A 144179-nucleotide genomic window follows, 5' to 3' on the forward strand; every position below is an offset into this window, starting at 1 on the left:
ACTTTTTCTTCCAACAGGTGTCGGAGGAAGTGTGGACTCCAGACTGCTGGAGATCAGAGTGTAGTGCTGGAAAAGCACATCAGGTCAGGCAGCATCCGAGGAGCAGGAGATTTCCAACGGGTGTAGCCCGGTCTTGTTGACTCTGTAACCCATGTAGGTCACTGGGGGTGCCTGGAGCACAGACTTTTCCCTTCTTAGGCATATATCTGCCTTGGAGAAATGTCTAGACTATTTCCAAGTTCTCTAAGTGCTCTTTATTGGGCTTCCCTGTTATTATCACATCATCCAGATAAATGTCAACCTGGGATAGACCTTCGAAAATGTTCTCCATCATCCGCTGAAAAATGGCACAGGCTGATGATCCCCCAAATGGCAGTCTCGTATATGGGTACCAACCTTTATGGATATTAAATGTAGCATACCTCTAGGAATCCTTACCTAAACCCAATCGTAGGTACGCATGGCTTACGTCCAGCTTTGTGAAGAACAGCCCCCTGCCATCTTTGTGCATAAATCCTCTATGTAAGGGATTGTTTTTTTTATCCAGCTGTGAGAGACAGTTTCCTGTTTGTTTAATATCCCCATCGAGCCTCACAACCAGTTTGGCCGGTGCAGCCCATTCCACAAACTGGACTGGTTTGATGATTCCTTCGTTTTCCAGCCTCCTACTTTCTGCCTGTACTTTTGCCCGTGAGGCAAATGGCACTGGGCGGGCCTTGCAGAATCGTGGAAATGTTTCCCAGTCAACGTGAAAGGTGGCCTTGGCTCCTTTGATAGTCCCTGGACCTTCCTGAAAAACCTCCAAGTTTTCACCAGGTTGACACCTCATCTTCAGGGATGCCTGGTGCTGCTCCTGGCATGCCCTCCTGCACTCTCCATTGAACCAGGGTTGATCCCCTGGCGTGATGGTAATGGTTGAGTGGGGGATATACCGGGCCATGAGGTTACAGATTGTGCTGGAGTACAGTTCTACTGCTGTTGATGGCCCTCAGTGCCTCATGGATGCCCAGTCTGGAGCTGTGAGATCTGTTTAAAGTCTGACCCATTTAGCATGGTGATAGTGCTACACAACACGATGGACGGTATTATCAATGTGAAAGTGGGACTGTGTCTCCACTAGGACTGTGTGGTGGTCACTCTTACTGATACTGTCATGGACAGATACACCTACAGCCAGCAGATTGGGAAGGATGAGGTTGAGTGTGTTTTTCCCTCTTGTTGGTTCCCTCCCCACTTGCCGCAGACCCAGTCTAACAGCCCCATTTTAATGCTGTTCATCTGGCATATCAGGGCGGCACGGTGGCACAGTGGTTAGCACTGCTGCCTCACAGCGCCAGGGACCTGGGTTCAATTCCCGACTCAGGCGACTGACTGTTTGGAGTTTGCACGTTCTCCCCGTGTCTGCGTGGGTTTCCTCCGGGTGCTCCGGTTTCCTCACACAGTCCAAAGATGCATGCTAAATTGCCCGTAGTGTTAGGTAAGGGGTAAATGTAGGGGTATGGGTTGGTTGCGCTTCGGCGGGTCGGTGTGGACTTGTTGGGCCGAAGGGCCTGTTTCCACACTGTAAGTAATCTAATCTAATCTAAAAATCAGCCTGAAGGGCTGAATGGCCTACTCCTGCACCTATTGTCTATTGTCTATATTTTCTAAGCTCTACCTGTGAAAAGTTTAGCTTTCCAATCCCCTCCCCTGATGTTCCTTGACTTGCCAAACTGTCACAGTTTCCGGAAGCCTTTAGCATTGGTTTGAGCTTTCCTGCATTTCCTCCTGGAATTTTCCCATTCGCCCGAGTCGCTGTGTGAACCCTGGAAGGTTAGTCTGACCCAGGCTTGACATGAGGTCATGCTGTGAGAATAGACCCCAGGCTTTAAAATGGATTGAATGCTCGCTAAAGAGTGGAGGAGCGAGGTGGGAGGTTAGATTGATCAAATCCTGGAGGGGAGATAGAGAGGATGGGAAGAGGAGGACAGAGAGAGGGAAACATGAGGAGTGAGGCAAAGAGGAAGAGTGAGAGAGAAAGGGATGGAAAATATAACCGAGTAATAGGATGAAAGAAATAGGAGAGTGAAAAAGGGAGAGAGAGAAAACGTGTGAGAGAGAGAGAGGAAGGGGAATCAAGTGAGAACAAGAGGCAATGGATGGAGAACAGAAGGCGATGAAGCATAGAGAGGACGGTGGAAGAAAGTGAAAAGGAAGAAGGGAGAGAAAAAAACGAAAGTGAGGAAAAAAAGAGTGAAGAGAAAGAAAAAAGTAAGAAGAAAACGGGAGAGAAAAACAGGAAGGTGGTGAGAGAAAGTACTAGAAGGTGATAGGGAGAAAGAGAGATGAGGGAGAGTGAGTGAAGAGGACACGAGAGAAAGTGGAGGGATTTTCAAGTTCTAGAACCTTCCATCAGTGTTTTCCATTCCCAGTTTATACACTGTATCTTCCACGCATTGACTCAAGCATTTTAACTTATTCACAAAATGAAAGTGAAGGTAGCAGCAATGATAAACACGACGGAAGAAGCAGGGTGCCAAGGGACGGGGGGGAAGGCCTAGTGAGACGGGGATGGTCTAGTGAGACGGAGAGGGCCCAGTGAGACCGGGACAGCCTGGTGAGTCGGAGAGGGCCCGGTGAGACCAGGACAGCCTGGTGAGACTGGGAGGGCCCGGCGAGACTGGGAGGGCCCGGCGAGACCGGACGGCCTGGTGAGACCAGGAGGGCCTGGTGAGACTGGGACGGCCTGGCGAGACCAGGAGGGCCTGGCGAGACTGCGACAGCCTGGTGAGCACTAAGCTCACATCATCAGGCCTCACTCAGCCGGGCAGAGCCAGGACAAGGATTGGACAAAGGAAGGTGCTACAGGAGTCTGTTTTCACCATTTTCAGTGGAACATGACGATCATTGGCAAGGAGAAAGTGAGGACTGCAGATGCTGGAGATCAGAGCTGAAAAATGTGTTGCTGGAAAAGCGCAGGAGATCACGCAGCATCCAAAGAGCAGGAGAATCGACGTTTAGGCCATGAGCCCTTCTTCAGGAATGAGGAAAGTGTGTCCAGCAGGCTAAGATAAAAGGTAGGGAGGAGGGACTTGGGGGAGGGGTGTTGGAAATGAGATAGGTGGAAGGAGGTCAAGGTGAGGGTGATAGGCCGGAGTGGGGTGGGGGCGGAGAGATTGCAGGTTAGGAGGGCGGTGCTGAGTTTGAGGGATTTGACTGCGACAAGGTGGGGGGAGGGGAAATGAGGAAGCTGGAGAAATCTGAGTTCATCCCTTGTGGTTGGAGGGTTCCTAGGCGGAAGATGAGGCACTCTTCCTCCAGCCATCGTGTTGCTATGGTCTGGCGATAGAGGAGTCTAAGGACCTGTCCTTGGTGGAGTGGGAGGGGGTGTTGAAGTGTTGAGCCACGGGATGGTTGGGTTGGTTGGTCCGGGTGCCCCAGAGGTGTTCCCTGAAACGTTCCGCAAGTAGGCGGCCCGTCTCCCCAATATAGAGGAGACCACATTGGGTGCAGCGGATGCAGTAAATGAGTAAATGATGTGTGTTGAGGTGCAGGTGAATTTGTGGCAGATATGGAAGGATCCCTTGGGGCCTTGGAGAGGTGTGGGCGCAAGTTTTGCATTTCTTGCGGTTGCAGGGGAAGGTGCCGGGAGTGGAGGTTGGGTTGGTGGGGGGTGTGGACCTGACGAGGGAGTCCTACGAAGAGGCAGGCATATGTGGAATAGTCCATCTTCCGCAGCTACACTGGCACCACCCCACACCTTTTCTTCCGCTACATCGATGACTGTATCGGCGCTGCCTTGTGCTCCCATGAGGAGGTTGAACAGTTCATCCACTTTACCAACACCTTCCACCCCCACCTCAAATTTACCTGGACGGTCTCAGACACCTCCCTCCCCTTTCTAGACCTTTCCATTTCTATCTCGGGTGACCGAATCAACACGGACATTTACTACAAACCGACTGATTCCCACAGCTACCTAGATTACACCTCCTCCCACCCTGCCCCCTGTAAAAACACCATCCATATTCCCAATTCCTTCGTCTCCGCCGCATCTGCTCCCAGGAGGACCAGTTCCAATATCGTACAACCCAAATGGCCTCCTTCTTCAAAGACCGCAATTTCCCCCCCGACGTGATCGACGATGCCCTCCATCGCATCTCCTCCACTTCCCGCTCCTCCGCCCTTGAGGCCCGCCCCTCCAACCGCCACCAGGACAGAACCCCACTGGTTCTCACCTACCACCCCACCAACCTCCACATACATCATATCATCCGTCGTCATTTCCGCCACCTCCAAACAGATCCCACCACCAGAGATATATTTCCCTCCCCTCCCCTATCAGTGTTCCGAAAAGACCACTCCCTCCTTGACTCCCTCGTCAGGTCCACACCCCCCACCAACCTAACCTCCACTCCCGGCACCTTCCCCTGCAACCGCAAGAAATGCAAAACTTGCGCCCACACCTCCTCCCTTACTTCCCTCCAAGGCCCCAAGGGATCCTTCCATATCTGCCACAAATTCACCTGCACCTCCACACACATCATTTACTGCATGTGGCCTCCTCTATATTGGGGAGACAGGCTACCTTCTTGCGGAACGTTTCAGGGAACACCTCTGGGACTCCCGGACCAACCAACCCAACCAGCCCGTGGTTCAACACTTCAACACCCCCTCCCACTCCACCATGGACATGCAGGTCCTTGGACTCCTCCATCACCAGACCATAGCAACACGACAGCTGTAGGAAGAGCACCTCATCTTCCGCCTAGGAACCCTCCAATCACAAGTGTTGAACCTAGAGTTCTCCAGTTTCCTCATTTCCCTCCCCCCCACCACCTTGTCGCAGTCAAATCCCTCGATCTCAGCACCGCCCTCCTAACCTGCAATCTTCTTCCTGACCTCTCCGCCCCCACCCCCACTCCAGCCTATCACCCTCACCTTAACCTCCTTCCACCTATCTCATTTCCAACGCCCCTTCCCCAAGTCCCTCCTCCCTACTTTTATCTTAGCCTGCTTGGCACACTCTCCTCATTCCTGAAGAAGGGCTCATGCCCGAAACGTCGATTCTCCTGCTCTTTGGATGCTGCCTGACCTGCTGCGCTTTTCCAGCAACACATTTTTCATCACTGGCAAGGCCAATATATGTTGCCCATCCCTAATTGGGCTTAGTTTTGCCATTTCGGAGGACAGTTGAAAGTCAACCCCATTACTTAGGGTCTGGAATCACACGTAGGCCAGGCCAGGCAAGGGTGGCAGATTCACTTCCCTAAAGGGCCATTAGTGAACCAGATGGGATTGTACAGCTAGCAATGACAGTTGTCATGGTCACCATCACTAAAACTAGCTTTCAGTTCCAGATTTTATCAATTGATTTTTAATCCCACCAGCTGGCATGATGGGATTTGAACCCATGTGCCTCTGGGCATTAAGCTGGTCCTCTACACCAGTAGTGTCGACTAGACTGGCAGGCATTCCCACTGCACCTGTCTCTCGCAGTCAGGCATCTCCACAGGAACTGATGTGAGTGCAGGATTTGATTTGAGTTGATTTATTATTGTCACATATCTTGGTACAGTGAAAGGTTTTGTTTTGCCAGCAACATAGGGAGATCTCACTCTACAAAGTTCACAGGGTGATAGAACAGAGCAAGGAATACAATGCTACAGCTGCAGAGAGCGTGAGGTCTACGTTCGATTTGAAATTGGAGAGGTTCCCCCTCCAACTCCATTTTGATTTAGTCCCTGCCCTCCCCTTCACTGTTCGATCACACAGCATTACCCTTTGATGTGAAGGGCACTGCTTGTCACTGGCCACTCGGGTGTTTTCCTATCTTCCTGGTGGTAATTGAATAAAGATTTGTGCACTTTGTGTCTCTCACTGTGTCTCACACCTGCACACACACACTATGGCTGCTGGGGAAAAAATAAGCACTACCGCAGTTAGGCGGTAGTGTGGAAAAAAAGGAATAAAAAAGAAAAAAAAACGAAAAAGAAATTGGAGAGGTCCATTCAGTCGTCTAATAACAGCAGGGAAGCAGCTGTCCTTGAATCTGTCAGTACGTGCGTTTAAGCTTCTGTATCTTCTGCCTGACGGAAGACGTTGGAAGCGATTCTAACCGGGGTGGGAAGGGTCTTTGATGTTGGCTGCTTTTCTGAGGCAGTGGGAAAGGAGTCACGAGCTTGAAGGTTGGCTTATGTAATGGTGTGGACTGTGCTCAGAACTCTCTGTAATCTCTTACCGTCCTGGGCAGAGCAGTGACCATACCAAGTTGGGATGCACCCCAATAGAATGCCTTCTATGGTGCATCTTTAAAAATTGATAAATGCCTATGCTAAATTGCCCATCGTGTCAGGTGGTAAATGTAGGGCAGGGGAATAGGTTTGGGTAGTTTACTCTTCAGAGGGTTGGTGTGGACTTGTTAGGCCGAAGGGCCTGTTTCCATAGTGTAGGTAATCTATCTATTTATGGACACACTGAATTTCCTTAGCCTCCTGAGGAAGTAAAAGGTGTTGTTGTGCTTTTGTAACCATCGCATCAATGGGGATGAAGCAGGACACATAGTTGGTGATTGTCACGCCCAGGAACTTGATGCTCTTGACCCTCTCCATTGGGGTAGGTAGGGCTGTGCCCTCCTCATTTCCTGAAGTTGATGATTAACTTTTTAAGTTTAGCATCACAATCTCTCCCTCAGTGCTAAACTCCATGTTCAAGGCCAGCAGAGAGTGGCTACAGAGAATTCCACTTGGGGAAGAGGATCAGGACCCCTGGTCCCTCCTGTGCAGTGTTGAGGGATGTGGCCCTGAAGTCAGCATTTTGTAAAAGAACACAATAAGCAGAACTTCAAAAGTTATTTGCTAAAAGGCAAATCATAGCTAACTAACATGCTGCAGTGTTTACAACGAGATTACAGAGAAGATCGATAAGGTAATGTTATCCCTGTGTTGGACAGAGTCTTCCAAAAGGCCATTTTATAAAAAAAGCTTGAGAGCAAAGTGAGACTTTACTGAATAAAAGGGACATTAACAACATAGTCACAGAACTGGATGAGTGACAGGAAAACGAGAGAGAGAGAGAGAAAGCAACGAGTAATGCATAAAATAAAACCGAGAGCAGCAGATGCTAGAAATCTGAAACAAAAGCAGAAGCGACTGGAGAAACTCAGCAGATCTGGCATCATTTAGGGTTGATTGATTCTCTAATTAATTGATGTATTGTCATGTTTACCAAAGTACAGTGAAACACTTTGTTTCCAAGCAGTGCAAGCATATCAACGTACACAAGGATGTACAGATCAAAAAGACTTTAGTGGCATACAGATTACACTGCACAGGTCATGTGCTGGATGAGATCAATGTTAGCAAGATCAGCATTATTGGAGGCTAGAGCGTCCATTCAGTCTAAACTGCCAAGAAGAAGCGGTTCCTGATCCTGCTGGTGCGTGTATTCAGACTTCTGTATCTTCTGCCTGACGGAAGGGGTTATAGGAGAATATTACTGGGGTGTGATGGATGTTTGATGCTGGCAGCCTTTCCGCGTAGCAGTTGAGTAAATGGAGTTCACGGATGGAAGGCTGACTTCCATGATGGACTGGGCTATGCAGACCACCTTCTGTAGTTTCTTACAGTTGCCATATCAGGCAGTTATGCATCCAGACCATATGCTTTCAATGCTGCATCTGTAGAAGTTGGCGAGGATCCTTAAGGACATGCCAAATTTCATGAGCCGCCTGAGGAAGGAGAAGTATTGTGGTGCCTTCTTGACCATCACATCCATGTGGGAAGTTCAGGACCGGTTATCAGTTATAGTCGCTCCAAGCAATGTGACACACTCCATCCTCTCAAACTCAGTTCCATTGACATAGAAGGGGGAGAGAAAAACAAAGTTAACCCGCGACCCTGCTTTCAAACTCGGTAAATGCATGGTTCTTGGGCTGCAGGTCAGGTTTGTAGCAGAGTTCCCCAGGGCTCAGTCCTGGCAGTCTTGCTGCTCCTGAACATAATAACCTGGACATTGGCGTCCAGGGCAGAAAATCAAAATGGAGGGCAACACTCACTCACGAAGGAGAATATGGAACTTGGGTAAAAATAAGGAATAATTGGCAGGATGGACAGATAAGTGGTAGATGAAACTTAATGCAGAGAAGTGTGAAGTTATTCATTTTGATTGAAAGAACACAGACAACACAAAAGCCAGGGGATAATTCGAAAGGAGGATACAGGAAAGAACAACCTGGGGAGTGCCGTTAAAACACATAATGCTACATCTTGTATTATCAAGAACAAATGCAAGGAAGTTATGATAAACTTGGCTGAAAGGCTGGTTTGATCTCTGCTGGCGTGTTGTGCCCAGTGCTTTAGGAAGGGGGAGGGGCCAGGAGCAGGCAGCTGGGACCTGTTTAGTTTGGGATAATGGTCAGCATGGACTGGTTGAACCGAAGGGTCTGTTTCCGTGCTGTAGGACTCTATGACAGTGCAGAAAATTTCACGAGAATGCTTCTAGGGATGTGGAACATCACATTATGTAGAAATATATTAAATCTAGTCTCTTTTGTCAGCACTTGGCCCATATCCCTCCAAAACCTTCCTATACTATCCAGATGCCTTTTAAATATTGTAACTGAACCAGCCTCCACCACTTCCTCGGGCAGCTCATCCCATCAACGCACCACCCTCTGCGTGAAAATGTGGTCCCTCAGGTCCCTTTTAAATCTTTCCCCTCTCACCTTAAACCCGACGCCCTCTAGTTTTGGACTCACCCCTACTCTGGAGGAAGAAGAAGTGGACTATTTACCCTATCCATGCCCCTCATGATTTTATAAACCCGTCAGGTCACCCCTCAGCCTCCGACGCTCCAGGGAAAAACAGCTTCTCCCTATGGCTCAAACAAGAAGGATCTGTTTCCGTGCTGTACATCACTATGTTACAGCCCAAAAAATGTTACGGGCTGTTTTGCTTCTGAAGAGAGATGAGATTTGATACAAGTTTCCGAAATCACAAGGGCTTGGGCAGAGCAGATAGGGAAACATTGCCGACATAAGCAGAAGAATTGAGAATCAGAGGGCAGTGAGTTATATCGATTGACAGAATGATGACAGGAAGAATGAGACTTTTTTTGCGTGTGTGTCACAAGTGCTTAGGATCTGGAAACCATCGTTTGAGGGCAAGGCAGAGGTCAGTTTAATCAGAGCTTTCAAAAGGGGAATTGGGTTATTATCTGCAGAGAGAGTATTTACAGGGCTTTGCTGAAAAAGTTGGTAAGTGGCGCTGGGTAAGCAGACAACTGGCATGGGCAAGATGGGTGAATGGCCTCCAGCTATGATGTGACCAACCACACTGATGGCCTGGACCCAATTTCAAATTAAGTTTCGTCCAACATTGCCAACAAAAAAAATAACACTAAAATGAGATAAAATGTTTTCTTTTTATTTAAAGATAAAATGATTTGCAAATACAAATCTGACAAACTCCACAACAGAAAACAAGAAACAAAATTGCAAACACACAGTCAGCAGAAATATCCACTGGCAGCCTGAGTGGAAATGGAAATTAGGAAGAGAGAATTCCTCCTTGGTCTGGAACCGCCCCGAGCTGGGAGGGAATTAAGTTTGAGGTGGCCACGTAAATGTGCATAATGTTTCAAAACGGAGGGGCCAGAGAAAACCAAGATTGACAGCACTGTCTCACTCACCATCCAGACTTGGAAAATATTGCCTTTCCTTCACTGTCCCTGGGTCAAAATCCTGGAATTCCCTCCCCAAGGGCATTGTGGGTCAACCCACAGCAGGTGGACTGCAGCGGTTCAAGAAGGCAGCTCACCCCCACCTTCTCCAGGGGGCAATTAGGGACGGACAATAAATGCTGGGCCCAGCCAGTGACGCCTATGTCCTTCAATAGATGTTTTAAAAATAAAAAACGTATGGAACTCTCTTCCTGAAATGGTGGCAGAAGAGTTCTTCAATATTATTAAGGCAGAGATCGATAGATTCTTGTTGGAGGGTGAAAGGTTATCGGTGAGTTTGAGATTACAATCGGATCCGCCATGATCTTATTGAATGGTGGAGCAGACCCGAGTGGCTGAATGGCCTACTCCTATTTCTAGTTTGAACATATTGGCTGGTTCTACATCATCATTGGGACTAAGCCATCCCAAACACTGTCACGGGGGTCTTTAAGAAAACAGTGACTCCCACCATTTTAAGGCGATCGCGCCCAAGACAAAACGTTTGTTCTTAAATGCTGGTCGTTAGACCTGACTTTGGGATGTGCGCTCACCAACACATAGAAACGTTTTCATCAAACACAGCAGCATTTCCAAGTGGGGGATCGGTGCTGTAAATATTTTGGTCAGGCCAGTTATGAAACACCACTGGAACAACACACCCAGAGATGGGACTTAACCTGGACCTTCTGGTCTTGAGGTAGGATATCACCAACATACCACCAGAACCCAAAAGCTTGCTGTTGTTAATTGTACATTATTTGGTGGTGTTCCATTGAGAGGGGATTGATATATACTCGCCTAAATAGTAGCACACTGAAATAGTGCTCGGGGTGGGGGGACTCTGCAAATAAACGCCGATAGGAAAACACAACTGTCATCTTCCACTTCCAACCAGAACATGACGGCTGACAAGTTCTCAAAAGCAACGAGGAGCCGGCTCTGCCAGCGCTGGTCACGGCACCGGTGAACTAATCAGAACAGAGAAGGCTTCTGGAAACAGGAGATTGTCAGAAGCTTTTTAATGTGGCGCTAAAGCTGTGCGGGACAGGAGGTAAAGGCTAGCGTGTGCAGAGAGAGCTGCACGCTCGCTGGGTAAGCCCACAGCAGGAGCTCAAAGCCAAACCCAAACTCGCTTGGGGTAACCTCCCTTCTGACCCTCCACATTGCTGACCCACAGCAATGGGTCAGATAATCCCCCTCCAAATCTCATCAACTCCCCTCCCCCCAGCAGCAAGGTCAACGTGGGACGGCTGTCTCGATTGGTTCTCCTGGTACAGTAAAGCCCACCCTCCCCTATTTGCCCCCCACCCCATCCTCCACCAGTCCCTACCCCGGTGCTGGGCGATGGGGGGAGTGCTGCTCACTTGTAGACGGCCATGCGCGGGTGTTCGTACAGGTACATGTAGGCGTCACACAGCTGGCGTTTGGCCACACCCTCCATGTCCCGCGGGTTCTCTTTGGCCAACTGGGCGGCTGAGCGCTGGGTGTATTTCGCCACTTCCGGGCACAGCATCACCGTGGGGATGTTGTACCCACTCTCGCCACCTACAGGGTCCGACCGGCAGCACATGCGAGGAAGGAAAAAAAAGGACAAGACAAAATTCATTCAGAAAGTCTGACATTTATATAGAAACCTTCCCACCACCTCAGGACAGAAAAATATAACCCGTCACACCAGGCATTGGTGGGGCAGTGATATTGTCCCTATCTCTGGGTCAGGAGGACCAATTTCAAGACCCCCCCGAACAGGTTGATGAAAGGGTCTCTCCAAGTTGGCCCAGCAATGGGGTCATGTGCAGAATTACAGCTTGCTAGAGTGAGAGAGCGAGAGATGGGACAAGCCAGAACACAAGGGACAGTCCAGGAGGGATCTCAGCACTCAGACAATGACAGGTCGCTGGAGTTCTCTCCCTCAGGGGGCCTGTGGAAGCTCAGTCAGTCAATCAGAGTGCGTCCAAACACAGAGGTCGATAAATGCCAAAAAAATCCAGAGGGAGATGGTGCAGAGGGAGGTCAGTCCTGAGCTAGTCAAAGAAAGAACAGCCTCGAAGGGCCGAATGGCCACTTCCAGCTCCAATTTCTCGCCTTCAGAGCACCTCTCAATTAAAAAAAGGAGCCCTGACGAAGGGCTCATGCCCGAAATGTCGATTCTCCTGCTCCTCGGATGCTGCCTGACCTGCTGTGCTTTTCCAGCACCACACTGATCTCCAGCATCTGCAGTCCTCACTTTCGCCTAAAACAAAAAGGAGCAGCCAACCACGTGCATAGGAAGATCCCATACGCCACAGTCAGGTGGCGCGACTCCCTGCTCCGCTGACTGAAAGCATTAAGAGCACCGACTGGCTCCTGTAGGCCTTGGCCTTCTGGGTGAAGAACGTTCTAGAATTCCACAACTTCGAGTGTGAGGGTGTCTTTCCAGATTTGCTCCTCAATTCGAATTCGGATCATATGAACTCTCGATTTCTCCGTCAAAAGGTGAAAGTTCACCTGCACCTTGCCCCTCAAATCCTCACAACATTTTAAAAACCCTCTGACAGATAAATGAGAAGTTGGGGGGGGGGGGGGGTATTAAAGAGAATCCAGGGCCAGATTTGGAATCAGAGGATTGGAGAAGCTGGGAGAAGGCAATTTGGCCCATCACTATCTCCTGGCCCAGATAAAGCTATCCAGTCTGATCCCAATTTCCAACTCTTGCTCGATTACGGTACATGGTGGGGAGGGCAGTGGGCTTGACTTCAGTGTGCTCAGGTACTGGGCTCCTAGCCACCCTCTGAATGGAAACATTTCTCCTTTAACCCCTCTGAACCCCCATGCCCTCCCTCAATCTATGCCCCCACCCCACCCTCAGGTAATGGAGCCCTCCACACAGGGAAATGGGACTTTCCATTTCCTCAATTTTATACAGGTCAGTGTGCCACCCCTCAATGTCCTCTCTTCCCAACACTGTTCCTTTTCCTAATCCCAAAAGATGCATTTATTGTCCCCCTCAATTAGCTTGTAAAGATCAGGACGTCACTGGCTAGGCCAGCATTTAATGCCCATTCCTAATTGGCCTCTAGGGGGCGATTAAGCATCAACAACGTTGCTGTGAGCCTGGAGTCACATATACGCCAAACCAGGGAACCACCACCCCCTTGCAAGTTCTCCTCCAAGCCACTCACCATCCTGACGTGGAAATGTATCACTGTTCCTTCACTGTCACTGGGTCAAAATCAAACAAATCCCTCGGTAGGATTTGAACTCTCTTATTCTGGAATATTCTTCCATGAGACGGCACTGGTCATTGTGACAGGAACTAGGCATCCCTGCCTGAGGTACTGGGGCAAGGGGAGGTACGGAGGGCAGTAATGGGGCAGGAGGCCGGGAAGGGGGGGTACGGAGGGCAGTAATGGGGCAGGAGGCAGGGAAGGGGGGGTACGGAGGGCAGTAATGGGGCAGGAGGCCGGGAAGGGGGGGTACAGAGGGCAGTAATGGGGCAGGAGGCCGGGAAGGGGGGGTACGGAGGGCAGTAATGGGGCAGGAGGCCGGGAAGGGGGGGTACGGAGGGCAGTAATGGGGCAGGAGGCCGGGAAGGGGGGGTACGGAGGGCAGTAATGGGGCAGGAGGCAGGGAAGGGGGGGTACGGAGGGCAGTAATGGGGCAGGAGGCCGGGAAGGGGGGGTACGGAGGGCAGTAATGGGGCAGGAGGCCGGGAAGGGGGGGGTACGGAGGGCAGTAATGGGGCAGGAGGCAGGGAAAGGGGGGTACGGAGGGCAGTAATGGGGCAGGAGGCCGGGAAGGGGGGGTACGGAGGGCAGTAATGGGGCAGGAGGCCGGGAAGGGGGGGTACGGAGGGCAGTAATGGGGCAGGAGGAAAATCAAACTGGCCGACATTCTTTGATGGAAATGGAGTGCCCCCTGCTGGCGTTGCAGAGCACTGCAGGAAGTAATGCACCATTACCCTTGACCTCCAATGTCTGCAAGGCAGTCACAGAGCCACGATAGAATTTGGCAAAAGTGACGACTGCAGATGCTGGAAACCAGAGTTTAGATCAGAGAGTGGTGCTGGAAAAGTACAGCAGGTCAGGCAACATCCGAGGAGCAGGACAAATCGACGTTTCGGGCAAAAGCCTGATTTTTGACGAAGGGCTTTTTCTGAAACGTTGATGTTCCCCATGACAGAATTCGGCCCATCATGTCCATGCCAGCCCTCTCTGAGAGCAAACCGGTCAGTCCCATTCTCCCGTGTCAGACCTGCATAATGTTTTCACACAGAGGGTGGTACGTGTATGGAATGAGCTGCCAGAGGAAGTGGTGGCGGCGGCTGGTACAATTACAACATTTAAGAGGCATCTGGATGGGAAAATGAATAGGAAGGGTTTGGAGGGATATGGGCCGGGTGCGGGCAAATAGGACTAGATTGCGTTGGGATGTTTGGTTGGCATGGACGGGATGGACCGAAGGGTTTGTTTCCATGTTGTATGACTCAAAGACTCTGTTCATATACCTTGGTGTCTTTTGATCCTCCTCATTTCTACGGGGAACCTGTGGCCACTGTATTCAGATATCACCCCACATGGTGAGCCTACCAAACCCCTCCAAACCCTCCCCCCTCCACACCCCCCTTCCAAACCTATCCCTCTCCCACCCTATTTTCCCCCCTCCCCCGCCAACCTATCCTCCTTTAAACCAATGGGGACAGAGATTCCCCCTCTACCTTCTGTGAATCTCCCATGACTGTGCCCACCTTGGCGGGGGAGACATCACCTTAAACCAGAGGGAATGGGGGAGAACGTTCTCCACACCAGAGAGGGGAACCCTCACTGTCCAACTAGCTGCTGGACAACGGAACGAGACCAACCCGAAAATCGACAAGAGTACAACATCATCTTATTGAATGGTATAGCACGCCCGATGGGCTGAATGGCCCTCACCGTGTCTGTCAGACATGCTGTCGAAGAACATCCAGTGGTGGTCCTCAGGCCCGTATTTGATGAACGAGACGTAGTGGCTGGTCTCAATACAGAGCACGGCAAAGAGCTGCATCTTCTCCCGTGGGATCGGACTCTTCCCAGAGCGAGCAAAGCCTCGTGGGCATTCCAGCTGTACAGAGCGGTGGCTGTGCCTGGAGGGGTGGGAGTGAACCTGGTTCAGGGGAGAGACAGTGAGGGAGTGAGTGAGTGAGACACAGATGAAGAGAGGGAGAGGCACACAGAGAGAGACACAAAGAGAGGGGGAGAGGGGGATGACAGAGAGAGAGACACACACAAAGAGGGAGAGGGGGAGGACAGAGAGAGAGACACAAAGAGAGAGGACGAGAGGGTGGGAGGACGAGAGGGAGAGGGAGAGACCCAGCCCCAGCCCACCCCCACATTTGTCCGCAGATTATTGCCCTATTTATGGAAGGGGCAGTGATGGGAATGGTGGGAACATGGTCTGATGATCACACTGGTTAGTGTGGGATCCTGCTGTGTGCAGGAGTGGCTCATTGCCATCAGAAAATAACACGACTACAATTCAACATTATTTTGGAACGTTCGTAGAATGACATAATTGTTACAGTGGCCAATCAGCCTGTTGGGCCTGTTCTATCCCCCAAGACCAATCTCCCCATATCCCCTCCCACCAATTCTATCCCAATCAACCATCCTCTCGAGTGCCTCGATCGAACCTGCTTCTACCCCACTTCCAGGGAAATGAAGGGAACTATTTCTCCAGCCTGTGCTTTGTCACATCACCTTCGGGCTCAGTCTGTGAGAGAGTCCAGATGAGCTCAGTGTCTTGGCTTCCACAGTCCTCTGTGACATTAAGATTCACCCCTACACCTCCCCAGCTGAAGAATTTTATCGTCTCTGTTCTAAAGAGTCAGCCCTTCGCTCAGAGGCTGCGCCCTCAGGTCCTAGTTCTCTAGTCTCTCCTACTCAAGGAACCATTTTCTCCACGTCCACTCTACCCAGGCCTCTCGGTATTTATGTTCCAATTAGATTAGAGTTTAGAAAGATGACAGGGACTATTGGGTAGAGATTATATCAAAACCTTCATCCCCAGGATTATTCTTGTAACCCTCCTCTGCATCCCCCTCCGATATCAGCACAACTCAAAACAGTGTTGCGCCGAAGGTCCGTGACTGGCTCTCATTGGTCTTATTTAACGAGCTTCCTCTGCATTTTATTTTTATTTACCTGTGGGATGCGGGCATCGCTGGCTGGGCCCAGCATTTATTGCCCGTCCCTAGTTGTCCCCTTGAGAAGGTGGGGGTGAGCTGCCTTCTTGAACCGCTGCTGTCCACCTGCTGTGGGTTGACCCCCAATGCCCTTAGGGAAGGAATTCCAGGATTTTGACCCAGGGACAGTGAAGGAGCAGGCATATTTTCCACGTGGCGAGTGGCTTGGAAGTGGCGGTGTTGTATCTGCTGCCCTCGTCCATCAAGGTTTATAATCTAACTGCCCTTCAAATGGAATGTTTCAGAAGAAATGTGTTTGCACACTACACCTATCCTCCCTGGAGTCACTGTAGTTTTCACAGGGAGAGACATGGTGCTTTAACTGGGGAGCGGTCACCATTCTGGGTGTGGTGACATTTGCTGCAGTCTGTGGACTTACTATTTCATCCGACACAGAGTATTCCACACTGATGACCGAGGGGACAGAATGCAAGGTAGAAATCGCCTGGTAAACCCAGCCCCTACCCCCAGTTTCACTGACTGAGTCTGGGAGTCTCAGCTCCAGGACACCTCTACAGGAGTTCCCTCAGGATAGTGTCCTAAGCCCAACCATCTTCAGCTGCTTCATCAATGACTTTCTCTCCAACATAAGGTCAGAAATGGGGATGTTGGCTGATGACTACACAACATTCAGCACCATTCACAACTCCCCAGACACTGAAGCAGGTCAAGTTCACACCTACCTGATGAAGGAGCAGCGCTCCGAAAGCTAGTGCTTCCAAAAAGAGACCTGTTGGACCATAACCTGGTGTTGTGCGATTTTTAACCACATACAAAATGATCTGGACAATATCCAGGCTTGATCTATAAGAGTGGCAAGTAATATTCACAACATGCAAATACCAGGCTATGACCATGTCCAATAAGAGACAAATCTAAACATCACCCCTTAACATTCAATGGTGCTACCATCATTGGATCCCCCACGGTCAACATCCTGGGGGTTACTATTGACCAGAAACTCAACTGGACTTGCCACATAAACACAGTGGCTACAAGAGCAGGTCAGCAGCTAGGAATACTGTGGCAAGTAATTCCCTTCCTGACTCTCAAAAGCCTGTCCACCATCTACAAGGCACAAGTCAGGAGTGTGATGGAATCCTCCCCACTTGCCTGGATGGGGGCAGCCCCAACAACACTCAAGAAGCTTGGCGCCATCCAGGGACAAAGCAGCTCACTTGATTGGCACCACATCCACAAACATCCACTCCCTCCCCCACTGACGCTCAGTAGCAGCAGGGTGTACTATTTACAAGAGGCACTGCAGAAATTCACCCAAGATCCTCAGATAGCACCTTCGAAATCCCTAAACCATCCGATGCACATATGATGGGCTGAATGGCCTCCTGCTATCCTGTAGTGATTCTGTGATTCTAGAAGGACAAGGAGAGCAGAAACGTGGAGCACACACCATCCCAAACAGACCCAGGTCGAGCAGATCAGAGACACCCAGAGGTACCTGGTGCCAGCAGATGTCACAGAATTGCTTGAGTCCCGTTTTTGAGAACACCTTGTCCTTGAAGCACTCCTCACATTCCTGAGTGGCCAGATCTCCGCACAGGCAGCATTCCCTGGGACCTGCAGGAATGGCAAAACATTCAGACCAGTCCTAGTCAATGAGGGAAATCCAATCAGAATTCAACTCCCAGAGCCTGGACACTGTGTGGGCCAGTTGCTGGCCCACAGAGAGGGATATTAGACATGGGTATTGTGTGACTGTGAGTATCTACCATTTTTAATTCGGGGGTTGCAGGTTTACGGGAGAGTGGAGAGTGGAGTTGAGGCCGAGAGGAGATCAGCCATGATGGTATTGAAGGATGTAAACAGACTCAAGGGGCTGAGTGGCCTCCTCCTGGTTCGTATGACCTTATTATTTCTCCAGACAGGGGTTGGTAAAGAGAGGAGGTGGTTTAGAGGTAGGGTGGGTGAGTGGGCCTGCACACGTGGGAGTGGTGTGTAGACGTGCAGTTACAATGGCAAAGCTGTGGGCCCAGGTGTTAGAAATGGGGATTAGGATAGGGAAGTGGTAGATGGGCTGAAGGGTGTTTTCTCATGTGGTAGATCGCTACAACGATGGTTTTGGGAGGGAATGAAAACTGCGGGGGCTGTGGGAGTCGAGTGGGCTGTTTGTGGACGCAGGGAGGGCAGTACTAGGCTCGATGGGCTGAATGGAACCCACCCGAATCTGGTCTCACCAACCAATGTGTTGGTGTCACACTGGGGAAGGGAAGGGAGGGCGGTGGAAGCGGGGGCAGTTATAATCGATGAAAGACATTCGGATAAGTTTGGAGGGATAGGGGCCAGGAGCAGGTGGGCGGGACTAGTTTATTTTGGGATTACGTTCGGATTGGACTGGTTGGACCCAAGGGTCTGTGTCCGTGCTTTATGACTCTCCAACTCTCTCACACTCTAACGTCCCCCCACAGACCTTCGCTGTGGAGGAGAGTGGAGAGAGCGACCGCAGGGAACGGAGTCTGCCCGTAAACTGTTTCCCTTTCTCCCCCACTGTCCCAGAGCCCTTGCCAGTTCTCCCCTCCTGCATTACTCCCTCCCCCACATTCCCCACCCCCACCTACTGTCCCACAGCAGGTCCGTGATGTCCAGCTCCAGAGATGGAATGATTTTCTCAAACATTTTGTAATTCTTCCCAAAGCGAGGCATCTGTACGATGAGACACGATGGGACCTGGGGGGAGGGAGGGGTGAGAAGGGATATGCGTTAAAGAGGGCGAGGGACAGACCAAGACAAACCATCAGTCATCAGAACAACTCGAACAGACGGTCATTAAAACACAACACACCATCCTGGGCTTTATTAGCAAAGAGCAGGGCACGGAAACACAGGATTCACGTGAACTCTGTAAAGCCCACGGGTTTCATGGAAACGGAGGGGGGTGGGGGGCTGGGCGAGTCATTCAGCTGTCTGTGCTGTCTCATATCTCCGTCCACCCAACCATGGCTTCTTCACAAAAATCCAGAGTTTGGAATCCTGCGGAGGAGAGAGGTGGAATCATTGGAGGGGTTGGTCCTGGACTCATCAGGACACTTCACAAGAGTGGGAGCAGGTTACTGACGGATGCGGCAGGACATTGCTAGTGAGCTCTCCAGGGCAATGTTCACTGACAGTTAATTACCGACCTTCGCTTACATTTTAAATCACGTGGGTTACTCTGATTGGACAGGTCGCTACCAATCTTAAATTGGTTCTCAGGGAAATTCTTCACACATTCTGGATTATCTGGTAAATGCTGTCCCGGTGCAGAATCACACCCAATGCTGAGAGTACTGCAAGTACAGGTTGGATTTTTGCAAACAGTCAATGGGATCTGTTTGGCACAGGCCACCAGCCTTTGGGATGTACAGTGCAGTCACTACACCAGCCCGGAAATTCATTCCCACCTTCCTCACCCAGGGAATGTTGCTGGCTGATTTCTCACCTCAGGACATGGAAGGCAGGAAAACTCATTCGACTCACTTCAAGTGGGGAATTGGAGAGCAGGATAGAGCCTATCGGGATATCTGAAGAAATACTGAAAATAGCGGCAAGTGTAGGCCATTCAGCCTTTCAAACGATCATGGCCAATCATCCAACTCAGACCCCTGTTCCTGCTTTCTCCCCTGATACTGTTTATCTCTAAGAATTACACCCAAATCCTCCCTGAAAACATTCAACAATTTTGGCCCCAACTGCTTTCTCTGGCAGAGGTTTGCACAGGCTCCCCCACTCTCTGGGTGATAACATCTCTCCCTGTCACAGCCCTATATCCTTACTGCAGTTGCAGACAGCAAACATATCATCCGCTTACCAGAAATGTACAAGGGACAGGAGGTTAGAGTGAAGAGCAGCACGATGGCTCAGTGGTGAGCACTGCTGCCTCACAGCGCCAGGGACCCAGGTTCGAATCCTGCCTCGGAGTTTATACATTCTCCCAGTGTCTGCGTGAGTTTCCTTTCACAATCCAATGCAGGCCAGGTGAATTGGTCAGGCTAAATTGCCCATAGTGTTAGGTGACATTAGTAAGAGGGAAATGGGTCTTGGTGGGTTACTCTTCAGAGGGTCGGTGTGGACTTGTTGGGTCAAAGGGCCTTTTTCCACACTGTAGGCAATCTAATCTAATCAAGTGTGTGCACACACGCGCACGCGCGCACACACACACACACACACGCACGCATGTGTCTCTCATGGAACTCAGCGAAGCTGACACTGTCTCATTGGGCAAACAGAGCCCCATTCAGGCAAGCTATGACCAATCAGAGCCAACTTTCCAACTAAATCGGGACCTTTCCTCAAGGGGATAAATGTTTGAAATTTGGCATTTTTGCCAAATGTCCTGATGTCGACAAGATCCCCCTCCTTCCAGTAGTTTTCACGTCCTGGGTCAGCCCAGCCATTGTCTAAGGCTTGAAAATTGTAATTGGTTTCCAGCCTCAGCCCCTCTTTCCCCAGGGTGGGGCGGGTTGGGGGGGGGGGGGGGGGGGGCATGTGTGGAAAGTGGACCAGCCGTGATCCTATCGAATGGCAACCGAGCACAGGACGAATGGCCTGCTCCTGTCCCTATTCCTCCTGATGGACAGAACCCGGCGTCGTGACCTAACTCCTTCAGGCCTGGCATCATCTGCAGAGCCTCATTGCCCACTCACCTCAGCCAGTTTGAGCTGGTTACTGTGGAAGGAATGCTCCACCAGTTGCTGCACTGTGGGAACGGTCAGGTCATCGTCCTGGTCGATGAAGATCTGATGGCAGTAACACTCCTGCTCCTTGTGGCCTGCTGACCTGGGAGACACAAGCAGAGCCATCAGGGTCTCCACACGCACAGCAACAGGGCAGGCTGTTACACACCTCAGCGGGCACCGTCAACAACCCCATCAAGGCCCTTCAGGCAGCATCTTCCAAACCCCTGGCTACTTCCACCCCAACGGACAAGGGCAGCAGATACATAGCAACACTAACCCCTGCAAAATCCCCTCCACCCTGACTTGGAAACACATCCCTGTTCCTACACTATCACTGGGTCAAAATCCTGGCATTCCCGCCCCAGTGGCACTGTGGGTCAACCCACAGCTGGTGGACTGCAGCTCCCCCTTGCCACGTATTAAATTAGCTTTCTTAGCTTTAAATTAAGGGGTGGTAGGTATAGGACAGATGTTAGGGGTAGATTCTTTACTCAGCGAGTCGTGAGTTCATGGAATGCCCTGCCAGTAACAGTGGTGGACTCTCTTTTTATGGGCATTTAAACGGGCATTGAATAGGCATATGGAGGATAGTGGGCTAGTGTAGGTTAGGTGGGCTTGGATCGGCGCAACATCGAGGGTCAAAGGGCCTGTACTGCGCTGTATTTTTCTATGTTCTATGTTTTCAGATGGCATTACTGCCAGGATAGTGCATACCATGATGGTGCCCAATAGAACTACCCGAGCAGCTCCTTGGATGATGCCTGAACTGCTGTGCTCTTCCAGCACCACTAATCCAGTATCCCAGAGCTTGGCCTAATGGGTCCTGGCCACTTGGCAACCAGGATGGACCTCTGCATTTGCCAGTGTAACCACGGTGATACTGGGAATGCTCTTTGCTCTCCGGGTGTCAATTCCTCATCCCCTCTCCCAATCGCCACTATCTCAACCCTTTCCCCCTCAAAATAAACTAGGTGAAGGATTAGTCAGAGAAAGAGAGTGATAGAGAGAGAGAGGGTGATGAGAGGAGAGATACGCACAACACACAGTGAGACAGAGAGAGACAGCGAAAGAGACAGCAAGAGTGAACACGCGAGACAGCGAGAGAGACAGCGAGAGAGACAGCGAGAGAGACAGCGAGAGAGACAGCGAGAGAGACAACACACACAAGTGTGTATGCAGCGAGAGAGAGCGCGCGCGAGTGGGTGATACAGCCGGTCTAGGATGAGGTTTGGATTGCACGGATGGTGACTAACCTGAGTTTGAGTAACGGCTCCAGGCCAAGCACGTGCTGCATGATGACATTGAGGAACTCCTCCGGGTCTAGGAAAGACAGAGGCAGGAAACACTCATTCTGTGGCTCAGTCACACCTCATTCCCTACGCTGAGGGGTGAACACCTCGTTACATTGTCTTCCCCACTGTCCAGTCTCACTCTGAGGCAGAGACAGAGCTGGGGCCCAGAGCATGATGATTGCTGGCTATTCCACCACGTGACCATCACATTTTGGACTTGACAATCAAAGATGACGAGTGTGGAGCAGTGGGAGGTTGCAGCACTTTTACCCTCCCTCAGGCAAACAGCACCAGCCCCTGGGAGCTATCGAGTCAGGTACCCGCTCAGATACCAGAGCGCAGCCACAGGGACAGGGCTGGGAGAGAGCTGCATTGTCAGGTACTCGCTCAGACACCAGAGCACAGGGATAGGGCTGGGGGAGTGCTGCACTGTCAGGTACTCGCTCAGACACGAGGACGGGGCTGGGGTGGTGCTGCATTGTCAGATACCCGCTCAGACACCAGAGTACAGCCACTAGGACGGGGCGAGGGGTGTGCTGCATTGTCAGAGGATAGACTCAGCTGTTTGTGGGATCATGCTGTGCACAAATCAGCTGCTGCATTTCCAACATTATCATCACTGTGTTACAGAAGGGCATCATTTGTGTGAAACACACAGAGACACAGTGAGAAAGAGATACGCACAGACACAAAGAGAGCGTGGCAGAGACCCAGGGAGAGACAGAGACCAGCAGAGATCCAGAGAGCGAGAGTACAGTTACTGACCTTTCTCCTCACTGGTGAACCCTGCACAGGAACCACCCGCTGTCAGCTCCATCCTCAGGTTCATGACCTTTTTACAGTCGACAAACCCGTCTCTGGGATAGAGAGAGAGCACAGAACGAGATCGTAGGTTAACTGAACCATTTCCTGCACAATCACAAAACGGTCAATGCACTGAAGAGGCCATTCAGCCCACTGTTGTGTCTGTACTGGCCCTTCTCAGCAGCAATTCACCCAGTACCACTCATCCAACCCTCTCCCAGTTCTCCCGTTTCTGATGATGATCCAATTCCCTCAGATTCTCCACCACACTCTCAGGTAGCACCTCCCAGATCCCAGACAATTTCAATCGCTTGGCCAACCCTAACTTTCAATTTGACTTCGGTGGGGGGGGGGGGGGGGGGCGGTAAATCAAAGGGGCAGATTTACACCTGATTTGACTCAGAGTATTGGATAATGAAGTCAGAGATGTACAGCATGGAAACAGACCCTTTGGTCCAACCCGTCCAGATATCCCAACCCAATCTAGTCCCACCTGCCAGCACCCAGCCCATATCCCTCCAAACCCTTCCTAATCATATACCCATCCAAATGCCTTTTAAATATTACAATTGTACCAGCCTCTACCACTTCTTCTCACAGCTCATTCCACACATGCACCACCCTCTGTGAAAAAGTTGACCCTTGAGTCTCTTTTATACCTTTCCCCTCTCACCCTAAACCTATGCCCTCTAGTTCTGGACTCACCCAACCCAGGGAAAAGATTTTGCCTGTTTACCCTATCCATGCCCCTCATAATTTTATGAACCTCTATAAGGTCACCCCTCGGCCTCCAATGCTCCGGGGAAAACAGCCCTAGCCTGTTCAGCCTCTCCCTGTAGCTCAAATCCTCCAACAACCGTAGCAACATCCTTGTAAATCCTCTCTGAACCCTTTCAAGTTTCCGATAGGAAGGAGACCAGAATTGCAGGCCATATTCCAACAGTGGCCTGACCAATGTCCTGTACAGCTGCAACATGACCTCACAACTCCTGTACCCAATACTCTGACCAATAAAGGAAAGCATACCAAATGCCTTCTTCACTATCCTATCTACCTGTGACTCCACTTTCAAGGAGCTATGAACCTGCACTCCAAGGTCCCTTTGTTCAGCAACACTCCCTGGGACCTTACCATTAAGTGTATAAGTCCTGCTAAGATTTGCTTTCCCAAAATGCAGCACCTCATGTTTATTTAAATTAAACTCCACCTGCCACTTCTCAGCCCATTGGCCCATCTGGTCAAGACCCCGTTGTAATCTGAGGTAACCTTCTTCGCTGTCCACTACACCTCCAATTTTGCAGAGAGAGACAGAGAGAGACACACACACACACACACAGAACATAGAACAGTACAGCACAGCCCACAGCGTTGTGCTGACCATGACACCAAATCAATCTAGTCCCTGCCTGTCCTTGGTCCATATCCCTCCATTCCTTGCATATTCATGTGCTTATCTGAAAGCCCCTTAAACACTCCAATTGTATCTGCCTCCACCCCCACCCCTGGCAGCGCATTCCAGACCTCTACCACTGTGTAAAAAAAATGCCCCTCTCACCTTAACCGCATTCCCCCTAGTATTAGACATTTTAAATGGCGGCACGGTAGCTCAGTGGTTAGCACTGCTGCCTCACAGCACCAGGGACCTGGGTTTGATTCCAGCCTCCGGCAACTGTCTGTGTGGATTTAGCACATTCTCCCCGTGTCTGCGTGGGATTCCTCCCACATTCCAAAGATGTGCAGGTTAGCTGAAGCGGCCAAGCTAAATTGCCCATACAGTGTTAGGTGGATTAGTCAGGGGTAAATGTAGGGAAATGGGTCTGGGTGGGTAGGGAATCTAATTTAATCTAATCTAACTGCAGGAAAAAGATTCTGACCATCAACCCTATCTATGCAACATGACATCCTGACTCTTGAACTCAATTCCCTGACCAATAAAGGGAAAGCACACCATCTGCCTTCTTTACCCCCCCACCCCATCTACAAGTGTGACCACTCCCAGGAGCTATGGACTTGAACCCCAAGATCCTTCTGTAATCAGGGTTCTGCCATTAATTGTGTACTTTTCCTTAAACATTTGATCTGCCAAAGCACAGAACCTCACACTTACCCAGATTAAACTCCATTTGTCATTTCTCCGTCCAGATCTACAATTGATCTGTATCCCACTGTATCCTTTGACAGCACTCTACACTATCCACAACTCCACCAATCTTCGTATCGTCCACTAACTTGGTGGGCAGCACGGTGGCACAGTGGTTAGCACTGCTGCCTCACAGCGCCAGAGACCCGGGTTCAATTCCCGTCTCAGGCGACTGTGTGTGTGGAGTTTGCACATTCTCCCTGTGTCTGTGTGGGTTTCCTCCGGGTGCTCCGGTTTCCTCCCACAGTCCAAAGATGTGCAGGTCAGGTGAATTGGCCATGCTAAATTGCTCAATGTTAGGTGAAGGGGTAAATGTAGGGGAATGGGTCTGGGTGGGTTGCGCTTCGACAGGTCTGTGTGAACTTGTTGGGCTGAAGGGCCTGTTTCCACACTAAGTAATCTAAAAAAAGTCAGCAAGACATGACCTGCCCTGCACAAAGCCATGCTGACTATCCCTCATAAGGCAATGCTTTTCCAAATGTGTGTAAATCCTATCCCTAAGGATTCTCTCCAGTAGCTTCCCACCCACTGATGAGACCCCCCACCAGTCTATAGTTTCCTGGATTATCCCTAGTCATCAGGGATCAGAGAGACATTCAGACTCTCCACCTCGGTCCACCTAGCCCAGCTCTGCCACTCAGGCGTGGCCCTGCCCTTCCAGGTCTCGGACAGTGCGCCACGCTTCCCACCTTCCTCCCAGCCTTGTACCGACCTGCGAAGTGGATTGACGATCTCCTCCCGGAGGATCCGCTGGATGTGTCCGCACTGGGGGCTGGTGGATTTGTGAAGCATGGAGTCCAGCACCAACGTACAGGAGAAGAGGCTGCAAGGACAACACGAGGCCATTACCAGAGAATCGCAGATTCCCTCACAGCGTGGCAGCAGGCTATTTGGCCCATCGAGTCCACAGTCACCCTCCAAACAGCATCCCATCCAGACCCACCACCCCGCCTTATCCTTGTGACCCTACGTTTCCCATGACAAACCGATCTAGCCTGCACATCCCTGAACACTATGGCCAATTTACCGTGGCCAATTCACCCTTTGGATTGTGGGAGGGACCCGGAGCACCTGGAGGAAACCCAAATTGCAAACTCCACACAGACAGTCGCCGGAGGCTGGAATCGAACCCGGGTCCCTGGCGCTGTGAGGCAGCAGTGCTAACCAGTGAGCCACCATACCAGCCTTTTCCAACGCCTGTACAGTTCTCTAAGGGGAGGTGTGGATAGTGTGAAGTGATCACAGACAGAGGGGCTGGCCCCTGTATTTCTGTGATATACACGTACTCTCCTGCACCAGCCTCCCACCCCGTCACCTGGGTGGAAATACTCCAGCCACCCCATCCCGCTTCCCTCAGGAATATCACACCGAACAACAGCTCAGGAAGCTCCGGACTTGGACACAGCAGCTCCGAGCCTAAAGCCGAGGGAAGGATTTACACGGATTGTGCTCCCGCTGGCTGGGGAAGCAGGATTCAGATCACAGCACTAGGCCACTGGCTAGCAGAGCACAACTGATGAGCCGAATGGCCCAATTCCATTCCGACGTCTTGTATGCGAGTGAGTGAAGCTTCTCGTTCTCCGGGGAATATCTAACTAGCTTCCCAGGAATCACGTCAGGGGTCAGGCTCGGGCAAGTTAATCTCCCCAGCGCTGTTCCCACTTTTGCCTGTCACTCCAGCGTCCCGAGGCCAGCCCCCTCCTGACTGGGAACGGTTATCCCGCACCCCACCCACACTCAATTGCAGCACCATCTCCGGTTCCACCCTCCCCGCCCCTTCTCATTCCCACCCACTCAGATACAGAATCAGACCACCAGAGCGAGGGTCCTCCCTACCTGAAGAGGGCAGTATCCATGTAGCAGGAATTGCAGTGCCCCTGAATCCCACGCATCCGGCCCTCGAGGACCCGCACTGCCTCCTCGTTCCTCGGGGGAGGGGTAACAATGGGGACCACGCTGCTCTCCAGGTTCCCTGGGGGAAAGGGGGGGTGGAAAGGATCTGTTGTGTAACACTCTCACGGACTGTCATATCACTGGCTCCTCCACTCCATACCCCTGCCCCCTCCCCCACCACCACGAGGCAATTCTTCCCCTCCTGCCAGGCCCCGAGATCGCTAGACATTCATCCCATTCATTTGTCTAAAGGCTACAGCAACACAAGTGAATATCTAAATATTTTTAAATGTTAGGAGGGCTTCTGACTAAAACATAGAGTCATAGAGATGTACAGCATGGAAACAGACCCTTCGGTCCAACCCTTCCATGCTGACCAGATATCCCAACCCAATCTAGTCCCACCTGCCAGCACCCAGCCCATATCCCTCCAAACTCTTCCTATTCATATACCCATCCAAATGCCTCTTAAATGTTGCAATTGTACCAGCCTCCACCACTTCCTCTGGCAACTCATTCCATACACGTACCATCCTCTGCGTGAAAAAGTTGCCCCTTAGGTCTCTTTCATATCTTTCCCCTCTCACCCTAAACCTGTGCCCTCTAGTTCTGGACTCTCCCAACCCGGGGGGGGGGGGGGGGGGGAAGAAGAGAAAAAGTTGGTCTATTTATCCTATCCATGCCCCTCATGATTTTACAAGGTTACAGCTCAACCTCTGATGCTCCAGGGAAAACAACTCTAGCCTGTTCAGCCTCCCCCTGTAACTCAAATCCTCCAACCCTGGTAACATCCTTTTAAATCTTTTCTGAACCCTTTCAAATTTCACAACATCTTTCCGATTGGAAGGAGAGTGGAACTGCACGCAATATTCCAACAATAGCCACAGCATGACCTCTCAACTCCTGTACTCAATACTCTGACCAATAAAGGAAAGCATACCAAATGCCGCCTTCACTATCCTATCTACCTGCGACTCCACTTTCAAGGAGCTATGAACCTGCACTCCAAAGTCTCTTTGTTCAACAACACTCCCTAGGACCTTACCATTAAGTGTATAAGTCCGGCTAAGATTTGCTTTCCCAAAATGCAGCACCTCACATTTATCTAAATTAAACTCCATCTGCCACTTCTCAGCCCATTGGCTCATCTGATCAAGATCCCATTGTAACTGGAGGTAACCTTCTTTGCTGTCCACTACACCTCCAATTTTGGTGTCATCAGCAAACTTACTAACTGTACCTCTTATGCTCACATCCAAATCATTTATATAAATAATGTAAAGTAGAGGGCCCAGCACCGACCCTTGTGGCACTCCACTGGTCACAGGCCTCCAGTCTGAAAAACAACCATTCACCACCACCCTCTGTCTTCTACCTTTGAGCCAGTCCCTCTCAAAAGGGCAAGTTCTCCCTGTATTCCACGAGATCTAATCTTGCTCACCAGTATCCCATGAGGAATGTTGTCGAATGCCTTACCGAGTCTATTTAGAGCACGTCTACCATTCTCTTTTTAGTCAGCAACTTCCAAATTCTCACTATCCTCTGGGTGATATTTCTCCGCATAGTCTTCTACCTCTTAGCTTAAGTCTCTGCTTCCTGACTATTAAACTTTTTGATAATGGAAAACAAGCCTTCCTATCTACTGTATCTACGCCTCTCATAGATTAAACAAAGAAAGTTACAGCATAGGAACAGGCCCTTCGGCCCTCCAAGCCTGTGCTGATCCAGATCCTCTTTCTAAACCAGCCGCTAATTTTCTCAGGGTCTGTCTAGATACATCTTAAATGACGCTATTGTTCCTGTCCCTAACGCCTCTGCTGGCAATGCATTCCAGGCACCACCAGCCTTTGCATAAATGCCTTGCCACACATCTCCCCATAACCTTTCCCCTCTCACCTTCAACTCGTGACCCCTAATAGTGGAGTCCCCCTGGGGAAAAACTTCTTGCTATCCACCCTATCTGTACCTCCCATGGTTTTATAGACCTTAATCAGAACTCCGCTCAACTTCTGTCCTTCTAATGAGAATAATCCTAATCCAGCAAACCTCTCTTCATAGCTAGCACCCTCCATACCAGGCAACATCCTGGTGAACCTCCTCTCCAAAGCATCCACATCCTTTTGGGAATGTAGCCACCAGACCTAACACAGTATTCCAAATGTGGCTGAACCAAGGTCCTATACAACTGGAACACCTCAGAGTCATAGAGATGTACAGCATGGAAACAGACCCTTCGGTCTAACTTGTCCATGCCGACCAGATATCCCAACCCAATCTAGTCCCACCTGCCAGACGCCAGCCTATATCCCACCAAACCCTTCCTATTCATATACCCATCCAGAAGCCTTTTAAATGTTGCAATTGTACCAGCCTCCACCACTTCCTCAGGCAGCTCATTCCATACACGTACCACCCTCTGCGTCAAAAAGTTGCCCTTTAGGTCCCTTTTATATCTTTCCCCTCTCACCCTAGACCCATGCCCTATCAGGGGTTGATCAATTCAGTTAGCTGGACAGCAGACTGGTACTAACAACACAGGTTCAAGTCCCACACTGGCTGAGGTCACCATGGAGGGCCCACCTTCTGCGACCCACGCCTTATCTTTACCTTATCTACCTGCCCTGCTGCCGTCAGGGATTCAGGGACAAGTCCTACTATTCATTAAGTAATCTCTTAGCCCTTCCCAACTATACTAACTCACTTTTCCAGGTTGAATCTTCCGTTTGCCTCCCTGACCGCGCCCCTGCAATTTAAGGCTATTCTTCCCATTGTTTACCACTTTCCTGATCATACCGCCTACAGTTAAAGTCCCTATCATTAACATATGGGAGCCGAGTTAGGTCAATCAGCCCATCAAATCTGCTCCACCATTCATGGCCCCTTTTGATAATCCTCAACTCCACTTTCCTGCTTTTTTCCCAAAATCCTTCAATCCGATTTGGACTAAAATGGAGCCTTGAATGTGCTCAGCGAGCCACCTCCTCTCCCCTTGGAGTGACCCTGAATTGTCACTCTGGGTCACCTCCTACTTACAGAGGAGCACAATGGGAAAGTATGGGAGAGGGGCAGGGGGAGATGTCAAGTCAGGAACATGTCTTACAGCTCTGCCCCGGATCTTGGGAGTTCTCCGAGTTGATGAGGAGAGACTGGAAACGGGTGTCCGGCCGACAGGATTCCACTCGGACAAAGATCCCTCTTTTAGGAGCGCAATGGAAATACCGGTGTCCCTTCCAGGTCCCGTCGGACAGCCCTCGGTCTTCATCCTGTCACAGACGTGGAAAGTAATTCCAAACAGGAATTACACGGGATGTGCAAAATGACCACAAGGAGTGAGGAGTGTGGATTAAGAATGACCATGGACAGGAGGAAGATAATGTAATAAACCCAGACCTGTCTGTCTCGAGAGGAGGTGTAAATAGAAGTAAATGGACAAATCCCAGGACACAGGAAACATCTACTTTAGGCAGATGATCGGAGTGCGAGATCCCAGAGTGACTCAGAATGGGACCAAAACAAAAAAAAGCTGAGTTGTCAAAGCTTCACATCAGGACAATTTGCAAGAATGCCAAATTTATAACAACCACAACAATTTGCATATTAGGAGAAAAGGGTGCTAACTGGCCGGCAAGTCAATCCTGATGGATAAAACAATTCAGCAATGTCTCTCACTCTGAGCCAGGTTCAAAGCCAGTATGGCCAATAGGTCAGACCTGCTCCCTCGGATCCAATGAAGGGCCTGATAAAGCAAGGCACTGCATTTTGTCCTCAACGTTAAACACCTCGGAGACACAGGACAACAGATAGGGAGACTACTGACGTGCGCAATGCGCCAGGGACATAGGATGATGCCTGTGGCCTACACGCAGGGAGACAAAGGAGGGAGTGATGGAAATGGTTGAGAGAAAAGAAAATGGTTGAGAAGAAAGGTACAATACATTGACCATTACAGCAGGTTGTAAGGTGTCACTGACCACTGCTGCTGTGTTTCGTGCTTATGTGATGCCTCCCCATATGATGGTCTTCACAGAGAGGACCACAGGACCCACTGTTTCTCACAGTGTAGGGAGTGGGGAGTGAAGGGTGCAAGTCAGAGGGGGAGATACTCAAAGAGACAATGAGAAGCTCAGACAGAAGGAGAGGTGTGAAGGAGGTTTACAGGAGGAAGGGACAGGGGGGTGGGGGAGGGGGACATGCTGCAGACAGTGACTCATCTCCACAGAATCACGCTAGCGCCAATCCTCCGCTTACCAGCTCGACACCAGCGATTTCCCCCACCATCTCGGGGAGGTAACCCATCCACCGGATCACTCCAGTCATCAGCTGACCTTTGCCCATGTCGATTTGTACGACGGAGCTAACTCCCAGGAAGAAGTGCGCCGACCGGCTCCCTCCGTTTTCCAGGGGCACGCGTGTGAAACCTCCGTCCACCAAGAGCTCACCATCTCTGGCTAGACAGCAAGAAAATGGAAAAGCCATCAAATTCCCAAATCGAGTCAACTCCCCTCGGTGCAGAGTCTAGGGTGCGAGGATATCATCTCAGTGTAAGGGATCGTTTCAAACAGCAACGAGGAGGACTCTGAGGGGACTGAATCGGTGGAATTTGTTACCACAGAGGACTGTCAAGGTTGGGCCATTTGGCATGTTCAAGGCTGAGGTAGAGATTTTTTTTAAATTAGTAAGGGGAATGAAAGGTTACAGGGAAGACGGAGGCAAGTGGATTTGAGGAATAACAGATCAGCCATGATCTCACTGAATGGTAGAGCAGGCTTGATGGGCTGAATGGCCCACTTCTGCTCCTACGTTTCATCAAGAAGCCCATTATGTAGGCAATGGGATACTTCCGAAGTGTGGATAGAGTTGTGGAGCAAATCGACTGCAGTGGACACTGGATACCAAAATGTTCAGGGAACACCGGGCACACACTGTCCCTGGGCACAGACCACAGCAAGAGCGCGGGGTGGGGAACTACACGCGAGAGACCTTTGACTCTCTCTTCCCTGACCCAGCCCAGGCCAGGCCCAAAGCCTCGGCTGCCTACCCTCTCCGCACATCGAGACTTACGAGCACTGGGGTGCATTTTGCCAGCAGGTTGAAACAGGTCTTCTCTTATGACGGAAGACAGTGGCACCGTCAATTGCATCATCAGTTCCTCTCCCTTCTTCTGGTCCTGTCACAGAGTGAGACAACCCTCAGTTTTAGCCTCCAGACACTAGAGAGCGCCCTTTCGCTTCAGCGAACCCAAAATGGCGAGTAAAAAAAAACAAGTGTACCAGAGGGGAGACGTAGCAGTCTGCAATGGCTTCCAGGGACAGTGTGAGGAAAATCAGCACAGCAAGCTCTCACAGCTGGAAGTTCAGACAATGGTGGCAGGAGAGTTGGCCATGCTCTGGGAAAGGGGTAAACTGGACTATGGTTCATCACCGAAAGATGGCAGCCACCACAGCTCTGGTACCACACACTGTGGGACAGATAGCTAGAGGTCTGGGGGCCCTGCAGTGGGATGTGAACTCACGACCTGCCGAGTCAATGCGACTGGGCTAACCATGGAGCCAAAACAGAGGGGGCAACAGGATGAGGCAGTCATGGTCAGCTGAACCCCTCCGTCAGAGGGAGGTCAGACATCACTGGGTCAGGGAATGAGGAGTGGAAGGGCCTGGGATTTACACATCACCTCCGAGCAATCGCAGGATTCACTTTCCCTGTGGGTGTGGGATAGTTCCTCGTGTTTACGAGATTATGCCTGGTCACTTTCAGAAGCCTGGAGAGGTCGCATGAACCAATCACCCCCATCCCGGAGTAAGGCCAGGACCAACCTGGGCTGATGGAAGACTGTCGCCATGGTTTCCGAGGGGATGGGGGACCACTCACCGACTCGAAATTGACCAACACGGCTGAGCCTCTGTCGATGACATCGATCACCACCCCCCTTTCCATCCTCTCCTCTATGCAGACGACCACTCGGTCACCGGGAGCAACCGGGTGATCCCTCGGTGGATCCTCCGCCTTCCCGTCTCCCGGGCCCACGCACTGCCCCGCCTCTCCGATGCTCCTGCGCCGCCTGACTTTGTTGAACGGCACAAAGATGCCGTGACCTTTCTTGCACTGGAAGTACTGCTTCCCGCCAAACGTTCCGTCATTTTTCCCATCTTCTTCCACTTCCACCTGGCACAGGAGAGGTTTCAAACACAGGAGGAGAGGGAGGGGGTGAGAATGGCAAAGTGTGGGGTGGGGATAGTGGGGGCAACTTTTCCACGCAAACTTATGGAATGAGCTGCCAGAGGAAGTGGTGGAGGCTGGTACAAATACAGTATTTAAGAGGCATCTGGATGGGTATATGAATAGGAAGGGTTTGGAGGGATATGGGCCAAGTGTTGGCAAATGGGACTAGATTGGGTTGGGATATCTGGTCGGCATGGACGAGTTGGACCGAAGGGTCTGCGTCCGTGTTGTACATCTCTATGACTCTGGGAGCAATGGGACAAGGAATGGAAACAGTGGGTAGACAGATGGAAGGGTTAAAACCCCATCCTCCAGGTTTGGTTCAGTACCCAGGTGTATAAGGGAAGAGGAGTCAACTCCAGCAGCCCGTCAAAGGCTGATGCCTCTTCCCTTTAGTCAAGGGTTTGGCATGGGTTATTTGGAGAATATGAGATACCTGGATGTAAGATATATTCTGGAATCCAATCGAGGGGTTCAGGGAGGTGGGAGGCTGGTATATATAGAATAACAAGTACACAGGAGTGATTCACAAACAAATCTAATCAAAGGGGTTTGGGTGATTTATATATCAATACTGGGGACAGTATCTAATTGAAGGATTTAAAAGTGACTTAAAAACAAAATAACAGATACCCAGGAGTGAATTACTGGCTGGAATCTAATCCGGGTGGGGGGCGTGTTGCTTATATAGAATAACAGATACCTTGCCATAAATACTAACAGATACAGGAGGAGAATTGGCCATTCAATCTATCAACTCTGCTCTGCTATTTCAAGATGGCTGTTATGTTTCTCAACCCATTTTCTTGCCTTGACCCCGTAACCCTTGATCCCCTCTGTCTACCTCTGACCATCTATCTCTGTCTGAAATACATTCAATGACTTGGCCTCCAAGCCCTCTGCAGCAACGAGTTCCACAGATTCAGCACCCCTGGGCTGAAACATTCCTCATCTCAGTTCTAAAAGGTTGTCCCTTCCCTCGGAGGCTGTGCCCTCAGGTCCTACTCTCTCCTACTTATGGAAACATCTTCTCCATGTCCTCCCTAGCCAGCTCACTCTGTATTCTGTAAGTTTCAATCTGAAACACCCCCTCATCCTTCTAAACTCCAAGTACAGACTAGGAGTCTTCAACGGTTCCTCATATGACAACTCCTTCATCCCAGGATCATTTTTGTAAACCCCCTCAAAGACCAGCACATTCTTCCTTAGATACAGGATCCAAAACTGCTCACAATATTCCAAACGCAGTCTGACCACAGCCTTATACATCCTCAGCAGTACAAGCTCTTGTATTCTAGCCCTCTCGAAATAAATGCCAACATAGAAATTAGGAAGGTAAATCCAATGTTAACCTGGAGAGAATCCTAAACCAGGACTCCCAAGTCCCTTTGTCCTCCAACCCTGGCTACATTCTTGTAAATCTTTTCTGAACCCTTTCAAGTTTCACAACATCTTTCCGATAGGAAGGTGACCAGAATTGCATACAATATTCCAAAAGTGGCCTAACCAATGTCCTGTACAGCCGCAACATGACCTCCCAACTCCTGTACTCAATACTCTGACCAATAAAGGAAAGCATATCAAATGCCTTCTTCACTATCCTATCTACCTGTGACTCCACTTTCAAGGAACTATGAACCTGCACTCCAAGGTCTCTTTGTTCAGCAACACTCCCTAGGACCTTACCACTAAACATACAAGTCCTGCCCGGATTTGCTCTTCCAAAATGCAGCACTTCACATTTATCTAAATTAAAATTCCATCTGCCACTCCTCGGTCCATTGGCCCATCTGATCAAGATCCTGTTGTATTCTGAGGTAACCTTCTTCACTGTCCACTATCTAATTGATGGTTCAGGATGGTTTATGTATAGAATAACAGATACTTGGCAGTGAGTTACAGACTGGAATCTACTCAAGGAGTTCAGAATGGTTTATATACAGAAATCGCAGATACACAAGAGTGAGTTTATAGCCTGGAATAAAATTAAGGATTTTGAGGAGGTTATATATAAAAAAAATTATAGATACTTGGGAGTGAATTACAGACCAGAATCTAATCAAGGGGTTCGGGGTGGTTTATATATGGAATAACAGATTCCTGGGAGTGAATTACTGACTGGAATCTAATCTAGAAGGGTGATTCCTATAGAACAACAGATACCTTGGAGTGAGTTACAGACTGGAATCTTATTGAGAGGAGTGATTTATAAATAGAATGACTGATACCATGCCATAAGTACTATAAGATACAGGAGGAGAATCAGCCATTCAACCTATGAGTCTAATTGAAGGGTTTGTATGTAGAATAACAGATACCCAGGAGTGAGTTACAGACTGGAATCGAATCGAAGGGTTGGGGGTGGGTTCGACCTTCAATGTAGCCTACCTGTAACTCTATTCCGAAGAATGTTCCAGAAAGCTTCGCGCTGTCACAGATGCTTCCGATGTAAGCGATGACTCCAGGCAGCGAGAGGGATTTGTAGTCGACAGTGACGGGATCGTGGACATGGAGCTGCTGTGCACTTTGCAGAGCGGTCTTCTCCAGGTAGAGGTTTAGGCGCTGGGCCGAGGGACTGACTGCCTGTAGAAAGCCAGCCTCCTGCTCGGTGAGCAGGCGCAGACTGGCCACCTCCAGGGTCAGGTACACATCCGCCTCCACCAGGTGGAACTTGGCTCTGCGACCCACCTCCGCAGCCTCATTCTGCAGGTGATCGGCCTCTGAAATGACGGCGATGTTGCCAGCAGGAAAGACCCGGCTCTGAACGCACAGGTCCTCCACCAGAATGAAGTAGCAATATTTCGTCTCTTTCTTACCAGACAGGGGCATTGTTGCCAACCACACCCTGGAGGATGGGGGAGGGAACGGGAAGGAGAAATGACAGAATCATCACTGCGCTGAGCGAGGCAGTTCTGCCCATCACATCTGCACTGGCTCTCCACATCAGCAATTCACTGACTGTTACTTGTTACGAAAGGCTGTTGCCCGAAACGTCGATTTTCCTGCTCCTCCAGATGCCGCCTGACCTGCCGTGCTTTTCCAGCACCACCCTGATCTTGACCTCCAGCAACTGCAGTCCTCACTTCAGCCTTTTTAAACAATGGCCTATTTCTCGTTGGAATATCTCGAGTGAATCTGCCCCCTCCACGTTCTCAGGCTGTGCATTCCAAGCCCCAACAACTCGCTACATGAAAATTGTTTCTCCTCATCTCCCTTTTACTCACTTTGCTGCATACATTTTTAAAACCTGTGCTTTCTCATCCTCCATCTGTTCTTGAGTGGGAGCAGTCTCTCCCTATCTGTCCACCCCCTCATGATTCTGAGCACATCCTGTCTAACCACCTCCTCTCCTATCATCATCACCAATCTGCCATCTGAGCTGACATTCCTTGCTATATGGGCTCTCAACATCCTTAGGTCACTCAAAAGTAGACACAATACTCCAGCTGAGGTCTAACACATGTCTGATACAGGGCCATAAGGACTAGGAGGAGTAGGCCCTTTGAGCCCACTCAATAACATCATGGCTGACCATTTTGTGGACTCAGATCCACTTACCCGCACTTTCACTGTAACCGTTAATTCCTTTACTGTTCAAAAAAAAAATCTGGCTTAGCTTTAAAATTATTTACTGAAGTAGTGTCAACTACTTCCCTGGGCGGGGAATTTCATAGATTTACAACCCTCTGGGTGAAGGAGTTCCTTCTCAGTTTAGTCCTAAAATCTACTCCCCCTAATCTTGAGGCCAAGCCCTCTTGTCCTACTCTCACCTTAGATTACTTACAGTGTGGAAACAGGCCCTTCGGCCCAACAAGTCCACACCGACCCTCCCAAGAGCAACGCACCCACACCCATTCCCCTACATTTACCCCTTCACCTAACACTACAGGCAATTCACCCTAACCTGCACATCTTTGGACTGTGGGAGGAAACCGGAGCACCCGGAGGAAACCCACGCAGACACGGGGAGAATATGCAAACTCCACACAGACAGTCGCCTGCGACGGGAATTGAACCTGGGTCTCTGGTGCTGTGAGGCAGCAGTGCTAACCACTGTGCCGCCATGCCACCTACCAGTGGAAACATCCTATTTCGATTTTATCAATTCCCTTCGTAATTTTATTTGTTTCTATAAGATTCCTCCTCATTCTTCTAATGAATATAATCCCAGTCTACTTAGTCTCTCCTCATAAGCTAACCCCCTCAACTCCGGGATCAATCTAGCGAACCTCCTCTGCACCCCCTCCAGTGCCAGGACATTCTTTCCCAAGTAAGGAGATTAAAAGTGCACACAGTACTCCAGGTGTGGCCTCACCAGCATCTTGTACAGCTGCAACATAACCTCCCTGCTTTTAAACTTAATCCCTTTAGCAGTGAAGGACAAAATTCCATTTGCCTTCCTAATTACGTGTTGTATCTGCAGACCAACCTTCTGTGCTTCATGTACAAGGACACCCAGGTTCCTCTGCAAATTAGCACACTGCAACTTGTTACCATTCAAGTAATAATCTATTTTGCTGTTACTTCTACCAAAATATATGACTTCACATTTATTACCATTGTATTCCATCTGCCAGACCTTTGCCCACTCACTCAAATGTATCTATGTTCCTCTGCACACATTGCCCTGCCAGTCATCTTAGTGTACGGTGACAGAGTTTGCAGGTGACACTTTGTCCCCAACTCCAAATCATCTATGTAAGTTGTGAATAATTGCAGTCCCAACACTGATCCCTGGGGCACACCACTCGTCACTGATTGCCAGCCAGAATAGCACTCATTTATCCACTCTTTGCTTCCTGTCAGTCAACCATTCCTCTATCCACGCTAATACTCTACTCCTAACACCATGCATACTTATCTTATGCAGCAGCCTCACGTGCAGCACCTTGTCAAAGGCCTTTTGGAAATCTAGGTACACCACATCCACTGGGTCCCCGTTGTCCACCTTGCTTGAAATGTCTTCATAGAATTCCAAAAGATTTGTGAAGCAGGACCTGCCCTCCATGAACCCACGCTGTGTCTGTACAATGGGACAATTTCTTTGGAGATGCCTTGCTATTTTTTTGTTGATAATAGACTTCCCCACGACAGATGCCAAGCTAACCAGTCTATAATTCACCATTTTTTTTTCTACCTCCCTTTTTAAACAGTGGCGTCACATTTGCTGTTTTCCAATCTGCTGGGACTGTCCAGAGTCCAGCAAATTTTGGAAAATTACCACCAGTGCACCATCTCTTTCTCCCACCATCTCTTTTAGTATCCTGGGACACATTCCATCAGGGCCAGGAGACTGGTCTATCCTTAGCTCCGTTAGCTTGTGTTGGGGAGAATCTGCTATCGGGGTACCTACATTGGGGCTAGGGAGGGGAGCACCATTATTAAAGCAGACACTGTCAGATACCAGCTAAAACACAGCCATGTAAAGTAAACCCAGCCACTGCAGGACTGCCTGCCTGGGGCCACATTCCTGGGGGATTAGAACATGTCCGTCAGTTTCAGATCATCCTGTTACACTCTCATTGTTAATAAAGGAAACCGGTAACTATCGGATAGTGTAAATCGCACCGATACCACACTTGATTGATAAAGTACTTGCTAATGCCTCCGCTGACGTCAAACTCATTCGGGTCCTATGTTAAATGATAATATCTGTATATTCAACTATGGAGAACTATTGTGAACGCCCAGACAGCCAGGCGCATAGCAATGAGGAAACCCTTCCAACAATAAACTTTTAATTTACAAGATCGGAAACTGCCGAACCCAGGATGTCTACCCATTGTTCGGCACAGCAGGAGCGGGACAGGTATCTCGGGGCAGCCAATAGAGACACTAATCCCTTCACAGACAGGTGAACCGACCAATGAAAGAGCCGAACAAGGGGAACCTGACCGGGAACTCGAGGAAGCGCGAAGTATAACTGCACCAGATCCGAAGGGAGAGACAGAACGCCTTCTCCAACGAATTTGCATGCTTTTGAATTCGTTGTATAGTGTACCAGTTTTGATTCTGTAATAAACGGTGTTTTTGCTCCAAACTCTAGCCGGTTTGATCTCTCCTTCCAACGAACACGTAGAGACGAGACCATTCGGTTTCCGTCTCAACAGATGGTGAGCCTGACCGTGGGAAGGGAAAGAGACGACCGCAAGTTGGCCACGTTGGCGGACCGGAGGGCAGACAAACTTTCGGCCGAACTTTTAAAAGGTGAGGAAGCGCCTGTTAAAGCAAAGGCTTCCAGTAGGTAAATTTTTTCAGTTAGTCAGTCTTTGTCTGCTCCCTGATCCTCACCAACACAAACAGTACTTTTAAATCAGTTTGGCAGCAACGTTGCAGAGTCCATACTGGTAAACTATTTTCTCACTTCTTCACTAATACCTGCCTGTTATTGCGGTACTGAAGTGACTAATTGATCCATGGCTAGCCTTAAGTTAATGCACGCTTTTTGAGTTGAGTTAATGCGTGGATTTCGGATCCTGGACGCAGCTTTTTGAGTTTGAGTTTTACGCGTGGATTTCGGATCCTGGACGCGGTTTTTGAGTTAAGTTAATAGGTGAATTTTGGATCCTAGACGCAGTTTTTGAGTTGAGTTATTACGTGAATTTTGGATCCTGAACGCAGTTTTTGAGTTGAGTTAAAGTGTGTTCTTCCCGGAGGTCACAAGTGGTTCCGGCAGCCCAATTTTCAGAGGTGACAAAGTGCTCTGACGGCCAATTTTCGAAGGTAACAAGGTGCCCTGATGGACTGTCTTCAGAGGTAACGAAGGCTCTGACACGCGAGACGTCCAGTACTGCAGTAATTTTCTTCTGAATGGGGGATTTTGTCGGGCCCGACGCGCTAGTGGGGAAAAAAACTCTGGGTCTGAGTTAAGGTACAGCGTGGCTTACGGAGCCTGGACGCTTTTTGAAATTAATTAATACAGCGCTGACCGCACTTGACTGATTGGATCCTTTCTCTTTTTAGTAAGCACTTTATCTCTGACAACTATCGATAGACACACTCGCTGCTAGCATCCTAAGGGGACAGAGGACGGATCTCATCTCCTGGATAGGGTTTACCTGCACAGGCGTTTGCCTTAGACCGGTTGTTAAGAGCAGAAATCTGCCACGCGAAGGTCAGGCTTTTGAAAAACGCTCTGTTTTTAAAGCGGTACCCACCAGGTGAGATCCGTCATGGGGGACTTGAACTTTGGACCACCAAAAATGACCCACTTTCGACCATTACGCCCCGGAGTGCCCTGGTGGCACCTCACGGTTGGCACAGACGTAACTTGGCATGCCCAATTATTACTGGACAGTGTAGCAGTGCACAAGACAGCACTGGATCAAGTGTTTAACCAAGCGCCCGCCCAAAAAGACCTGATATTGACCAAACTAAAAGAGACCCTCACAAATACGGCGCTAATGAACAAAATTTTAAACGGTCTCCTACTCTCGCCGCAATATTCAGTGCGGCAAACAATAGCCCTAGGAAAACCCCCTACTGATTGGGCACCACCGACTGCCGATAAATCCCTGGGGTGGAAGACAAAACTGTTAGTCACATTCAACCCGCAGTGGCAAGGGGGCCACTGTACCTCCACCACAGCCCCAGTCATTTCAGACGCCCCTGCGAAACATGTCACTAAAACTGGGGACAAGGGACTGCGACAGGCTGAGACAAGAGTACGGACACACCGACAGTATGCGTGGGTTGGCATGTATGTGGATGAAAACCAGTGTGGGGCCGGCCCAGTGAGAGAGGGAGTGAGTGAGTGAGTGCAGTGCTTTTAACAGACGCGGCGAACGGAGGTGTCGCAACAAATGTTTCATCCCAGGTCTCGGTGTACAGTGGACTGGCACCGACAGCCTGAGTGACGGGACAGGGACCATGGGAAGCTGCCCAGCAGCCGAAAGCAGTTTTACTGGTATCGGAGTACGTGAGTGTTGTTCTCTACACTTAGCGGTTTGGGATTGATAACTTAACGGTCTGGGATTTTTCTCCATACTCTCGTCTTGATTTTTAGGATTAAATGCCGCTTGTCCCCCCACTATCACTTTTAATTACTCTTATACTTGGAAAGGAATACCTGAATGTAGGGAGGGGGCGCAGGAAGGGATGGTGGAGCTTTTACTTTAATAACACTACGGTTGTGGAATCCTAAGACGGCAAATCCCGGGGTGTCCCGTGCTCACCCTAGTTTTGGTGGGTCACCCTTCTCTGGGCGGGTCACCTTAGTTCTTGGCGGGCTTTCTTGCTTTTGGCGCGAAGGCTCAGGTTGGGCGGGGCCAACTGACTTTTGGCGCGAACGCTCAGTTGGGGCGGTGCCCGTTCGCTTTTGGCGCGAATGCTCACTCTTGGCAGGATTGCACAGTCTAGAAGGGGCTGCTCGCCTGCGGACGTTCCGCCACCCCTTTTAGCTCAACTACCGCGCCACCACTACACCGATGGGTCTCTCAAGCGTCATTGCCCTACTCCAGGGGATTGCTCGATGAACAGGTCCTCTTCAGTTACTGGGATGTCGATATGAATCATGCCTCTAATCACATCTTCTCTGACAGGTTGTACCTTTCTAACTCTAACGTCCCGACCAACAACATGCGCATTGCCGTATCGCCATATTGTGCGTTTTCATTTACAACGTTTTGTATGTCCAGTGTTTGGCCGTCCCACTGCCCGAATATCCCCCAGCCCACTTATTTTGTCTCTCTCTTTTTCCCCCGCTGGTCACAGGCCTCAGGCCTCCAGCTAGGACCTGCTACTCAGCACACAGCAGGGTGCTTGGCCCATCTCTCTTCCTCGCGGCCGCTCACTCATCTTTTTGTCCGCCGACATGGGTGTTTAGGCCATCCCTTTTCCCCTCGTGTTCACAAAGTGCCAAGAACGAGGGGGGGCCCACCTACTCCTTCTTCCGTCTATGCCCTCCACATTTTTCTGCCCCCTCTCACGAACCCATTTTTATCTTTTCTCCCAAGTCCACAGATTTTTTCATTCGCTAAAGCATTATCGACGCTCATTTTAAAGCAATTTCCTCCTGCTACTTGTCCCCCTCCTCAACTTTGCGGCTAGGGAGGGTTGAGCTACTGCTGCCACAGACACGGCCATTTCCAGTCCCTGAAGCGGGTATTGGCAACCATGCGGGTTGAAGATGCCAGCCAGTCTACCTGTCTGAGGCTACACTCTCCAATGCTTTGAACATGCAACCTGTAACTGCCAGTCAGTACCAAACCTTCCCATTGAAATCTCGTACAGACTCCTCTTGCCGATTGTACTGCCCTGTCCTACAACCCCGCTCCCCATTCCCCACGCCATAGTCACGCCCCTTCATCGTTTTCTCCCAAACCCACACGCTTTATGTTCACCGCCGGATCTGAGGTCGTCTTAGTTCTGTCTTTCATTCAGCTTGCAGGAATTCAACTGGGTCTTGCTGAATAGAAGATCCGCGGATCCTTACGCTCCATCTCTTTTTAAGGTTTTAAGCTCCCTGAGGTTTTCTACCAGGACACAGTAACTCATCTTCTGGCCTCATCTCTCCATTAGGGCATTTCACTCACTATGCTTCTACTGCCTTGCTCTGCGCCCCATCTTCTTTCCAAAGTCTCATGCTCCCTGAGGTTTGCTACCAGGACTTCCCAACCCTCATGCCCTGCCCAAATCCTTCAGTCTCCTCAGCTGCAAGTGCTCCTCGCCAATTCATCTGTTCATATCTTTTGCGACGCACAGGTACGCACTGAGAACGGCAGGGTCACCAGGTTCCTTTACGATCCTTTTCCCGGGGTATCTTTTAAAGGCTGTTACTTCCCTCAAACTGATCAAATCCTCAAGTGTCAAACGGAGGAAAGTGCTACACAGACAATTTCTGTCCTGACCTGTCTGACCATCCTTTTATGATACTCTCCCTCTCCCTCTCCTTTACACAGGGATGAAGTCCGATATGCCCGCAGCACCTGCGCATTCTCTTTTGTCTATGCCACACGGCCCTTCACACACACAGATTCTTGCATACACAAGGATTACACTTGCACCTCTCGTTTTGTATCTCGTTTGGGGGGACAAGTCCCCTCAGGCAAACAGTCCAATTTCGTCCCACCGCAAATCTCCTAATTGCCCAGAGTTTTACATTGTCCCCCTCTCCATAATCATCATCATCATTTCTTATACTGAGCTGGCTGGAAACACATAGGCCACCGCACGCACCACTTCTCTCATTGCTCCAGGTCAGCGCAACCTAATATATCCCTAAAGTCACTCGATGAGATGGGACCTGACGGGGAGGTGCAGAGAGGGGATCATGCAACCCCGCCTTGGCACGGTTTCTACGTAGAGTTGGGGTTGCTGCCCTTCTACACCGACATGGCCCTGTTTCACTGATATCTTTGCTCTTCTGGTACTTTATTCTGCTGTCTAAACTCTTCAGTGGGTCTTCTCTTGGGAGGTCCACCTGGTTTATCATAGACTCCGCTTCGAGCGGGCAAATAGCCGCCAGGATAAGTTTGTGCCCTTTAGCTGGTGACTCAACCCCTTTTTATCTACATTGGTCTTTCTCCATTGTATAGGCGCCTTTCCCGATGTTACCAATACTGTCTGCCTCACAGTCGCGGTTCGCTCCAATATCATACCCAAGTGTCTGGGGGCGAAAATCCCCGCCCTGCCTGCTAGACGGGGTCCCGGCCGCCTTGAGGCTTACGCTGCACACCCTGAGAGGTTAGGGCGATCTCCTGCGCTGTGTCTTCCCTAACCACACGGTGGAAATTTACCTACTCTATTGTCCTGTTGCCACAGAGTTGATGGGGATCCTCATCATTTCCACCTTTATACTAAACGGTCTCCTTGGGCGCCTCATCGAACGATTGTCCTGCGACAACCCCATTGGTTGGGCGCCCCCAGCACGGGCAGTTCCCCGGGGTGCGAATCGAAATTGCTTGCGCCCCTTACCGCGCAGTATCAAGGCGTACCGTAGGCCTTCCCCTATGCAGTCTATTATAGTTCCCTTCTCACTATTACCAATCCCACTTCCCTCTCGAGGGACTTACTCTATTTTTTCGACACAACTTCTGGACGAATGTGTTTACTCTTCGAACATTGCGTTTTAAAACATACAGGCGCCTGCGCTCCTGCAGCTGCGAGCACACATTCCCACTGAGTCATAACTGCCACTCGTACTATCTTGCATTTGTATCACTGTCCCGACTTTCATCTCCCCCGTGTAGTGCTGCTGCTCAAATGGACACGGATTATCCTACTAATTGTCTTCCACACTATGCGCACACTTGATTTTAACTTTGTCAGAATATTACGACTTGACACCGTTTGCGTAACTGCTCCCCGCAATTACCTCACCGACACTGGACCAGTGTCATGATTACGTTTTTTACATTTTTCCTCTGCTTCTTCGTAATTCGACGAACATTAAAACACCTACAGTATAATCTGGCTACCCCTGCCTCGACTGCCTTTTTGTGGCAGCCCGTGCTGGGGAGCCTTTTTTCTCTGATTTGAGATCACGAATCCCTCTGACTACCTTTGTGTAAAGTTGTACCCTTTCCCTTACATGAAACCACTCCTTCTACCTCACACAGAGTTCTCTCTATTTTGATGTGACTCCTTTTTGTGGAATACTGCCACGTACAGGTCCGCAACTCATAAGAAAAGGTTAAGGGGTTCAGACTACCTTCATTATTTTCACCATGGTCTTTATATCTGCTCCCTCCATTCCTCTTACACAAATGGTTGAGTGCACTCTTACTGGTTGCATTTGACATTCCACATGAGCACAGACCTCATGTTCAGGAGTACTGACTGGAGACTTTGGGGACTGCCTCCCGTCCATTCCGGTCTCCCAGACATGCCACCCCAAACACCCCTTACAACACACTTTATTTCCCATAGTACTCACATGGTTCCTGACTGACCCCGCCATATATCACCCTGGTGATGCGGGGACTCCTTTTTACTGCATTCCCACAGCCCCATCTCACTGATTTAAAGGTGATAAGGTATCATTACTTTTCAACCGGACCCCCATCCGTTGAGCTCCACCGGGAGACGCAGCTGCCACCAACTCCGACAACACGACAGCCTGTGTGTGACCTCCTACAAACGGACAGGGACACATCCAATACATGCTGTAATGCGACTTCCACTCATGAGCCATAATACCGGGTTTCTTGCTTACGGCTGGTTGCGATAAGGGCTGGCGAGTGGGGATCTCCCAATTCTTTTCTTCATTGCTATAGTACCGCCTTTGCATAAGCTCGCGGTTCGGGCGTAGTAAATCCTATCTCACCGGTGCGTGTCAGCTCCGTCAATGACTTTCTTTCGAATTCATCTGATCCTGTTGTACCCATGACTAACTTTTCATCTTCATCCACACTGAATGAAGCCTGGTTGTCCAAAGAGCCCCTACTTATTTATTTTGCCCGTTTAAATTGGGGATATGTGAATTGATCCTTCCATAACAGCGGGTGGGGGAGATGTACTGTGCACCCTGGCAATCGAAACACTGCTGTTCTCGCAAGCGGCCCTTGCGGACTGTCCAATATTCCTGACTGCCCTCAGCCACCCTCGGAGGCCACTGACCATGCTACTGAGCTGCCCATGCCTGTCCTTGGGGTGGTGAAATGGATGTCGCCATCTATTACTCAATGCAGCACGACTGGTTAGCCAATGACGGGTAAGATCCCTCGGGCGAGGGACAACCTAAGACAGGCACAGTCGCGCATTGACATCGGAACGCGTGGCCTCCGTTCGTCTCCATTTGATGAGATTTCTGCCTGCTTGCATCCGTGTCGGACGGTTGAACAGCACTGCTGCTCTCTGGAGCATACTGATCTATGGGACCACCGGGGCACAGTACAGTTTCACACTGGGTTTCACATCTCTAGCGGGTACCTAGTTGCTGGTACCAGGCTGTTCCTACTCCCTTTCCAAACTTACAACGCCTATTTACATTTGCCGGCTCTTTGGACTACAGACTTCCGTTTACTAAATGGCTTACTCATTCTAACGCACTCGCGTACATTCCGCCAGCTCTGAATGACTTAGTGCAATGCTGGTCTAATCCTGTGCTTTTCGTTATTTCTGCAGACACTGCCTCAATTACTTCAACTATTAGTTTAGCTTAGCATGCAGCTGTGACTGTCTATTGCTTAATTGTGTAGCGGCGCGTTTTTCAGGGCACCCTTCATCCCCATATGACTGTCTCCTTAGAACCGGTGAGTCTGGGCGATACAACACCGGACACCGGTCGCCTCGTGGGGTTGCGTTCCTTACGGGATAAGGGGGTGTGGCCTCTTTCGAGGCCAAGGGAGGGAATGTTGGAGATAATCTGCTATCGGGGTACCTACATTGGGGCTAGGGAGGGGAGCACCATTATTAAAGCAGACACTGTCAGATACCAGCTAAAACACAGCCATGTAAAGTAAACCCAGCCACTGCAGGACTGCCTGCCTGGGGCCACATTCCTGGGGGATTAGAACATGTCCGTCAGTTTCAGATCATCCTGTTACACTCTCATTGTTAATAAAGGAAACCGGTAACTATCGGATAGTGTAAATCGCACCAATACTACACTTGATTGATAAAGTACTTGCTAATGCCTCCGCTGACGTCAAACTCATTCGGGTCCTATGTTAAATGATAATATCTGTATATTCAACTATGGAGAACTATTGTGAATGCCCAGACAGCCAGACGCATGGCAATGAGGAAACCCTTCCAACAATAAACTTTTAATTTACAAGATCGGAAACTGCCGAACCCAGGATGTCTACCCATTGTTCGGCACAGCAGGAGTGGGACAGGTATCTCGGGGCAGCCAATAGAGACACTAATCCCTTCACAGACAGGTGAACTGACCAATGAAAGAGCCGAACAAGGGGAACCTGACCGGGAACTCGAGGAAGCGCGAAGTATAACTGCACCAGATCCGAAGGGAGAGACAGAACGCCTTCTCCAACGAATTTGCATGCTTTTGAATTCGTTGTATAGTGTACCAGTTTTGATTCTGTAATAAACGGTGTTTTTGCTCCAAACTCTAGCCGGTTTGATCTCTCCTTCCAACGAACACGTAGAGACGAGACCATTCGGTTTCCGTCTCAACACTTGCCCAACACTACCTCTTGCATATTCATGATTGCTTTTAGGTCCTCACCTCACCTTTGTCTCTTTCTCACTCCCTGGCATGTTATCGGTATCCCCCACAGGGAAGACAGATGCAAAGTACCTGTTCAATGCCTCAGCCATTTCATCATACTCCCATAACCAACTGCCCCTTCCCATCCTCTAACGGACCAACATTTACTTTATTCACTCTTCTTCGTTTCATATATTTATAGAAACTTTTGCGATCTGTCTTTATATTTTGTGCTAGTTTTTTCTCATACTCTATCTTACTTTTAATCCCTCTTTTTGTGGCTTTCAGTTGATCTTTAATTTTTCCCAATCTTCTAGATTCCTGCTGTTTTTGTCCACTTTGTCTGCCTTCTCTTTCACTTTGATAGCCTGCCTTATTTCCTTAGACACCCATGGCAGGTTATCCCTCCCCTTCCTGTCCTTCCTTCTCACAGGAATATCCTTTCGCTGAGCACTTTAAAAAATTGCTTTGAAGATCCTCCACTGCTCGTCAACTGTCCCACCATAAAGTTTCTGTATGGGCGGCACGGTGGCACAGTGCACTACTGCCTCACAGCGCCAGAGACCCGGGTTCAATTCCCGCCTCAGGCGACTGACTGTGTGGAGTTTGCGCATTCTCCCCGTGTCTGCGTGGGTTTCCTCCAGGTGCTCCGGTTTCCTCCCACAGTCCAAAGATGTGCGGGTCAGGTGAATTGGCCATGCTAAATTGCCTGTAGTGTTAGGTAAGGGGTAAAGGTAGGGGTATGGGTGGGTTGCGCTTCGGCGGATCGGTGTGGACTTGTTGGGCCGAAGGGCCGGTTTCCACACTAAGTAATCTAATCTAATCCAGTCTACTTTAGCCAGGTCCTCTCTCATTCTGTCATAATCCCCCTTATTCAAGGGCAGGACCCTGGGATTGGATTTTATCTTCACACTATCCAGCTGTATTTTAAACTCCACCGTACTGGGATCACTCCTTCCAAGAGGATCCCTGACTATGAGGTCATTAATTATTCCAGTCTCACTACACAGGACCAGATCTAGGATAGCCTGCTGCCTCGCTGGTGCCATTACCTGTTGGCCAAGAAAACTATTGCAGACATACTGAACGATCTCCTCCTCAAGGCTGCCCTGTCCGAGCTAGTTCAACAAATCGACATGTCAATTAAACTCCATGATAATAGCCGTACAAATTTTACAGGCCTCAGTTATTCCTTAGTTTATTGCCTGTCCCAGTGTGATGTTGTTATTTGATGGCCTGTAGACTACACCTATCAGTGATTTTTTTTTTACTTCTTGGAATTACTCATTTCCACCCAAATGGATTCAACCAAAGTCAGCCCCATGCTCTTGCACTCAATGGTCCTATTAATAAAGCCTGAGATAGTGTATGCTTTATTCATTGCTCTCTTACCACCTTAAATGCACGTATACACCCATGTCCCTCTGCTCCTGCATTCCTGTGAAACTAGTGCACTTTATATTGTACTGTCTCTCGGTCATCTCCCTACCAACATCCTGAGGGCTAGCATTGACCAGAAACTCAACTGGACTCACCACATAAACACAGTGGCAACAAGAGCAGGTCAGAGGCTAGGAATACTGTAGTGAGTAATTCATCTCTTGACTCCCCACCATCTCCAAGACACAAGTCAGGAGTGTGATGGAATATTCCCCAATTGCCTGGATGGGTGCAACTCCAACACCACGCAAGAAGCTGGACACGTTCCAGGAAAAAGTAGTCCATTTGATTGCCACCCACTCACGTGGTGCCACGGCAGCACAGTGGTTAGCACTGCTGCCTCACAGCGCCAGAGACCCGGGTTCAATTCCCGACTCAGGCGACTGACTGTGTGGAGTTTGCATATTCTCCCCGTATCTGCGTGGTTTCCTTCGGGTGCTCCGGTTTCCTCCCACAATCCAAAAATGTGCAGGTTAGGTGAATTGGCCATGCTAAATTGCCCATAGTGTTAGGTGAAGGGGTAAATGTAGGGGTATGGGTGGGTTGCGCTTCAACGGGTCGGTGTGGTCTTGTTGGGCCGAAGGGCCTGTTTTCACACTAAGTAATGTAATCTAATTCACAAACATCCACTCTCTTCACCACCGACGCAGCAGTGTGTACTGTCTATAAGAAGCACTGCAGAAAATTCACCAAAAAATCCTCAGACAGCACCTTCCAAACCCATGACCACTTCCATCTCGAAGGACATATCACAATTCCTTCACTGTCGCTGGGTCAAAATCCTGGAATTCCCTCCCCAAGGGCACTGGGGGTCAACCTACAGCAGGTGGACTGTGGCAGTTCAAGAAGGCAGCTCACCCCCACCTTCTCAAGGGGGCAACTAGGGAACTGTGAAGTAGCTTCTGACATTTTCCTCTATTAAAAAAAAAGGTGCTATATAAATGTAGGTGGTAGTTGCGGCTGCACTGGGCCACCTGTAAACAGTTAAGGCTTCAGTCAGTCAGAGTGTTATCCAGCTGTAAAAATAGAAAGTGCTGATGCAGTACAAGAGCTCAAACAGCCTCAGAGAGAGATTTAGTGGTTCAGGGTGGGAGCCTCTCTCTAATTGAGTGTTCTGCGTCCTTCTCGCTGTCGTGTGGTGATACTGAGACATAAACTATAACAGCACGTTGGAGACTGTCAGATACCAGAGACCAGGAGCAATGATGTACTCCTTCTCAAACCCAAGCACATGTAATTGGGTCAGATTTGATAAACACTCAAGGGACATTATTTGACCAAACACCACAGGGTTGTAGACGTTCACATCATCAAGATGGCAGCACAGCAGGGCTCCTGTGCCAGACGGCGGCCATGAGGAATCCCAGCGGTGAGGGGACACCTCTTTACCTATCCAGGCCAGGCAAGGGACCTGGCATTGGAATTGGCAGCTGCTACATCAGCTGAGGTGGCGTCGGTGAGGTGTGCCCAGCGGGGTAAGATGGCACCTGAGGATCGGGGACTTTGTTGTTGGTTGGGTCTGGCGGCAGTGGATGAAGGGTCTCACGGCAATACCGAGGAGATGGGCCCAGCGGCAAGAGACATGGTTCTGTCGCTGGCACAGGCGGCGAGGCAGGGACGGAGGAGAATCAGCCCAATGGCACCCAAAGGGTGGGCCCTACGACGTTGATTAGGTTCAGTGTAGACAGCAGCACAGACGTCAGTAATGAGGAGATGACTGATGGACTCTCTCTCACAATTTTTGTTAATCCTTAAAACTATTCAAAATGGCACTGGGCAGACTAGGCCAACACTCCCAGTGCAGTTCTGAGGGGCAGAGTCCAAGGTGCCATCTTTATGCTAAAACATTAAATGTGAGGCCCAGTCAGGAGTCCCATAGGGCCTCTTCTGTGCTGTGTGCCTTCAGCCCATCAAGTCTGCACCCACCTATCTACATTAGTGCCCCCTTCCTGCACTAGGCCCTTAGCCTTGAACGTTAAGGCATTTTGAGATTTTTATTTTAATTCATCCATAGGATAAAGGCCTCACTGGCTGGGCCAGTCTTTGTTGCCAATCCTTAACTGAGTTGAGTATCAGCCACATTACTGTGGGTCTGGAGTCACATGGAGGCCAGACCAGGTAAGGATAGCAGTTTCCTTCCCTGAAGGACATTAGGGCTTTTGCAACAATTGGCAACGGATTCATAGAACATAGAACAGTACAGCACAGAACAGACTCTTTGGCCCTCAATGTTGTGCCGGCCTTACATCCTACTCTAAGATTAAACGGACCTACATACCCTTCATTGTCCTATCTTCCGTGTGCTTATCCAAGAGTCACTTAAATGTCCCGAATGTATCTGACTCTACTATCACTGCTGGCAGTGCATTCCACACACTCACCACTCTCTATGTAAAGAACCTTCCTCAAATTACCTTAAAATTATGCCCCTTCATGAGAGACATTTCCATCCTGGGAAAAAGTCTCTGTTTAGAACATAGATGGTCATCATTAGAGTCTTCATTTCAGATTTTTATTAAATTCCAATTCCGCCATCTGCTGCAGTGGGATTCAGCCCTGGATCCTCACACCGTTCTCTGGATTAATACCCTAGCGATAAATACCACTTGGCCATGTCCTCCCATAGTGCCCATCCAAGTACATTTTAAAGGTTGTGAGGTTTCCTGCCTCAACTCCTCTCCCAGGCCACGCATTCTCAATTCCCACGACACCCTCTGGGTGAAAACGGTTTTCCTCATATCCACTCTAAATCCCCCGCCTCTCACTTGAAAGGTTATGCTTTGTTCAGTTTCTCATCACTGAAATGCTCTATCCCAGGCAATACCCTGGTGAACCTCCTCTGCACTCCCTCCAGTACAGTCACATCCTTCAGAGAGCGTAGGGACCAGAGCAGCACACCATGCTCCAGCTGTGGCCTAACCAAAGGGAGCACAGAGAGGATCCCACAGCACAGTTCTGAAGAAAAACAAGACCAATCTCCTGGCAAATACGAAAAGCATCTGGTCATGATCAGGGTACCTTTACTCTTGAAGCTTGCTGGGCCAAATTTGGTCACAAGTCACACAACACCAGGTTATAGTCCAATAGGTTTATTTGAAATCACCAGCTTTCAAAGCACTGCCCCTTCCCAAGGAGCACAGAGACATACAGCACGGAAACAGACCCTGCCAACCAGATATCCCAGCCTAATCTAGTCCCATTTACCAGCACCAGGCCTATATCCCTCCAAACCCTATTCATACACCCATCCAAATGCCTTTTAAATGTTGCAATTGTAACAGCTTCCACCACTTCTTCTGGTAGCTCATTCCAAACATTTACCACCCTCTGCATGAAAAAGTTGCCCCATAGATCCCTTTTAAATCTTTCCCCTCTAGCTCTGGACTCCCCCATCCTGGGGAAAGGACCTTGTCTATTTACCTTATCCATGCCCCTCATGATTTTATAAATCTCTATAAGCTCACCTCTCAGTCCCCGATGCTCCAAGGAAAACAGCCCCAGCCTGTTCAGCCTCTCACTATAGCAGTCTGAAAGCTTGTGATTTCAAATAAACCTGATGCACCATAGCCTGCTGTTGTCCAACACCAGCATCTCCACATTATGCAGAATTTGGCAGGTGTCTTACATTGCAAGAGTAACTACACTTACAACAACAAAAACAACTACTGACTGGTCCTTGGGGCCATCTGGAAGTGAAAGGCGCTACATTAATGCAACTCCGTTCAGTGTAATAAAGGTTAAATACAAAGCACCTGGAATCACATGGTGCCCCTTGCTAGCTCTTTGCAACATCTATTATAAAATTCCCTCTGTCATTGCTGGAATTTAAAAAAAGATTAACTAATCGCCCCTTTACTTTTGTAGAAATAGCTCCTAAATTTACACAACCTGCTGTCTTTCAGACAGACAATCTAGTCCAAGTCACGGGCTTCAATCAATTCCTACATCCCACACAGGTTCAAAGATCTGAAACGGAACTGAAAGCAACATTGAATTCTCGAATCTGGTTTGACTTGCCCAGGGTAGGGCTGAACTCGGCGTTTTGACTGGCTTTCTCCCTGCACACAGATGCTGTCAACCCCTTACTGAGAGTTTGCAGGGATTTAATATTCTCATCGCGGCGAGATGAGCTGTTTAAACCCTGTTTACGGGAAATAAAAACATTGCTGCATTTACCTGGTCCAGGGGCTCAGCTGCTCCTCAATGTTTCACTTCAGCTTCTGTGATACAATGTATCCCTCCTGGATACTACAGGGAGAGACTGACTCAATCCAAATGCTGCTGCTGCTACTACCCACTGAAACCACTCTTCCTGCTTCAGGACCTTTCTCTTTCTCTTTCTCCTCCAGTTTACTAGCTGCTTCCGCCTTTTGAAGGGATTTAAAACACTGAGAGCGTTTCCTGGTCTAGGGTAAACATGGTGCCCATCATCTCCCTCTGGAGGTCGGAGGTTCAAACACCTGCTGGGAGCACTAACCCACCCTAAACCAGGCCAGAACCATCATAAACCATCCTAAACCAGGCCAGAACCATCATAAACCAGCCCAGATCCATCATAAACCATCCTAAACCAGCCCAGATCCACCATATTATAAACCGACAACACAGACATCTATTATAAACCGACTGACTCCCACAGCTACCTGGACTACACCTCCTCCCACCCTGCCCCCTGTAAAAACGCCATCCCATTTTCCCAATTCCTTTGTCTCCGCCGCATCTGCTCCCAGGAGGACCAATTCCAACACTGCACAGCCCAGATGGCCTCCTTCTTCAAGGACCGCAGATTCCCCCCAGACGTGATCGACGATGCCCTCCACCGCATCTCCTCCACTTCCCGCTCCTCCGCCCTTGAGCCCCGCTCCTCCAACCGCCACCAAGACAGAACCCCACTGGTTCTCACCTACCACCCCACCAACCTCCGCATACAACGTATCATCCGCCGCCATTTCCGCCACCTCCAAACGGACCCCACCACCAAGGATATATTTCCCTCCCCTCCCCTATCAGCGTTCCGCAAGGACCACTCCCTTCGTGACTCCCTCGTCAGATCCACACCCCCCACCAACCCAACCTCCACTCCCGGCACCTTCCCCTGCAACCGCAGGAAATGTAAAACTTGCGCCCACACCTCCACACTCACTTCCCTCCAAGGCCCCAAGGGATCCTTCCATATCCGCCACAAGTTCACCTGTACCTCCACACACATCATCTATTGCATCCGCTGCACCCGATGTGGCCTCCTCTATATTGGTGAGACAGGCCGCTTACTTGCGGAACGCTTCAGAGAACACCTCCGGGCCGCCCGAACCAACCAACCCAATCACCCCGTGGCTCAACACTTTAACTCTCCCTCCCACTCCACCGAGGACATGCAGGTCCTTGGACTCCTCCACCGGCAGAACACAACTACACGACGGCTGGAGGAGGAGCGCCTCATCTTCCGCCTGGGAACCCTCCAACCACAAGGTATGAATTCAGATTTCTCCAGCTTCCTCATTTCCCCGCCCCCCACCTTGTCTCAGTCGGTTCCCTCAACTCAGCACCGCCCTCCTAACCTGCAATCCTCTTCCTGACCTCTCCGCCCCCACCCCACTCCGGCCTATCACCCTCACCTTGACCTCCTTCCACCTATCCCACCTCCATCGCCCCTCCCCCTAGTCCCTCCTCCCTACCTTTTATCTTAGCCTGCTTGGCTCTCTCCCTCTCTTATTCCTGATGAAGGGCTTATGCTCGAAACGTCGAATTCTCTATTCCTGAGATGCTGCCTGGCCTGCTGTGCTTTGACCAGCAACACATTTGCAGCCAGATCCACCATAACCCAGCTGAAAATGTGTTGCTGGTTAAAGCACAGCAGGTTAGGCAGCATCCAAGGAATAGGAAATTCGACGTTTCGGGCATAAGCCCTTCATCAGGAATGAGGAGAGGGTGCCAAGCAGGCTAAGATAAAAGGTAGGGAGGAGGGACTTGGGGAAGGGGCGATGGAGATGTGATAGGTGGAAGGAGGTCAAGGTGAGGATGATAGGCCGGAGTGGGGTGGGGCGGAGAGGTCAGGAAGAAGATTGCAGGTTAGGAGGGCGGTGCTGGGTTGAGGGAACCGACTGAGTCAAGGCGGGGGGAGGGGAAATGAGGAAACTGGAGAAATCTGAGTTCATTCCTTGTGGTTGGAGGGTTCCCAGGCGGAAGATGAGGCGCTCCTCCTCCAGCCGTCGTATTGTTATGTTCTGCCGGTGGAGGAGTCCAAGGACCTGCATGTCCTCGGTGGAGTGGGAGGGAGAGTTAAAGTGTTGAGCCACGGGGTGGTTGGGTTGGTTGGTCCGGGCGTCCCAGAGGTGTTCTCTGAAGCGTTCCGCAAGTAAGCGGCCCGTCTCCCCAAGATAGAGGAGGCCACATCGGGTGCAGCGGATGCAATAGATGATGTGTGTGGAGGTGCAGGTGAACTTGTGGCGGATATGGGAGCATCCCTTGGGGCCTTGGAGGGAAGTGAGGGAGGAGGTGTGGGCGCAAGTTTTATATTTCCTGCGGTTGCAGGGGAAGGTGCCGGGAGTGGAGGTTGGGTTGGTGGGGGGTGTGGACCTGACGAGGGAGTCACGAAGGGAGTGGTCTTTGCGGAACGCTGATAGGGGAGGGGAGGGAATACATATCCTTGGTGGTGGGGTCCGTTTGGAGGTGGCGGAAATGACGGCGGATGATACGTTGTATGCGGAGGTTGGTGGGGTGGTAGGTGAGAACCAGTGGGGTTCTGTCTTGGTGGCGGTTGGAGGAGCGGGGCTCAAGGGCGGAGGAGCGGGAAGTGGAGGAGATGCGGTGGAGGGCATCGTCGATCACGTCTGGGGGGAGTCTGCGGTCCTTGAAGAAGGAGGCCATCTGGGCTGTGCGGTGTTGGAACTGGTCCTCCTGGGAGCAGATGCGGCGGAGACGAAGGAATTGGGAATATACTGACTCCCACAGGTACCTGGAAAATTTTTACCTCACCCAAACCCAGGCCAGAATCATCATAAACCAACTTAAACCTTACCACCCGTTGCCTGGAGGAAGAATGCCTCATCTTCCACCTTGGGACCCTCCAACCACCTGGGATCAATGTGGATGTCACCAATTTCCCCTCCCCCCACCTTATCCCAGATCTAACAGTGCCCTGTTGAAATGTCCCACCTGTCCATCTTCCTTCCCACCTATCTGCTCCACCCTCCTCTCCAACCTATCACCTTCTATCTCATCTTCATCTACCTATCTCACGCTCAGCTACCTTCCCCCCATCCCCGCGCCAAACCCCCTCCCATTTATCTTTCAGCCCCCTTAGGCCACAAGCCCCATCCCTGATGAAGGGCGTTTGATTCCTGCTCCTTGGAAGCTGCCTGGCCTGCTGTGCTTTTCCAGCATTACACTCTTCAATGTGAACCAATGGACAGTGAAAAGCATTGTTTACGAGCAGCACAGGCAGATCATAGTCAGCGAGATGGACAGGTCATAAGGTGAAAACTGGACAGAGTCACAGAGGATACACTGCACAGCGTGTGCGGTCAGCAAGATCAACATTAACAAGATCAGCATCATTTGAGGTTAGAGAGTCCATTCATCAGTCTAATAATGGCCAGGAAGAAGCTGTTGCTGAACCTGCTGGTGTGTCTGGTGGAAGACTGTAGGAGATTATTACTGGGGTGGGAGGGGTCTTTGATGATGTTGGCAGCCTCTCCGTGACAGCGAGCTGTGTAAATGGAGTCCATGGATAGGAGGTTGGCTTCAGTGATGGTCTGGGCAGACCAGTTGCCGTACTAGGCAATCATGAAGGTGGCGGGGTTAGATGAAAGGGAGATGGGAAGCAGCCCACTGGATCATCAACATCGACCTGGACCATTGGGCTGAATAGCCTGTTAATTTGCTATAAATTCTCTGCAATTCTGTGTAAAATTCCTAAAAGCAAATACACAAGACAGATGCTCCTCTGAATAAGGAGGCCTTGTATTTATATCATGCCTTCAGCATACGGGCTCTGACCAGGAGACCATTCAGCCCCTCCAGCCTTACTCTGCCATTCAATAGGATCTGACCCGATCACTTCACATCCTGTCTGTAACCTTTCAACTCCTTGTTTACCAAGAACCTCCCTGTGTCTGATTTAAAAATATTCACAACTCGACTTCTGCTGCTTTTTCAAAGACTCACCAACATCACCCCCCCCAAGAGAAAAAAAAATTCTCCTCATCCCTGTCTGAGGTGGATGACCCTTGGCTTTTAAACCATGACCCCTAGTTCTAGATTCTGTCACATATTCTCCAGTGCAGTAAAATATCCCAAACAGGTTGACGGGGGAGATGGCAGACTGTAAACATATTGTGATACTCTGTCCAAACAGATCATTACCCATCCCTCTCATCTGTGTCAGTGGGCAGGTAATTCCCAAGCTCCAGCAGCCTCTGTGAGGACGGCAATAAATGAAAGGGCAGTGGAACAACAATTTTGATTTTTATTGAGTAGTAGGAGAACCCTTCCTCCTGACACTATTTGTTTTGTCTTCAGAAGAGTAAAAAAATTCTACTTCAGTCACTGACCCATGGCCAGGGTGAGCTACAAAGAGGTTGAGTGAGAAACACTGGGAACTAGTCCCACAGCAGACCTCAGGGAGAAGGGAGCTTGGGCTCAGGGAGAGGAGAAATGAGCATCTTCCATGGGAAAACCTCCATGCTGAGGATGAAATGGACACTGGGATTGCTGGGCAGGCCTGGCGGCCTCTGTGGCGGGAGAAACTGAGTGGACATTTCAGATCTGGTGTGATGATTTTCCATAAGACGGGAGGATATAGGAGCAGAATGGCCCACTGAGTCTGCTGCGCCATTCGATGTTTCTCAACCCCCATTCTCCTGCCTTCTCCCTGGAATCCTTGATCAAGAACCTAACTCTGTCTTAAATACACTCAATGACTTGGCACCCCCCAGCCCTCTGCGGCGATGAGTTCCACAGGTTCCCCATCCTCCTGAAGAAATTCCTCCTCATCTAAAGCGTCGTCCCTTCACTCTGAGGCCGTGTCCTCAGGTCCCAGTCTCTCCTACTGATGGAAACATCTTCTCCACATCCACTCTATCCAGGCCTCTCTGTATTCTGTACGTTTCAATCTGAAAATCCCCCTCATCCTTCTAAACTCCATCAAGTACAGGCCCAGAGTCCTCAAACGCTCCTCATATGACAAGTCCTTCATCCCCATCACCATTCATGTAAACATCCTCTGGATCTCCTTCAATACCAGCACATCCTTCCTTAGATACGGAGCCCAAAATGCTGAAAGTATTACTAAATGCAGCCTGACCAGAGCCTTATACATCCTCAGCAGTACATCCCTGCTCTTGTATTCTACCCCTCTTGAAATGAATGCTAACATTGCATTTGCTTTCTTAATTTCTATATGTTAACCTGGAGAGAAAACTGAACTAGGACTCCCAAGTCTCTTTGTGCTTCAGATTTCTAAAACTGTCCCCGTTTGGAAAATAAACTACACCTTCATTCTTCCTACCAAAGTGCATAATCTCTCACTTTCCCCAATTGTATTCCATCTGCCACTTCTTTACCCACTCTGCCAATCTGTCTGAGTCCTTCTGCAGCCTCCCCACCTCCTCAATCCTACCTGTCCCTCCACCTATCTGTAAACGTAGCCAGAATGCCCCCAGTACCTTCACCCGGATCATTAATGTGTAAAGTGAAAGGTTGTGGTCCCAACACTGACCTTTGTGGAACACCACTAGTCACTGGCTTCCATCCAGGAATAGATCCCTGGGTCTCTACTCTCTGCCTTCTGCCAGTCAGCCAATCCTCAATCCATGTCAGTACCATGTCCCAAACACCATGGGCTCTTATCTTATTTAACAGCCTCCCGAGCAGCATCTTGTCAAAGGTTTTCTGGAAATCCAATGAGATTATGTCCACAGACTCTCCTTTGTCTACTTTGTTACCTCCTCAAAGAATTCCAACAGATTTGTCGGGTGTGACCTCACCTTGACCATACTGTGCTGACTCTGCCCTATTTTATTGGGCACCTCCACATACTCTGCAATCTCAGCCTTAATGATGGACTCTCAAATCTTACCAATGACCAAGGTCAGGCCAACCGGCCTACAGTTTCCTGTCTTCTGCCTCCCGTTAGCGATGTTCCAGTCGTTGGGGGCCCTTCCTGATATTAGTCATTCTTGAAAGATCACCACCAATGCCTTTTCAGAAGGTGGAGGGCAAATCGACTCTGATTGGATGAGGTGTTGCCTTATAGAAAGTAGTGGATAACAGCAGTGTCCCCAGGACAGCCAGATAATTCAAAAAGGTGACAGTACGGAAGGTCTTCCTTTATTTATGGAGATTGGGTCCCTGTGTGTAACAATGAGCCACACCATGAACTCAGCTGGTTATATAATGTTTACTTCTAATGACCAACCACAAGACTCTTGAGCACAGGGTTTGGATCATTTATTCAAATGTACACAGGGACAGAGACAACTCCAGACAGTTAGAATGAAAACAGAGGAGTAGAGAAATATGCAGTATCTTTGCATCATTTTCAGTCACAGAAGCATCTCATTATTCAAATTCCAATCTCATTTCCTACAAATATAAGAAACAAATTTCTGAGCATTGGGTTAAACTTGTTAATGAATTCTCAAGGTTTAATTAATCTTATTTTAGCTTGGTACTATTTTGCCCCATTCTTTATCGGTGTCTGGCAATTCCCTATCTCTACATCCATTCTGACTCCGAAGTCTCTGGGATTTGTTTTGTTAATACTGACTCTGTTTTGTAAGACATTCATCTACAGATTCCTGCTGAAACCCGCCTTTAGGGTTCACCTGGGAATTACTCACTGCTACAGGAGAATAACCATTTCACCCCTGACTACCTCAGACAGTCATCAGTGACATTATTGACACAGTTCGGATTGTTCAGTAAATGCTACTCAATCACATTTGGTTTTGGGATTTGCAAGTATGGGCTGATTGAGTACAGTCTATTCTCTGCCAGTTAGGAATTTGATTCAATTAGCCAATTGTTGGGATGTACATTGTGAGTTCGGGAATCCTCGCTCTCCCCATTGCAATTGATAATGCCACTTGAGATTTGGATTTCTTGTGTTTATCCTGATGATCACCTTCAGCATTAACTCGATTTTCAGTTCCATCCTTCCAATTGTCTCCTGTCTTTTCTAATTGGCTGTTGACACCGACAGAGAGCAGCGATGTGATTGGCTCATTTGGGACACTAAGCACTGGGTCTACTCTTCTTGATGAGGTCATCCAGGAGGTCACGCAGCTTCTGTGACATAGCAACCTGGAAACAAAGGATGGACTTGCGTTGCAGTAGGTCATTTCACATCCCAAGTTCATCCTAAAACCCTTCGCAGCCAATGATCTGAGGCTCAGTAACCAATTTACACAAAGCAATTTCCCACAGAGAGCCACGTGGTGATGTAATGAGGACTCCTCTGTTTCGGGTTTGTGCTGTCAGTGTAACTGACCAGCTGATAAGACCCAGGGACCTCGCACTAATGTCCTTAGATTGCAAGTTTTAGATTAGATTAGATTAGATTAGACCCAACAAGTCCACACCGACCCACCGAAGCGCAACCCACCCATACCCCTACATTTACCCCTTACCTAGACCTGCACATCTTTGGACTGTGGGAGGAAACCGGAGCACCCGGAGGAAACCCACGCAGACACGGGGAGAACGTGCAAACTCCACACAGTCAGTCGCCTGCGACGGGAATTGAACCCGGGTCTCAGGCGCTGTGAGGCAGCAGTGCTAACCACTGTGCCACCGTGCCGTCCTCCGATAACTCTCCCTCACAAATGGCCCAGGGGTTGTTATCCTGGATTATACCCCCGTGTACCTGGAGGGGGAATGGAATCCATGGCTTATGGACTCCAGGGTGAGATGCTAACCCAGATCACAAACTCATTCCCCCACTGCAGTGAGAGGATCGAAGATTAACCCCCTTCCCCATTAGGCGCAGAGGCCTTTTCCAGCCAAATTCCCTCTGGTCAATCAACCAAAGCGGAGTTAAACCAGGAAGAGAACCTGCTAAATGCCCTGTTCATCGTGAGGATCCTTCAGTAAACAAACATCGAACGTAGAACTTACAGCAGCAGGTTTCAGCTCTGACCTCATACCTGGTAGGGAGCAGGATGGTGAAGATGCTTGTATTTTGGAGCCAGGTTGTTTAAGGAGCTCTGTGCACGCCTCCTGATCTCTGATGTTGTACAGAGGCTTTCACAAATCTAAATTAAAACCCAGAAACAGATGGTTAGGGAGAGCCTGGATAAGCGTGTATTCTACTGCATTCCTTTTCTCGTCTTGTTACTGCTAAACTAATCCAAAACCCATTCCTGTGAAGGATGGCAAGGCACCAAGACATATTCTACAGCACAGAAAAAGGACCTTCGGCCCATCACTTCCTCCTAGTCAATCCACTAGGGGCAGAATTCAAGGAATACAGAAAGCCCTCACCCTGGCGTTCCTGACACAAGGCACTTTAGGGAGCTCTTGCTCCACATTGACCCTATGCAGTGTTATACACACTTTGTATAGGGAGGCTTGTGTTTGTAGTACCACCCCTTCCCAGCTGATTCCGAGTCACCGTGTCAGGGTGGTAGAGAGACCCTCATGCTCAGAGGGCCCCTTGTACAATGGCATTGGCACTTCCTCGCCACTGAAGGAGGGGAGGAGAGGTGCCAGGCAAAGGGTGGTCCCACAGCTCCCCCCTGTCAGAATGGGTGAAGGAAGACCATGCGTCTAACAGCGTGATGGTCTAGGGGAGCGAGATGGGTCACATTGGATGGACCCATCAACACAATCTGGGTCACCAACCCTTCTGAATCGAGGGCCTCAATGTCCTCACAATCGATACGGCATAAGTGCTGGCTCCCACCAGAGTCCATTTACCCGGCCCACCAGCTGGGAAGTTTGGGCAGTGGTGGAGGGGGACCATGAACTGGTGACTCCCAGGTCAAGGGTCAGGACACCGGGAGAGAGACATGAAGATGACTGGACCTGTAGTTGGCAGTACCTCTCACTTTGGGCAGTACCTCTCACTGAGGATACCCTCTGGCAACTCGGAATGGGGAAAAGGGCATGAAAATGTGCTACAGAAGTATACCACCCTCCTGGGCAGAGATTCCAACTTTGTGGGATCGCCAACTTTAAGGTCAAAGAGTTACATTTTGCAACTTGGAATGTTAAAACAACCCCAAATTATATCCACACTGTGCCACACAGATTAATAAGGCATCATTAGCCTCAATGACGGGAAGGAATGTTTGACCCCCAACTGCACCATCGTCATCAACCCTTCTGCCCTGACCCTCAACTCCAATGAGGTCGAGGAAAGGTTCTAACCTGACCTTTGAACTCCTCACTGCCTTCCCAAAAGGTCATCTTTCAGGGGCAGGGTGGCAGTGGTGGCTTCCATGGTGGGTGGGACGTGATTCCAATATCTGAAGAGGAACCATCAGGGAAAGATTGACACCAATGGACAATGTTCCTGGCACTGCCACAGTCTAACAGCATCCTCTTCCACCAGACAGACAAATACCAAACCACACAGTACCATCCCATCTCCCTCCTGGATTATGTTGTTGTTCATGTCAACGATCCATGTGTTGTCTGTATCACTCCAACCATGTGGGGATGATGGCTTTTGGACAGACCAACTTGACCAATCAGTGATGGACAGGTTCTGTACACATCAGTAGAGAGCGGAAATGGGGCGGCATGGTGGCTTAATGGTTAGGACTGCTGCTTCACAGTGCTAGGCCTCCAGCCTCAGACAACACTCTGTGTGGAGTTCGTATGTTTTCCCCGTGTCTGTGTAGGTTTCCTCCGGGTGCTCTGGTTTCCTCCCACAATCCAAAGATGTGCAGGTCATGGTGGATTGGCCATAGCGTCCAGGAATGTGCAGGGTACGTGGGTCAGTCCTGGGAAATGGATGTTTACAGGGATGGGGGTGGGTCTGAGAGGGATGTTCTTTGGTGGGTCACGTGTGGACTTGATGGGCCGAATGGTCTGCTTCCACACTGTAGAGATTCTATTCTAATCTAAATTGCCCACAGTGCCTAGGGATGTGCAGGCTGGATGGATGAATTCGCTGTGGGGTTACAGGAATAAGAGTAGGGGTGGGTCTGGGTGAGATGTTCTTCAGCGGGTCAGTATACTCTCGATAGGCCAAATAGCCTCTATCTGTGCTGTAATGATTTATGATGCAATGGATAATCTGATTGAGATTTGGCTCGTTCTGAGGAAGTCTCCGATGTGTGTCACCAGCTGTGTAATGCTGCTAATACCTTCTCAAATACTTCACCCATGAAACTGCTCTGATTAACCAGTTCTGTTTGATGCTGCATGAATTTAAATTGTTCTCAGTTTAGTATGTGTGCTACCTGAGTGAGCACAGAAATCACAGAATTGTTGAATTTTTTTTAGCATGGAGCGAATTTGCCTTAATGTTTATCTCAGTCGATACAAGGCCAGGGAAGAAACTAGATGGAGGTGGTGGTGGTTGGGGGAGGTGGGGGGGAGGGGGTGGAATTCTTACTTTTCACAAAACAGTGACCTTCTGGAGATTTATAAAATTGTGAAAGGCATGGATAGGATAAATGGACAAGGTCTTTTTCCTGGTGGGGGGAGTGTCCAGAACTAGAGGGCATAGGTTTAAGGTTAGAGGGGTAAAATTTAAAAGGGACCTAAGGGGCAACTTTTTCATGCAGAGGGGAGGGTGGTGTGTGTTAGAGTGAGCTGTCAGAGGAAGTGGTGGAGGCTGGTACAACACTTAAAAGGCACCTGGATGGGTATATGAATAAGAAGGGTTTAGAGGGATATGGGCCGGGTGCTGGCAGGTGGGACTAGATTGGGATGTCTGGTTGGCATGGACGGGTTGGACCGAAGGGTCTGTTTCCATACTGTACATAACTGTGCCTGTGATTAGAGTCATAGAGATGTACAGCATGTAAACAGACCCTTTGGTAACACAGGAGCTGGACCATTCAGGGACAAGGTCAGGAAGCCCGTCTTCACACAAAGGATTGTGGAAATCAGGAACTCCTTGCCCACAAAAGACTGTGGATACTCGGGCTGAATTGAGAGAGAGAGATTTTCCAAAGTTTAAGCTGTCAAAGAGTATGAAACTATGTCTGGTAAAGGTGAAGCTTCCTGTAACTCCATGATTGGCCCTGTCTGCACCTATGCTCATTTGTGATCTGATTAAGTAATGGCCAGGTAATGACCGTCACCAATAAGAGACAATCTAACCACCACCCCTTGACAGTCAATGGTATTACCATCACTGAATCCCACACCATTATAAACATCCTGGGGGTTACCATTGGGGGAGAGAGAGGGGGGAACTCAACTGGACGCACCACATAAACACACTGGCTACAAGAGCAGTTCAGAGATTGGGAATCCTGCAGTGAGTAACTCCCCTCCTGACTCCCCAAAGCCATCTACAAGGCTCAAGTCAGGAGGGTGATGGAATACTCCCCACTTGCCTGGATGGGTCCAGCTCCAACAACACTCAAGAAGCTTGACACCATCCAGGACAGAGCAGCCCACTTGATTGGCACCACATCCACAAGCATCCATTCCCTCCACCATCGATGCTGAGTAACAGCAGTGTGTACCATCTACAAGATACACTGGAGAAATTCACCAAAGATCCTCAGACAGCACCTTCCAAACCTGTGACCACTTCCATCTGGAAGGACTAGGGCATCTGAAACGTGGGAACACAACCCCTTGCATGTTTCCCTCCAAGCCACTCACCACCCTGACTTGGAAATATATCGCTGTTCCTTCACTGCCTCTGGGTCAAAATCCTGGAATTCCCTCCCTAAGAACATTCTGGACTGCAGCGGTTCAAGAAGGCAGCTCATCTCCACCTTCTCAAGAGACAACTAGGGACGGGCAATAAATGCTGGGCCCAGCCAGTGACCCCTAGATCCTGTGAGTGAATTTTAAAAATGGCTGCATAACCCTGAATGGGCTGAATGGTCCCTTCCTGTTGGAATGGCCACGTTGTGCCAGAAGCTGGAATGTGAAGCATGGGCAGGGTGGATAGAAAGCAGGTGGTCTCCTTAGTCAATAACAAGGGGCTATTGTTTTAAAGTGTGAGACAGGAAGGATTTGAGGAAAACCTTTCTCACCCCAGACTGTGTTAGCAGTGGGGGGGGGGTCTGACTGCCCTGCCTGGGAGGGGAGTTGAGGCGGTAAACCTCACAATCTTTAAAATAAACTTGAATGAGCTCTCGAAATGTCCTAATATTCAAGGCTAAGGGCCTAGTACAGGAAAAGGCCTAATAGAGCATACTCTTGGTGGTATGGACTGATGGGCCAAAGGGCCTTTTCACTCCCGTCTAATTTATATGAATCTCAGGGATTTGAGGAATAAATGTGTAATACAACGCTGTGAGTCACTCCCTGGAGAAAATCTACAAGGTCTTTGGAAGGAACAGCTGCTGGACGGGGAAGACCGAGTGAGACGATTCTGTGAGGGAGCTCCAGGAGGGGCCTAGCAATGGCGCACTGGCAGCTGGAGGGTGGGCCGAAGCGCCAGTCACTCACCTGGCCATGTTGGTAGTAAACCCGGTGGAGGGTCTCCACCCGCGCAGCCGTCACCCAGAAACCAGCGCATCGCCCGGTCAGAGCGTAACACTTGATCTCCTCATCGGCCCTCAGCTCTGGCTCCTCCGCCAGAGTCAGGAGATCAAGGAAGGGGCTTCCTGAGGTGGGGTGGGGTGGAGGATGGGAGGGAGAGGGATCAAGGTTGAGGGTGAACACGGGTGGGGGGTTAGGGGTAACAGGGATAATGGAGGGGTGGGGCAAGGATGGTGGGGGAGGAGGGATGTGGGTGAGGGGGCAGAGAAAGATGAGTGTTAGATGGATTGCTTGCTATTCTCACTGTAAGACATTGCCCTGGTATCAGTCTGACTGGGATTAACATCCAGGAATAGAGAGAGCCAGGACTGCACGGTTAACGTGATGTTTGAGATTGACTAACCCTCTCCCCCAGAAGGTATGTTTATCCTTCCATGCCTGTCCATCCCAACTTTCTCCATCTGTCCCTCCCGACAAACAAAAATGGCCACTCTGCCCTTTAACCTGCTATTCCATTTGATAAGGCCAGGGCTGATCTGAATCTAACCATGACTCCACAACCTTTCACCCCCTCGGGAATCATGTATCTATCTCCCTCTGCCCTAAAACTATTAAGAGGTTCTGCATAAGGATGAGAGTCGGAAGGACAGGGACAGGATTTCAGGGTCACAGGAATGTGCTGGCAGACAGCAAACTGGTTTGTATTGTGTCTACTTCAATGCCAGAAGTATCCAAAATAAGGTAGGTGAGCTTGCAGCATGAGACTTTGATGTTGTGACCATTTCGAAGACATGGATAGAGCAGGGTGAGGAATGGATGTTGCAGGTTCCAGGGTTTAGATCTTTCATTAAGAACAGGCGAGGCAGTAAAAGAAGGGGAAGCGTGGCCTTGTTAGTCAAGGATAGTATAACGGGTGGCTGAGAGAACTTTTGATGAGGACTTGTCTACTGAGGTAGTGTGGGCTGAGGTTAGAAACAGGAGAGGAGACGTCACACTGTTTGGAGTTTTTTTGATATAGGCCTCTGCAGAGTTCCAGGGAGGTGGAATAGAGGATTAGCAAAATTATTCTGAGTAGGAATGAAAGGAACAGGGTGGTCATTATGGGGGGCTTTAACTTCCCCAACATTGACTGAAAATGTTATAACTCCAGTACGCCGGATGGATCGATTTGTGTCCAATGTGTACAGGAGGGTTTCCTGACACGGTATGTCGAAGGGCTGACAGGAGGGGAGGCCACACTGGATCTGGTACTCGGTAATGAATCAGGCCAGGTGTTTGATTTAGTTGTAGGTGAGCACTTTGGAGAGAGTGACCATAATTCAGTTACGTTTAGTTTAGTGATGGAAAGGGATAGGTACATGCCATAGGTCAAGCGTTATCGATGGGGCAAGGGCAATTATAATGTGATTAGGCAAGAATTAGGATGCATAGAATGGGGTAGCAAAATGCAGGGGATGTAGACAATGGAAATGTGGAGCTGGTTTAAGGAACAGATATTGTGAGTCCTTGATAGGTATGTCCCTGTCAGGCAGGGAGGAAGTGAGAAGGTAAGGGAACCGTGGTTTACTACAGAAATTGCATCTCTTGTTAAGAAGAAGAAGGAGGCTTATGTGTTGATGAGGCAAGATGGTACAGATGAAGCGATGGAGAGTTACAGATCAGCTCGGAAGGATGTAAAGAGAGAGTTAAGAAGAGCAAAGAGAGAACACAAGCAGTCTTTAGCAAATGGAATAAATAAGAACCCTAAAGCTTTCTATAGGTAAGTGAGGAATAAAAGGATGGTTAGGGTAGGAATAGGGCCAGTCAAAGACAGAAGTGGGAAGTTGAATGTGCACCCTGTGGAGATCGGAGAGGTGCTAAATGAACATTTCTCATTGGTTTTCACTCAGGAAAAGGAGAATATTGGAGAGGAGAAGAATGAGATACGAGATATTAGACTAGAAAGGATCGAGGCTGGTTAGTTACGAATAGGTATTATCAATTCTAGAAAGAGTGAAAGTAGATAAGTCCCCTGGGCCGGATGGGATTTATCCGAGGATTCTCTGGGAGACTAGGGAGGAGATAGCAGAGCCTTTGACTTTGATATTTGAGTCATCATTGTCTATGGGTTTAGTACCTGAGGACTGGAGGATTGCAAATGTTCAAGAAGGGCAGCAGAGATGACCCAGATAATTACAGATCAGTGAGCCTTACTTCTGTTGTAGGAAAGGTTTTGGAAAGAATTATAAGAGATAAGATTTATAATTGATAATCATCTAGCAAGCAACAATTTGATTTCATCTAGTCAACATGGTTTCATCAAGAGCAGGTTGTGTCTCACAAACCTCATTGAGTTTTTTTGAGAAGGTGACCAAGGATGTGGATGAGGGCAGGGCAGTTGACGTGGTGTGCATGGACTTCAGTAAAGCCTTTGATAAGGTTCCACATGGTAGGCTGTTGGAGAAAATGCAGAGGCATGGGATTGAGGGTGATTTAGTAGTTTGGATTAGAAACTGGCTTTCTGAAAGAAGGCAGCGAGTGGTGGTTGATGGAAAATATACAGCCTGGAGTCCGGTTACTAGTGGTGTGCCACAAGGATCTGTTTTGGGACCACTGCTGTTTGTTATTTTTATAAATAACTTAGGCGTAAGCAGAGGTGGATGGATTAGTAAATTTGCAGATGACATTAAAGTCGGTGGAGTAGTGGACAGTTTGGAAGAATGTTACAGGTTGCAGGGGGACTTGGATAAACTGCAGAATTGGGCTGAGAGGTGGCAAATGGAGTTCAATGCCACTAAATGTGAGCTGATGCACTTTGGGAAGAATAACAGGAAGGCAGAGTACTGGGTCAATGGAAAGAGTCTTGGTAGTGTGGATGTGCAGAAGGATCTTGGAGTCCATGTACATGGATCCCTGAAAGTTGCCATCCAGGTGGATAGTGCTGTTAAGAAGGCATATGGTGTGTTAGGTTTCATTGGTGGAGGGATTGAGTTCCGGAGCCACAATATCATGCTGCAACTATACAAAACACTAGTGCGGCCACACTTGGAATATTGTGTACAGTTCTGGTCCCCATATTTCAGGAAGGATGTGGAAGCTTTGGAAAAGGTGCAGAGGCAATTTACCAGGATGTTGCCTGGTCTAGAGGGAAGGTCTTATGGGGAAAGGCTGAGAGACTTGGGTCTTTCTCATTGGCAGGAAGAAGGCTAAGGGGGGGATTTGATAGAGACATACAAGACGATCAGAGGATTAGATAGGGTAGACAGTGAAAGTCTTTTTCCTAGGATGATGACATCAGCTTGTATGTGGGGGCATAACTACAAATTGAGGGGTGATAGATTTAAGACAGATGTCAGAGGCAGGTTCTTTACGCAGAGAGTGGTAAGGGTGTGGAATGCTCTACCTGCCAATGTAGTCAACTCAGCCACATTAGGGAGATTTAAATTATCCTTAGATAGGGACATGGATGATTTTGGGATAGTGTAGGGGGATGAGCTGAGAATAGTTCACAGGTCAGCACAACATCGAGGGCCGAAGGGCCTGTTCTGCGCTGTATTGTTCTACATTCGAACCCTCTAAGAAAACAAACTGTTCCTCATCCCACTGTTAGAAACGGGCACCCTCTTATTTTTAAACCCCCGATGACCTTGAGTTCCAGATCCTCCCTTCAACCTGGTCAAATCCCCTCAGGGCCTCTCCATTTCAGTGGCCTCTCATTCTCCTAAAATCCCAAAGATACATGCCCAGCCTTTCCTCAGAAGGCAATCTGCTGTCTATAAGGACCGGGAGGAGGCAGTCTAGAGCAGCACTGGGCCACAATAAGCTGCCAAAGGTGCCGGGGTGGGGGCGGGGGGGGCGGGGAGAGGGGGTAGTTCGGGTAAGCTGCTTAATCGGTTGACATCCGGCAGGAAGAGTGGGCAGTCACCGGGCGTCCTCACTGAGACTGGGCCCCACTGTGGCCTCCACAAAGTGGCCACCCTGTTGTGAGAGGCAGCTGGGCAGACGGGTGGACGGCCAGTGGGAAAGGAAGGGGGGAGGCTGCGGTGCGGCGGAAGGGGTGACCCTCACCCATGCCTCGGCGCAACCATTCCTGCTGCGGCATCATAAAGGTAGGTGGAACGTCGCGTTGCCGAGCAACTGGTTCAGCGGAGAAAGAGGGGGGGTTGCCGTCTCATGGAGAAGGGCCGTGATACCGAGAAGGTTTTTTTAGGAGTCTCTGGCCTTGAGGGCCTAAGAGTATGAAGCTGCTCGGTCCGAGTGCGGAACCCCTTCACAATGGCTCATGTTTCAGGCTGAGGACGGTATCCTGCCCCTCTCGGTGAATCCCGTGTGCTCCAGAGGATGGAATCCTGCACAGAACGATCCCAGTGCCTGAGAGAGCTAACCCTGAGCAGTCTTGTACAGTTTGGAATTCTAACGAGCTGTGCAGGGAGCTAAAGCGGGTTAAAACAAAAACATTGAGCAATGTCTTTAATCTGCCTTTCCCCTCTCCCCCCATCCCAGCTTCTGTTACACAGATCTGCAGCACAGCAAAAATACCCTTCAGCCCATCTGAGCTGGTCAGTAATAACCACGAAACTATCCCGTTGTGCCTCTCACTTTCTCCTCTGACATCCGGGCAATCATTTCGATCTGAAATGCTTCCCTTGAGGCTGTGCTGATAGGTGCAGCAGTTTGGCGTTTGATTGTATCAGTCTGTTTATGCTTGATTGCCGACTGTGCTTAACTAGTTAAACCGAGTTGTGGATTCAGAGAAAATTTTTAAAAGCTCCCAACAATCTGGAGTTGTGAAGTGGAGGTGCCAGTGTTGGACTGGGACGGACAAGGTCAGAAATCAAACCATGCCAACATTACAGTCCAACAGGGGTTATTTAAAATTTGGCGATTTCAAATAAATACTGGGTTTTTTTAGATTACTTACAGTGTGGAAACAGGCCCTTCGGCCCAACAAGTCCACACCGACCCGCCGAAGCGCAACCCACCCATACCCCTACATATACCCCTTACCTAACACTACGGGCAATGTAGCGTGGCCAATTCACCTGACCCGCACATCTTTGGACTGTGGGAGGAAACCGGAGCACCCGGAGGAAGCCCACACAGATACGGGGAGAACGTGCAAACTCCACACAGTCAGTCGCCTGAGGCGGGTTTCTGAAAGCCAGAGCCTCAAATGTGGAGCAGACATCGGAAAGCACTGAGGAATAAAATGTGTTACACAGCGAGGAACTAGAGTTGGTTCAGTGTAACTCCACCAAGCTGTTCCAGTTACAACACAGGCATCTACCCGACAATGTGGAAAATTGCCCGGGTGTGTCCTGTACATGAAAAGCAGGATAAACCCAACCCAGCCAATTACCGCCCCATCAGTCTACTCTCGATCATCAATAAAGCGATGGAAGGTGTCACCAACAGCGCTATCAAGCAGTACCTACTCAGCAATGACCTGCTCAGTGACCCCCAGTTTGGGTTCCACCAGGGTCACTCAGCTCCTGACCTCATTGGTTCAAACAGGGACAGAAGAACTGACTTCCAGAGGGTGAGGTGGAGGTGGGGGAGACACTGGGTGCACCCCCCCAGTCTGAACGGGCTCATTATTCTGGGTCTCCTGACTCTGGCCTGTGTTGCCTCTCACCGTCAGTGCCGTACAGTCTGTAAATGGCTTTCTTCCCCGGGAGAGTCATTTTCCCTTCCTCTTCCGTCACTTTGATCCGAGGTTCTCCATCAACCTGGCTCAGCTGCAGAGTAAAGAGCAGTGAGTGTTAGATCCCAGCAAGGTTTCCGCCTCAGGAATTCCCAGATCCCAGAGTTGTGTTACTGAGGGAAGTGAACAGGCCAAGACTCCCGCTATCCGGCAGTGAATCCAGACAGCGAGAGCTGACAATAGAAAACTCCCTCTCATTATCAAATCAGACGAGCTCCGCCATGGGGATCGGTCTGAGGACGGAGCTCCACCATGAGGATCGGTCTGAGGACGGAGCTCCACCATGAGGATCGGTCTGAGGATGGAGCTCCACCATGGGGATCGGTCGGAGGACTGTGCTCCGCCATGGGGATCAGTCTGAGGACGGAGCTCCACCATGAGGATCGGTCTGAGGATGGAGCTCCACCATGGGGATCGGTCTGAGAACGGAGCTCCGTCACGCGGATCACTCTGAGGACAGAGCTCTGTCATGGGGATCAGTCTGAGGACGGAGTTCTACCATGGGCATCAGTCTGAGGATGGAGCTCCATCATGGCAATCAGTGAGAGGGTGGAGCTCTGTCACGAGGGATCGGTCTGAGGACGGAGCTATGCCACGGGGGACGGGTCTGAGGAAGGAGGTCCACCATGGAGTGGGGGGGAATCTCTCTGAGGATGGAGCTCTGTTATGGGGATTGTGTGGGGATGGAGCTCTGTCAGTGGGACCGTTCTGGGGACAGAGCTCAGCCATGGTGACCAGCACAGCCCTTACTATCCTCTAATTAGATTAGATTAGCTTACTCACAGTGTGGAAACAGGCCCTTCGGCCCAACAAATCCACACCAACCTCCGAAGAACAACCCACCCAGACCCATTCCCCTACATTTACCCCTTCACCTAACACTGTGGGCAATTTAGCATGGCCAATTCACCTAACCTGCACATCTTTGGACTGTGGGAGGAAACCGGAGCACCTGGAGGAAACCCACGCAGATATGGGGAGAATGTGCAAACTCCACACAGACAGTCACCTGAGGCAGGTATTGAACCCGGGTCTCTGGCGCTGTGAGGCAGCAGTGCTAACCACTGTGCCACCGTGCCGCCCACTATACTAAAATCTGCCGGTTTATGAGGAGACTATGGTGTGGTATTAATTTCACAAATAATCCCGAGGGTAGGCCCATATTTTGGGGAGATGGGAGCGAAGCTGAAAATGTGTTGCTGGTTAAAGCGCAGCAGGTCAGACAGCATCCAAGGAACAGGAAATTCTACGTTTCGGGCACAAGCCCTTCATTAGGAAGATGGGAGCGAATCCCACCTGTTGGAGTTTAAATTCACAAGCACGGACATTTCAAACAGAACATCTCGGAACAGGACGATTATCTAACATCTAGATTTAAAAACGATCTCCATGACAGCTATCGTCAATGGTTGATTAATGTCCTTCAGGGAGGGAAGGTGCAATCATCTAGGTCTGGCCTACATGTGACTCCAGACCCACAGCCATGTGGCCTTCTGGAAGGGTAGGTGACAGGGCAGTTACACACAGACAGCGAACAGCAATGCTCACGGTCCCACACGATGAGAAAAGGGAGGCAACATTCCCACATCCAGACCCTCACTCTGTACCTTATAGACACAGCCCAGCGAGGGCTGTAAGGGGCATGTGACCAGGTTCGTGCCCACACCAATACAGTCCACTTCATTATCCTGCAATAGAACAAACTGGAAAGTTAATACATCAGGGTTACAGTGGGCTAAACCCGGAGTGGGGGGGTGGTGTCGGGCAGGGGTTAGAGTGGGGTTTATTCGAGGGTGTGTTAAAATGGGACAGCAGAGTGTGGATGGGGTGGGAGATGGGGAGTCTCACTCACATCTGTCCCTATCTCACTCTCCTCCCCCTATCCATGTCACACTCTCCCCCCATTCCCGTCTCACTCTCCCACCGTCCCCGTCTCACTCTCCCCCCGTCCCTGTCTCACTCTCCCCCAGTCTCTCTCTCACTCTCCCCCGTCTCAGTCTCTCCCCCCCATCCCTGTCTCACTCTCCCCCAGTCCCCCTCTCTCTCTCTCCTCCTGTCCCTGTCTCACTCCCCCCATCCATGTCTTACTCTCTCCCTGTTCCAGTCTCACTCTTTCCCCAGCCCCTGTCTCACTCTCCCCCATCCCAATCTCACTCTCCCCCAGTCTCTATCTCCCTCCCCTGTCCCTGTCTCACTCTCCCACTGTCCCTGTCTCCGCCCCCCCCACCATGTCCCTGTCTCTCTCCCTCCCCCATGTCCCTGTCTCTCTCCCCTGTCTCTCTCCCCACGTATCCCTATCTCACTCCCCCCATGTCCCTGTCTCTTTCTCTCCCCCATGTCCCTGTCTCTCTCCCCCTGTCCCTGAGTCTCTCTCCCCATTCCAATCTCCCTCCCTGTGTTCCTGTCTCTCTCCCCCCATCCCCTGTCTTTCTCCCCCCGTGTCCCTTTCTCTCTCCCCCCCTGTCCCCGTCTCCCACCCCACCGTGTCCCTGTCTCTCTCCCCCCTGTGTCCCTGTCTCTCTCCCCCCTGTGTCCCTGTCTCTCTCCCCCCTGTGTCCCTGTCTCTCTCCCCCCTGTGTCCCTGTCTCTCTCCCCCCTGTGTCCCTGTCTCTCTCCCCCCTGTGTCCCTGTCTCTCTCCCCCCTGTGTCCCTGTGCCGTTGTCTCTCTGACCTGGTGCTGGAGGTCGATGAGTCTGTTCAGAGTGATGCCATTGCTGATGATGATGGGGACAGCAGCGAGCCAGGAGACCGCGAACCTGGGGACACACAGCAGTGAGACAGGGAGCAGTTCATCTGACGCGGCGCCGAGTGAGATTTCTGAATGAGCATGTGAAGGAGTGGGGAGCGTCAGGGTGAGACTTACTGGTCAGCACAGGCCTGGAGGGAGCTGCGGATCCTGAGGGACTGCTCCAGTTGGTCCCCACTGTCCAGCCGCACACCCCTCGCTCTGTATCCCAACTCGTCGAGGGCCAGGGAGACGGCACAGAAGTTGGGCACTCCGCTGCTGTGAGGGAAAACAGAGAGGACTCTGTGAGGAACTAACACTCTTCACATCCACTACTGTCCGGCCCAGGGTCACCGGGACCCCCTCCCCATCAACACCCCCCCTCCCCCACAGGTCAGGGTCACCGGGACCTCAACCCCATCAACCCCCTCCCCCGGAGGTCACAGTCACTGGGACCTCCACCGTATCAACCCCCTCCCACACAGATCAGGGTCACCAGGACCCCCTCCCCATCAATTCCCTTCCCCCGCAGGTCAGGGTCACCGGCACCCCCACCGTATCAACCCCACCTCCCCCACGGGTCACAGTCACCGGGACCTCCACCCTATCAACTCCCCTCCCCCGCAGGTCAGGTTCACCAGGACCCCCTCCACATCAACCCCGCTACCCTAAAGGTCATAGTCACTGGGACCCCCACCCCATCAACACCCTCTCCCCCGCAGGTCATAGTCACCGGGACCCCCTCCCCATCAATTCCCCTCCCCCGCAGGTCAGGGTCCCCGGGGGCCCCTCCCCATCAACCCCTTCACTGAACTGACCCCCATTCCCCCCCTCCACTCATGCAGTCAGGGGCAATGGCAGGACCCTCACCCCATCAACGCTCTGCCTGAACTAACCCCCAAACACCCCTTCCTCCGCAACTCAGGGTCACCAGGACCCTCACCCCATCATGCCCCCTGCCTGAACCGACGCCCCCTGCAGCTCAGGGGCACTGGGGAGTCTGTGGAATTCTCTGCCATAGAAAGTGGTTGAGGCCAGAACATTGAATGTTCTCAAGAAGGAATGGGATATTACCCGTAGGATGGAAGGATTAAAGGGGACAGGGAGAAAGGATCTACAGGGACTGAACTGGGTGATCAGCCATGATCATGTTGAATGGCGGGGCAGTGTGGAAGGACCAAATGGCCTCCTCCCACCCCTATTTTCTAAGTTTCTAATCCCAGCAGGTGCTGGTCGATGGGAGGAGGGATGCACTGACATCATTATTCAGTCTAATCCGCCTCGTTCAAGGAGCATTGGAACATTCGTGGGTGGCACGGTGGCACAGTGGTTAGCACTGCTGCCTCACAGCGCCAGAGACTCGGGTTCAATTCCCGCCTCAGGCGACTGACTGCGTGGAGTTTGCACGTTCTCCCCGTGTCTGCGTGGGTTTCCTCCGGGTGCTCCGGTTTCCTCCCACAACCCAAAAATGTGCGGGACAGGTGAATTGGACATGCTAAATTGCCCGTAGTGTTGGGTAAGGGGTAAATGGGTGGGTTGCGCTTCGGCGGGTCGGTGTGGACTTGTTGGGCCGAAGGGTCTGTTTCCACACTGTAAGTAATCTAATCTAATCTAGATTTACCCAGCCTTCCAGGGAGAGGCCACAGATGGCAAGAGTTGGCGGAGAGTCAGTGCCACTGTGCTTGTCATGGGCAGGTGCCCGCTAGTCCAAAAGCCAATTGAGCCATGTCTGTGGGTAATTAAGGGCTTCTTCCTTCCATTGTTGGCATTTTGCCCCCTTCCCCGTGGGGTACCTGTGTGCTGGCTGGGGGTAGGGCCCATTCCTTACCATAGCCCACACTCCGCACCCTTTATTGTGTATTTTCCCGTGTGAGGACAAAGCCTTGGTTAGAAAGCTTGGCAGTGCACAGCAGCAACCCGCTACGGGAACTGTACAAATAGTTCCTGGATCGAGACAGTGGGGCATTATTACTGGCACATCAACCATCTCCTCACAGGCTGGGGCTGTTTCCCCTGCAGTGTCAGAGGCTGAGGGGTGACCTTATCGAGGTTTATAAAATCATGAGGGGCACGGATAGGGTAAATAGACACGGTCTTTTCCCTGGGGTGGGGGAGTCTGAAACTAGAGGGCACAGGTTTAGGGTGAGAGGGGAAAGATTTAAAAGGGACCCAGGAGTCAACGCTTTCACACAGAGGGTGGTATGTGTATGGAATGAGCTGCCAGAGAAAGGGGTGGAGGCTGGTACAATTGCAACATTTAAAAGGATGGGTATGTGAATAGAAAGGGTTTAGAGGGATATCAGCCAAGTGTTGGCAAATGGGACTAGATTAGGTTGGGATATTTGGTCAAGTATAGACGAGTTGGACCAAAGGGTCTGTTTCCGTGCTGTACATGTCTATGATTCTACGACCTGCTTGGTCTCAGGATAAAGGGGCACCAATTTCAGGCTGAGATGAGGAGGAATGTCTTCACCCAGAGGGTTTGAGAGTCTCTGGAACTCTTTCCCACAGAGGGCTGTGGGGGCAGAGTCCTTGCGTTTATTGAAGGCTGAGACAGGGAGGTTCTTGATCAGTCGGGAATCAAGGATTACCGGGAAAGGGCAGGAAGGTGGATGGGAGGAATGTTGGATCAGCCATGATCCTATTGAATGGCAGAGCAGGCCTGTTCCTATTTCTTATAGTCTTAAATAAGCCCATACTACTGCCTTTCCTTATAGCCTGGCACTTCCTCTTATCCTGTCTCTGGGGAGGGGTTTACGGGACTGAATGCACACTGCTTTAGAAATTGATCATTGAGAAGAGTGGAAGGGTTAATGGGTCTAGCCCCAACATATCGATAGAAGTGGGTGAGGAAATCAATGATGTCCCAGTGATAATCTTCCGCCTGGGAACCCTCCAACCACAAGGTATGAATTCAGATTTCTCCAGCTTCCTCATTTCCCCTCCCCCCACCTTGTCTCAGTCGGTTCCCTCAACTCAGCACCGCCCTCCTAACCTGCAATCCTCTTCCTGACCTCTCCGCCCCCACCCCACTCCGGCCTATCACCCTCACCTTGACCTCCTTCCACCTATCCCACCTCCATCGCCCCTCCCCCTAGTCCCTCCTCCCTACCTTTTATCTCAGCCTGCTTGGCTCTCTCTCTTATTCCTGATGAAGGGCTTATGCTCGAAACGTCGAATTCCCTATTCCTGAGATGCTGCCTGGCCTGCTGTGCTTTGACCAGCAACACATTTGCAGCTGTGATCTCCAGCATCTGCAGACCTCATTTTTTACCCAGTGATAATCTTCCAAACTCTCTTAGTTCATGGGCTGCCCCGAATTAGACTGGATTAGATTAGATTGCCTACAGTGTGGAAACAGGCCATTCGGCCCAACAAGTCCACACCGACCCTCCGAAGAATATCACACCCTATATTTACCCTTGACTAATGCACCTAACACTTTGTGCAATTTAGCATGGCCAATTCACCTAACCTGCACATCTTTGGACTGTGGGAGGAAACCGGAGCACCCGGAGGAAACCCACGCAGACACAGGGAGAATGTCCACACAGACAGTGAGGGTGGAATTGAACCCTGGTCCCTGGCACTGTGAGGCAGCAGTGCTAACCAGTCAGCCCCCCCAAATTAAATTAGAAAATACCCAATCTCATTTCCAAGGGTGGGCGACAGGAATGAGAACAATGCAAATCCATCCTTCCAATATTAGCTGTGGGGGAGTGACAGGAATCTCTCTAAGAATGGACAGCATAGCAAGAGGCCACGGGGCACAATTCCTGACAACCATGTTACAAACGAACTGTCCTCCAATTTGCATATTCTTGTATTTATCTATCCCCAAGGTCAGAAAGATGGCACAGCACCTACATATGAACTGGGAGGAGGCCATTCAGTCCCTTTGAGTCTACCCCACCAGTCAATAAGATCACGGCCTCACTTCCCCAAGATCCTCGGACTCTACTCCCCCCCCCCCCCCCCCCCCCCCCCACCAATCTTAAATAAATTCAAACACCCTGCCCCAGGGAAAGGGAGCCCCATAATCTCTGGTTAAACTGCAAGAAAGTTCTGGCAGTGCAGATCGCCCACGCCCTCGACTGGGGCTCCCCAGGCCTCAGTTTGCGGCCTAACTCCTCAACCTTTGACCTCTGAGACAGGAGCCCCCCCACCCCGCCTTTACCCGCAGTTACTGTTTGAATGCCTCACTGGTTGACCACCACAGTAACAGACAGTGCCAAGTGGACATTTCATCAGGAAAGCAACCAACTCCACTCTCTACCTCATCACACTGTATGAGTCGACCAGGGCGATGAAGTGTCTCGGGTAACTGGTGGCATAGGAGATGAAGGCCGCAAATTCAGAGGAATTGGTTCGATTCTGAGGCATTTGGAGATGGATGCAGACCTGAAAGAGCCATTTTTCACACAGAGAGACAAAATTCACCTCTGGCTCTCCAGATGCAGGTCTCAGAGTCTGCTGGCAGATGAGAGGGAAAAAAAGTACTGTGAATTTCCACATTGGAAACATGACCGTTTTTCAGGCACAAGACAGACTACCAAAGGACCCAGGGTGACTGACTATAGAAATGCTTTTGTCCAGAAGGCACACCAATGCGTCTATTTCCTCAAGAGGCTAAGGAAATTCAGCATGTCCACAATAACCTTGACAATTTTTATAGAAAGCATCCTATCTGGATACATCACAACCTGGTGTGGCAACTCTCTGGCCAAGACCATAAGAAATTACAGAGTTGTGAACACAACCCAGTCCATCACACAAACCAGTCTACAGTCTGTCTACGCTTCCTGCTACCTCAGGAAGGCAACTATTATCATCAAAGACCGGTCCCACCTTGGTTATACTCTCTCCCACCCTCTTCCATCAGGGAGAAGATACAAAAATTTGTAATCATGTACCAACAGATCCAAGAATGGACCTCTCATATATTAGAGTTGATCTTTTCCTGCATCTTCTCTGTAGCTGTAACACTATATTCTGCAATTGTTCGATTAGCCTGATGGAGTTATATAAAGTACGATTTGTTTGGTTAGAATGCAAAACGATACTTTTCACTGTTTCTCAGTACATGCAACAATAATAAATCAAATCAGATCCTTCGAAAGCTGTTGTACTTTGTGTAGTGACTGGCTTACTGTAGTCATGTGACCTCCCCCTCCCCTATAAGTGCCTCTGGAGCAGCCATTAATTAACTCACAACCCTTAGCATCAGCAGGGGTGCAGATGAAAATACATGGGTTTTCCGAGCTGTAAGAGGGGTGCCTACTGATAAAAGCAACGAGAAAGAACTGAAAGCAAAAACGGTCTCGTTTTCAAGGCACACTTTGCGCTCACCAATAATGTTACTGGGAAATGGGATGTTTTGAACATCCAAGGGGGCGAGGGGAACTTTTAATCAGAATGTTCCTACATTGAATTATAGAGCTGAACCCTTTGAGCTTGGCCAACTAAAAGATTATCTCCTCAGAGAAAGAATTTTCTTAAACATGCACGATCCTGCTGTGAGAACACGTCTACTGAGAGAGGAGAAACGTAATCTCAAGCTATTGAACATGCAAAAGCCCTGAGCTTTGTTGTGAAGTTGAAGATGCGTACTGTACCTTTAACAGAGAGTGAATGCTGTTTTGCGCTGAGAGCTTACATGGCTAGCTAGTAGTCTCACAGTATACTATGTAACATTTGGCTATGAAGTAAATACCTCAGTTGGTTGCTATTTTGACAATAATTCGAATTTAACCAATCAGTTTAAATTATGCCCAGGGATACTAAAACCCAATTGATTTTGAATTTATTGTTTTTGCCAACATCGAACCAATGAGATGATCCAATGTTTGGGAAATAAAGCAGCGGGCATTTTGAAAGTTAGACAGAGAGTAACTGCCATTCATAACACTCTCTATCAAAGGAACCTTTTTCATATGAAACATCGTAACTGTAAAAGACAGAAGACAACCCAGGGAGATCTTCAGCAAAAAGAGGAAGGATACCAGAGATGACAGCCGCTGTGTGGTTTTGAAATTAAGTTGATGTAATTTTAATACAGGTTTATATTGGAACAATATATTGTTATAGAGTTAGAGGCAGATAACAAACATTTAAGAGAAAGGAGGCTCTGAGTTATAAATAGTTGTTGTTTAATGTTCACTTTTAGAGTTAAAGAATAAATTGATTTTTTTTCTTTAAATCATGGAATTTGGGAGTTCTCTGTCTCTCATATTTTAACAGTTTACAAGGCGAGGTGAGCTTTTCTGGGTGTTTGGGTTAATTAGCAGAAGCTGTTAATTAGCTGTGGTGTAACACTTGTCAATCATCTGCTCCCACCTACTAATGGAAAAACAGACGAGCTTCTGCAATGCAGTGGGACATATCCCAGGCCAAGGGAATAAGATATTAACCAAAGGGAGAAATGTTTGCAGCAAAGCCAACAGGAAGACCAAGGCCAGAGGTCCTCCAGATCAGGATGGAAGCCGAGAGAGGTGATCTGGAAAGGACAGTGAACAAGTTCCGCCCACTGGATTGGCAGCAAGACCCCAGTGACAACATGATACACTGAAGTTGCTGCAAGTTAAGGACATCGATCACAAACTGACAGAGAACCAGGATGTGTGTTGCTGAGGTTTCCCAGAGAGTGAGCTAAACAGAGGGATCATCAAAGAATGTTAAACTTTACTCCTTTACTTTTCTAGTTTTTATTAAGAAGGACATTATTGTCATGGGCGACACGGTGGCACAGTGGTTAGCACTGCTGCCTCACAGCGCCAGAGACCTGGGTTCAATTCCCTCCTCAGGCAACTGACTGTGTGGAGTTTGCACATTCTCCCCGTGTCTGCGTGGGTTTCCTCCAGGTGCTCCGGTTTCTTCCCACAGTCCAAAGATGTGCGGGTCAGGTGAATTAGCCATGCTAAATTGCCCGCAGTGTTAAGTGAAGGGGTGAATGTAGGAGAATGGGTCTGGGTGGGTTGCTCTTCGGAGGGTCAGAGTGGACTTGTTGGGCTGAAGGGTCTGTTTCCACACTGTAAATAATCTAAACATCTAAACTAAACCTTTTCTGCACCCTCTCCAAAGCGTCCACATCCTTTTGGTAATGTGGTGCCCCGAACTGTACACAGTATTCTAAATGCGGCCGAACCAAAGCCTTGTACATATACTTATTTAAGTGTCTTTTAATGTTGTAACTGTACCCAGATCTACCACTTCCTCAGGAAGTTTATTCTACGCGTGAATCACCCTCTGTGTAAAAAAAGTTGTCCCCATGTCTTTTTTAATTTTCTCTCTCACCTTAAAAATGTGCTCTGTGGACTTGAGACTCCCCATCCCTGGGAAAATACAACTACCATTAACCCTATCTATACTCCTCACGGTTCAGAAACCTCGATAAGGTCACCTCTCAAGCTCTTCCACTCCAGTGAAAAAAATCCCAGCCCTTGTTCATAACTCTAACCTTCCATACCTGGCAACATCCTGGTAAATTTCTGCTGAACCCCCCCCTTTCAGCTTAATAATCTCCTTCCTATAACTGGGCGACCAGAACTGGACACCGTACTCCAGAAGAGGCCTCAACAACGTCCTGTATATCCTCAACACGACATCCCAACTCCTGTACTCAAATGGCTGAGTGATGAAGGCACCTGTGCTAAACACCTTTTTAACCACATGGTCCATATGTGGCTCAAACGTCAAAAAATTATGTATCTGCACCCCTCAGATACTTCTATGACTCTACCCAAGGCCCTACCTTTAATTGTACAAGCCCTGCTCCTGTTAGTTTTGTCAAAATGCAATGCCAGTGAAACAGGAACTGAAACTTTCCTTATGAACATAGATAACCAGCTGCAGCTGTGTCTATGGGGTTAGTGCTGCACTTAAATTAAGATAGAGATTCTGAGATTTTTAATCGCTACTTCTTTAGGAGAGATAAAGTGGAGGGGGGAGGGTATCAACCCTTGGCCATTCTAAAGTAGGGTCCTCAAAACGTTACTGCCTGCCCCAGAATGTCTACAAGGAATGTTACTTTATTGACAGAGATATGGTCTGAGCAAGTAACGGAACTACACACAGGTTAGAGACCCACTGTTGAGAACAGCACTCCCTATGGAGAACATTACTGGTCTGAAGACAAAACAAGATCTTCCAAAGCCGATGAGAAGCAACGTCTCAACATGGCCCGTGAATCATCAAGCCAGAGAGACGCTGATGTTTGAATTGAGCCAATTACCCAACCCAATACAGCTGTCCGAGAGTAAGGAAGAGAGATGGGAAACTATCTGAAGTATCAAGGACCTTGTTGCTCTGTGAGAGCTTTGGGCACACCAGGATCAAGGGATAGCCCAAGATGGCACCATGTAAAAAAACAAAGGGCGATCGCTATCCCTGAGGAGATGAGACAAGAGATGTTAAAGCACATCAATGCGAGCTGCAAAGAAGTTGAGTCTAAGTCATAGAGATGTACAGCACAGAAACAGACCCTTCGGTCCAATCTGTCCATGCTGACCAGATATCCCAACTCAATCTAGCCCCATTTGCCAGCATTTGGCCCATATCTCTCGAAACCCATCCTACTCATATACCCACCCAGATACCTTTTAAATGTCATTGAACTAGCTTCCATCACTTCCTCTGGCAGCTCATTCCATACATGCACCATCCTCTGCGTGAAAAGATTGCCCCTCAGGTCTCTTTTATATCTTTCCCCTCTCACCCTAAACCTATGCCCTCTAGTTCTGGACTCCCCGACTCCAGGGAAATGACCTTGCCTATTTACCCTATCCATGCCCCTCATGATTTTATAAACCTCTATGAGATCACCCCTCAGCCTCCGATGCTCCAGGGAAAACAGCCCCAGCCTGTTCAGCCTCTCCCTGTAGCTCAAATCCTCCAACCCTGGCAACATCCTTGTAAATCTTTTCTGAACCCTTTCAAGTTTCACAACATCCTTCCAACAGGGAGAGAAAGGAATGATCACCTGGCCAGACATGAGCATTGAGATTCTGGATCAACTTAGCCAGGACAGTGGTTCCAATGGATATTATGACACTAAAAAGTGATGTATGAGATCCCAGACTAGGCATGGAGGAAGCTCAGAGTGGACACCTCTTATTGCTCACAACTGGTTATCCCGTCACCATCGGTTACTGTCCTGACAGACGGGAATTGACGATAACAGCTATAATCAGAGATTACAGAAAGCCTGAACACATTCTTCAATCATTACATTATTCCAGATACTAGGATGGAAACACCACAGCCCTAGATTCGGGGGAAGTGAAAGGAAGCACTGACCTGAACCTTGACCTCTGACATTGAAGTGAAGGAAGTGATGTAAGAATGCGCCATGGATCCAAACAATGGAATGGTGTACAGTTTCCCAGCGATGACATTACTAGTGCCGTCAAACCCTAGCAACAAACAAGTACAAAGAGAAAAATACACAGACATTTCTGGAAGCCATTTTCATCGGGTTGGAATGCAGGGATTGTAACTGGAATTGGGATTGTGGTTAGTGGCATTGGGTTTTTAAGCTGTGATTTAGAATTAGTCTGAAAAGAAGTGCAAATTGTTCATACAAAAATACACGTGAGAGTTAGGAGCAAGTATGGGCCATTTGGCCCATCAAGCCTTTCCATCATTCAGTAAGATTATGGCTTACTTTGCATGTCCCCCATAACCTTTCACCCCTGATAATCTTACAACCCATAACCTTTCACCAACCCCACACACCCACATAACAAGAATCTATTGACCTCTAATACAATGATATGCAAAGACTCTGCTTCAGTGAAGTTCTAAAGACTCTCAGTCCTCAGTGAGAAACATTTCTTCACAGCATTGTTAACATTGGATGATCCCTGATTTTTAAACAGTGACCCCTAGTTCTAGATTCTTCCATAAGAGGAAACTTCCTCTCCAATTCTATCATGTTCAGACCCCTCAGCATCTTATATGTTTCAATCAAGTCACCTCTCACTCTTTAGTGGATACAATACCAGTCTGTCCCAACTTCCCTCATAAGGCCATAGAACCAGACACAACTAATGGCACAGAACAAGGCCATTCGGCCCATAATGCCTGTAAGAGCTATTCTGCCCATTCGAGGTACTAATCCAACAAATTTTATTGGAACGCTTCCAATACATTTATATTCTTCCTTAAATCTTGGGAATGTGCTCTATATTGTCATATTGGTTGGAATTAAGTTAGGGATTCAGATATGGGTTCAATTGGTATATTATTTAGAATTGGAGTTGGGATTAGGATATTAGTTGAGATTGGAAATGTGATTGGGGTTAGGATTGGGAATGTGGAGGTGTTTGGGTTGGGATTCAGATTGGGATATTGAATAGGATATTAGTTGGGATTTAGATAATGGTTGGGATTGGTGTATTTGGTTGGGTTTGGGATATTGGTTGGGATTAGAGTTAGGGTTAGGATTTTGGGATATTGGTTAGGTTTGGGATTGGGATACCGGTTGGGATTGGAGTTGGGATTAGGATATTGGTTGGGGTTGTTGAGATTGCGATATTGTTCGGGTTTAGGATTAGGATATTGGTTGGGATTGGGGTCTGTCCTGAGTTACTGTTTTGGATTGGTGTTTTGAATAGAATTGGAGCTGATGTTTGCATGAATTGAGATTAACCAGACATTAGAGATTTGATGGGGTTCGCGTTGTTCCTCTACCATCTCCTTTAGCTCCCACATGAGCCAGCACTGACTCCACACCCTCACCAGCCACTGTCCCTGGCCGAATCAATCCCTTTCCCATTTGATCCAGCCATCAATCCACCTTCCAAACGTATCAAACTCACCACCTACAACTGCACAAAATCCCTCTGTCAGCTCACACTCACTCATTCACCATAGCAAGTTCTCCATGTATGTACCCAATGACCGAGCCTTGATAGCCTTCTGCGGTAAATAATTCCACTGATTCATGACCTCTTGCTAGTTTATCGACTGTTATGAATCAGACAATTATTTGATTCCAATTGTGTTTTCCATCGGAGTCTAATTCCCCCACGGGCCATGCTGGCCTCTGGATTACAAATGCAATAAACCCCCCTTCCCAGGTCCAGATCCCACACTCGGAATTTCCATTGTAAACCTCTCCACCCATCTGCAAGATCCTGCTTAAAACTTCACCTCTTCAACCAAACGTTAATGCATTTAATCATCCATTCTGGTTTTGCCTCCATTGTTGCTCCATCGTGCCCCTGTGGAGGGTCTTAGCAAGTGTTCTACGGAAGAACAGCTTAATTGAGATACTTTAACACTGGCTCTTAGCCCTGGCTGGTTGGACCCAGATTTGGTTTAGGATTTGTAGTTGGGTTCAAAATGGGATCTGGTTTTGGGTTTTGGCATCAGTATTTTCTTTGGGCCTGGGTCTCGATTGGGATTGGGATTGAGATTGGGACACTAGTTAAAAATCACACAACACCAGGTTTGCTATTCCGAAAACCCAGCACTGGCATCTTCAAATCTAGATTAGGTTAGATTCCCTACAGTATGGAAACAGGCCATTTGGCCCAACAAATCCACACCGACCCTCCTATGAGTAACCCACCAGGACCCATTTCCCTCTGACTAATGCCCTAACACTGGGCAATTTAACTGGATTGGTATTTGAATCGATTTTCAGGTTGGGATTTGGTAAAGGAATTTGGGATTGGGATTGGTTGGGGATGGAAGTTTGAAGTAGGAATTTGGGAATGCGATTTAGTTAGGGAATGGGATTAAGTAATTTGGGGCTTGGGATCTGGGTTACATGTGTGTTTGGAGCCTGTGGTTACTGGTGAAGAATTTGAACGTGGACATGGTCAACTAGCCCTAGCTATTCCGAAAATCCTGACAATTAACAGCAGCTGCCAACACCTCGGCCTGTGGAAAGCCTCTGTGAGAATCAGAGGGCATGAATGATCCAAGTGCTGTGAATACCCCTTGGAGAGGGAACACAATGAGAACAATGAGCTGCCACACCTCCAATGTAGGAGTACCGCGAGGCTGAGAGGCCTCCATCCGGGCCCTGTGCTCTTCTCAAGCCGAGCTCCAGCAGCCGCTTTCCTGGTCCAGCAGCGAGCCTGAACATGGCTGCATTGGTGGCCACGAGGCTGTGGGAACAAAACAGCATTAGCCATTTCCAGCTCCCTGCTCAGCAAACGGCCAACTCCCTCCCAGGTCCACAGGATCTCGAGAGTTAACACACACACACGCAAACACACACACACACACACACACACAAAACTGAGCTTCCATGACAAGTTAAGGATGAGGGTAAATGACTGTGGGTAGGAGTAGGGTTTAGATATGGAACTCTCCCAGGATAGATTCTGCTGGAAAACTGGGTAAGACAGTAATAACTGATACAGGATAAATGAGAGGGAGAGTGGAGCCCGGAATAGAGTACGGACAGACACTAGGATATAGTTTCACTATCACTGTCCTGTCATTAAGGATGGGGGTGCGTGAGGGATCACATAGGGTCAATGTGATAAATATTCCCTCTGGGCACCAGGAGTATGCGTCTCCACAACAGAGAGGATTTACATTTATATAGCACTTTTTGAGATCACCAAATGTGTCAAACTGCTTTCTAGTGTGTTGTAAACTCCCACAAATGGACACAGGCCAGTGATCAGATCAAAAGAGATTTCCCCTGCTTTCAGGCCTGGGATTTTTTCCCATTCAGCCAGGGGTGTGGGTGCAGGACTCTACTGGGAGAGGGTGCTCCTACATCCCTGTCCCTCTGTCCTGCAGGGGGGGTGGGGTTTGAACTGGACACGGTCACCATTTTCCTGGAATGAGTCACTTTTGGCCCCTCAGCCCCTGCCGCTCAGTGCAAGTTACAGTCAAATAGTTCCAGAGGCAGCTCCCTGCAGGTATCCAGGGCCAGGCAATAAATACATGTCCCTCCGGTGACACACACCTCCTGGGAGGGAATAGAATGGTTTGCCTCCAGGGAAATCTGAGGGAATGTTGGATTGTGACCATGTGACTGAGTATGCGGCCACTGGGGCCACATGACTGAATAATCACATGACCGGGCGATATAGGTGGACGATCACATCACAGTATGATCACGTGACCGTGTGATCACGTGGCCAGGTGATTGTACCACTGTTTATCGGAGATGTCAGAGGGATCTCGAAGAAAATATGTGTGGGGTTGGTTTGCTCTCTGACCTGGCATAGTTCACCAAAGTGAGCAGTGGGGTTTCCAGTAACTGAAGAATAGCCAGGGGCCCCTCAACTTCCAACAGTGCAACCTGTAGAGAGAGACAGAGAGAGATTCACACATGAACACATGCTGACGATGACAGCAATGCCATTGAAACTTGCTCTGCCATGTCATTATGGCGGATCAAACACTTCCACGCAACATCATCTCCATTCCAAACAACATCCCTTACATTTTTCAACAGGGTCCCTGCTATTAGACTCCAACCCAGTGTAAACATTGTACTGCCCCACACTGTCTATCTCCTGTATTATTCACAGTGTGGAAACAGGCCCTTCGGCCCAACAAGTCCACACTGACACTCGGAAGAGCAACCCACCCAGACACATTCCCCTACATTTACCCCTTCACCTAATTGGTTAGGTTCACCTAATTGGTGAACATGGCTAATTCACCCTAACCTGCACATCTTTTGGACTGTGGGAGGAAACCGGAGGAAACCCACACAGACACGGGGAGAATGTGCAAACTCCACATAGACAGTTGCCCAAGGCAGGAATTGAACCCGGGTCTCTGGCGCTGTGAGGCAGCAGTGCTAACCACTGTGCCACCGTGCCACCCTAAAACCCTGTAACCTAGAGAGAGTACGTGTCCAGTTTGTCCAAACTCTCTTCATCATACAGGGCCACCATTACCTGGAACAAGTCTGGTGAAATTTCATTGACTCCCTCTGTGTCAAAGACATCTTTCCAGAGAAAAGGAGACTGAAATGTGTGCAGAGATTTCCAGATGCAGTCTAACTAAGCTCCTGTATATTAGAAGTAAGATTTCACTACTCTGGACATAGAGACACACAGTGACATAAACATAAAACAAGATAACGTCGACGCTGGAGATCAGAAACAAAAATGGAAAGTGCTGAAGAAACTGAGCAGGTCACTCACACAGACCGATAGAGTCAAACATTGACATCTCACCCTCCGACAGTGCGGCATTCCCTCATTACTGACCCTCCGACAGTGCGGCACTCCCTCAGCACTGACCTTCCGACAGTGCGGCACTCCCTCAGCACTGACCCTCCGACAGTGCAGCACTCCCTCAGCACTGACCCTCTGACAGTGTGCCTCCCCCTCAGCACTGCCCCTCCGACAGTGTGCCTCCCCCTCAGTACTGACCCTACAACAGTGTGCCTCCCGCTCAGCACTGACCCTCTGACAGTGTGCCTCCCCCTCAGCACTGCCCCTCCGACAGTGTGCCTCCCCCTCAGTACTGACCCTACAACAGTGTGCCTCCCGCTCAGCACTGACCCTCTGACAGTGTAGCACTCCCTCAGCAATGACCCTCCAACAGCGTGCCTCCCCCTCAGCACTGACCCTCTGACAGTGTGGCACTCCCTCAGCACTGACCCTCTGACAGTGTGGCACTCCCTCAGCAATGACCCTCCAACAGCGTGCCTCCCCCTCAGCACTGACCCTCCGACAGTGTGCCTCCCCCTCAGCACTGACCCTCTGACAGTGTAGCACTCCCTCAGCACTGACGCTCCAACAGTGCGGCACTCCCTCAGCAATGACCCTCCAACATCGTGCCTCCCCCTTCAGCACTGACCCTCTGACAGTGTGCCTCTCCCTTAGCACTGACCCTCTGATAGTGTAGCACTCCCTCAGCAATGACCCTCCGACAGTGTGGCACTCCCTCAGTACTGACCTTCCAACAGTGTGGCACTCCCTCAGCACTGACCCTCCGACAGTGCAGCACTCCCTCAGCCCTGACCCTCCCACAGTGTGGCACTCCATCAGCACTGACCCTCCCACAGTGTGGCACACCCTCAGCACTGACCCTCCAACAGTGCGGCACTCCCTCAGCACTGACCCTCCGACAGTGTGGCACTCCCTCAGCGTGATACACAAACAGTGCGGCACTCCCTCAGGACTGACCCCGCCCTCTACGACAGTGCAGCACTCCCTCAGTACTGACCCTCCAACAGTGCGACACTCCATCACTAATCCTCTCACAGTGCAGCACTCCCTCAAGCACTGACCCCCTGACTGTGCAGCACTCTCTCAGTACTGACCCTCCGACAGTGCGGCATTCCCTCAGCACTGACCCTCTGACAATGTGGCACACCTTTAGCGCTGACCCTCCAACAGTTCGTCACTCCCTCAGCACTGACCCTCCGACAGCGCGGCACTCCCTCAGCACTGACCCTTCAACAGTTCGGCACTCCCACGATACTGACCCTCCGACAGTGCAGCACTCCCTCAGCACTCATTCAGCACTGACCTTCTGACAGTGCGACATTCCCTCAGCACTGACCCTCCGACAGTGCGGAACACCCTCAGCACTGACCCTTCAACAGTTCGGCACTCCCACGATACTGTTCCTCCGACAGTGCAGCACTCCCTCAGCACTGACTACCCGACAGTGCAGCAATCCCTTTGCACTGACCCTGTGACAGTGTCTACCCCCTCAATAGTGATAGTCCAACAATGTGACATGCCCTCAGCACTGACCCTGTGACAGCGCAGCACTCCCTCAGCATTAAACCTCCAACAGTGCTGCACTCCTTCAGTATTGCCTCTCTGACAGTGGCAGCACTGCCTCAGTGCTGACCCTCTGACTGTGCAGCATTCCCTCAGCACTGACTCTCCAACAGGGCGGCACTCCCTCGGCAGTGCCCCTCCGACAGTGCGGCACTCCCTCAGAGCACTGACTATCCAACATACTGCAGTCCCTCAGCACTGATCCTCCGACAGTGTGACACTCCCCAGCACTGACCCTCTGACAGTGCGGCACTCCCTCAGCACTGACCCTCCGACAGTGCGGCACTCACACAGCACTGACCCTCCGACAGTGTGGCACTCCCTCAGTACTGACCACCAACGGTATGGCACTCCCTCAGAAATCACTCTCCGACAGTGTGACATGCCCTCAGCACTCATCCATCGAGATAGCGGCACTCCCTCAGCACTGACCCGCCGACAGTGCGGCACTCCCTCAGCACTGACCCGCCGACAGTGCGGCACTCCCTCAGCACTGACCCGCCGACAGTGCGGCACTCCCTCAGCACTGACCCGCCGACAGTGCGGCACTCCCTCAGCACTGACCCGCCGACAGTGCGGCACTCCCTCAGCACTGACCCGCCGACAGTGCGGCACTCCCTCAGCACTGACCCGCCGACAGTGCGGCACTCCCTCAGCACTGACCCGCCGACAGTGCGGCACTCCCTCAGCACTGACCCGCCGACAGTGCGGCACTCCCTCAGCACTGACCCGCCGACAGTGCGGCACTCCCTCAGCACTGACCCGCCGACAGTGCGGCACTCCCTCAGCACTGACCCCGCCCTCCACGACAGTGCAGTACTCCCTCAGCCACGACCCTCCGACAATGCAGCACTCCCTCAGTACTGACCCTCCGACAATGCAGCACTCCCTCAGTACTGACCCTCCAACAGTGCAGCACTCCCTCGGCAGTGACTCTCCAACAGTGCAGCACTCCCTCGGCAGTGACTCTCCAATAATGTGGCACTCCTTCAGTGTGATACTCAAACAGTGTGACATTCCCTCAGCACTGACCCTGCTCCCCCAGACTGTGCAGCACTCCCTCAGCCACGACCCTCCGACAGTACAGCGCACCCTCAGTACTGACCCTCCAACAGTGCGCCACACTCTCAGCACTGATCCTCCAATAGTGTGGCACTCCCTTACTACTGATCCTCCAACAGTGCAGCACTCACTCGGTACTGACCCTCCACGTGTGGTGCTCCCTCAGCACTGATTGTCCAACAGTTGCGGCACTCCTTCAGCACTCACCACCCGACAGTCCAGCAGTCCCTCAGCACTGACCCTCCGACAGTGAACCACTCCCTCAGCACTGACCCTCCGACAGTGCAGCACTCCCTCAGCACTAACTCTCCAACAATGTGGCACTCTCTCAGTACTGAACCTCCGACAGTGTGGCACTCCCTCAGTAGTGACCCTCCAACAGTTCAGCACTCCCTTGAAACTGACCCTCCGACAGTGCGGCACTCCCTCAGCAGTGACCCTCCCACAGTGTGCCATTCCCTCAGCACTGACCCTCTGACAGTGCGTCACGCCCTCAGCTTAAGCCATTAACAGTGTGGCACTCCCACAGCGCTGACCCTCCAATAGTGCGGCATTACCTCAGCACAGACACCAGATAGTGCAGCAGTCTGCCAGCACTGACTCTCCGACAGTGTGGCACTCCTTCAGCACTGACCCTCCGACAGTGCTGCACTCCCTCAGCACTGACCCTCTGACAATGTGGCACACCTTTAGCACTGACCCTCCACCAGTGCGGCGCTCCCTCAGCACTGACCCTCCGACAGTGTGGCACTCCCTCAGCACTGACCCTCCGACAGTGTGGCACTCCCTCAGCACTGACCTTCCAACAGTGCACCACTCCCTCAGCACTGACCCTCCAACAGTGCATCACTCCCTCAGCACTAAGCCATAAACAGCATGGCACTCCCACAGCGCTGACCCTCCAATAGTGCGCCATTACCTGAGCACAGACTACCAGACAGTGCAGCAGTCCGCCAACACTGACTCTGACAGTGCGGCACTCCCTCAGCACTGACCCTCTGACAGCGCGGCACTCCCTCAGTGCTGACCCTCCAATAGTGTGGCATTCCCTCAGAATCACTATGTGACAGTGTGACATGCCCTTAGCACTGACCCTCCAACAGTGCGCCACTCCCTCAGCACTGACTACCCGACACTGCAGCAATCCCTCTGCACTGACCCTGTGACAGTGCGGCACTCCTTCAGCACTGATCCTCTGACAGTGTGCCACTCACACAGCACTGATCCTCTGACAATGTGGCACTCCCTCAGAAATCACTCTCCGACAGTGCGGCACTCCCTCAGCACTAAGCCATTAACAGTGTGGCACTCCCACAGCGCTGACCCTCCAATAGTGCGCCATTACCTGAGCACAGACTACCAGACAGTGCAGCAGTCCGCCAACACTGACTCTGACAGTGCGGCACTCCCTCAGCACTGACCCTCCGACAGTGCGGCACTCCCTCAGCAGTGACCCTCCCACAGTGTGCCATTCCCTCAGCACTGACCCTCTGACAGTGCGTCACGCCCTCAGCTTAAGCCATTAACAGTGTGGCACTCCCTCAGCACTGACCTCCAACAGTGCAGCACTCCCTCGATACTGACCCTCAACAGGGCGGCATTCCCGCAGCATTGACCCTTCTTAAGTGCGGCACTTCCTCAGCACTGACTACCCAACAGTGCAGCAGTCCCTCAGCACTGACCCTCCGATAGTGTTTCACTCACTCAGTACAGAACCACAAACAGTGCTGTGCTCCCTCAGAACTAACCCTCCAACAGTGCGGCACTCCCTCAGCACTGACCCTCTGACATTCAGCATTCCCTTGATACTGACCCTCCAACAGTGCGGCACTCCCTCAGCACTAACCACCCGACAGTGCGGCACTCCCGCAGTAGTGACACTCAAACAGTGCAGCACTCACTCAGCTCTGACCCTCCAACAGTGCATCACTCACTCAGCACTGACCCTCCAACAGTGCGGCACTCCCTCAGCACTGACCCTCCGATAGTGCGGCACTCCCTCAGCACTGACCCTCTGACAATGTGGCACACCTTAGCACTGACCCTCCAACAATGCGGAACACCCTCAGCACTGTCCCTTCAACAGTTCGGCACACCCATGATACTGACCTTCCGAGAGTGTGGCACTCCCTCAGCACTGACTACCCGACAATGCGGCACTCCCTCAGCACTGACCCTGTGACAGCGCAGCACTCCATTAGCATTAAACCTCCAACAGTGCTGCACTCCCTCAGTTCTGCCTCTCTGACATTGGCGGCACTGCCTCAGTACTGACCCTCCAACAGTGTGGCACTCCCTCATTGTGATACTCAAACAGTGTGGCACTCCCTCAGCAATGACCCCGCTCCCCCCGACAGTGCAGCACTCCCTCAGCTACGACCCTCCGACAGTGCGGCACTCCCTCAGCAATGACCCTCTGACAGTGCGGCACTCCCTCAGCTCTGACCCTCCGACAGTGCGGCACTCCCTCAGCACTGACCCTCCGACAGTGCGGCACTCCCTCAGCACTGACCCTCTGACAGTGCGGCACTCCCTCAGCACTGACCCTCTGACAGTGCGGCACGCCCTCAGCACTGACCCTCCGACAGTGCGGCACTCCCTCAGCACTGACTACCCGACACTGCAGCACTTCCTCAGCACTGACCCTCTGACAGTGTGGCACTCCCTTAGTAGTGACACACAAACAGTGCAGCACTCACTCAGCTCTGACCCTCCAACAGTCCGGCACTCCCTTGATACTGACCCTCCGACAGTGCGGCACTCCCTCAGCACTGACCCTCCGACAGTGTGGCATTCCCTCAACACTGACCCTCCAACAGTGCAGCACTCCCTCGATGCTGACCCTCCAACAGTGCGGCACTCCCTCAGCAATGACCCTCCAACAGTGCGGCACTCCTTCAGCACTGATCCTCCGACAGTGCGGCACTCCTTCAGCACTGACCCTCTGACAATGTGGCACACCCTTAGCACTGACCCTTCAACAGTTCGGCACACCCATGATACTGACCTTCTGAGAGTGCGGCACTCCGTCAGCACTGACCCTCCAACAGTGTGGCACTCCCTCAGAAATGACTCTCCAACAGTGTGACATGCCCTCAGCACTGACCCTGTGACAGCGCAGCACTCCCTTAGCATTAAACCTCCAACAATGCTGCCTCCTTCAGTATTGCCTCTCTATCAGTGGCGGCACTGCCTCAGTACTGACCCTCTGACTGTGCAGCATTCCCTCAGCACTGACTCTCCAACAGGCCGGCACTCCCTCGGCAGTGACCCTCTAACAGTGCAGCCCTCCCTCAGAGCACTGACGCTCCGACAGTGTGCCACTCCCTCATTCTGATACTCAAACAGTGTGGCACTCCCTCAGCTACAACCCTCCGACTGTGCGGCACTCCCTCAGCAATGACCCTCTGACAGTTCGGCACTCCCTCAGCAATGACCCTCCGACAGTGCGGCACTCCCTCAGCGCTGACCCTCCGACAGTGCGGCACTCCCTCAGCGCTGACCCTCCGACAGTGCGGCACTCCCTCGGCGCTGACCCTCCGACAGTGCGGCACTCCCTCGGCGCTGACCCTCCGACAGTGCGGCACTCCCTCAGCAATGACCCTCCGACAGTGCGGCACTCCCTCAGCACTGACCCTCCGACAGTGCGGCTCTCCCTCAGCACTGACCCTCCGACAGTGCGGCACTCCCTCGGCACTGACCCTCCGACAATGTGGCACACCCTTAGCACTGACCCTCCGACAATGTGGCACACCCTTAGCACTGACCCTCCAACAATGCAGAACACCCTCAGCACTGTCCCTTCAGCAGTTCGGCACACCCATGATACTGACCCTCCGAGAGTGTGGCACTCCCTCAGCACTGACTACTCGACAATGCGGCACTCCCTCAGCACTGACCCTGTGACAGCGCAGCACTCCATTAGCATTAAACCTCCAGCAGTGCTGCACTCCCTCAGTTCTGCCTCTCTGACATTGGCGGCACTGCCTCAGTACTGACCCTCTGACTGTGCAGCACTCCCTCAGCACTGACTCTCCAACAGGCCGGCACTCCCTCGGCAGTGACCCTCCAACAGTGCAGCACTCCCTCAAACAGTGTGGCACTCCCTCGGCACTGACCCTCCGACAGTGCGGCACTCCCTCGGCACTGACCCTCCGACAGTGCGGCACTCCCTCGGCACTGACCCTCCGACAGTGCGGCACTCCCTCGGCACTGACCCTCCGACAGTGCGGCACTCCCTCGGCACTGACCCTCCGACAGTGCGGCACTCCCTCGGCACTGACCCTCCGACAGTGCGGCACTCCCTCGGCACTGACCCTCCGACAGTGCGGCACTCCCTCGGCACTGACCCTCCGACAGTGCGGCACTCCCTCGGCACTGACCCTCCGACAGTGCGGCACTCCCTCGGCACTGACCCTCCGACAGTGCGGCACTCCCTCGGCACTGACCCTCCGACAGTGCGGCACTCCCTCGGCACTGACCCTCCGACAGTGCGGCACTCCCTCGGCACTGACCCTCCGACAGTGCGGCACTCCCTCGGCACTGACCCTCCGACAGTGCGGCACTCCCTCGGCACTGACCCTCCGACAGTGCGGCACTCCCTCGGCACTGACCCTCCGACAGTGCGGCACTCCCTCGGCACTGACCCTCCGACAGTGCGGCACTCCCTCGGCACTGACCCTCCGACAGTGCGGCACTCCCTCGGCACTGACCCTCCGACAGTGCGGCACTCCCTCGGCACTGACCCTCCGACAGTGCGGCACTCCCTCGGCACTGACCCTCCGACAGTGCGGCACTCCCTCGGCACTGACCCTCCGACAGTGCGGCACTCCCTCGGCACTGACCCTTTGACAGTGCGGCACTCCCTCAGCACTGACCCTCTGACAGTGCGACACTCGCTCAGCACTGACTACCCGACACTGCAGCACTTCCTCAGCACCGACCCTCTGACAGTGTGGCACTCCCTTAGTAGTGACACACAAACAGTGCAGCACTCACTCAGCTCTGACCCTCCAACAGTTCGGCACTCCCTTGATACTGACCCTCCGACAGTGCGGCACTCCCTCAACACTGACCCTCCAACAGTGCGGCACTCCTTCAGCACTGATCCTCCGACAGTGCGGCACTCCTTCAGCACTGACCCTCTGACAATGTGGCACACCCTTAGCACTGACCCTCCAACAGTGCGCCATTACCTGAGCACAGACTACCAGACAGTGCAGCAGTCCGCCAACACTGACTCTGACAGTGCGGCACTCCCTCAGCACTGACCCTCTGACAGTGCGGCACTCCCTCAGTGCTGACCCTCCAATAGTGTGGCATTCCCTCAGAATCACTATGTGACAGTGTGACATGCCCTTAGCACTGACCCTCCAACAGTGCGCCACTCCCTCAGCACTGACTACCCGACACTGCAGCAATCCCTCTGCACTGACCCTGTGACAGTGCGGCACTCCTTCAGCACTGATCCTCTGACAGTGTGCCACTCACACAGCACTGACCCTCTGACAATGTGGCACTCCCTCAGAAATCACTCTCCGACAGTGCGGCACTCCCTCAGCACTAAGCCATTAACAGTGTGGCACTCCCACAGGGCTGACCCTCCAATAGTGCTGCATTACCTCAGCACTGACCCTCTGACAATGTGGCACACCCTCAGCACTGACCCTTCAACAGTTCGGCACTCCCACGATACTGACCCTCCATCAGTGCGGCACTCCCTCAGCATTGACTACCCGACAGTGCAGCAATCCCTCTGCACTGACCGTGTGACAGTACGGCACCCCCTAAGTAATGATACTCCAACAGTGTGGCACTCCCTCAGCACTGACCATCCGACAGTGTGGCATTCCCTCAGAAATCACTATGTGACAGTGTGACATGCCTCAGCACTGACCCTCTGACAGTGCAGCACTCCCTCAGCACTGACCCTCCGACAGTGCGCCACTCCCTCAGCACTGACCCTCCGACAGTGTGGCACCCCCTCAGCACTGACCCTCCTACAGTGCGCTACTCCCTCAGCACTGACCCTCCGACAGTGCGTCACTCCCTCAGCACTAAGCCATGAACAGTGTGGCACTCCCACAGCGTTGACCCTCCAATAGTGTGGCATTACCTCAGCACTGACCCTCTGACAATGTGGCACACCCTTAGCACTGACCCTCCAACAGTGCGGAACACCCTCAGCTCTGACCCTTCAACAGTTCGGCACTCCCATGATACTGACCCTCCAAAAGTGAGGCACTCCCTCTGCATTGATGACCCGACAGTGTAGCAATCCCTCTGCACTGACCGTGTGACAGTACGGCACCCCCTAAGTAGTGATACTCCAACAGTGCGGCACTCCCTTAGCACTGACTACCCGACAGTGTAGCAATCCCTCTGCACTGACCCTGTGACAGTGCGGCACCTTCTCAGTAGTGATCCTCCAACAGTGCGCCACTCCCACAGCACTGACCCTCTGACAATGTGGCACACCCTTAGCACTGACCCTCCAACAGTGCACCACTCCCTCAGCATTGACACACCAACAGTGCGGCACTCCCTCAGTACTGACCCCCCGACAGTGTGGCACTCCTTCAGCGCTGACCCTCCGACAGTGCAGCATTCCCACAGCACTGACCCTCTGACAATGTGGCACTCCCTCAGAAATCACTCTCCGACAGAGTGACATGCCCTTAGCACTGATCCTCTGACAGTGCGGCACTCCCTCAGCACTGACCCTCCGACAGTATGGCACTCCCTCAGCAGTGACCCTCCGACAGTCCGGCACTCCCTCAGCCCTAAGCCATGAACAGTGTGGCACTCCCACAGCGCTGACCCTCCAATAGTGCGGCATTACCTCAGCACTGACCCTCTGACAATGTGGCACACCTTTAGCACTGACCCTCCAACAGTGCGGAACACCCTCAGCACTGATCCTTCAACAGTTCGGCACACCCAAGGTACTGACCTTCCGAGAGTGTGGCACTCCCTCAGCACTGACCTCCAACAGTGCAGCACTCCCTCGATACTGACCCTCAACAGGGCGGCATTCCCGCAGCATTGACCCTTCTTAAGTGCGGCACTTCCTCAGCACTGACTACCCAACAGTGCAGCAGTCCCTCAGCACTGACCCTCCGATAGTGTTTCACTCACTCAGTACAGAACCACAAACAGTGCTGTGCTCCCTCAGAACTAACCCTCCAACAGTGCGGCACTCCCTCAGCACTGACCCTCTGACATTCAGCATTCCCTTGATACTGACCCTCCAACAGTGCGGCACTCCCTCAGCACTAACCACCCGACAGTGCGGCACTCCCGCAGTAGTGACACTCAAACAGTGCAGCACTCACTCAGCTCTGACCCTCCAACAGCTCGGTACACCCCTGATACTGACCCTCTGACAGTGCAGCACTCCCTCAGCACTGACCACCTGACAGGGCAGCTTTCCCTCAGCATTGATCCTCTAAGAGTGCAGCACTCCCTCAGCACTCATCCACCGAGAGTGCGGCACTCCCTCAGCACAGACCCTCCGATAGCATGACACTCCATCAGCACAGATCCTCTGACAGTGTGCCACTCCCTCAGCACTGACCCTCCGACAGAGCGGCACTAACTCACCTTTGATCCTCCAAGAGTGCGGCACTTCCTCAGCACTGACCCTCTGACTGTGCGGCAGTCCCTCAGCACTGACCCTCCAACAGTGCATCACTCACTCAGCACTGACCCTCCAACAGTGCGGCACTCCCTCAGCACTGACCCTCCGATAGTGCGGCACTCCCTCAGCACTGACCCTCTGACAATGTGGCACACCTTAGCACTGACCCTCCAACAATGCGGAACACCCTCAGCACTGTCCCTTCAACAGTTCGGCACACCCATGATACTGACCTTCCGAGAGTGTGGCACTCCCTCAGCACTGACTACCCGACAATGCGGCACTCCCTCAGCACTGACCCTGTGACAGCGCAGCACTCCATTAGCATTAAACCTCCAACAGTGCTGCACTCCCTCAGTTCTGCCTCTCTGACATTGGCGGCACTGCCTCAGTACTGACCCTCCAACAGTGTGGCACTCCCTCATTGTGATACTCAAACAGTGTGGCACTCCCTCAGCAGTGACCCTCCGACAGTCCGGCACTCCCTCAGCCCTAAGCCATGAACAGTGTGGCACTCCCACAGCGCTGACCCTCCAATAGTGCGGCATTACCTCAGCACTGACCCTCTGACAATGTGGCACACCTTTAGCACTGACCCTCCAACAGTGCGGAACACCCTCAGCACTGATCCTTCAACAGTTCGGCACACCCAAGGTACTGACCTTCCGAGAGTGTGGCACTCCCTCAGCACTGACCTCCAACAGTGCAGCACTCCCTCGATACTGACCCTCAACAGGGCGGCATTCCCGCAGCATTGACCCTTCTTAAGTGCGGCACTTCCTCAGCACTGACTACCCAACAGTGCAGCAGTCCCTCAGCACTGACCCTCCGATAGTGTTTCACTCACTCAGTACAGAACCACAAACAGTGCTGTGCTCCCTCAGAACTAACCCTCCAACAGTGCGGCACTCCCTCAGCACTGACCCTCTGACATTCAGCATTCCCTTGATACTGACCCTCCAACAGTGCGGCACTCCCTCAGCACTAACCACCCGACAGTGCGGCACTCCCGCAGTAGTGACACTCAAACAGTGCAGCACTCACTCAGCTCTGACCCTCCAACAGCTCGGTACACCCCTGATACTGACCCTCTGACAGTGCAGCACTCCCTCAGCACTGACCACCTGACAGGGCAGCTTTCCCTCAGCATTGATCCTCTAAGAGTGCAGCACTCCCTCAGCACTCATCCACCGAGAGTGCGGCACTCCCTCAGCACAGACCCTCCGATAGCATGACACTCCATCAGCACAGATCCTCTGACAGTGTGCCACTCCCTCAGCACTGACCCTCCGACAGAGCGGCACTAACTCACCTTTGATCCTCCAAGAGTGCGGCACTTCCTCAGCACTGACCCTCTGACTGTGCGGCAGTCCCTCAGCACTGACCCTCCAACAGTGCATCACTCACTCAGCACTGACCCTCCAACAGTGCGGCACTCCCTCAGCACTGACCCTCCGATAGTGCGGCACTCCCTCAGCACTGACCCTCTGACAATGTGGCACACCTTAGCACTGACCCTCCAACAATGCGGAACACCCTCAGCACTGTCCCTTCAACAGTTCGGCACACCCATGATACTGACCTTCCGAGAGTGTGGCACTCCCTCAGCACTGACTACCCGACAATGCGGCACTCCCTCAGCACTGACCCTGTGACAGCGCAGCACTCCATTAGCATTAAACCTCCAACAGTGCTGCACTCCCTCAGTTCTGCCTCTCTGACATTGGCGGCACTGCCTCAGTACTGACCCTCCAACAGTGTGGCACTCCCTCATTGTGATACTCAAACAGTGTGGCACTCCCTCAGCAATGACCCCGCTCCCCCCGACAGTGCAGCACTCCCTCAGCTACGACCCTCCGACAGTGCGGCACTCCCTCAGCACTGACCCTCTGACAGTGCGGCACTCCCTCAGCTCTGACCCTCCGACAGTGCGGCACTCCCTCAGCACTGACCCTCCGACAGTGCGGCACTCCCTCAGCACTGACCCTCTGACAGTGCGGCACGCCCTCAGCACTGACCCTCCGACAGTGCGGCACTCCCTCAGCACTGACTACCCGACACTGCAGCACTTCCTCAGCACTGACCCTCTGACAGTGTGGCACTCCCTTAGTAGTGACACACAAACAGTGCAGCACTCACTCAGCTCTGACCCTCCAACAGTCCGGCACTCCCTTGATACTGACCCTCCGACAGTGCGGCACTCCCTCAGCACTGACCCTCCGACAGTGCAGCACTCCCTCGATGCTGACCCTCCAACAGTGCGGCACTCCCTCAGCAATGACCCTCCAACAGTGCGGCACTCCTTCAGCACTGATCCTCCGACAGTGCGGCACTCCTTCAGCACTGACCCTCTGACAATGTGGCACACCCTTAGCACTGACCCTCCAACAATGCAGAACACCCTCAGCACTGTCCCTTCAACAGTTCGGCACACCCATGATACTGACCTTCTGAGAGTGCGGCACTCCGTCAGCACTGACCCTCCAACAGTGTGGCACTCCCTCAGAAATGACTCTCCAACAGTGTGACATGCCCTCAGCACTGACCCTGTGACAGTGCAGCACTCCCTTAGCATTAAACCTCCAACAATGCTGCCTCCTTCAGTATTGCCTCTCTATCAGTGGCGGCACTGCCTCAGTACTGACCCTCTGACTGTGCAGCATTCCCTCAGCACTGACTCTCCAACAGGCCGGCACTCCCTCGGCAGTGACCCTCTGACAGTGTGCCACTCCCTCATTCTGATACTCAAACAGTGTGGCACTCCCTCAGCACTGACCCCGCCCTCCACGACAGTGCAGTACTCCCTCAGCACTGACCCTCTGACAGTGCGGCACTCCCTCAGCAATGACCCGCCAACATTGCGGCACTCCATCAGCACTGACCCTCTGACAATGTGGCACACCCTTAGCACTGACCCTCCGACAATGCAGAACACCCTCAGCACTTTCCCTTCAGCAGTTCGGCACACCCATGATACTGACCCTCCGAGAGTGTGGCACTCCCTCAGCACTGACTACTCGACAATGCGGCACTCCCTCAGCACTGACCCTGTGACAGCGCAGCACTCCATTAGCATTAAACCTCCAACAGTGCTGCACTCCCTCAGTTCTGCCTCTCTGACATTGGCGGCACTGCCTCAGTACTGACCCTCTGACTGTGCAGCACTCCCTCAGCACTGACTCTCCAACAGGTCGGAACTCACTCTGCAGTGACCCTCCAACAGTGCAGCACTCCCTCAGAGCACTGACGCTCCGACAGTGTGGCACTCCCTCATTGTGATACTCAAACAGTGTGGCACTCCCTCAGCTACAACCCTCCGACTGTGCGGCACTCCCTCGGCAACGACCCTCTGACAGTGCGGCACTCCCTCGGCGCTGACCCTCCGACAGTGCGGCACTCCCTCGGCGCTGACCCTCCGACAGTGCGGCACTCCCTCGGCGCTGACCCTCCGACAGTGCGGCACTCCCTCGGCGCTGACCCTCCGACAGTGCGGCACTCCCTCGGCACTGACCCTCCGACAGTGCGGCACTCCCTCGGCGCTGACCCTCCGACAGTGCGGCACTCCCTCGGCGCTGACCCTCCGACAGTGCGGCACTCCCTCGGCGCTGACCCTCCGACAGTGCGGCACTCCCTCGGCGCTGACCCTGTGACAGCGCAGCACTCCATTAGCATTAAACCTCCAACAGTGCTGCACTCCCTCAGTTCTGCCTCTCTGACATTGGCGGCACTGCCTCAGTACTGACCCTCTGACTGTGCAGCACTCCCTCAGCAATGACTCTCCAACAGGTCGGAGCTCACTCTGCAGTGACCCTCCAACAGTGCAGCACTCCCTCAGAGCACTGACGCTCCGACAGTGTGGCACTCCCTCATTGTGATACTCAAACAGTGTGGCACTCCCTCATTGTGATACTCAAACAGTGTGGCACTCCCTCATTGTGATACTCAAACAGTGTGGCACTCCCTCATTGTGATACTCAAACAGTGTGGCACTCCCTCATTGTGATACTCAAACAGTGTGGCACTCCCTCAGCTACAACCCTCCGACAGTGCGGCACTCCCTCGGCAACGACCCTCCGACAGTGCGGCACTCCCTCGGCAACGACCCTCCGACAGTGCGGCACTCCCTCGGCAACGACCCTCCGACAGTGCGGCACTCCCTCGGCAACGACCCTCCGACAGTGCGGCACTCCCTCGGCAACGACCCTCCGACAGTGCGGCACTCCCTCGGCAACGACCCTCCGACAGTGCGGCACTCCCTCGGCAACGACCCTCCGACAGTGCGGCACTCCCTCGGCAACGACCCTCCGACAGTGCGGCACTCCCTCGGCAACGACCCTCCGACAGTGCGGCACTCCCTCGGCAACGACCCTCCGACAGTGCGGCACTCCCTCGGCAACGACCCTCCGACAGTGCGGCACTCCCTCGGCAACGACCCTCCGACAGTGCGGCACTCCCTCGGCAACGACCCTCCGACAGTGCGGCACTCCCTCGGCAACGACCCTCCGACAGTGCGGCACTCCCTCGGCACTGACCCTCCGACAGTGCGGCACTCCCTCGGCACTGACCCTCCGACAGTGCGGCACTCCCTCGGCACTGACCCTCCGACAGTGCGGCACTCCCTCGGCACTGACTACCCGACACTGCAGCACTTCCTCAGCACGGACCCTCTGACAGTGTGGCACTCCCTTAGTAGTGACACACAAACAGTGCAGCACTCACTCAGCTCTGACCCTCCAACAGTCCGGCACTCCCTTGATACTGACCCTCCGACAGTGCGGCACTCCCTCAGCACTGACCCTCCGACAGTGTGGCATTCCCTCAACACTGACCCTCCAACAGTGCAGCACTCCCTCGATGCTGACCCTCCAACAGTGCGGCACTCCCTCAGCAATGACCCTCCAACAGTGCGGCACTCCTTCAGCACTGATCCTCCGACAGTGCGGCACTCCTTCAGCACTGACCCTCTGACAATGTGGCACACCCTTAGCACTGACCCTCCAACAATGCAGAACACCCTCAGCACTGTCCCTTCAACAGTTCGGCACACCCATGATACTGACCTTCTGAGAGTGCGGCACTCCGTCAGCACTGACCCTCCAACAGTGTGGCACTCCCTCAGAAATGACTCTCCAACAGTGTGACATGCCCTCAGCACTGACCCTGTGACAGTGCAGCACTCCCTTAGCATTAAACCTCCAACAATGCTGCCTCCTTCAGTATTGTCTCTCTGACAGTGGCGGCACTGCCTCAGTACTGACCCTCTGACTGTGCAGCATTCTCTCAGCACTGACTCTCCAACAGGCCGGCACTCCCTCTGCAGTGACCCTCCAACAGTGCAGCACTCCCTCAGTACTGACCCTCCATAAGTGCGGCAATTCCTCAGCACTGACCCTCCAAGCTGTGTTCCCTCAGCACTGACCCTCCGACAGTGCAGCACTCCCTCAGCACTGTCCACCCGACAGTGCATCACTCCCTCAGCATTGACCCTCTGACAGTGCAGCACTCCCTCAGTACTGACCCTCCGACAGTGCATCACTCCCTCAGCATTGACCCTCTGACAGTGCGGCACTCCCTCAGCATTGACCCTCTGACAGTGCGGCACTCCCTCAGTACTGACCCTCTGACAGTGCGGCACTCCCTCAGCACTGACCCTCTGATGTGGCGCTCCCTCAGCACTGACCCTCCAACAGTGCGGCCCTCCCTCTGGACTGACCCTCTGCCTCAGAATTAGCTCTGAACCACACAACCACTGATCCAAGGGTGAGCATGTTCCATACACATTCCCATCTGCACCTCCTCACACTCACATGCACACCCACTGCTTTACCTTAGGAAAGACAACTGATCCCTCTGGAACAGCCCGCAGTGTAACTGTTGAGGTGTCAATATTCCGCAGGTAATCGTAAAAAGCAGGGTCTGTTGTCGGGGGCAGCACAGTCTGCAGAAAATCGATGTCTGTGACAAAAAGCAGAAACACACCCTTACTGAGGCGTGAAACATGTTGCTGAATCTTTCCTTTCTGCACTCATCAGGACCCCCTGCAAGAGTGCCACATTTGAAACAATCAGAAGCTTTTGTGCCAGAGGAGGAAAGTGAGCTGATTGGTTGGAAAGTGAACTCTGATTGGCTGAGGTGTTGCCATGGAGAAGCTAAGGAAGAGCTCTCGCCTCAAGGATAATTGAACAAAAGGTCTGGACATTCCTTGAGAATGATGTCCAGGGAATGATTCCCTGTGTCTGAACAGATGTCACTTGGAGACGTTATCCTGGAATTATTTCTTTTGAATATTCCTGTGAGTGGTACCAGAGGCTGGAAGCACCAATGTCAGACGGTGATCTGAGTGAAGAATTGAAATCACAGACATCCTGAAGTTTGTGTTCTGAACGGGAGCAGTGCGTGAGGAACTCACTCAAGTTCCTTGTCACATTCCAATGAGGAGGAGGCCTCAGGCCTGATCTGTCCTGTTCCACCATTAATGGCCATGCCTTCAGTGGACCAACCACTGAAACTCCACCTCTGAACCCCCCAGCCTCTCTCCTTCTTGCTCCTTCTGCAAGATTTCCCTTACGATCATTTCATCACAGCATAGGAAATATCTCGGAGGAGGGGTAAACCATGCGGACCTATTGAATCTGTCCCAATGTTCAATAAGATTGAGGTTGACCCACGTGTGGCCTTCGCTCCAATTTTCTGATTGTACTTCCATAACCTCTGACTACCCTTCTCATTGATTGAAACCCCTGTTGAACTCACTGCTGAACTTATTAGGGACCTCGCCTTGACTATTCTCGAGAGGAGAATATCAAAGAGGAACGCACCTTGAATAGAGGGTCTTTGTCACCTCCATCTTGAGTGGATTTGGAGGTGGAGGTGATGGTGGGGGGGTCCTTCCATCTTGTCCAGTGCCTCCTCATTCACAATCCCCCTCAAGATGGATTAGCCTCTCTTCCAGCCCTTTCCACATCCCACATCCTTCCCCCAGTCAGCTTTGTGTCACTCTGACCTTTTGGTGTCAAGCCTTGTTCAATTGTACTGTTGGAAACCCTGAGGGAGGTCTTACCACCCTAAAGGCGCTAGGTAAATACAGGCCATTGGAGACGGCAAACATGATGCTGTTTCTTGGGTGGGCTGCGATAAAGTAGTGCAATTAGAGGGGGGAGACACTGGGTTCATTTCTGCTTCCAGCACTGGGAGCCACTGGGCCTGTAGAAACCCTGGGTCCTGGGCCTTTCCTAAACCACGTGGCTGTAGCAGCTGACCAGGTCAAACCTACTGAGTTAGCACAAAAACAAACTCAAAGTTACATGCAAGCAATCATTTGTTTTAACTGATTGTGGTGATTTTCCAGAAGGGATGAGGGGAGAAGCAAACAAGGATATAAAGTGATAATAAGGAGTGTGAGTGGGTGGCCTGGTGAGTAATACATGCACCCCATCCCTTCCCCCTCCCCCCCCCCCCAACAATCAGTAGGATAGACTCCTGGCTGACACACCCAAAAGACGATAAGACATGAAAGCAGAAATTAGGCCATTCAGCCCAACAAGTCTGCTCCATCATTCAATCATGGCTGATAAGTTTCTCAAACCCATTCTCCCGCTTTCTCCCTGTCACCTTTGATCCCCTTAACAATCAATAACCCCCAGTGTTATATATCCTCAATGACCCGGCCCCCACAGCCCCCTGTGGTAATGAATCCCACAGATTGCCCACTCTCCGGCTGAAGAAGTTTCTCCTTCTCTCTGTTCTAAAGGGTCTTCCCTTTATGCTGAGGCTGTGCCCTCGGGTCCTCGTCTCATTGGAAACATCTTCCCAACATCCACTCTGTCCAGGCCATTCACTATTCTGTATATTTCAATTACATCTGCCCTCATCCTTCTAAACTCCACTGAGTGTACACCCAGAGTCCTTAAACCTTCCTCATACGTTAAACTTTTCGTTCCTGGGACCATTCTCGTGAACTTCCTCTGAACATGCTCCAGGGTGAATACATCCGTCCTGAGATATGGGGCCCAAAACTGCACATAATTCTCCAAATGTGGTCTAACCAGAGCCTTCTAGAGGCTCAGAAATACATCCCTGTTTTTATATTCAAATCCTCTCAAAATAAATGCCATCATTGCATTTGCCTTCCTAACTAATAATTCAACCTGCAAGTTTATTTGGGAGAATCCTGGACTAGAATTCCTAAGTCTCTTTGCACTTCAGACTTCTGAACTTTCTCCCCATTTTAGAAAATAGTTCATACCTCTACTTCCTACCAAAGTGCACAACCTCACAGTCTCCCACATTGTATTCCATCTGTCACTCCTTTTCCCACTCTCCTACCCTGTGTTTTAGATTAGATTCCCTACAGTGTGGAAACAGGCCCTTCAGCCCAACCAGTTCACACCGACCCTCCGAAGAGTAACCCACCCAGACCCATTTCCCACTGACTACTGTACCTAACACTATGTGGCAGTTTAGCCTGGCCAATTCACTCAACCTGCACATCTTTGGACTATGGGAGGAAACCAGAGCACCGGGAGGAAACCCACGCAGACACGGGGAGAATGTGCAAACTCCACACAGACAGTTCCCCGAGGCTGGAATCAAACCTGGGACCCTGTTGCTGTGAGGCAGCAGTGCTAACCACTGAGCCACCGTGCATTCTGTAGCCTCCTTGCCTCCTCAATACTATCTGTCCCTCCACCTATTTTTGTATTGCCTGCAAACGTAGCCAGAATGCCTTCAGTTACTTCATCCAGATCATTAATGTATGAAGTGGAAAGCTCACTAGCTGCCATCCTGAGAAGGGCCCTTTTATCCCCACTCTCTGCTTCCTGACAGACAGCCAAGCTTCTATCCATGCTAGTACCTTACCTCTAACACCATGGGCCCTTATCTTACTCAGCAGCCTCCTGTGCAGCATCTTGTCAAAGGCCTTCTTGAAGTCCAGATCGATAACATCCATTGGCCTCTTTGGTCTAAGCTGCTCGTTACCACCTCAAAGAATTCTAACAGATTTGTCAGGCATGCCCTCCCCTTGATGAGACCGTGCTGACTTTGCCCTACTGTACCCTGCACTTCCAAGTTTTCAGAAATCTCATCCTTCACAATGGATTCCAGGATCTTACCCACAATTGAGGTCAGGCTCATCGGCCTGTAATATTCCAAGTGCAGTGAGGTTAGCACCACTGAGGTGGCTCCTGAATCCAGAACATCATTGTCAGAGATAGGGACACTACCCCATGCATTACCAGAACTCCAACAGTGACAGTATTCCGCACTGCTTGACATGATGTTGTTTACAGGAGCTAAGGTGATAGAATCATACAGCACGGAAACAGACCCTTTGGCCCACTCCTCCATGCCGACCCAGATATTCTAAATTAATCTAGTCCCGTTTGCCAGCGTTTGGCCCATATCTCTCCAAACCCTTCCTATTCACATACTCATCCAGGTGTCTTTTAAATACTATAATTGTACCAGCCTCCACCACTTCCTCTGGCAGCTCATTTCCATACACGCACCACCCTCTGCATGAAAGTATTATTCCTTGAGTCCCTTTTAAATCTTTCCCCTCTCGCCCAAAACCTATGCCCTCCAGTTTACACCTCTCCTCTTTGAGAGGGGTATAATCAATCCTTGTGCCTGAGGATGAAGGGTCCCTATTTACCCCTCCCTCAATCTGTAAAAGGTTACTTCATAAAATACTGGACTTTTTTCACTTGAGCATCAGAGGCTGAGGGGTGACCTGACAGATGTCGACAAAATTATGAGCCCTCCACTACCACCTGATGAAGGAGCATCGCTCCGAAAGCTAGTGTGCTTCCAATTGAACCTGTTGGACTATAACCAGGCGCTGTGTGATTTTTAACTTTGTACACCCCAGTCCAACACCGGCATCTCCAAGTCATGACAAAATTATGAGGGGCATGGATAAGGTGGATAGTCAGAGATTTTGCCTCAGGGTGAAATGTCAAAAACTACAGGGCAGAGGATTAAGGTGAGAGCAGGAAAGTTGGAAGGAAATGCGTGAGGCAATTTCGTAACCAGAGGGCAATAGGTGCTTAGAACACGCTGCCAGGGGAGGTGATCAAAACAGATACAATAGGAACATCTAAGAGACATTGTGACATACACTTGAACAGGCAGGGGATAGAGGGATAAGGACCATGTGCGGGCAGATGGGATTAGTCTAAAATGGGTTTGTGGTTGGCAAAGATCCCACGCTGTACTGTTCTGTGTGTTCTATAAGAGCCCCTCATGTTGGAGGCAGTATATTGGTGTGGATAAAGAATTGGATCATGGGCAGGGAACAGTGAGTGTGGATAAGGATTTCTTTTTCAGGTTGGTGGCCTGTGGGTTCCACAGGGATCAGTGCTGGGAGCAGCGCTGTATACGTTTTTTTAGATTAGATTAGACTTACAGTGTGGAAACAGGCCCTTCGGCCCAACAAGTCCACACCGACCCGCCGAAGCGCAACCCACCCATACCCCTACATTTACCCCTTACCTAACACTATGGGCAATTTAGCATGGCCAATTCACCTGACCCGCACATCTTTGGACTGTGGGAGGAAACCGGAGCACCCGGAGGAAACCCACGCAGACACGGGGAGAACGTGCAAACTCCACACAGTCAGTCGCCTGAGTCGGGAATTGAACCCGGGTCTACAGGCGCTGTGAGGCAGCAGTGCTAACTACTGTGCCACCGTGCCAGGGAGAAAGCAAGTGGACTGTTTGCAGACTACACAAACAGGCGGAGGGGCACAGTCTCCTGAGGGATAGTGACAGGCTGAGTGGCCAATGGAGTCCAGTGTGGGAAAACGGAAAGAACTAAATAATAGAGCATTGTTCAAACCAAGAACAACTACAGAAAGCTGCAATGCATCAGGAGCTTGTGCAGAAAGACCAAGCTAGCCCCCAGGGACAGCAGGTAATCAGAAAGGGTCACGGAATGTTGGCCCTTATTTCAAGGAGTTTGGAATATTCGAGTAGGGAAGCCTCACTGAGCTGCACAAGGTGCTGTTGAGACCACATCAGGAGCACTGGGAGCAGCTTTAGTCCCTTATTCCAGGAAAAGGAATCATTTCATTCGAGGCAGTTCAGGGAAAGTTCACAAGGAGGATTCCTGGTGTGGAGGGAGGGAGTGTCTGATGAGCAAAGACTGAACAGGTTGGGACTCGACTCACTGGGGTTTAGAAGGCCATTGAGGAAGCAGTTGAAGATGGTTGGGCCTAGGACACTCTCCTGAGAAACTCCTGCAGAGATACCCTGGAGCTGAGATGACTGACTTCCAATAGCTATGACCATCTCCCTATGTGTCAGGTATGACCTCAAACAGGAGTGATATTTGCCCCTGATCCCCACTGATACATATTGCAAACAGTTTTGGAGTTTTTACTTGAGAAAGGATGTCCTGGCACTGGAGGGGGTGGATTGGAGGCTCACTAGCTTGGTTCCAGAATTGAGAGAGTTGGTTTAGGGGGAGAGACTGAGTAGACTGAGTGGTGTTGATAACACCAAGGTCATGGGTAGGGCGGCATGGTGGCCCAGTGGTTAGCACTGCTGCCTCACAGAACCAGGGATCTGGGTTCGAATCCAGTCTCAGGTGACTGTGTGGAGTTTGCATCGGGATGGCTATATGCATAGGAAGGGTTTAGAGGGATATGGCTGCAAATGTGTTGCTGGTCAAAGCACAGCAGGCCAGGTTGAACAGTTCATCAACTTTACTAACACCTTCCATCCCGACCTGAAATTCACCTGGACTGTCTCAGACTCCTCCCTCCCCTTCCTAGACCTTTCCATTTCTATCTCGGGCGACCGACTCAACACAGACATCTATTATAAACCGACTGACTCCCACAGCTACCTGGACTACACCTCCTCCCACCCTGCCCCTGTAAAAACGCCATCCCATATTCCCAATTCCTTCGTCTCCGCCGCATCTGCTCCCAGGAGGACCAGTTCCAACACCGCACAGCCCAGATGGCCTCCTTCTTCAAGGACCGCAGATTCCCCCAGACGTGATCGACGATGCCCTCCAACGCATCTCCTCCACTTCCCGCTCCTCCGCCCTTGAGCCCCGCCCCTCCAACCGCCACCAAGACAGAACCCCACTGGTTCTCACCTACCACCCCACCAACCTCCGCATACAACGTATCATCCGCCGCCATTTCCGCCACCTCCAAACGGACCCCACCACCAAGGATATATTTCCCTGACTGATCCCACACAGACTCCGAACTACATTCCAACCAACAAAATTTGGACACAACCAGGACAACCTGTACCTGCAACAAATCCGAAGCCTCCAGCAACAGACCTCCCTCCGGATCCTCCGCTCCACCCTTGCAGCCATGCGTCGCCACTTACACTCCCTGCAATCAGCCCTACCCCAGCTCAGGACAACACTCTCACAGACCTGCAAAGGACCTCTGCTGTTCTTCATCTACAGAAGAATCCACAAACTCAACAAACAGTTCTTCCTAGCCCTATCAGAGATTAAAGACAGTAAGTACCAAAAACTTTCATGTACTTACCCCCACACTCGTGGCTCCTCAACTATTCCAGAACCTTCCACAGGCCTGTCGGACGCCATTACACATGTGGCCTCCGCGGCACCAAAGGCCGCCGCCGACCGTGACGTCACTTCCGCCCCCACCGACCTCGGAGCCCCCGCGATCGCCGCCCCAACAACTGCCCCGGTGACCACCACACACACAACCGCTTCCACGATCGCCGACGGACCCGCGACCCACGCGGCCACCGGGAATGACCACCACTCCTCCGTCGCCGCAACCATTTCCGCCCCTCCGGTTGCCGTCGGCGCAGCCACTTCCGCCCCCACTGACATCACTAACCTGCAGGAGCACAAATCCTCAAGTTTCCCCGCCCCCACGCCGTCTTTCGTCACCACACATAACCCCGCCCCACGCCGTCTTTCGTCACTTCACGTAACCCCGCCCCCACGCCTATTTCCGTCACGACGCATGACCCCGCCCCCACATCGAGCAACATCACCACGTCTAACTCCGCCCCTACTTCGATCTCTGTCCCCGCCCCTAACCCCGCCCCCAGCCCCAGCTCCAGCTCCAGTCCCACACCAGGTCCTAGCTCCCAGCCTTGCCGGATTTTCACCATCCCTCCAGATCTCCCCCTCTCTGAGGATGAAAGATCAGTCCTCAGCAGAGGCCTCACCTTCATTCCCCTACGCCCTCGGATTAATGAGTTCAACACGCGGCGAGATATTGAACAATTCTTCCGCCGCTTTCGCCTCCGTGCCTACTTTCACAACCAAGACTCCCACCCACCCTCTGACGACCCCTTCTCCCGCCTCCAACGCACCCCATCCACCTGGACACCCCGTGCTGGCCTCCTACCCGCCCTCGACCTCTTTATAGCCAACTGCCGCCGCGACATTAACCGACTCAACCTGTCCACCCCTCTCACCCACTCCAACCTCTCACCCTCAGAACGTGCAGCCCTCCACTCCCTCCGCTCCAATCCCAACCTCACCATCAAACCCGCAGACAAGGGAGGCGCGGTGGTAGTTTGGCACACTGACCTGTACACCGCTGAAGCCAAACGCCAGCTCGCGGATGCCTCCTCTTATCGCCCCCTTGACCACGACCCCACCTCCCACCACCAAACCATCATCTCCCAGACCATCCAGGACCTCATCACCTCAGGGGATCTCCCATCCACCGCCTCCAACCTCATAGTCCCACAACCCCGCACCGCCCGTTTCTACCTCCTGCCCAAAATCCACAAACCTGCCTGCCCCGGCCGACCCATTGTCTCAGCCTGCTCCTGCCCCACTGAACTCATCTCCCAATACCTCGACACGGTCCTGTCCCCTTTAGTCCAAGAACTCCCCACCTACGTTCGGGACACCACCCACGTCCTCCACCTCCTCCAGGATTTTCGCTTCCCCGGTCCCCAACGCCTTATTTTCACTATGGACATCCAGTCCCTGTACACCTCCATCCCCCATCACGAAGGACTCAAAGCCCTTCGCTTCTTCCTTTCCCGCCACACCAACCAGTACCCTTCCACTGACACCCTCCTTCGACTGACTGAACTGGTCCTCATCCTGAATAACTTCTCTTTTCAATCCTCCCACTTCCTCCAAACTAAAGGAGTTGCCATGGGCACCCGCATGGGCCCCAGCTATGCCTGCCTCTTCGTAGGATATGTGGAACAGTCCATCTTCCGCAGCTACACTAGCACCACCCCCCACCTTTTCCTCCGCTACATCGATGACTGTATCGGCGCTGCCTCGTGCTCCCACGAGGAGGTTGAACAGTTCATCAACTTTACTAACACCTTCCATCCCGACCTGAAATTCACCTGGACTGCCTCAGACTCCTCCCTCCCCTTCCTAGACCTTTCCATTTCTATCTCGGGCGACCGACTCAACACAGACATCTATTATAAACCGACTGACTCCCACAGCTACCTGGACTACACCTCCTCCCACCCTGCCCCCTGTAAAAACGCCATCCCATATTCCCAATTCCTTCGTCTCCGCTGCATCTGCTCCCAGGAGGACCAATTCCAACACCGCACAGCCCAGACGGCCTCCTTCTTCAAGGACCGCAGATTCCCCCCAGACGTGATCGACGATGCCCTCCACCGCATCTCTTCCACTTCCCGCTCCTCCGCCCTTGAGCCCCGCTCCTCCAACCGCCACCAAGACAGAACCCCACTGGTTCTCACCTACCACCCCACCAACCTCCGCATACAACGTATCATCCGCCGCCATTTCCGCCACCTCCAAACGGACCCCACCACCAAGGATATATTTCCCTCCCCTCCCCTATCAGCGTTCCGCAAGGACCACTCCCTTCGTGACTCCCTCGTCAGATCCACACCCCCCACCAACCCAACCTCCACCCCCGGCACCTTCCCCTGCAACCGCAGGAAATGTAAAACTTGCGCCCACACCTCCACACTCACTTCCCTCCAAGGCCCCAAGGGATCCTTCCATATCCGCCACAAGTTCACCTGTACCTCCACACACATCATCTATTGCATCCGCTGCACCCGATGTGGCCTCCTCTATATTGGTGAGACAGGCCGCTTACTTGCGGAACGCTTCAGAGAACACCTCCGGGCCGCCCGAACCAACCAACCCAATCACCCCGTGGCTCAACACTTTAACTCTCCCTCCCACTCCACCGAGGACATGCAGGTCCTTGGACTCCTCCACCGGCAGAACATAACAACACGACAGCTGGAGGAGGAGCGCCTCATCTTCCGCCTGGGAACCCTCCAACCACAAGGTATGAATTCAGATTTCTCCAGTTTCCTCATTTCCCCTCCCCCCACCTTGTCTCAGTCGGTTCCCTCAACTCAGCACTGCCCTCCTAACCTGCAATCCTCTTCCTGACCTCTCCGCCCCCACCCCACTCCGGCCTATCACCCTCACCTTGACCTCCTTCCACCTATCCCACCTCCATCGCCCCTCCCCCTAGTCCCTCCTCCCTACCTTTTATCTTAGCCTGCTTGGCTACTCTCTCTTATTCCTGATGAAGGGCTTATGCTCGAAACGTCGAATTCTCTATTCCTGAGATGCTGCCTGGCCTGCTGTGCTTTGACCAGCAACACATTTGCAGCCATATCCCTCTAAACCCTTCCTATGCATATAGCCATCCCGATGCCTTTTAAATGTTGTCATTGTACCAGCCTCTACCACTCCCTCTGGCAGGTCATTCCATACATGTAGCCCCTTAGGTCTCTTTTATATCTTTCCTCTCTCACTCTAAACCAATGCCCTCTAGTTCTGGACTACCCGACCCCAGGGAAAAGACTTTGTCTACTTATCTTATCCATACCCCTCATGATTTTATAAACCTCTATAAGGTCACTCTCAGCCTCCGATGCTCCAGGGAAAACGGCCCCAGCCTGTTCAGCCTCTCCCTGTAGCTCAAATCCTGGCAACATCCTTATAAATCTTTTCTGAACCCTTTCAAGTTTCACAACATCTTTCTGATAGGAAGGAGACCAGCATTGCACACAATATTCCAACAGTGGCCTAACCAATGTCCTGTACATGACCTCCCAACTCCTGTACTCAATACTCTGACCAATAAAGGAAAGCATACCAAACGCCTTCTTCACTATCCTATCTACGTGCAACTCCACTTTCAAGGAGCTATGAACCTGCACTCCAAGGTCTCTTTGTTCAGCAACACTCCCTAGGACCTTACCATTAAGTGTATAAGATCTGCCTTTCCAAAGTGCAGCACCTCACATTTATCTGAATTAAACTCCATCTGCACTTCTCAGCCCATTGGCCCATCTGATCAAGATCCCGTTGTAATCCGAGGTAATCCTCTTCGCTGTCCACTAAATGATTTACCTTCCTCCTTCAGCTTGTAATTGGAGAGGAACAGCAGACCGTCCTGGAGGCTGGTGAAGATGGTGAACTCACTGAAGTATAACTCAAAGACAGCGTGCTCTGTTCTCTCCCACATTTCCAATTTTGGTGTCATCTGCAAATGTACTAACTATACCTCCTATGTTCACATCCAAAACAGAACCTCTGAGATTCCTGTTATATCTGTCAGCCAGGGCTCTCTGAATGGACCAGATCAACAGCCCCAAACAGGGATCTCATATTCTACACAGGATAGCTGCCTGCTTGAACTGTTGTAGTCTGTGTACTACAGGTTGCTGGGAATTCCAGGACTTTGACCCAGTGACAATGAAGGAACGGTGGTGTATTTCCATGTCAGGATGGTAAGGAGCTTGAGGGGTGACTTGGAGTGAGGGTGTCTCTGGGAGTAGACCAGAGTATTTCTGAAATTTAAAAGGATGAGGTGATCCCATTGCTACACACATAACCTTAAGCTGGGGTGGGTGGGTGGGTAGTCCAGGAGACAGGACCCAGTTCAGACTGAGATGAGAAAGAATCTCTTCACTCACTGAGACGGAATCCGTGGGATTTTTAGCTATGGAGCATTGTCAGAGGTTAATTATTTTTAACTCAGTGAATGAAGGGATTGTGTGGGAATCAAAGTAAAAGGACGTCTATGATCTGACTGAGAGGGGAAAGATTTTTCACACAGAAGGTGGTACGTGTATAGAATGAGCTGCCAGAGGAAGTGGAGGAGGCTGGTACAATTACAGCATTTAAAAGACATCTGAATGGGTACATGAATAGGAAAGGATTAGAAGGGTATGGGCCAAGTGCTGGCAAATGAAACTAGATTGGGTTGGGATATCTTCGAGTAAAAAATGAGGTCAGCAGATGCTGGAGATCACAGGTGCAAATGTGTTGCTGGTCAAAGCACAGCAGGCCAGGCAGCATCTCAGGAATAGAGAATTCGATGTTTCGAGCATAAGCCCTTCATCAGGAATAAGAGAGAGAGCCAAGCAGGCTAAGATAAAAAGAGTGTGTGTGTGTATGTTTGTGGGGTGTGTGTGTTTGTGTGTGTATGGGTGCGTGAGTGTGTCTGTGTGAGTGTGTGTGTATGTGTCTGTTGAGTGTGTGTCAGTGTGAGTGTGTGTGTCTGCGTGGGGTGTGTGTGTATATGTGTCTGTGTGAGTGTGTGTGGGTGTGGGTGTCTGTGTGAGTGTGTCTGTGTCTTAGGCAGCTTGGCTCTCTCTCTTATTCCTGATGAAGGGCTTATGCTCGAAACGTCGAATTCTCTATTCCTGAGATGCTGCCTGGCCTGCTGTGCTTTGACCAGCAATACATTTGCAGCTGGGTTGGGATATCTGGTCGGTATGGACCGAGTTGGATGAAGGGTCTGTCTCCGTGCTGTACATCTGTGTAACTCTGTGACTGTGTAAGTGATTGGCAGAGCAGGATCGAGAGACTGAATGTACTCCCTCACCAGTTCCTGTGCCTTGCCCTTTGTGAAGTTTATATTCCTCAGCTCTGCCCTCCCAGGAAAGGGTTACACAATGCAATTTAAGTGATTTACCTTCCTCCTTCAGCTTGTAATTGGAGAGGAACAGCAGACAGTCCTGGAGGCCAGCGAAGATGGTGAACTCACTCCCCCGGGGGTTTTCTCTGAAGTACAACTCAAAGACAGCGTTGCTCTGCTCTCTCCCACATTTCCAGTACCCGTAGGCCATCGTGAACTGGTAGAAATCAGTGAGCAGAGGCTGTGCTGTGTAGTCTCGCAGCATTGTTGTGGCAGCGTGTGGGCTGAGAATGAGCGGAATGGGAGCACCACGTCCTGAGCCTGCACTCTCACACGGACACAGCCCGAGACAGACAAACTTGAACGCTACTGACACTGCCAGAGTTCAGTAGGAAACAGCGCATAAACTAACTCCCCAGTGAGCCCACACAGAGTTCTGGGAGCTGCTGTCCTCTCGTGGTTACCCGGGTACATTGTCACTTTGTAAACTCTCTCAGCACAGAACCACCCCGACAGGTTTTCCATTTTCTGCCCAAAATCGTGGAGCACTTTCCCTCCTTGTTGAGTAACCATTAGCAACAGAGTGTGTGTGAGTGTATGCGTGTTTGTGTGTCTGTGAGTGCGTGAGTGTATATGTGTGTGTATGCGTCTGTGTGAGTGTGAGTGAGTGTGTGTGTGTGTCTGTGTGCGTGCATCTGAGAGAGTATGAGTGTAAGTGTGAGCGTGTATGTATGTGTGTCTATGCGTGCTTGTGTGTAAGTATGTGTGCAGGGGTATGTGTGTGTGAGAGAGAGAGTGTGTGTGTATCTGCATGTTTGTTTGTGAGTGTGTGTGGGCATGTGTGTTTGTGTGTGAGTGTGTCTGTGTGAGTGTATATGTGAGTGTGTGTATCTGTGAGTGTGTGACTGAGAGTGTGTGCGTGTCCGTGTATGAGAGAATATGAGTGTGAGTATGTGTGAGCATGTATGTTTGTGTGTGTGTCTGTGCATGTTTGTGTGTAAGTATATGTGCAGGGTAATGTGTGTGTTTGTGTCTGTCTCTTGCATGTTTGTGTGAGTGTGTGTGTGTGTGTATGTTTGTGGGGGGTGTGTTTTTGTGTGTGTATGGGTGTGTGAGTGTGTCTGTGTGAGTGTGTGTGTGTGTATATGTGTGTGTGCATGTGTCTGTGTGAGTGTGTGTCAGTGTGAGTGTGTGTGTCTGCGTGGGGTGTGTGTGTATGTGTATCTGCGTGGGGTGTGTGTGTATATGTGTCTGTGTGAGTGTGTGGGTGTGTGTCTGTGTGAGTGTGTGTGTGTGTGTATATGTGTGTGTGTGCATGTGTCTGTGTGAGTGTGTGTGTCAGTGTGTGTATGTGGTGTGTGCGCGTGGGTGGGGTGTGTGTGAGTGTGTGTGTATGTGTGTGGGGTGTGTGTATATGTGTCTGTGGGAGTGTGTATGTGTGTGGGGTGTATGTATATGTGTCTGTGGGAGTGTGTGTGGGGTGTGTGTGTGTGTGTTTCTGTGTGAGTGTGTGTGTGCGTGTGTGGGGTGTGTGTGTGAGTGTGTGTGTCTGTGTATAGTGTGTGTGTATATGTGTCTGTTTGAGTGTGTGTGTGGGTGTGTGTATCTGTGTGAGTGTGTGTGTCAGTGTGAGTGTGTGTGCGTGTGTGGGGTGTGTGTGAGTGTGTGTGTGTGGGGTGTGTGTGTATATGTGTCTGTGTGAATGTGTGTGGGGAGTGTGTGTGTGGGGGTGTGTGTGTGAGTGTGTCAGTGTGCGTGTGTGGGGTGTGTGAGTGTGTGTATGTGTGTGTCTGTGTGAGTATGTGTGTGTCAGTGCGAGTGTGTGCGCGTGTGTGGGGTGTGTGAGTGTGTGTGCGTGTGTCTGTGTCTGTGTGTCTGTGAGAGAGAGAGAGAGAGAGTGGGTGTGTGTGAGAGATTCTGCAGAATGTATAAGATAGGAGCAGGAGTATGCCATTTGGCCCGTTGAGTCTGCTGTCAGACTGCTCAAGGTTATTGATTGACTCCCTCCACGATGTTCTCCCATAGTGTTCCGATATCCCATGTCATTATTATGCAGAAATCACTGTTGAGAAGTGATTGCCTTAGAGTTCCTGCTTTTTAATTTCTTTCCAGATTCCCTAAAACCTCAGTGTACATATGTATGTTTAGGGGATCATATGGGTATATGTATGCATAGGCGTACTTATGTGCATATAGACACATGTACATATGTTTAGATTAGATTAGATTAGATTCCCTACAGTGTGGAAACAGGCCCTTCGACCCAACAAGTCCACACTGACCCTCCGAAGAGCAACCTACCCTGCCCCATTCCCCCACTGACTAATTAACCGAACACTACGGGCAATTTAGCATGGCCAATTCACCTAACCTGCACATCTTTGTGACTGTGGGAGCACCTGACACAGACACAGGGAGAATGTGCAAACTCCACACAGACGGTTGTCCAAGTCTGGAATCGAACCTGGGTCCCTGGTGTTGTGAGGCAGCAGTGCTAACCACTGAGCCTATGTATACATATGTACATATACCTATATGTATGTATGTATAGATGTATTTATATATATATATATAGGTAGACATATCCAAATCGGTGTATGTACGTATATATGGGTGTATGTATGCATAGGTGCATGAATGCATGCATGAGATGCATGTGTTTGCGTGTCTCTACGTTTGAGTGTATGTACAAAGGTGTGGGTGGATGAAATGTGTATGAGTCAGGTTCATTTATTGAGCACATGATTTATAGAGAGCACCCCGTCCAGCAGTTTTGGAACCCCTTTGATATTTTCTGCCTCTTCCAGCCTTTCCATCTCTCCTCTGTTATTGATTAAGAATTCCTGGTTTTAATAGTGGGTTCAAGTTATCCCCCACTGGAGGTCTATTTAAAATTAACAAGGGACTGACCAGAGGCTTGTCTGGTTCTGAGAACTGGTCTTTGCTCAAGTTTAGTGCCTGGAATTCTCTGTGAGTCAAGACTACACCCCTCAGAACAGGAAGATAGACTACACCCCTCAGAACAGGAAGATAGATCACACCCCTCAGAACAGGAAGATAGACTACACCCCTCAGAACAGGAATATAGATCACACCCCTCAGAACAGGAAGATAGACCACACCCCTCAGAACAGGAAGATAGACTACACCCCTCAGAACAGGAATATAGACCACACCCCTCAGAACAGGAAGATAGATCACACCCATCAGAACAGGAAGATAGATCACACCCCTCAGAACAGGAAGATAGACTACACCCCTCAGAACAGGAATATAGATCACACCCCTCAGAACAGGAAGATAGACTACACCCCTCAGAACAGGAATATAGACCACACCCCTCAGAACAGCAAGATAGACTACACCCCTCAGAACAGGAAGATAGACTACACCCCTCAGAACAGGAAGATAGACTACACCCCTCAGAACAGGAAGATAGACCACACCCCTCAGAACAGGAATATAGATCACACCCCTCAGAACAGGAAGATAGACCACACCCCTCAGAACAGGAAGATAGACTACACCCCTCAGAACAGGAATATAGACCACACCCCTCAGAACAGGAAGATAGATCACACCCCTCAGAACAGGAAGATAGATCACACCCCTCAGAACAGGAAGATAGACTACACCCCTCAGAACAGGAATATAGATCACACCCCTCAGAACAGGAAGATAGACTACACCCCTCAGAACAGGAATATAGACCACACCCCTCAGAACAGGAAGATAGATCACACCCCTCAGAACAGGAAGATAGACTACACCCCTCAGAACAGGAATATAGACCACACCCCTCAGAACAGCAAGATAGACTACACCCCTCAGAACAGGAAGATAGACTACACCCCTCAGAACAGGAAGATAGACTACACCCCTCAGAACAGGAAGATAGACCACACCCCTCAGAACAGGAAGATAGACTACACCCCTCAGAACAGGAATATAGACCACACCCCTCAGAACAGGAAGATAGATCACACCCCTCAGAACAGGAATATAGACCACACCCCTCAGAACAGGAAGATAGACTACACCCCTCAGAACAGGAAGGTAGATCACACCCCTCAGAACAGGAATATAGACCACACCCCTCAGAACAGCAAGATAGACTACACCCCTCAGAACAGGAAGATAGACCACACCCCTCAGAACAGGAAGATAGACTACACCCCTCAGAACAGGACGATAGACCACACCCCTCAGAACAGGAAGATAGATCACACCCCTCAGAACAGGAATATAGACCACACCCCTCAGAACAGCAAGATAGACTACACCCCTCAGAACAGGAAGATAGACCACACCCCTCAGAACAGGAAGATAGATCACACCCCTCAGAACAGGAAGATAGACTACACCCCTCAGAACAGGAAGATAGACCACACCCCTCAGAACAGGAAGATAGATCACACCCCTCAGAACAGGAATATAGACCACACCCCTCAGAACAGGAAGATAGACTACACCCCTCAGAACAGGAATATAGACCACACCCGTCAGAACAGGAAGATAGACCACACCCCTCAGAACAGGAAGATAGATCACACCCCTCAGAACCTGAATATAGACCACACCCCTCAGAACAGGAAGATAGATCACACCCCTCAGAACGGGAATATAGACCACACCCCTCAGAACAGGAAGATAGATCACACCCGTCAGAACAGGAAGATAGACCACACCCCTCAGAACAGGAAGATAGACCACACCCCTCAGAACAGGAAGATAGACCACACCCGTCAGAACAGGAAGATAGACCACACCCCTCAGAACAGGAAGATAGATCACACCCCTCAGAACAGGAAGATAGACCACACCCCTCAGAATGGGAATATAGATCACACCCGTCAGAACAGGAAGATAGACCACACCCCTCAGAACAGGAAGATAGACCACACCCCTCAGAACAGGAAGATAGATCACACCCCTCAGAACAGGAATATAGACCACACCCCTCAGAACAGGAAGATAGATCACACCCCTCAGAATGGGAATATAGATCACACCCGTCAGAACAGGAAGATAGACCACACCCCTCAGAACAGGAAGATAGACCACAGCCCTCAGAACAGGAAGATAGACCACACCCGTCAGAACAGGAAGATAGACCACACCCCTCAGAACAGGAAGATAGATCACACCCCTCAGAACAGGAATATAGACCACACCCCTCAGAACAGGAAGATAGATCACACCCCTCAGAATGGGAATATAGACCACACCCCTCAGAACAGGAAGATAGATCACACCCGTCAGAACAGGAAGATATACCACACCCCTCAGAACAGGAAGATAGATCACACCCCTCAGAACAGGAAGATAAACCACACCCCTCAGAACAGGAATATAGATCACACCCCTCGGAATGGGAATATAGACCACACCCCTCAGAAGGAAGATAGATCACACCCCTCAGAATGGGAATATAGACCACACCCCTCAGAACAGGAATATAGATCACACCCCTCAGAACAGGAATATAGATCACACCCCTCAGAACAGGAAGATAGACCACACCCCTCAGAACAGGAAGATAGATCACACCCCTCAGAACAGGAAGATAAACCACACCCCTCAGAACAGGAAGATAGATCACACCCCTCAGAATGGGAATATAGACCACACCCCTCAGAACAGGAAGATAGATCACACCCCTCAGAACAGGAAGATAAACCACACCCCTCAGAACAGGAATATAGATCACACCCCTCGGAATGGGAATATAGACCACACCCCTCAGAACAGGAAGATAGATCACACCCCTCAGAATGGGAATATAGACCACACCCCTCAGAACAGGAATATAGATCACACCCCTCAGAACAGGAATATAGATCACACCCCTCAGAACAGGAAGATAGACCACACCCCTCAGAACAGGAAGATAGATCACACCCCTCAGAACAGGAAGATAAACCACACCCCTCAGAACAGGAATATAGATCACACCCCTCAGAATGGGAATATAGACCACACCCCTCAGAACAGGGAGATAGATCACACCCCTCAGAACAGGGAGATAGATCACACTCCTCGGAATGGGAATATAGACCACACCCCTCAGAACAGGAAGATAGACCACACCCCTCAGAACAGGGAGATAGATCACACTCCTCGGAATGGGAATATAGACCACACCCCTCAGAACAGGAAGATAGATCACACCCCTCAGAATGGGAATATAGACCACACCCCTCAGAACAGGAAGATAGACTACACCCCTCAGAACAGGAATATAGACCACACCCCTCAGAACAGGAAGATAGACTACACCCCTCAGAACTGGAATATAGACCACACCCCTCAGAACAGGAAGATAGACCACACCCCTCAGAACAGGAAGATAGATCACACCCCTCAGAATGGGAATATAGACCACACCCCTCAGAACAGGAAGATAGATCACACCCCTCAGAATGGGAATATAGAACATACCTCTCAGAACTAGACTATAGACCTTAACCCCCAGAACTGGACTATAACCCAAACACTTCAGAACTGGATTACAGACCACACCCCTCAGAACGGGAATATAGATCACATCCCTTGGAATGGGAATACAAATCACACCCCTCAAAACTGGAATAGAGACCACACCCTCGGAACGGGAATATAGATCACTCCCCTCAGAACGGGAGTACAGAGCACACACCTCAGAATGGGAATATAGACCGTTTTATAAAGATATAAAAGCATTGACCTAACTGTAACTCTATTGAAATGCTTAACAAAATAGCGAATATATTAACTCCAACTACTTAACTGTTCCAGTATAGTAACACCCCGTAAACACACCCTAGGCAAAGGCACATTCAGTAAAATTGATTGTTTCACTTGCAATTCCAGCTGCAGGAAGAGAACCCCAGCTTTTATCTGTAACAGAGAGAGAGGAATAAGAGCTTCCACATCCAGCTTCAAGACCCCAGCAACTGCAAAAAGTTAGAACTAAGCATCCAGCTTCTGTGGTAGGTGAACCCCACCCAGTCAGGCTGCTTCTATTGTTTTGGCTCTGAGCAGACTGCTCTGCACCTCTGTCTCAACTTGCTTCATAAAAGAGCCAGGACAAAATAAACCTCTTAAAACCATAGCATCATTACTCTTCCCACCTCTGAAATAGCATACCAACCATACATCTCTGGACTGGAATATGCTCTTGGCGTTTCCGTTCTGTTGTTTAGTTGGTTAGATATTGGGCGCTGCCAACTCTCTAAGTTGTCACATAGACAAGGCGGTGATGTCAAGGCAGCTGAAAAGCAATCCAAGTCTGGCACTAAGTGCCGTCGGGGTGTGGTGTGTGTTTTCTGATGTACTGTCCAGCCAGGCTGGCTATGACAGTAAATGATGCCATGTTTTCAAAACATGAAGGTATTGGTCCCATTTAGCTTCACTTGAGCTAAAAATGTATGCATTTCATCATGGAGAAGATATTGAGTTATGGGGCAGATTGAAACTTTTTCTAAGGCAGGAGGGAAAAAAGATGCTAAGAGTCCCTGCTCTGGCCTACAGCTCATTGGGCAAACGTGAGGACGGCAGCTGCTGGAGATTAGAGTCGAGAGAGTGGTGCTGGAAAAGCACAGCAGTTCAGGCAGCATCCGAGGAGCAGGAGAATCAACGTTTCAGGCAAAAGCCCTTCATCAGGACTGAGGCTGTGAGTCAGGCTGGAAGATACACAAGAGGAGATAGTCCTAAACAAACAAAGATCCAGAGAATATGCAGGATAGTAAGACATAGGTGATGGAGAAAGCTTCTAACCCCTAGGGAGTGAAACTCAGAGCCAGTGTCTGAGTTATACATTCAAACAAGAAACAGCAGATCTGGCCAATAGGCTGTAGTCTAGATTAGAGTGGTGCTGGAAAAGCACAGCAGGTCAGGCAGTTTCCGAGAAGCAGGAACATCGACATTACGGGCAAAAGCCCTTCATCAGGACTGTTCAGTCCTGGTGAAGGGCTTTTGCCTGAAACGTTGATTCTCCTGCTCCTCGGATGCTGCCTGACCTGCTGTGCTTTTCCAGCACCACACTCTCGACTCTAATCTCCAGCAGCTGCAGTCCTCACTTTCACCTGTATCCTCCAGTACCCCAACCTCGAAAGATTCCACTGTCTCAGTGATTGCATTAATACAGTCCCTCCACACTTCATGTCAGCTCTGAGAGTCATCTAGATTTGAAACATTTGCTTCCTCTCTCTCCATGGAACCTTCCTGACCCACTGTGATCTCCAGCGTATTTTTGTTATCACTTTAAAGTTCATGGAGGACCCACAGTTTACTTCCCTGTGAACAACTGGATTAACCATGCATTTTTGAAGGTCTGATCCATTATGAAACTGGAAATTTGCAATTCCTTTTTTTTCTTTAATTTATCCCTTAATTCTGTTTGTGTCCGATTTTGTGTGTGTGTGAGTACATGTGGCCATGTGTGTTTCTGTGCGTGTGTATGCATGAGTATGTGTGTTTGTGTGTGTGTACAAGAGAGAGAGAAAGTGTGTGTGTGAGTATGTTTGTGTATGTGTGTGTGTATGTGTGAGAGTATGTGTATTTATGTGTGTGTGTGGTTGTGTGTGAGAGTATGTGTGTGTGTGTGTTTGTGCGTATGTGTGTGAGAGAGTGTGTGTTTGTGTGTGTGTGTCTTTGTGTGTATGTGTGGGAGAGAGTATGTGTGTTTGTGTGCATGTGTATGTGAGAGAGTGTGTGTGGGAGAGAGTATGTGTGTTTGTGTGCATGTGTATGTGAGAGAGTGTGTGTGGGAGAGAGTATGTGTGTTTGTGTGCATGTGTATGTGAGAGAGTGTGTGTGGGAGAGAGTATGTGTGTTTGTGTGTGAGAGAGTGTATGTGTGAGAGAGTATATGTGTTTGTGTGTGAGAGAGTGTATGTGTGAGAGAGTATATGTGTTTGTGTGTATGTGTGTGTTTGTGTGTATGTGTGTGTGAGAGAGTATGTGTGTTTGTGTGTATGAGAGACAGTATGTGTGTTTGTGTGCGTGTATGTGTGTGTATGTGTGAGAATATGTGTGTTTCTGTGTCTGTGTGTGTGTGAGAGAGAGAAAGAGTATGTGTGCTTGTGTGTGTCAGTGTGACTGGAGAGTCTGGTTAAAGAAGATTGGATCATAGATATCAAGTAGATTGTCTTTTTATATATCTGTGTTCTGCTAAAGTCACATTATTAATAACAAACTGTTAATTTCTGTTTAAGTTACAAGCTTGATATCTGAGATCTGTTATTCATGAAGTCTGGTTAGGAACAACTGAGTAACTGAGTTACTGTGCCCAGCAAAACTAGCTCACCTTGCACTTTCCTGCAGCCAATTTCACTAATTTTCACCAGCTTATCTCCTTCACTGGTCACTACACTTCTGGAAGTATTGCCTTATTCACCTTCATCAAACGACGCACTGACTCCCAAGCCCAGGTCCATTAATCTATATCAAAGCTCACGGTCATCATAGTCCAGGCAACAATGTGTTGATAGAACATAGAACATAGAAGGATACAGCGCAGTACAGGCCCTTCGGCCCTCGATGTTGCGCCGACCGAGTCCTACCTAACCTATACTAGCCCAATAACTTCCAAATGCCTATCCAATGCCCGCTTAAATGAACATAAAGAAGGAGAGTTCACCACTGATACGGGCAGGGCATTCCATGAACTCACAACCCGCTGTGTGAAGAATCTACCCCTAACATCTGTCCTATACCTACCACCCCTTAATTTAAAGCTATGTCCCCTAGTAACACCTGACTCCATTAGCGGTAAAAGGTTCTTAGTATGTACCCTATCTAAACCCCTAATCATCTTATACACTTCTATCAGATCTCCCCTAAACCTTCTCTTCTCCAATGAGAACAGCCCCAAGTGCCTCAGCCTTTCCTCATAAGATTTTCCTACCATTCCAGGCAACATCCTGGTAAACCTCCTCTGCACTCGTTCTAAAGCTTCCACATCCTTCCTATAGTATGGCGACCAAAACTGCACACAATACTCCAGATGAGGCCTCACCAGAGTCTTATACAACTGCAACATGACCTCAGGACTCCGGAACTCAATTCCTCTGCCAATAAAGCCCAGTACACCATATGCCTTCCTCACAGCACTATTTACCTGGGTGGCAACTTTCAGAGATCTGTGTACATAGACACCAAGATCCCTCTGCTCATCCACACTACCAAGTAGCCTACCATTAGCCCAGTAATCCAACATCTTGTTATTCCTACCAAAGTGAACGACTTCGCACTTAGCTACATTGAATTCCATTTGCCACATTTCCGCCCAGCTCTGCAACTTATCTATATCCCACTGTAACCTACCACTTCCTTCCTCACTATCCACAACTCCACCGACTTTCGTGTCATCCGCAAACTTGCTTACCCAGCTTTCAAGTCCTTCCTCTAGATCATTTATAAAGATAACAAAAAGCAATGGTCCCAAAACAGATCCTTGTGGTACACCGCTAGTAACTGCGCTCCAAGATGAACATAATCCATCAACTACTACCCTCTGTCTCCTTCCAGCCAGCCAATTCCTAATCCAAACCTCTAATGTATCCTCAATGCCATACCTCCGAAGTTTTAGCATTAGCCTACCATGGGGAACCTTATCGAACGCCTTACTAAAATCCATATACACAACATCTACTGCTTTACCCTCATCCACTTCCATAGTCACCTTCTCAAAGAACTCAATAAGGTTTGTGAGGCACGACCTGCCCTTCACAAAACCATGCTGGCTATCCCTGATCACGTTATTCCTACCCAGATGTTCATAAATCTTATCCCTTACCATTCTCTCTAAGACTTTGCCCACCACTGAAGTCAGACTCACTGGCCTATAGTTACTAGGGCTATCCCTACTCCCTTTCTTGAACAATGGGACCACATTCGCTATCCTCCAGTCCAAAGATTCAAAGATTCTTTAAAAGAAACAAGCAAACAACCAGATCAATAATTAAGGCTATCGGCCCCTGAGACACACTGTTACAAAAGACAACATCTTAATAGAAACTTAAAAAACTGAAATGAAGATATCAGTTTTGGGGCTAAAGGTGGTCTCCAGGTGCCTGCAATACAGGAATTCCCTGTCCAAGAGTGGTCCTGATATGGAGCTAACCTTGAGAGAGAGGCAGTCAGTCAGGTACAGCAAGGATTCTGGATTAGTGGTGCTGGAAGAGCACAGCCATTCAGGCAGCATCCGAGGAGCAGCGAAATCGACGTTTCGGGCAAAAGCCCTTCATCAGGAATAAAGGCAGAGAGCCTGAAGTGTAGAGAGATAAGCTAGAGGAGGGTGGGGGTGGGGAGATAGTAGCATAGAGTACAATAGGTGAGTGGGGGAGGGGATGAAGGTGATAGGTCAGGGAGGAGAGGGTGGAGTGGATAGGTGGAAAAGGAGCTAGGCAGGTCGGACAAGTCCAGACAAGTCATGGGGACAGTGCTGAGCTGCAAGTTTGGAACTAGGGTGAGGTGGGGGAAATGAGGATACTGGTGAAGTCCACATTGATGCCCTGGAGTTGAAGTGTTCTGAGGCGGAAGATCAGGCGTTCTTCCTCCAGGCGTCTGGTGGTGAGGGAGTGGCGGTGAAGCCCACTGTCTGCAACAAACTCTCTGAACTGTCAATGTCTCTATGCAAACAGGCTCCGAATTCCAGGAGAGAGAAGCTGAAATGCAACCAGAAATGTAAAACAGAAGAGAGCCCCTTCGTAAAACATAGAAAGGACAGAGTCAATTAGACTGGAAACCGAAACAGGAATTGCTGGGAAAACTCAGCAAGTCTGGCAGCATCAGTGGAGAGAGAAACTGAGTTAACCTCTTCAGAACCTTTTCGTTTTAAGTTTCTTTTATTTTGCGTTCATATCCTAAGCATCGGTGGCACAAAGTGTAAAGGTCAAATAACAGGCAGACAGCCTCATCTAGATACATGCTATCATGCCTATCCCTACCACCTCCGCTGCCAAGGCATTCCAGGCACCCACCACCCTCTGTGTAAGGAACTTTCCACACATATCTCCCCTAAACTTTTCTCCTCTCACTTTGAACTTGTAATTGAATCCCCCAGTCATAGAGTCATAGAGATGTACAGCATGGAAACAGACCCTTCGGTCCAACCCGTCCATGCTGACCAGATATCCCAACCAAACCTAGTCCCACCTGCCAGCACCCGGCCCATATCCCTCCAAACCCGTCCTATTCATATACCCATCCAAATGCCTCTTAAATGTTGCAATTGTAACAGCCTCCACCACATCCTCTGGTAGCTCATTCCATACATGTACCACCCTCTGTGTGAAAAGGTTGCCCCATAGGTCTCTTTTATATCTTTCCCCTCTCACCCTAAATCTATGCCCTCTAGTTCTGGACTCCCCGATCCCAGGGAAAAGACTTTGCCTATTTATCCTATTCATGCCCCTCATAATTTTATAAACCTCTATAAGGTCACCCCTCAGCCTCCGACGCTCCGGGAAAACAGCCCCAGCCTGTTCAGCCTCACCCTGTAGCTCAGATCCTCCAAACCTGGCAACATCCTTGTAAATCTTTTCTGAATCTTTTCAAGTTTCACAACATCTTTCCGATAGGAAGGAGACCAGAATTGTATGCAATATTCCAACAGTGGCCTAACCAATGTCCTGTACAGCCGCAACATGACCTCCCAACTCCTGTACTCAATACTCTGACCAATAAAGGAAAGCATACCAAACGCCTTCTTCACTATCCTATCTACCTGCGACTCCACTTTCAAGGAGCTATGAACCTGCACTCCAAGGTCTCTTTGTTCAGCAACACTCCCTTAGACCTTACCATTAAGTGTATAAGTCCTGCTAAGATTTGATTAGATTAGATTACTTACAGTGTGGAAACAGGCCCTTCGGCCCAACAAGTCCACACCAACCCACCGAAGCGCAACCCACCCATACCCCTACGTATACCCCTTACCTAACACTACGGGCAATTTAGCATGGCCAATTCACCTGACCTGCACATCTTTGGACTGTGTGAGGAAACCGGAGCACCCGGAGGAAACCCACGCAGACACGGAGAGAACGTGCAAACTCCACACAGTCAGTCGCCTGAGTCGGGAATTGAACCTGGGTCTCAGGCGCTGTGAGGCAGCAGTGCTAACCACTGTGCCACCGTGCCGCCCACCCATTTGCTTTCCCAAATGCAGCACCTTGCATTTATCTGAATTAAACTCCATCTGCCACTTCTCAGCCCATTGGCCCATCTGGACAAGATCCTGTTGTAATCTGAGGTAACCCTCTTCGCTGTCCACTACACCTCCAATCTTGGTGTCACTTGCAAACTTACTAACTGTACCTCTTATGCTCGCATGCAAATCATCTATGTGAATGACAAAAAGTAGAGGGCCCAGCTCCGATCCTTGTGGCACTCCCCTGGTCACAGGCCTCCAGTCTGAAAAACAACCCTCCACCACCACGCTCTGTCTTCTACCTTTGAGCCAGTTCTGTATCCAAGTGGCTAGATCTCCCTGTATTCCATGAGATCTAACCTTGCTAATCAGTCTCCCATGGGGAACCATGTTGAATGCCTTACTGAAGTCAATATAGATCACATCTCCTGCTCTGCCCTCAACGACCTTCTTTGATACTTCATCAAAAAACTCAATCAAGTTTGTGAGACATGACTTCCCACACACAAAACCATGTTGACTATCCTGAATCAGTCCTTGCCTTTCCAAATACATGTACATCTTGTCCCTCAGGATTCCCTCCAACAACTTGCCCACACTGAGGTCAGGCTCACCAGTCTATAGTTCCCTGGCTTGTCCTTACCACCCTTTCTTAAACAGTGGCACCACGTTTGCCAACCTCCAGTCTTCCGGCACCTCACCTGTGACTATCAATGATATAAATATCTCAGCAAGAGGCCCAGCAATCACTTCTCTAGCTTCCCACAGAGTTTTCGGGTACACCTGATCAGGTCCTGGGGATTTATCCACCTTTAACCATTTCAAGACATCCAGCACTTCCTCTTCTGTAATCTGGACATTTTGCAAGATGTCACCATCTATTTCTCTACAGTCTATATCTTCCATATCCTTTTCCACAGTAAATACTGATGCAAAATATTCATTTAATATCTGGGAAAAAGTTTCTTGCTATCCACCCTGTCTACATCTCATGATTTTGTGGACCTCAATCAGGTTCCCCCCTCAACCTCCTCCTTTCCAATGAAAATAATTCTAATGTATTCAACCTCTCCTCATAGCTAGCACCCTCCATACCAGGCAACATCCTGGTGAACCTCATCTGCGCCCTCTCCAAAGCATTCGCATCCTTTTGGTAATGTGGTGACCAGAACTGTACGCAGTATGCCAAACATCAAACCAAAGTCCTTTACAACTGTAACATGACCTGACAACTCTTGTACTCAATACCCTGTCCGATAACGAAAGCATGCTGTATGCCACCTTGACCACTCTACTGACATGTAATGCCACCTTCATGGAACAATGGACCTGAACACCCAGATTTCTCTATAAATCAATTTTCCCCAGGATTTTTCCACTTACTGCATAGCTCGCTCTGGAATTGCATCTTCCAAAATGCATCACCTCGTACTGAACTGCATCTGCCATTTCACTGCCCAACTCTCCAGTCTATCTATATTCTGCTGCATTCTCTGACAGTCCCCTTCACTATCTGCTACTCCACCAATCTCAGTGTCATCTGCAAATTTGCTAATGAGGCAGCCTACACTTTCTTCCAAATCATTTCTGGATATCACAAACAACAGTGGTCCCAGCACGGATCCCTGTGGGACACCGCTGGTCACAGGTCTCCGTTTAGAGAAGCTCCCTTCCACGACTACTCTCTGTCTCCTGTTGCCCAACCAGTTCTCTATCCATCTAGCTAGAACACACATGCAATTTCACCTTCTTCATCAACCTACCATGGGGAACCTTATCATGGGGTTTTTGTGGCAGCAGACAGGATTTAAGGATGGTGCGTTGCCTTCCTGGTGCCAGGATTAAGGACATCGCACACAGAGTGCAGGAAATCCTCAAGGACGAGGGTGAAGAGCCAGAGGTGGTGGTACATGTCGGCACAAATGATGTTGGGAAGAAGAGGAGGAACATACTACAGCGGGACTTCGGAGAACTAGGAAGAAGGCTGAAAAGCAGGACGTCCAAGGTGGTTATCTCTGGTTTCCTTCCAGTTCCTCGGGCTGGTGAGGCCAGAAACAGGGAGATAATGGACTTGAACATGTGGCTGGGGAACTGGTGCAGGAAGCAAGGATTTAAGTTCTTGGATCACTGGGGTATATTTTGTGGTAAGCATAAATTCTACAAGAGAGACAGTTTGCACCTTAATAGGTTAGGGACCTGCATTCTGGCAGGCAGGTTTTCTACTGCAACACCGCTACATTTAAACTAAGGAGCGGGGGGAGGGGACAAACTGGATGTTTAAAACAGAAATTGGAGGGAAAGTTAGAACAAGGGAAGTCAAGAAAGACAACGGTATTAATGAGGCAGAAAACTCAGAAAGGGATCATGCTGTAAGGTTGAGTGGAATAGGGGTTGATGGGAAGGGTGAGGGCAGTAACAAATTAAAAATACTGAATATGAACGCATGAAGCATTACACATAAGATGGATGAGCTTGAGGCTCTTTTGGAAATTGGTAGATACGATATTGTGGGGATAACTGAGACGTGGCTTCAAGTGGACAGGGCCTGGGAAATGAATATTCAAGGCTACACGTGCTATCGTAAGGACAGACTGATGGGCAGAGGGGGTGAGGTGGCCTTGTTGGTAAGGGAGGATATTCAGTCCCTTGCGCGGGGGACCTAGAGTCAGGGGATGTAGAGTCAGTGTGGATAGAACTGTGAAATACTAAGGGTAGAAAGACCCTCTTGGGAGTCATCTACAGGCCCCCAAACAGTAGTCTGGATGTCGGATGTAAGTTGAATTAGGAGCTGAAATTGGCCTGTGGTAAAGATGTTACTACAGTTGTAATGGGGGGGTTTAACATGCAGGTAGACTGGGAGAATCAGGATGGTATTGGACCTCAAGAAAGAGACTTTGTGGAGTGCCTCAGAGATGGATTCTTAGAGCAGCTGGTGCTGGAGCCGACCAGGGAGAAGGCAATTCTGGATCTGGTATTGTGTAACGAGGGTAAAAAATGAGGTCTGCAGATGCTGGAGATCAGAGCTGAAAATGTGTTGCTGGTTAAAGCACAGCAGGTTAGGCAGCATCCAAGGAATAGGAAATTCGACGTTTCGGGCATAAGCCCTTCATCAGGAATGAGGAGAGCGTGCCAAGCAGGCTAATATAAAAGGTAGGGAGGAGGGACTTGGGGGAGGGGCGATGGAGATGTGATAGGTGGAAGGAGGTCAAGGTGAGGGTGATAGGCCGGAGTGGGGTGGGGGTGGAGAGGTCAGGAAGAAGACTGCAGGTTAGGAGGGCGGTGCCGAGTTGAGGGAACCGACTGAGACAAGGTGGGGGGAGGGGAAATTAGGAAACTGGAGAAATTTGAGTTCATTCCTTGTGGTTGGAGGGTTCCCAGGCGGAAGATGAGGCGCTGCTCCTCCAGCCGTCGTGTTGTTATGTTCTGCCGGTGGAGGAGTCCAAGGACCTGCATGTCCTCGGTGGAGTGGGAGGGGGAGTTAAAGTGTTGAGCCACGGGGTGGTTGGGTTGGTTGGTCCGGGCGTCCCAGAGGTGTTCTCTGAAGCGTTCCGCAAGTAAGCGGCCCGTCTCCCCAATATAGAGGAGGCCACATTGGGTGCAGCGGATGCAATAGATGATGTGTGTGGAGGTACAGGTGAACTTGTGGCGGATATGGAAGGATCCCTTGGGGCCTTGGAGGGAAGTGAGGGAGGAGGTGTGGGCGCAAGTTTTACATTTCCTGCGGTTGCAGGGGAAGGTGCCGGGAGTGGAGGTTGGGTTGGTGGGGGGTGTGGATCTGACAAGGGAGTCACGAAGGGAGCGGTCTTTGCGGAACGCTGATAGGGGAGGGGAGGGAAATATATCCCTGGTGGTGGGGTCCGTTTGCAGGTGGCGGAAATGATGGCGGATGATACGTGTATACGGAGGTTGGTGGGGTGGTAGGTGAGGACCAGTGGGGTTCTGTCTTGGTGGCGGTTGGAGGAGTGGGGCTCAAGGGCGGAGGAGTGGGAAGTGGAGGAGATGCGGTGGAGGGCATCGTCGATCATGTCTGGGGGGAATCTGCGGTCCTTGAAGAAGGAGGCCATCTGGGCTGTGCGGTGTTGGAACTGGTCCTCCTGGGAGCAGATGCGGCGGAGACGAAGGAATTGGGAATATGGGATGGAGTTTTTACAGGGGGCAGGGTGGGAGGAGGTGTAGTCCAGGTAGCTGTGGGAGTCAGTCGGTTTATAGTAGATGTCTGTGTTGAGTCGGTCGCCCGAGATAGAAATGGAAAGGTCTAGGAAGGGGAGGGAGGAGTCTGAGACAGTCCAGGTGAATTTCAGGTCGGGATGGAAGGTGTTAGTAAAGTTGATGAACTGTTCAACCTCCTCGTGGGGGCACGAGGCAGCGCCAATACAGTCATCGATGTAGCGGAGGAAAAGGTGGGGGGTGGTGCCAGTGTAGTTGCGGAAGATGGACTGTTCCACATATCCTACGAAGAGGCAGGCATAGCTGGGGCCCATGGCAACTCCTTTAGTTTGGAGGAAGTGGGAGGATTGAAAAGAGAAGTTATTCAGGGTGAGGACCAGTTCAGTCAGTCGAAGGAGGGTGTCAGTGGAAGGGTACTGGTTGGTGCGGCGGGAAAGGAAGAAGCGGAGGGCTTTGAGTCCTTCGTGATGGGGGATGGAGGTGTACAGGGACTGGATGTCCATCGTGAAAATAAGGCATTGGGGACCGGGGAAGCGAAAATCCTGGAGGAGGTGGAGGGCGTGGGTGGTGTCCCGAACGTAGGTGGGGAGTTCTTGGACTAAAGGGGACAGGACCGTGCCGGGGTACGCGGAGATGAGTTCGGTGGGGCAGGAGCAGGCTGAGACAGTGTGTCAGCCGGGGCAGTCAGGTTTGTGGATTTTGGGCAGGAGGTAGAAACGGGCGGTGCGGGGTTGTGGGACTATGAGGTTGGAAGCGGTGGATGGGAGATCCCCTGAGGTGATGAGGTTATGGATGGTCTGGGAGATGATGGTTTGGTGGTGGGAGGTGGGGTCGTGGTCAAGGGAGCGATAAGAGGAGGCGTCCGCGAGCTGGCGTTTGTCCTCAGCGGTATAAAGGTCGGTGCGCCAAACTACTACCGCGCCTCCCTTGTCTGCCGGTTTGATGGTGAGGTTGGGATTGGAGCGGAGGGAGTGGAGGGCTGCACGTTCTGAGGGTGAGAGGTTGGAGTGGGTGAGAGGGGTGGACAGGTTGAGTTGGTTAATGTCGCGGCGGCAGTTGGCTATAAATAGATCGAGGGCGGGTAAGAGGCCAGCAAGAGGTCCAGGTGGATGGGGTGCGTTGGAGGCGGGAGAAGGGGTCGTCAGAGGGTGGGCGGGAGTCTTGGTTGTGAAAGTAGGCATGGAGGCGAAGGCGGCGGAAGAATTGTTCAATATCTCACCGCATGTTGAACTCATTGATCCGAGAGCGTAGGGGAATGAAGGTGAGGCCCCTGCTGAGGACTGATCTTTCATCCTCAGAGAGGGGGAGGTCTGGAGGGATGGTGAAGATCCGGCATGGCTAGGAGCTAGGACCTGGTGTGGGACTGGAGCTGGGGGTGGGGGCGGGGTTAGGGGCGGGGACAGAGATCGAACCAGATTTGGTCAGAGACCTCAAAGTGAAGGAGCCATTGGGAAGTAGTGACCATAATACATTAAGCTTCAATCTGCAATTTGAGAGGGAGAGGGTACAGTCGGAAGTGACAGTACTTCTGTTGAATAAAGGGAACGATCGAGCTATGAGGGAGGAGCTGGCCAAAGTTCAATGGTGCAATACCTTAGCAGGGATGACCGTAGAGGAACAATGGCGGATATTTCTGTGTATAATGCAGAAGTTGCAGGATCAGTTCATTCCTAAAAGGAAGAAAGATCCCAGGAGGAGGCATGGGTGACTGTGGCTGACGAGGGAAGTTAAGAAACATATAAAGTTAAAAGAGAAAAAGTATAACACAGCAAAGATAAGTGGGAAAACGGAGGACTGGGAAGCTTTTAAAGGACAACAGAGGATTACTAAGAAGGAAATACGCAGAGGAAAAATGAGATACGAAGGTAAACTGGCCAACAATATAAAGGAGGATAGTAAAAGCTTTTTTAAGTATGTGCAAGGCAAAAAAATGGTTTGGACTAATATTGGGCCCTTGAAGACAGAAACAGGGGAATATATTACGGGGAACAAAGAAATGGCAGAAGAATTAAATGGGTACTTCAGATCTGTGTTCACTGGGGAAGACACAAGCAATCTCCCAGAGGTAACAGTGGCTGAAGGACCTGAACTGAAGGGAATCTATATTTGCCAGGAATTGGTGTTGGAGAGACTGTTAGGTCTGAAGGTTGATAAGTCTCCGGGGCCTGATGGTCTACATGCCAGGGTACTGAAGGAGGTGGCTCTAGAAATTGTGGAAATTGTGGGTGATTATTTTCCAGAGTTTGATAGATTCGGGGTCGGTTCCTGAGGATTGGAGGGTGGCTAATGTTATACCACTTTTTAAGAAAGGTGGGAGAGAGAAAGCAGGAAATTATAGATGAGTTAGTCTGACCTCAGTGGTGGGAAAGATGCTGGAGTCTATTATAAAGGATGAAATTACGACACATCTGGATAGTAGTAACAGGATAGGACAGAGTCAGCATGGATTTATGAAAGGGAAATCATGCTTGACTAATCTTCTTGAATTTTTTGAGGATGTAACTCTGAAGATGGACAAGGGAGATCCAGTAGATGTAGTGTACCTGGACTTTCAGAAAGCTTTTGATAAAGTCCCACACAGGAGGTTAGTGAGTAAAATTAGGGCACATGGTATTGGGGGCAAAGTATTAGACTGGACTGAAAATTGGTTGGCTGATAGGAAACAAAGGGTAGTGATAAACGGCTCCATTTCGGAATGGCAGGCAGTGACCAGTGGGGTACCACAGGGATCCGTGCTGGGACTGCAGCTTTTTACAATATATGTTAATGATATAGAAGATGGTATCAGCAATAACATTAGCAAATTTGCTGATGATACAAAGCTGGGTGGCAGGGTGAAATGTGATGAGGATGTTAGGAGATTACAGGGTGACCTGGACTAGTTAGGTGAGTGAGCAGATGCATGGCAGATGCAGTTTAATGTGGATAAATGTATGGTTATTCACTTTGGTGGCAAGAACAGGGAGGCAGATTACTACCTCAATGGAATCAATTTAGGTAAAGGGGCAGTACAGAGAGATCTGGGTGTTCTTGTACACCAGTCAATGAAGGCAAGCATGCAGGTACAGCAGGTAGTGAAGAAGGCTAAAAGCATGCTGGCCTTCATAACAAGAGGGATTGAGTATAGAAGCAAAGAGGTGCTTCTGCAGCTGTACAAGGCCCTGGTGAGACCACACCTGGAGTACTGTGTGCAGTTCTAGTCTCCAAATTTGAGGAAAGACATTCTGGCTATTGAGGGAGTGCAGCGTAGGTTCACGAGGTCAATTCCTGCAATGGCGGGATTACCTTACACTGAAAGACTGAAGCGACTGGGCTTGTATACCCTTGAGTTTAGAAGACTGAGAGGGGATTTGATTGAGACATATAAGATTATGAAAGGATTGAACACTATGGCAGCAGGAAACATGTTTCCGCTGATGGGTGAGTGCCGAACCAGAGGACACAGCTTAAAAATACAGGGTAGGCCATTTAGGACAGAGATGAGGAGAAACTTCTTCACCCAGAGAGTGGTGGCTGTGTGGAATGCTCTGCCCCAGAGGGCAGTAGAGGCCCAGTCTCTGGAATCATTTAAGAAAGAGTTGGATAGAGCTCTCAAGGATAGTGGAATCAAGGGTTATGGAGATAAGGCAGGGAGAGGATACTAATTAGGAATGATTAGCCATGATCATATTGAATGTCGGTGCAGGCTCGAAGGGCTGAATGGCCTACTCCTGCACCTATTGTCTATTGTCTAAAAGCCTACTAAGTTCCACGTTTTTGACATCTATATCAACTTCCGTCATCAATCAACTTTGTCACCTCTTCAAAGAATTGATTGCACGGTGGCACAGTGGTTAGCACTGCTGCCTCACAGCGCCAGGGACCTGGGTTCGATTCCCGCCTCAGGCGACTGACTGTGTGGAGTTTGCATGTTCTCCCCGTGTCTGTGTGGGTTTCCTCCGGGTGCTCCGGTTTCCTCCCACAGTCCAAAGATGTGCGGGTCAGGTGAATTGGCCATGCTAAATTGCCCGTAGTGTTAGGTAAGGGGTATATGTAGGGGTATGGATGGGTTGCGCTTCGGTGGGTCGGTGTGGACTTGTTGGGCCGAAGGGCCTGTTTCCACACTGTAAGTAATCTAATCTAATCTATGATTACACAGGACTACGGGCATTACCACCCCTCTGGAGTTCAGCTCTTTTGTCCATGTTTGAACCAAGGCTGTAATGAGGTCAGGAGATGACTGGCCCTGCTGGAACCCAAACTGGCCACCACTGAGCAGGTTATTGCTGAGTTCGTGCTGTTTGACAATGCTGTTGATGACACCTTCCATCACTTTACTGATGATTAAGAGTAGACTGATGGGGTGGTAATTGGCTGGGTTGGATGTGTCTTGCTTTTTATGTACAGGACATACTGCTATGGAAGAATCACTCCATGCTGTATAAAAAAATTACCAGGAGACAAAGAAAATCCTTCACGAAATAAAACTTTAATCTTACAAAATCAAAGCTGTGAGGGCTAGCAAGACGTCTTCCCTGGCTCCCCACAATTTCTCTGTTCTCCTCCAGTTTATACAATGTGTTGGTCGCACTCTTATCAGATAACATAAGCATAGCCAATCATGCTGGCTTGCTTTAGCTTTCTAAACTAATCATTGTCTACCACACTGATTCCCTCCATCACACTTAACCTATCACATTACAACACCATCACCTTCAGCATTAGCTCATCTCCCAGTGATTTAACTAACCTATCACAATGCACTACCATTATCTGTTACTGGAGCCCTGTAACATGATCCCGGGCATATACTGCAACACTAAGTTAACTACATTACTGTCATAATAACTTCCATAATACCTGAGCAATTATCCAGGTCAATGCTAGCGCTGTAACTGGAATGGAACAGCTTGGCTAGGGGAGCAGCAAGTTCTGGATGTTATGAAGATGTAGACGTACTGTACCTTTAAGAGAGTTGAAAAGCTAGCAAGGACAAAGCACAGAGAGTCCGGAACAAGGTGACCAGGTCGAAACCAATAGTGCAGCTGTGTTGTTATGGAACAAAACAAATTTAAATTCAGCCAATCAGTTTAACTTATGCTCCAACTTAATCAACTTTGAATTTAGCATTTTGAAAATATTAAAACCAATGAAATGATCCGATGTTTTGGGGTATAAAACCGGACATTTTGAACAGCTAGTGGTAGAACTGCCAAAAGACCAATACATGTAGGATGCTGGCTCATGAGCTCTCTGAGAGGTACCTGTCTGTGGAAGGAGTTCGCACAGCAGGACATCAAAACCCACCTGGGGAGAATCTACAAAGGAGATTCGGCAAGGCTGACTGGTTTTGAAATGTGATTCTTTTTGTAAACCTTAATCAGGATATTTTTTAATCGGCCTAGTATTGTAGAGTGGGAGGGAAAAGAGAGATTTAAGAGAAAGGAGTTATAGAGTCATAGAGATGTACAGGACGGAAACAGACCCTTCAGTCCAACCCGTCCATGCCGACCAGATATCCCAACCCAATCTAGTCCCACCTGCCAGCACCCAGCCCATATCCATCCAAACCCTTCCTATTCATATACCCATCCAAATGCCTCTTAAATGTTACAATTTCACTATCTGCCATGGTGTGATTTGAACCCATGTCCCATGAGAATTGTCTTCACCCAGTGGGTGCGGAGCCTGTGGAATTCTCTGCCCTGGGAAGTGGTTGAGGCCAAAGCATTAATCTTTTTCAAGAAGGAGTCAGATGAAACGTTAATATCATTTGATTAAATAACTTATAAGTATTGATTATCAAGTAGGGACCTCTTCGTTTTTTCAAATCAGAGATTTTATCCGAAAAGAGGCCACGCTTCTGGCTGAGGGTTACAAATCTGATATGGAAAAAAAGGGCACTGCAGGCTCAGAGCACTCTTTCAGGGAGTACTCTGGGAGAGAGTGTTAGAGGTGGAGATCACTCCAGAAACTTAGGAGGATATTTGGGAGCGTGCGAGGAAGATTTTGATATGTAATAGGACCCATACCATGCAGTTGAAGATTCTTCATAAGGCTCATCTGGTCCCAGATCATCTTGCAAAATTTACACAGGGTGCATCTTCAATGTGCCCCAAGTGTAAAATAAATACGGGTACCCTTACTCGTTGTTTGTGGTCCTACCACAGTCTCTGTATGTACTGGAGCGCTGTGACAGGAGTAGTAGAGAGGGTCTTGGGGACCGAAGTCAAGATGGACCCGGGTTCTCATCTCCTGGGTTTGCTGCATTTATTTCCCTTAGATGTACATGGAAGTAAGCTTTTTAGCATCCTCACTTTTTGTGCGAGGAAGAATGTTCCGGAGTACTGGGTGTCTGAGAACCTCTTCCCTCCCCGGGTATGCTGGGATGGCATATGTTAATTATGGAACACATTCCTTTGAACTTTCTTACAAACATGTTGCACCAGAAAACGGACAATTTTTATATGGCATGGGCAGCCCTTTTTGAATTATTTGGAATCAGATCTGTCCGCCATTTTAATTAGGGCTTTTGTCTGGCTGTGGTGCTTTGGTTTAATAAGCCTAATGTCCTGAGAGGAAGAATTTCGAGCAAACGTGGGTTTGGTAACTGATGCAGTCGAAGGTTGAGAGCGGAGGTCGTTACGCTGAGCGGCGTTAGTTATTTATTGATGTGTAATGAGTGGAGTTATGAGTTCTTCTGTAGAGTAGTATAGTAGTTGGTTTATTGTTTATTGTTGTTGTTATCATGTTGTATTTTCATATTTTTGTAATTTTATAATTTTGAAAAGAAAAATGTTTTCAATGAAAATTTTTTATTTAAAAATGGAGTTAGATATAGTTCTGAGAGCGAGAGGGATCAAAGGTTAACAAGGAGTGAGGCACAATCTGAAGGAATGTATATCTCTGGCAGTGATAGGCCCACTCCTAGGGAATGATGCTGCTCAAGGTGAAGTGTCAGTGGGTAAACATTTTGGGAATAGTGACCATATCTCTGTAAGATTCAAAGTCATTATGGAAAAGTATAAGGATGGTGTAGATGTTGTGTCTAAACTGGGGGAAAGGTCATTTCAATTTCATTAGCTAGGATCTGGCCAACAGATTGGGAGAAGCTACACGCAGTGAAGCCTATATTTGGAAAGTGGAAATCTTTTGAAAGTAGCAGAGTGAGAATTCAGGATCAGCATGTTCCTCTAAAAGTCAAGGGCAAGGGTAGCAACGGATAATGTGAGTTTGATCAAGAAAAAGAAGGGGCCATGTCAGGTACAGAGCATTAAAAATTTCCTTCAGGAATATAGAATGTAGGAGTGTGCTTCAAAAAGAAATCAGAAGGGTAAAGAGGGGAACACAAAATATCTTTGGCAGATTTGATTAAGGTGAACCCCGAGGCATTTTGTAAGTACATTAAGAGTAAGATGGTTACCAGGAACAAATGGGACCTATTAGAAACTGTAGGGACAATATGTGTGAAGTCAGAGCACGTGGTGAGGTCTTATATGAATATGTCTCATCAGTATTCATAAAGGAGAAAGACATTGTAGAGATCATGACTGACTTGACTGAGTTTTTTGAAGACGTGGCAAGATATATCAATGAGGGTAGTGTAGTTATAGAGTCATAGAGATGTACAGCATGGAAACAGACCCTTTGGTCCAACTCGTCCATGCTGACCACATATACTAATGGTATCTAGTCCCACTTGGCAGCACTTGGTCCATATCCCTCCAAAATCTTCCTATTCATATACCCATCCAGATGCCTTTTAAATGTTGCAATTGTACCAGCCTCCGCCACTTCCTCTGGCAACTCATTCCATACACGTACCACCCTCTGCATGAAAGAAATCGCCCCTCAGGTCTCTTTTATATCTTTCCCCTCTCACCTTAAACCTATGCCCTCCAGTTCTGCATCCCCCACCCCAGGGAAAAGACTTTGTCTATTTATCTTATTCATGTTCCTCATGATTTTATAAAATCACCCGTCAGTCTCCGATGACCCATGGAAAACAGCTCCAGCCTATTCAGCCTCTCCCTATTGCTCAAGTCCTCCAATCCTGGCAACATCCTTGTAAATCTTCTCTGAACCCTTCCAAGTTTCACAACATTCATCCTTAAAGAGCTATGAACCTGCACTCCAAGGTCTCATTGTTCACCAACTCTCCCGAGGACTTTACCATTAAGCGTAAAAGTCCTGTTAAGATTTGCTTTCCCAAAATGCAGCACCTCGCATTTATCTAAATTAAACTCCATCTGCCACTCCTCAGCCCATAGGCCCATCTGATCAAGATCCCGTTGTAATCTGAGGTAACCTTCTTCGCTGTCCACTACACCTCCAATTTTGGTGTCATCTGCAAACTTATTAACTATACCTCTTATGATCACATCCAAACCATTTATATAAATGACGAAAAGTAGAGGACCCAGCCCTGATCCTTGTGACACTCCACTGGTCATAGGCCTCCAGCCTGAAAAACAACCCTCCACCACCATCCTCTGTCTTCTACCTTTGAGCCAGTTCTGTATCCAAATGGCTAGTTCTCCCTGTATTCCATGAGATCTAACCTTGCTAACGGTCGCCCATGGGGAACCCTGTCGAACGCCTTACTGAAGTCCATATAGGTAAAAACAATGACTGCAGATGCTGGAAACCAGAGTTTAGATTAGAGTGGTGCTGGAAAAGCACAGCAGTTCAGGCAGCGTCCGAGGAGCAGTAAAATCGACGTTTCGGGCAAAAGCCCTTCATCAGGAATACAGGCAGAGAGCCTGAAGGGTGGAGAGATAAATGAGAAGAGAGTGGGGATGGGGAGAAAGTAGCATAGAGTACAATAGGTGAGGGAGGGGATGAAGGTGATAGGTCGGGGGGAGGGTGGAGTGGATAGGTGGAAAGTTTTACTGCTCCTTGGATGCTGCCTGACCTGCTGTGCTTTTCCAGCACCACCCTAATCTAAACTCTGGTTTCCAGCATCTGCAGTCATTGTTTTTACCTAGTTGATTTTAACCCCACTACGAATCCTCTTGCAAGGATGCCTGTCTTGAAGAAGTTTTCCTCCTCTCTCTACAAGAATCTCAGGGAGTCCCTCTTCCACTGCAACTCCCAGGTCATCACCTCTGCCCTGAAGCTCTTCAACCATGTCCTGAAACAGAGTCGCTCATATTCTGCCTCGGAACACTTCAACCCCAGGGCATCAATGTGGACTTCACCGGTTTCCTCATTTCCCCTTCCCCCACCTCACCCCAGTTCCAAACTTCCAGCTCAGCACTGTCCCCATGACTTGTCCTACCTGCCTATCTTCTTTTCCACCTATCCACTCCACCCTCCTCCCTGACCTATCACCTTCATCCCCTCCACTTACCTATTGTACTCTATGCTATTTCTCCCCACACCCACCCTCCTCTCATTTATGTCTCCACCCTTCAGGCACTTTGTCTGTATTCCTGATGAAGGGCTTTTGCCCGAAACGTCAATTTTACTGCTCTTCAGATGCTGCCTGAATTGCTGTGTTTTTCCAGCACTACTCTAAGCTAAACTCTGAAATCCATATAGATCACGTCTACAGCTCTGCCCTCATCAATTCTCTTTGTTACTTCTTCAAAAAACTCAATTTCCCATGCACAAAGCCATGTTGACTATCCCTAATCAGTCCTCGTCTTTCCAAATACATGTACATCCTGTCCCTCAGGAGTCCCTCCAACAACTTGCCCACCACACCACCTTTCTTAAACAATGGCACCACATTTGCCAACCTCCAGTCTTCCAGCACCTCACCTGTGACTATCAATGATACAAATATCTCGGCAAGAGGCCCAGCAATCACTTCTCTAGCTTCCCACAGAGTTCTAGGGTACACCTGATCAGGTCCTGGGGATTTATCCACTATTATGCATTTCAAGACATCCAGCACTTCCTTCTCTGTAATTAGATATTTTTCAAGATGTCACTGTCTATTTCCCACATTCTATATCTTCCTTGTCATTTTCCCTAGTAAATGCTGATGGAAAACACTTGTTTAGTTTCTCCCCCATCTCCTGTGGCTCCACACAAAGGCTGCCTTGCTGATCTTTGAGGGGCCCTATTCTCTCTCTAGTTACCCTTTAGTCCTTAATGTATTTGTAAAAACCCTTTGGATTCTCCTTAACTTTATTTGTTAAAGCTATCTCATGTCCCCTTTTTGCCCTCCTGATTTCCCTCTTGAGTATACTCCTAATGTTTTTATACTCTTCTAAGGATTCACTCGATCTATCCTGTCTATACCTGACATATGCTTCCTTCTTTTTCTTAACCAAACCCTCAATTTCTCCAGTCATCCAGCATTCCCTATACCTACCAGCCTTTCCTTTCACCCTGATAGGAATGTACTGTCTCTGGATTCTGGTTACCTCATTTCTGAAGGCTTCCCATTTTTCAGCCGTCCCTTTACCTGTGAACGTGTGCCCCCAGTCAGCTTTTCAAAGTTCTTGCCTAATACCATCAAAATTAGCCTTCCTCCAATAGTCTTCATGGAGTTCAGTAAGGCCTTTGACAAGGTCTCAAAAGCCTTGGTCAAATCGATGAAGGCCATATAGAGTGGTTGGCATTTATCTTGGAAATCACCAGTGAAAATCATGTCTCAAATTCATGATTAGCTTGGATTTCCTCACAGACTGGTAAAAGGTACCTCCCAAATATTTGAAGGATGATCACCCTGGCGATTGAGACTAGGGAGATTCCTTGAGAGTTCCCACAGTCTACTTTGTCTTCTTTCTTGAATCCTGAGACTGGCAGGGATTTTTTCTTTCTCCCAGAGTTTCAGGAGCAGTTGATGGGGATGACGGATAAACTCTGCTCCTTAAAGTTTAAAACTCTCCACTGGAATCCCATTTACTCCTGCAGCTGTTTCATTCTTTATCTGTTTAATGGGTGCTGAACCTCTGCTGCTCTAGGTGCGAGTCTGAGATCATCACTGATTGGGAGTTGGGGAACATGTGCTCACCAATGATTGTGTCATGGCTCAGGAGTTCTTGAAAGTCTCTATCAGAGGCTTACATTTTCTGTTTCTGATAAGGGTTCAATCCTCACTCCACGTGGGTTTGAGGTCAAGGGTGTTGGGTCCATCTATTGCCCTGCT

The 144179-nt window shown here is 50.2% G+C and overlaps 2 protein-coding genes across 2 annotated transcripts; both read right to left on the minus strand.

Moving 5' to 3' along the window:
• Positions 1-11000: 11000 nt before the first annotated feature.
• Positions 11001-52853, minus strand: cyldl (cylindromatosis (turban tumor syndrome), like). The gene is made up of 15 exons (XM_060825211.1): positions 52655-52853; positions 35314-35770; positions 32575-32868; positions 31768-31873; positions 30955-31154; positions 29807-29969; positions 26650-26785; positions 25526-25636; positions 22635-22726; positions 21831-21897; positions 20545-20677; positions 18481-18589; positions 17364-17482; positions 14616-14826; positions 11001-11247 (listed from the first exon to the last, which is right to left on the minus strand). The coding sequence occupies exons 2-15, from the start codon at positions 35752-35754 to the stop codon at positions 11063-11065; spliced, it is 2367 nt and encodes a 788-aa protein (XP_060681194.1). The 5' UTR covers positions 35755-35770; positions 52655-52853; the 3' UTR covers positions 11001-11062.
• A 6064-nt stretch (positions 52854-58917) lies between these two features.
• Positions 58918-116225, minus strand: naprt (nicotinate phosphoribosyltransferase). Its single transcript, XM_060825654.1, has 13 exons — positions 115850-116225; positions 103760-103887; positions 86697-86779; positions 85495-85625; positions 82804-82919; positions 77786-77979; positions 73648-73788; positions 73456-73540; positions 72392-72472; positions 70716-70818; positions 65069-65226; positions 60625-60732; positions 58918-59782 (listed from the first exon to the last, which is right to left on the minus strand). The coding sequence occupies exons 1-13, from the start codon at positions 116055-116057 to the stop codon at positions 59714-59716; spliced, it is 1605 nt and encodes a 534-aa protein (XP_060681637.1). The 5' UTR covers positions 116058-116225; the 3' UTR covers positions 58918-59713.
• Positions 116226-144179: the final 27954 nt, after the last annotated feature.

Source organism: Hemiscyllium ocellatum, chromosome 5 (assembly GCF_020745735.1).
Source record: "Hemiscyllium ocellatum isolate sHemOce1 chromosome 5, sHemOce1.pat.X.cur, whole genome shotgun sequence".
Lineage (NCBI taxonomy): Eukaryota > Metazoa > Chordata > Chondrichthyes > Orectolobiformes > Hemiscylliidae > Hemiscyllium > Hemiscyllium ocellatum.

Bases quoted from the DNA above. Each gene is read 5' to 3' on its own strand.
- cyldl (XM_060825211.1), bottom strand. From the start codon at position 35,754: ATGCCCCTGTCTGGTAAGAAAGAGACGAAATATTGCTACTTCATTCTG. The intron at 21,898-22,634 runs GTCAGTAACTGT...TGTCTTTCCTAG, and splicing joins GTTCACCAGTGAGGAGAAAG to ACCCGGAGGAGTTCCTCAAT. The intron at 20,678-21,830 runs GTTAGTCACCAT...TGTGTCTCCCAG, and splicing joins GAGCCGTTACTCAAACTCAG to GTCAGCAGGCCACAAGGAGC.
- naprt (XM_060825654.1), bottom strand. From the start codon at position 116,057: ATGCTGCGAGACTACACAGCACAGCCTCTGCTCACTGATTTCTACCAG. The intron at 60,733-65,068 runs GTGAGTGACTGG...GTTTTAATTTAG, and splicing joins TTTACTACCAACATGGCCAG to ATTTGTGAAAGCCTCTGTAC. The intron at 59,783-60,624 runs GTATGAGGTCAG...CTTTGTTTCCAG, and splicing joins ACCATCCTGCTCCCTACCAG to GTTGCTATGTCACAGAAGCT.